Source organism: Pan troglodytes, chromosome 12 (assembly GCF_028858775.2).
Source record: "Pan troglodytes isolate AG18354 chromosome 12, NHGRI_mPanTro3-v2.0_pri, whole genome shotgun sequence".
Lineage (NCBI taxonomy): Eukaryota > Metazoa > Chordata > Mammalia > Primates > Hominidae > Pan > Pan troglodytes.
The window spans coordinates 44,971,460-45,115,638 of NC_072410.2; the positions used below are offsets into that span (position 1 = coordinate 44,971,460).

Genomic DNA, 144,179 nt, shown 5'->3' on the forward strand with positions numbered 1-144,179 from the left:
TCAATATAATTAAGTTACAAAGGAAAAGAAAAATAAAAAATAATAGCATGTTCCTAAATAGTGAATAATTATGTAAAATATTAATATATTTTTTAAAATATGAAAAACTTAAGTAGCTATTTCTAAAATACTTGAGAAAAGTTAAATTTATTTACAACAGAAAGGCTAAAATTAACCCTTTCTTGTTTTCAAATATATTTTTTCTGTGTATTTAAAAACTGTGTAATATAAAAGATTTAAGAAATAATAAGTAAATACTTTGGTGGACTATATGTAAATAAATATGCATATAAATATTTTTGTCCCATTGCAGTATTTTCTTTTCTTTAATCATCCACTCTGCAAGGATTGCTAGTGTACTATTAAAAATTATACAGTATTAAAATATCTGTCCATTAAACAGCATTAAATATCTGTGTAATAGACACAGATATTTAAATACTAGGTTTTATTACAAAGTATTGTAGGTTTTATTGCAAAGATGTTATTTCTAATGTATCTATATTAAGCATGGTGCTTGCTGTAGGTTTTCAACTGATAAATTTTATTAAAACAAGGAAAAACATCTCTGTGCCTATGTTAATAATACACAGCATGAATAGAACATAGTCTGTCATGCCATATAATATGCATGTAATGTGCATGTATATATTCAAACCATTCAAACATATGTGCATGTATGTATACATCATATTAATTAATGTTTCATGATATATATGACACATTTTCATACACAGTGTATATACTTATATTTACTCATACACACTGTATATACTTATATATATACCTATATATTCACTTATATAGGTATATATATAAGTAAAATCTAATTGTATATAATAATTCTATGTGTTAGCATATTGTATACAGTTTCCTAATACTATATAGTGCTTTACAGTTTTAAATTGTCCTAAACAAAAAGAATGGTATATTTTTCTTTTCATATACTCTCTTTGCCCAGTTGTGATATCTCAATTATACTACACTTATAAAATGATGTGGGTATGTTTTATTTCCCCTAATATCTGATAAAGTTTATGTAAGATTAGAATGATAATTTCCTTGGATGTACTATAGAACCCATCTGTATAAACCAGATAGATGTGTTTTCTACATAGAATTTTTAAAATATAGGTTTAATTTTCTTCATTGTTTAGGAGAAAGATTTGCTAAGTGTGTGTAAGTCAGAATTTCAAAAATTTAATAAAATGGCCAGGCGCAGTGGCTCACGCCTGTAAGCCCAGCACTTTGGGAGGCCAAGGCGGGCAGATCACCTGAAGTCAGGCGTTCAAGACCAGCCTGACCGATATGGTGAAACTCCGTCCCTACTAAAAATACAAAAAAATTAGCCAGACATGGTGGCAGGCGCCTGTAGTCCCAGCTACTCTAGAGGCTGAGACAGAAGAATTGCTTGAATCCAGGAGGCGGAGGTTGCAGTGAGCCGAGATCGCGCCACTGCACTCCTGTCTAGGCAACAGAGCGAGACTTTGTCTCAAAACAAATAAACAAAAAATCAATAAGACATATTTTCATTTTGAAATTATATGGGAAATTTGATTCTGCTTCAATGAAATAGAAAGTGGTATCCAGTGAAAATTAAGAAGCAATACAAATAAGGAAGCAGATACTCTTATTCTTAGGTATATGCTCTGTCTCTGGGTGGATAAAGAATGGTGGATACAGAATTTTTATGCTGTGCACATGACATCACTGTTAGCTGAAAAGAGATGTCTGCTGGAGAAGAAACAACAAACCAAACCAAACTAAACTAAGCAATGCTGGAGAATTATTTAATAAACATATATTTTATTAATAATATGGTACCTGGTGTCAAAATTATGTTATTTAAATATATCTCTATGATTTTGTAGGGTCAAAAAAAGGTGGTTTTTCACATGTTCTCACTTATATGTAGGAACTAAATGATAAGAACACATAGACACATAGAGAGAAACAACACACATTGGAGAGTGGGAAGACAAAGAGGATCAGGAAAAATAACTAACGGGTACTAGACTTAATACCTGGATGATGAAATAATCTGTATAACAAACAACCACGACACAAGTTTACCTATATAACAAACCTGCGCATGTACCCAGAACTTAAAAGTTAAAAAAGGAGGTTTTCAATAATACAATTTGCTTACAGAAATAATTTTCAAACCAATTTATTTCCATTGTTCAAAGCAGAATCCAAGTTTTGTTTTGCTTTGTTTTTTACATTACCCAAATATTACTTATGTATCTTTGTTTTAATTCTATATTCAGTTTTCTTTTGCAAGTTTCAACAGCAGACACTTACAAAAGCACAACAAATGTTTTAATGCAATTATTAATTCAATAACTTTATTCTTGTCCCAAATTGTATCATAATAGTACACCACTTTAAGATAAACCCTAATTCCTTAGGTTAAATGAGTAATCAGAATATTTTAGTTCTATTTTAGTCTCTCAAACAAGCTAGACATCATTATTATTATCTTATAAAGTTAATGTTTATTTAAATTTACCAACATGTTTCTCAACTTCTTCATTCAGTATTTCCCTGCTCATCTTGGGCTTTTCTTCTGGGATAATTTTCTTCTTTCCAGAGTCTATTCTTTGGAAATTATTTTAAGAGAGACTCATTGATAGGAAATTCTGTTTTTTAATTTATCTAAAAATGTCTTTATTCAACTGATTTTTATATTATTTCTAGATACAGATTTTGAGATTGAATATCATTTATTTTCCTCAATTTGAATGTAGAAACCCAATAGTTTTGGGTTTCTCTTGTGTCTATTGAGAAATTATCCTTCAAGCTAATTGTCTTTTTTCTCTTATGGAATTTGTGTTTACATGTATCTTTCCAGCTGCTTTCAATAATTTTTAGCCATATGTGTGTATATGCATATGTGTGTGTGTGTGTGTATGTGTGTGTTCTGTATTCTGTTACAGTTATGCCAGCACTAAGAAACCTTCTTTTGATTATCACTAAGAATTTATAAGCATCATTATGGTGAATATTGTCTTTTGCCACTTTATTTTTTTCTCCTTCTGAAACCTCTAGTAAGAAATGAATAAATGTCTCTTTTTTTCATATTTTTCCAAACTTCTCTGAAAGAACTAAATTTGTATCTGGAAAGAGGAGTAATGCCATCCAGAATAAGCAAGGCATATACACCAAAGACAAGATAAAAAGCAACTTGAATGTTTAAAAGTTACATTATTGAAGGACATTCCCAATAACACAACCAGTGTTTTATGGGACCTAACAAATGAAATCTACAAACTATTCAGGGCAAATCACTGGTGAGACTAGATTTAGTTGCCTAAAATCTTAAATGCAAAAAATAGATAAAAGTACAAAACAAAAAATATGAAAGTGTGAGGAAAGATCAGAGATTGGAAGTAACATCCAGAGGACTTAGCACATATATAATAATAAATATGAAGGAAGATAATAGAATAGACGAGATTATACAAAAGCAAAGAAATGTTCCCTGAGTTATAAAAAGCCCCGAAACTGCAGCCTGAATTGCCTCACCTACGCCAGGAAAAATTATGAGAAAAGACATGTATCTCAGTATTGTCTGTAAAATCCCTTAAGTCTTGTGAAAATTAAAAGTTTTGCATGCCTCTTGAAAGAAAGATGCATGATTTCCATAGGTAAAGCATCTGCTGCTTTGGACTCATCTGCAAAATGAGATATTGAAAAACTACGGAGTAGATGCTATAGCATGCGAAAAAAGAGCCTTGTGACCATGGACACAAAGCAAGGTAGACATAGGTATTTGGGGACGTGCAAGAATTTTTAAAATGCTGTCATCCACAAAAAGATCTAAAGAAATACTTTAAAAATTAATCTTTTTTAAAAAGAACAAGAATGTGACATTAATACAGAAAAAAACTGAAGAGGAAGTAGTGGAATCAGTAAACCCACCAAAAAATGCATGAAATAGTGAAAACATCTTTGAATTCCATAAGGAAACACCAACAAAACCATATGTTGTCAGAGGTCAGAAGCATAACTGAAAGCATTCTAAAGGCCTACAGAGAGGCATAAATAGGAAGATGAGGGAAAGAATAGTAAAAATATTATAAAAGGATCATTGTATTAATCCAATTTTTGTTGCTTATAATAGAATATCTGAAATGGTAATTTCTGTAGAAAATAAATGTATTTTTACAGTTTTGAGGCTCAAAGTCCAAGGTTGAGGGGCTAACCCTGCTGAGAACCTTTTTGCTAGTGGAGACTCAAGGGGTTCTGAGCAGATGCAGGGCATCACATGGCAAGGGGGCCGAATGTGCTAACATGCTAGCTCAGGGCTCTCTTCCCCATCCTTTAAAGCTATCAGTTCTCCTCTTATGATAACTTTTTAATTCATTAACTCACTAATCCATTAAGCCACAAATGGAATAATCCATTCAGAGCTTTCATGATCACCTCTTAAAGGCCCCACCTCTCAACACTGCCACATTGGGAATTAAGTTTCAATATGAATTTTAGAGGCGACATCCAAACCATAGCAGTCATCCTATTGGGGTTTAGTAATTAAAAGGGAAACCGTGTGTTACCATCAGAAAAAAAAAGTTTGGGTTAACTTCAAAATTGTAGTAGAAAAATAGTTTCTGTTTCTGAGTTTTGAGCACTAAGAAAAAAACGTAACTTCCATTTTTCTGAAAGGTAAAGTGTCATATTTATCAAATTTAAATATACTTGATGCAGCAATTCCATCTTCAGATATTTATTTTTATGATAAAATTCCACAGATAAATGTTTATCAGATGTTCACCAAAGAAGTTTTTAAACCACTATAAATGCTTAGTGATAAGAGATTGACGAAATAAATTGTAGTGTATTGCAAATGTAGTTTCTATAAAGTATGATGCTAAAAATAATTTGCTGACTTTAAAAAGCCTCTCTGATGATAACACAGCTTATGACATAGTACTACGTCCTTCCTACAAATATCTATGTATGCATTAAAAAATGACCAGAGAAATAGATGAGTAAATAGTTTCGGAGATCTTTCATTTAATCTATTTCTGGTCAGTTTCCCTTATGTTTCTATATCATATCATAATAGATCATAATAGATCATAATGTTCATCCATAGTTTGAAAGTTTAAAACAATTTTAACTTAGAAATCAATGGGAAGAATATTATGATATAAAAAGAATTATATGATGCATAATTACACAAATATTATTCATAACTTGTTATCAATTAGTCAACAGTAAAACAGTATTTCATTAACTCACATTGAAAACTGAGAAAGTATTAATCCAGAAAGAAGCTGAGTATACTTTTTTATTATAATAAACTTTCCAAATTTGTAGCAAATGAGTAGAAAATGTATTCAAATTACAAATGAAAGAGGGGGATTATTATTAACTTAGTATGTGCTAAAATTCACCAGCGCAGCCATCTGGGCCTGGGCTTTTGTTTGTGGTCATTGTTTTCAATTATCTTATTATTTACTAATTCTAAATTTTCTCCAGTAAATATGTATTACTAACAACATATTTTAAAATTGTTAATTTATACATTTAACAAATTTATTAAACTAATATTTAATAAAAATATTAAAGAGTCACAAGTAATAAAGCTAAAATTCAATTGACAAATTAGGAAAAGCTCACTCCAGTAATCTTAACATTTTGGGAGGCCAAGGCAGGACAATTTCTTGAGGCCAGGAGTTTGAGACCAGCCTGGGCAACGTAGCAAAACCCTGTCTCTACAGAAAATTTAAACAATTAGCCAGGCATGGTGGTACACACTTGTAGTTCCAGCTACCAGGGAAGCTGAGGTGGGAGAATCACCTGAGCCCAGGAGTTCAAGGCTGCAGTAAGCCATGATCACACCACTGCACTCCAGCCTGGGCAAAAGAGCAAGATCCCATCTCTAAAAAACAGGAAGAAAAAGAAATGTGAGGTATTTCGCAAATAAATTGACAGTTTGGAAGAACATTTTCTTTTTCAGTTTACTTGTACTTTACTCTTTCTTTTTGTTCCAGTTCTTCTGATGTCCTCAAATTGATTCAAATTCAATTAGAGAAATTTTTTTATTGAGAGCCTACTATTTGTTAGTCTATCAAATGATGACTAGAATAAAGCGATGAATAAAGATTGCTGACTTAAACATGATTCAAGTTCATTTAACCATATTTTCATGAGGTAAATTTTCCTCCAACTTTAAATAAAAAAAAATTTCCCATCGTATAAATTTTTCAGCATTACACCACCACCATCACCACCATAACAACAAAACCTGTCTAGGTACATTAGGTATTTTAATATTAAATAGCAATTTGCTTTAGGTATTTTAATATGAAATAGCAATTTGCTTTGTACTTAAATGGAAGATGAATCTCCAATTCTGTAAATGTAAAAAAGAATAAGATCATAGGAAATGTAGACATCTGCATTTACTTAGAGATGGAATCAAAATTAGGTCCTTCTGAGAGCCTCTAAGGCTGAACTGTACTGAAACAGCTCATGGCAATTTACCATTTTAGTATTCACCCTATGATGTATGAATACATCACAAGCATGGCAAGAGGAATCTCTAGAATCTAAAATAAAGTATTTTGCTTTTGATGATATGCTTTTGCTGTTCACATTGTCCATTTAAGTCATATACTTTGGTAAATATTTAGATGTCTTTTTTTTTTCTTTTCTTTTTTTTATTTTACTTTAAGTTTTAGGGTACATGTGCACATTGTGCAGGTTAGTTACATATGTATACATGTGACATGCTGGTGCACTGAACCCACTAACTCGTCATCTAGCATTAGGTATGTCTCCCAATGCTATCCCTCCCCCCTCCCCCCACCCCACAACAGTCCCCAGAGTGTGATATTCCCCTTCCTGTGTCCATGTGATCTCATTGTTCAGTTCCCACCTATGAGTGAGAATATGCGGTGTTTGGTTTTCTGTTCTTGTGATAGTTTACTGAGAATGATGTTTTCCAATTTCATCCATGTCCCTACAGAGGACATGAACTCATCATTTTTTATGGCTGCATAGTATTCCATGGTGTATATGTGCCACATTTTCTTAATCCAGTCTATCGTTGTTGGACATTTGGGTTGGTTCCAAGTCTTTGCTATTGTGAATAATGCCGCAATAAACATATGTGTGCATGTGTCTTTATAGCAGCATGATTTATAGTCCTTTGGGTATATACCCAGTAATGGGATGGCTGGGTCAAATGGTATTTCTAGTTCTAGATCCCTGAGGAATCACCACACTGACTTCCACAATGGTTGAACTAGTTTACAGTCCCACCAGCAGTGTAAAAGTGTTCCTATTTCTCCACATCCTCTCCAGCACCTGTTGTTTCCTGACTTTTTAATGATCGCCATTCTAACTGGTGTGAGATGGTATCTCATTGTGGTTTTGATTTGCATTTCTCTGATGGCCAGTGATGATGAGCATTTTTTCATGTGTCTTTTGGCTGTATAAATGTCTTCTTTTGAGAAGTGTCTGTTCATGTCCTTTGCCCACTTTTTGATGGGGTTGTTTGTTTTTTTCTTGTAAATTTGTTTGAGTTCATTGTAGATTCTGGATATTAGCTCTTTGTCAGATGAGTAGGTTGCGAAAATTTTCTCCCATTTTGTAGGTTGCCTGTTCACTCTGATGGTAGTTTCTTTTGCTGTGCAGAAGCTCTTTAGTTTAATTAGATCCCATTTGTCAATTTTGTCTTTTGTTGCCATTGCTTTTGGTGTTTTAGACATGAAGTCCTTGCCCATGCCTATGTCCTGAATGGTAATGCCTAGGTTTTCTTCTAGGGTTTTTATGGTTTTAGGTCTAACATTTAAGTCTTTAATCCATCTTGAATTGATTTTTGTATAAGGTGTAAGGAAGGGATCCAGTTTCAGCTTTCTACATATGGCTAGCCAGTTTTCCCAGCACCATTTATTAAATAGGGAATCCTTTCCCCATTGCTTGTTTTTCTCAGGTTTGTCAAAGATCAGATAGTTGTAGATATGCGGCATTATTTCTGAGGGCTCTGTTCTGTTCCATTGATCTATATCTCTGTTTTGGTACCAGTACCATGCTGTTTTGGTTACTGTAGCCTTGTAGTATAGTTTGACATCAGGTAGTGTGATGCCTCCAGCTTTGTTCTTTTGGCTTAGGATTGACTTGGCAATGTGGGCTCTTTTTTGGTTCCATATGAACTTTAAAGTAGATTTTTCCAATTCTGTGAAGAAAGGCATTGGTAGCTTGATGGGGATGGCATTGAATCTGTAAATTACCTTAGTCAGTATGGCCATTTTCACGATATTGATTCTTCCTACCCATGAGCATGGAATGTTCTTCCATTTGTTTGTATCCTCTTTTATTTCCTTGAGCAGTGGTTTGTAGTTCTCCTTGAAGAGGTCCTTCACATCCCTTGTAAGTTGGATTCCTAGGTATTTTATTCTCTTTGTAGCAATTGTGAATGGGAGTTCACTCATGATTTGGCTCTCTGTTTGTCTGTTGTTGGTGTATAAGAATGCTTGTGATTTTTGTACATTGATTTTGTATCCTGAGACTTTGCTGAAGTTGCTAATCAGCTGAAGGAGATTTTGGGCTGAGACAATGGGGTTTTCTAGATATACAATCATGTCGTCTGCAAACAGGGACAATTTGACTTCCTCTTTTCCTAATTGAATACCCTTTATTTCCTTCTCCTGCCTAATTGCCCTGGCCAGAACTTCCAACACTATATTGAATAGGAGTGGTGAGAGAGGGCATCCCTGTCTTGTGCCGGTTTTCAAAGGGAATGCTTCCAGTTTTTGCCCATTCAGTATGATATTGGCTGTGGGTTTGTCATAGATAGCTCTTATTATTTTGAAATACGTCCCATCAATACCTAATTTATTGAGAGTTTTTAGCATGAAGGGTTGTTGAATTTTGTCAAAGGCTTTTTCTGCATCTATTGAGATAATCATGTGGTTTTTGTCTTTGGCTCTGTTTATATGCTGGATTACATTTATTGATTTGTGTATATTGAACCAGCCTTGCATCCCAGGGATGAAGCCCACTTGATCATGGTGGATAAGCTTTTTGATGTGCTGCTGGATTCGGTTTGCCAGTATTTTATTGAGGATTTTTGCATCAATGTTCATCAAGGATATTGGTCTAAAATTCTCTTTTTTGGTTGTGTCTCTGCCTGGCTTTGGTATCAGAATGATGCTGGCCTCATAAAATGAGTTAGGGAGGATTCCCTCTTTTTCTATTGATTGGAATAGTTTCAGAAGGAATGGTACCAGTTCCTCCTTGTACCTCTGGTAGAATTCAGCTGTGAATCCTTCTGGTCCTGGACTCTTTTTGGTTGGTAAGCTATTGATTATTGCCCCAATTTCAGCTCCTGTTATTGGTCTATTCAGAGATTCAACTTTTTCCTGGTTTAGTCTTGGAAGAGTGTATGTGTCGAGGAATTTATCCATTTCTTGTAGATTTTCTAGTTTATTTGCATAGAGGTGTTTGTAGTATTCTCTGATTGTAGTTTGCATTTCTGTGGGATCGGTGGTGATATCCCCTTTATCATTTTTTATTGTGTCTATTTGATTCTTCTCTCTTTTTTTCCTTATTAGTCTTGCTAGCAGTCTATCAATTTTGTTGATCCTTTCAAAAAACCAGCTCCTGGATTCATTAATTTTTTTGAAAGGTTTTTTGTGTCTCTATTTCCTTCAGTTCTGCTCTGATTTTAGTTTTTCTTGCCTTCTGCTAGCTTTTGAATGTGTTTGCTCTTGCTTTTCTAGTTCTTTTAATTGTGATGTTAGGGTGTCAATTTTGGATCTTTCCTGCTTTCTCTTGTGGCCATTTAGTGCTATAAATTTCCCTCCACACACTGCTTTGAATGTGTCCCAGAGATTCTGGTATGTTGTGTGTTTGTTCTCATTGGTTTCAAAGAACATCTTTATTTGTGCCTTCATTTCGTTATGTACCCAGTAGTCATTCAGGAGCAGGTTGTTCAGTTTCCATGTACTTGAGTGGTTTTGAGTGAGATTCTTAATCCTGAGTTCTCGTTTGATTGCACTGTGGTCTGAGAGATAGTTTGTTATAATTTCTGTTCTTTTACATTTGCTGAGGAGAGCTTTACTTCCAAGTATGTGGTCAATTTTGGAATAGGTGTGGTGTGGTGCTGAAAAAAATGTATATTCTGTTGATTTTGGGTGGAGTGTTCTGTAGATGTCTATTAGGTCTGCTTGGTGCAGAGCTGAGTTCAATTCCTGGGTATCCTTGTTGACTTTCTGTCTTGTTGATCTGTCTAACGTTGACAGTGGGGTGTTAAAGTCTCCCATTATTAATGTGTGGGAGTCTAAGTCTCTTTGTAGGTCACTCAGGACTTGCTTTATGAATCTGGGTGCTCCTGTATTGGGTGCATATATATTTAGGATAGTTAGCTCTTCTTGTTGAATTGATCCCTTTACCATTATGTAATGGCCTTCTTTGTCTCTTTTGATCTTTGTTGGTTTAAAGTCTGTTTTATCAGAGACTAGGATTGCAACCCCTGCCTTTTTTTGTTTTCCATTTGCTTGGTAGATCTTCCTCCATCCTTTTATTTTGAGCCTATGTGTGTCTCTGCATGTGAGATGGGTTTCCTGAATACAGCGCACTGATGGGTCTTGACTCTTTATCCAATTTGCCAGTCTGTGTCTTTTAATTGGAGCATTTAGTCCATTTACATTTAAAGTTAATATTGTTATGTGTGAATTTGATCCTGTCATTATGATGTTAGCTGGTGATTTTGCTCGTTAGTTGATGCAGTTTCTTCCTAGTCTTGATGGTCTTTACATTTTGGCATGACTTTGCAGCAGCTGGTACCGGTTGTTCCTTTCCATGTTTAGTGCTTCCTTCAGGAGCTCTTTTAGGGCAGGCCTGGTGGTGACAAAATCTCTCAGCATTTGCTTGTCTGTAAAGTATTTTATTTCTCCTTCACTTATGAAGCTTAGTTTGGCTAGATATGAAATTCTGGGTTGAAAATTCTTTTCTTTAAGAATGTTGAATATTGGCCCCCACTCTATTCTGGCTTGTAGGGTTTCTGCTGAGAGATCAGCTGTTAGTCTGATGGGCTTCCCTTTGAGGGTAACCCGACCTTTCTCTCTGGCTGCCCTTAACATTTTTTCCTTCATTTCAACTTTGGTGAATCTGACAATTATGTTTCTTGGAGTTGCTCTTCTCGAGGAGTATCTTTGTGGCATTCTCTGTATTTCCTGAATCTGAACGTTGGCCTGCCTTGCTAGATTGGGGAAGTTCTCCTGTATACTATCCTGCAGAGTGTTTTCCAACTTGGTTCCATTCTCCCCATCACTTTCAGGTACACCAATCAGACGTAGATTTGGTCTTTTCACATAGTCCCATATTTCTTGGAGGCTTTGCTCGTTTCTTTTTATTTGCTTTTCCTCTAAACTTCCCTTCTTGCTTCATTTCATTCATTTCATCTTCCATTGCTGATACCCTTTCTTCCAGTTGATCGCATCGGCTCCTGAGGCTTCTGCATTCTTCACGTAGTTCTCGAGCCTTGGTTTTCAGCTCCATCAGCTCCTTTAAGCACTTCTCTGTATTGGTTATTCTAGTTATACATTCTTCTAAATTTTTTTCAAAGTTTTCAACTTCTTCGCCTTTGGTTTGAATGTCCTTCCGTAGCTCAGAGTAATTTGATCGTCTGAAGCCTTCTTCTCTCAGCTCGTCAAAGTCATTCTCCATCCAGCTTTGTTCCGTTGCTGGTGAGGAACTGCGTTCCTTTGGAGGAGGAGAGGCGCTCTGCATTTTAGAGTTTCCAGTTTTTCTTTTCTGTTTTTTCCCCCATCTTTGTGGTTTTATCTACTTTGGTCTTTGATGATGGTGATGTACAGATGGGTTTTTGGTGTGGATGTCCTTTCTGTTTGTTAGTTTTCCTTCTAACAGACAGGACCCTCAGCTGCAGGTCTGTTGGAGTACCCGGCCCTGTGAGGTGTCAGTGTGCCCCTATTGGGGGGTGCCTCCCGGTTAGGCTGCTCAGGGGTCAGGGACCCACTTGAGGAGGCAGTCTGCCTGTTCTCAGATCTCCAGCTGCGTGCTGGGAGAACCACTGCTCTCTTCAAAGCTGTCACACAGGGACATTTAAGTCTGCAGAGGTTACTGCTGTCTTTTTGTTTGTCTGTGCCCTGCCCCCAGAGGTGGAGCCTACAGAGGCAGGCAGGCCTCCTTGAGCTGTGGTGGGCTCCACCCAGTTTGAGCTTCCCAGCTGCTTTGTTTACCTAAGCAAGCCTGGGCAATGGCGGGCGCCCCTCCCCCAGCCTCGCTGCCGCCTTGCAGTTTGATCTCAGACTGCTGTGCTAGCAATCAGCAAGACTCCGTGGGCGTGGGACCCTCCAAGCCAGGTGCGGGTTATAATCTCGTGGTGCGCCATTTTTTAAGCCCGTCGGAAAAGCGCAGTATTCGGGTGGGAGTGACCCGATTTCCAGGTGCGGTCTGTCACCCCTTTCTTTGACTCCGAAAGGGAACTCCCTGACCCCTTGCGCTTCCTGAGTGAGGCAATGCCTCGCCCTGCTTCGGCTCGCGCACTGTGCGCGCACCCACTGATCTGCGCCCACTGTCTGGCACTCCCTAGTGAGATGAACCCGGTACCTCAGATGGAAATGCAGAAATCACCGTCTTCTGTGTCGCTCACGCTGCGAGCTGTAGACCGGAGCTGTTCCTATTCCAGATGTCTTTTTTTTTACTTCAAAATTATGTTTATTGGTGAGTGAGTTTAACTTTTGTGATAAAGCTTCTTGTTAAAATATTTTTAATATTAAATGATCGCTTCAGTCATAATTTCATGGTTAGAGCATTCACTGAAAGACGTTTAAACTTATTTACTTTCCCTTCAGTCTCACATATTCAAAGTTAAAAATTTTAGGTTCTATGTAGTAGGCTCCTGTAGTGACCTTTTGAGAGACTTTTGAAAAAAAAATTTCATGTTGTCTTTAAATTTTATTTGAAGAAATCATTTATAGTGTAAAGGCATGTAAAATATAAAAAATTATTAAATACTTAAAAATGGAAAAAACACACATCACACATGCACAGAGTGTCAGGTTATTCTTACTTTCTAGAATGCCTTCCTCAATGTAAAGTTTTTGGTTTTGATTTGAAGCTAAAAAAACAAGTTCTAAAATTCTCCAACCCTGTGAAACTTTCACAAATTAACACAATGTCAATTTTTTCAATCGTGTTAGAGAAAATCCAATAATCTACAAATTTAATCTTCATAGATTTAACAAATGTGGAATTGGTTTGCTAGTGCTTTTGAGTCATAGGCTGACTTGTATCATATAAATACTTCACTTAAAATGATAAAAACATCACGATGCAGAATCTACTTTGTTTTAGATGTTTTGGAAATCATCATTCAAATCATAAAGCTATTTTTAAATTATAGGCTCATATTTATCTACTTTTATAAAGAAGTTTTAAATATAAATATACCTTAGATTTAACTGAATGATTATGCCTTTCAAATCATTCAATTGTTATTTAAACTACATACTTTGGGCAATTACAACCCTCAGGAATTCTACTTTCTGTCAAGATGGAATAATATGGGTAAATTTATTCTGAAATGATGGAAAACAGATGAAATGATGAAACAATGGCCTATAAGACACTGGAAATCAGGCCACAAGGAACAGTGATTTCTGAGAGATGGCAAACAAATAAGGTGAGCCTATGATAAACGCAGCTTGAGAACATTTCTAGGCTGAGGATTGAGGTGCCCAGGAGGATACTGGTGGACCCCTGAAATTGAAGAGATAGATCTGAGAGTCCAAGAGACTTAGGTGGCAAAAATTCACGGGATGGAGGACTGGATAAAATATTGCTGTACAGAGAGAGGATTCCAGAGATCTGCAGAGGTTCCCCTTTGAGTATTTAGCTGACTACTGATGAGTGCAATTATGTGAGAAAATTAGCCAAGGATGGAGAAAGAACCTACCTGAAAAGATGAGAGGTAACAGTGCCCCGTACTCACACAGGTCCAAGAATAGTGCCTCTCCCCACCTTAAAGTGAGAAACTTCATGATTCACAGGAAATTGTGTAGAGTGCAGACTGGTTGTACCTTAGTAGTGGGAAATGAGGGGAATAATCAGACTCAAATTGAATACTTGCTCAGGTCCTGACAGATTTTAAAAGTAAAACCCAGAAGGATGAAACTGTTTTCAAGTAACTGTACTGTATATCAGAAAAAATCCCCAAAATAGGAATACAATACCATCTCCAGGAATACAAGTATTTATCAACCAGAGAACTGTACTACATGAAATGTTAAAGGAAGTCCTTTAAACAGAAGGAAAATGACACTAGATAAAAATATTGATTTACACAAAGAAATAAAGAGTGCTGGAAGTGGTGGCTACCTAAGTAAATATACAAGATTTTTTTCTTACGATTTAAATATCTTAAAGTTAAGTGATCCTTTAAACAAAATTAATGACAATGCAATAGGGAGTTTATATCCATAAAATTAAAATATACGACTACAATGGCACAAAGAACAGGAGAACAAAATGGGAGTATATTATTGTGAGGTTCTTACACTATATGTGAAGTGATGTAATATCACTTGAAGGTAGAATCTAAAAAGTGACAGGTGTTTAGTATAAACCACAAAACATGCACTGAAATAACAAAAAAAGAATTACAGCTAACATGGGAGATGAAATGGAATCCCAGAAAGAAATTTATTTAAAATAAGGCAGATGAAGAGGACAGGTGAACAAAGTAAGATGGGGAAACTGCAGAACAAATAGGAAGATGATTAACTTAAACCTAAGGATATCAATCATCACGTTAAATGTGAGTAATCTGACTACCTTAAATAAAAACAGAATATGAGATTGCATTTGTTAAAAAAAGCAAAATCCCACTTTATGCTGCCTAAAACAAACACACATTAAGTATACAGAAACAACGCTAACACAAATTTTAAAAACTCTGTAATGACTATATTAATATCAAAGTAAATTTCACAGCAAAGAATATTACTGAAGACAAAAAAGTTTATTTCATAATACTAAAGGTTCAATTCAAGAGGACATACCAATCCTAAATATTTATATACCAAATAAGTGAGAGTCAAAATACAAGAGCTTACAGAACTCAAAGATAAATAGATAAATCCACTCTTATAGTTGGAAGTTTGAATACTTTTCTCTTGATAAATGATGTAAAAAGTAAATAAAAAACAGTAAGAAAATAAATGATCTGAACAACACTCAACAAATGTGACCTAATTGCCATTTATAGGATACCACACTCAACAATAAGGGTAGTATATATTCTTTTGAAGATCACATGGAACGTTTACAGAGAAGACCATATTCTGGACTGTTGATAATTTCTAAGTATATTTAGAATAAATCACATTATATGAATAATGTTCCCTGGCAACAATGGAATAAAATTGGAAATCAAAAACAGAAAGATTGCAGGAAAATCTGCAACTATTTGGAAACTAACACACCCATAAATGAAAGATGAAATAAAAGTGGAAATTAGAAATTCTTTTGAACTGAAAGAAAAAAAGCCACAACATATCGAAATTTGTGAATTGCCAACAGAACAGTAGTAATGTGGAATTCATGCCACTGAAAACCACTATTAGAAAAGAACAAAGGTTTCAAATCAGCATCTACCTTAAGAAATTTAAAAAAGAACAAATGTAACCAAAGTAAACAGAAAAAGGAAAAAAAGGTCAGAGAGAAAATCAGGGATATACAAAATAAACAACAATAAAAAAATAGAGACAAACTATTATAGCACAGGTTGGTTTTTTGAAGAGCAATGCGCCTGTAGTCCCAGCTGCTCGGGAGGCTGAGGCAGGAGAATGGCGTGAACCCGGCAGGTGGAGCTTGCAGTGAGATGAGATTGCGCCACTGCACTCCAGCCTGGGGGTTGGAGCCAGACTCCGTCTCAAAAAAAAAAAAAAAATTGACATTAAAAATACTATTTAAAATAGCATTAAAATGTGAAATAGAGATAAATCTGACAAAAGATATGGAAGACCTGTACAGTGACAACTATAAAACATTTGATGAGATTAAATAATATCTAACTAAATAGAGGGAGGTATTGTGTTCATGGGTAAGAAGATCCAATATTGTTAAGTTGTTCCTTCTCTCCAAAGTTTTCTGTAAGTTCAATGTAATCCAAATAAAAATTTTAGCAGGTACTTTTTTTAATTGATGAATTCTAAAATCCATATAGAAATACAGTGGACCTAGAATAACAAAAACAACTTTGAAAACATAGAACAAAGTTGGAGAGCTCACACTGTGTGATGTCAATAGTTATTATAAAGTCGCGGTAAACAAGGCAGTGTGGTAGCATGTCGAGTTCTGTAAAATAGATCAGTAGAACAGAATGAAGATTCCAGAAACAGACTCACACATATATGGGCAAATGATATTTGAAAAAGATACTTCTGTTGTTCACTCTTGTTAAATAAAAAGAAGGAAGGAATTTTGGACTCTTATTTGAACCAGATCTGCTGTGACTTTTCAAATTTGTTCCTTCTAACCTCATTGTACTCCATAGTGAGGGTGTATCATATGCATTAATACCTTTTTTTACTGTTTTTTAATAACCTTTATTATTTTACTGATTATGAAAATAATACATGTTCTTCATCGAAAATATGAATAATGCAGAAAATTAAGAAGAATATAAGGCTCATCTGTAATCCTGCCACATAAAGATAACCACTGTAATTTTATTATTATTATTATTATTATTATACTTTAAGTTCTAGGGTACATGTTCACAACATGCAGATTTGTTACGTAGGTATACATGCGCCATGTTGGTATGCTGCAACCATTAACTCATCATTTACATTAGGTATTTCTCCTAACGCTATCCCTCCCCCATCCCCCTGCCCCCCAACAGGCCCCGGTGTGTGATGTCCCTCCATTCCGTGTCTATGTGTTCTCATCATTCAACTCCCACTTATGAGTGAGAACATGCGGTGTTTGGTTTTCTGTCCTTGTGGTATTTTGCTGAGAATGATGGTTTCAGTTTCATCCATGTCCCTGCAAAGGACATGACCTCATCCTGTTTTATGTCTGCATAGTATTTCATGGTGTATATGTGCCACATTTTCTTTATCCAGTCTATTTTTGATGGATATTTGGGTTGGTTCCAAGTCTTTGCTATTGTGAATAGTACCACGATGAATGTTAAATTGAATATAATTGTGAAAATTGGGGAAAAAAGTTGTACAGATTTTAACACAATAACATCCGTGAAAACTAAATCCATAAAAGAATCTGTTAGAACCAGAGAAACCTTCATCATTGTCACTTGAAATGACATTCCTGCCTACCTTTTAAAAGGGAATCATTAGCCTGATCATTATGGTAAAACAAGCAAACATAAACGTGTTTGTTTTCCTTTAGAGTTTTACACACAGTTTATCTTCGCTGAATTTTTGAAACACGCAAACTTGAAATTAAACAGTGTGCATTATTTTTGTTTCTGGTTTCTTTTGCTCAGAATTATGTTTGTGAGGTTCATTCATGTTTTTTAGGCCTAGTTTGTTAATTTTTCAGTATTGATAAGTTATATTTTTCTAGCATATTGCTATTCCATTTACATTTTCAATTTTATTGGCAGAAGTATTTTCATAATATGCATTTTTAGTTCTTTAGTATCTGCTACAACTAGGTGGATATTCTAATTCCTTTCATGAATTATTTGTTTACTTTCTTTTTCGTGATCATTCTTATTATTTATTTTATTAATTTTTGGATCTCTTGGAACTGACTCTAGTTTTCTTAATCCTCTGTGTTGTGCCTTTGTTTTTGTTTTTTGTTTTTTTTCCCAAGCTTTTGGAGGATTTCCTTAGCTATTCTTTTTTATGTCAGGAAGATATGGAATACATACACTGAAATTTCTTTAATTTTGTTTCCAATTTAATTTTAAATCATGAAGAATGCTTATAGTTTAAGCTTTTGAGAATCCTTAATCATCAAACAAACATCAATGACAGAAGGTTGCCTTTCCTAGGATGACACTGATGCTTTACTAGCCAAGTGCTAGGCAAGGGCAGTAGTGCTGGTCTTTTTGGCTTGCTTCTCCTGGTGCGGAGCAACATCCCTATGGGGGAGTTGGGGTGAGGGAGATGAATGCCCCACTATTCTTAGGTAGAGGGAGGGAGCTCACAGTCTCCAGACTACACTCATTTGGAACGTGGAGCTTGAGGGGATAAGAAATGCCAGTGTCTTGCCCTTTCCTGGGAGATTCCACAGCCCTTGACTGGGAACTGGGGGGTGAAGGGAGCCTAATCTTCTTAGCCATACCCACTCAGAGTGGGGCTTTGATCACACTGACCTGAGAGTAGGAGGCAAAAATGGGTATGGCTCAAGTGCCACAGACTCTGACTCCTCTTTCTAAGATTTAGTAGATTTCCTTGAACAAACGTTTCTTCATTTGATATATGCCCTTAGTGTTGCAGGACTTTCTCCTTAGTTCAGCTAAAACTGGGTTCTTGTCACATGACTGGGAAAGACTAGACTCACGGACACATAGAAGGTTGAGGAGCATAATTTTTGGACGAAAAGGGAAAAAAAAAAAAAAAAAAACGCAGCAAAGTGAGATGGAGTCCTCCTAGTAGGCCCTCCACCTCACAGATTGAATCCCAGGTCACCACACCGGAATTGAAGAGGCCAGGTCTCTCAAACTCTATCATTAGATCGCCTGTCTTTACAATTAGAAATTGAAGAGGCCAGGTCTCCTGTCTCTATCTCCTATCTCCTGTCTAAATTAGGACAAAATTTCCAAAGACTTTTATATGTGTATATTGTATATAGATATAAACCTATAACAAAATTTATATATGTATACTAATTTTTCCAGTTATGATTGCTTCACTAGGGAGCATATCCACAGAGGGCCTCATGCTGTCATTCTGCAAGTTGTCTTTCATATTTTTTTCTTTCTGTTCATTTATGCATTTATATTGTTGCCTATCTGCTTCCCCCCAAATAAGTATATCCTTTAAAATAGAGGTCATCAAATTACTTCCTATACATGAAATCTGTCCCACTGCCTGATTTTGTAAATATTTATTGTAGTACAGTCATCACCATGTGCTTATATATAGTCTATGCCTGCCTTTGTTAGGTTTGTATCACTACATCAGAGATAAGCAGTTGTAACAAAAGCCACATGGCCACAAAGCCAAAATATTTGCCATCCTGCCGTTTACAGAAAAACATTTGCCAGCTCTGCTTTAGAGTATTCGAGTATTCATATTTCCCATCCTTCTCTTGATTTTTTTCAACTTCTGGTTTTAGATGATGTATTTTTCAACTTTCAGTTCTATACATATATTTGAAATTTCTTTACAGCATTACATTTAATAATACACATATTTTATAATAATTTTCTAGCATTAATTCTTGTTACCCTCATCATATTGCCTGCTTTTTTTATTTTAAAAAAAAGGATTTTTTATTTGTTGGTTAGAACATTTTTTTCAAGAACTTTCCTTATGTTAATTGTATGGATGCTACCTCTTTAAATTCTTCCATAACTACAAATTCTTTCTTTTTCCCTGACAGGTGAAACTATTGTAACTGGAAAGAAGATTTTTGGGTCTCTGTACCTTACTTTGAATAGTTTATATGTTGCTCTTCACTTTTAGTCTTCTTCTAAAGGATAAGTCTATTGTTAAATTTTCTTTCTCTATTAAGATATTTATCCTCTACTAATAAGATCATTTTCTTTAATCTCGGAATTCAAGAATTTCACTATTGACAATTATTAATATTAATATTGAATTTTAATTTTGTTATTCAATATTGATATTGAATTTCATTTTTCTTTTAGTCTTTCCCAGGCCTTACAGAAGCCCTCCAGTCTGCAGACTCAATTACTTATTTATATAATGAATATTTTTCTCTACTAATTGAGTCAATCTGTCTCTCTAATTTTCTGTTTTACTGAAAGCCTATGTGCTCCATGTTACGATTCATGTAAATTTACATCAAGTTGCTATCTTTTGCTCATTTTTTCATATCTTTTCAGTTTTGTTATGAATATTAAAGTATTTCTTCCACAAGAAATTCCAGAAGACTAATTGGTTCTGAGTAGTTACCCACAAACTTCTACTTTGTGTATTAAATTTTTAAATTCAATAGACCAGGCTTAATGGCTCATGCCTGTAATCCCAGCACTTTGGGAGCACAAGGTGAACAGATCTCTCAAGTCCAAGAGTTCAACACCACCCTGGGCAACATGGAAAAACCCTAATCTTTACAAAATAAAAAAATACATGTTTTTTGACATATACATTATATATTATATAATATATTATATAATATATAATATATATTATATAATATATATCATATATAATATAGAATATAATATATGATATATATTATATAATATATATTATATATTTATATATTATATAATATATAAATATATAATATATAATATAAATATTAATTATTTATTATTTATTATTAATTAATATATAAATATTTACATAATATAAATATATAAATATATAAATATAAATATATAATATAAAAATAAATATATAAATATTAATATTTATATTATATATATTAATATATAATATAAATATATTATATATCATATATAAATATATCATATTTATAATATATCATATATAAATATATCATATTTATATATGATATATCATATATAAATATATCATATATTATATATTATATAGATATAATCAAAATTCTTGATTCAGGTTCTTGAAAATATTTTATCTGTTAATTTAATCTTCTTAAAAACCTCTTTATGATTCTTTGTATTTAAATTTCCCATGTAGATTGCCAAGTTCTACTTCAATGGGAACTCCTGTTCTTTACATTCACCTTCATCTTTTTCTTGGTGACCTGCATTCACCTAAGTTCAGCAGTACTCAACATTGGCTGCACATTGGAATCAACTGTGGTGTTTTTGAAATTACGCTTTATCGGTTTCCAAAAGGGATTGTAGAGCATGGAATTGTCCCAGTGAGATGCCCTTCAATGAGCTGTCAAGGTTGAGTTCTACTACTCGACTTGGTTGTTGGTTTTGCTTCATTATGGTTTGGTATACTCTCTACCCTTGTCTCTCTTACCTGTTAACTGAACAAAAAATATGACATTGGAAGGTAGAGCATAAACATTGGATCAAAAGTTAGAAGACTCATGCTGAGATATTGCATAGCCATAAATTGAAAAAAACTAAGCTCCCCAAATCATAATTGCCCTTAGATCATAAACCTGAAAAATTGAGTGTTTAAAAAATTAAAATATAACTCATATAATACACAGTAAATTTTGGTTTCATTTTACAGATCCTTTACCAGTATCTTAAATAAAATAAATACTTACAGGGGCTAAACTCTATCCCAAGCAGGATGGTGGTAGTGGGGACAAGTGAAAGAGGGTGGGAAAAATGTCCTCAGATGCCCTCCATATTTTCTTGGGCAAGTGCTAGTTCTCCTCTACTTACATGTCTTTTTTTCTGTGTAAATCACAATTGGGCATGATGCCTACACTACCTCATTCATAAATCTGAATATTTTTAGATTAAGAATAAGAGGGTTTAAAATAATTTGCTAATATCAACTTCTCTCTAAGTGTTTGAGTCCATGTAGCCCAAATAACCTCTGCCTCTAATATACTCTACAATTCTAGTTGGCTTATCCAAAGAGAATTTCACTGTTAATATGAATCTTGAGGTAAATCATTTTCCTCTTCTATGCTACTCTGAACTTTGTCTCATTGAACTAAAATAAAGCCACTAATTTTAACAATTATCCATATACTTTTTTCTATAATTGTGCAGTTTGTGACCACATATCTTTTCTTGATAATACAAGTTACATGACATTGGGGTCAGCACCTTATTCTTCTTCATAATCTCTTTGAACCCTGTCATTAGGTTAGACAAATGACATATATTATATTAATATGACATTTTTATCATTAAACTAGTTATATGCATATACTGCAAGAAGATGAAAACATCATAGAAGCATAAAACTCAGAAAATCTACTGTATTCCCATTCTTCAAAGGAATAATTTATAAACAGTTAAACATATTAATTTATAGTTAGTTTTCTATTGGTACGCTGTCTTCTATTGAATATATCATTTACTTTTTAGGAATGAGGTCATTCTATAAATACTCTTCAGCAGTTTACTGTCTGTCACCAATAAAAAATCTTAAGCATTTTTGATGTTAGTATACATTTTTGTAATTAATTTATTATAAGAGCTAAATAATATCATTGCTATTTTTGATTTAATAGAAATATCCTTATACTATGAGGCTTAAGTGAAATTTACAATTCTATATACAAGCAGGGTGTTTAACATTATACATTTAATATAAAGATAGACAAATATTGGGGAAAGTGTAGTGTCATATTTTAGGGTTAAAACTGAGCTAAGTATGAAAATTTTTCCTTCTGATCACCTGTTTTCTTCATCCTCCTCTTTAGAATCTTTCTCCTCCCTTCTTTGTGGTTCCTGAACTGATAAAAATGAGCTGCATTTGCTTACTTTATTGGAATACAGTCCTCCCATAACAAGACTAAGTGAAAGAGAACATGTTTTCCAGGGGGAGAAAGCATGGACTACTGCGTAAGTCTAGCTTCAGTCTAGGCTTAAGAGTAGAAATCATTTTCTATTTGTAGCCTGATTAGCCTAGCTCTCTAGAGCATTAAAACAGAGATTTCAGGAATAAATAAGGCTGAAGATCAACAGCTCAGGCATATATGATACTCTGTTATAGCCCTAAAAACTTAATTAGAAATTAATTATTGGAGGTTGACCTCATATATTTACATCTTCTCAATTTAATAACAAAAGAGTTTATATTCCCAAGGACAAAGAGAACTGGAGGAAAGGCCACAGTGGATCTGATATTTCAACAAAATTTGAAGACTAAAAGGGAAGTAGAAGAGCGGTAAACTGATTTAGGAAGCTAAGTTATTATCTGAGTGACTGCAGTGTGGAATGCCAATGAGCTAAAAGCCAATTGTGTCAGAGAGCCTTCTATAGTTTTACGGGAAGAAATTGAGTATGGCAAAAGGCTGGGATTGGAAAGAAAGACTTGTCAAAAATCTGAGTACAGTGCAGTTAGAATCTCCAGATACTATATATCATTGGGAGTCATCCAGCAATACCCATTTTCTACATGGTAGAGAACACGGTATAGTCTGTGAGTAATTTGAATGTGAGATACTTCAGATGCAGAATCACAGGCCACTCCAGAAGTCTGAAGTAAGTTACCTGTTGAAAACTGAAGGATTGATTAAAAACCTATGCATCAACTGTGGCACATTTACCTCTTCCTGGGTCCAGCTTTTGCAGAGCAAATGGGTAGGTTTATACCTTATAAACAAGAGAAAGGCAAAAGAAATTCCCAGGTACACAAAAGGTCACCAGCTGAAGGCACCGACAAGTTTACTGTGATCCTTGAGGAATGAGTTCTGTAAGAAGATCTCTATGTATGAATGGGAGAAGTGTGAAGAACATTAAATAGCTATATGTTTGGTGGGTGTACCTTTGGCAACATTTTTGACACACATATGGCCGATCTATTAGAGCATTTAGAATAAAATAAAAGTAGAAACCCTATTTAGAAAAAATAAAAAGAAATAACTGCAAGAAGAAACAAACAATTTAAAGGGGTTAATTTTGAGAATTGGGGTTGAAGTAGATATAGAGGCATTGGCAAGTTGTTTTTCATTGTAAGTATTTTTAGGCTTTATTTTATCTTTTTTAATTATGGTCTTATACTACTTTAACAAAGTACTTTTAAAAATAATATTTAGGAATTTGGAGATAAGACAAACATTAGTTTACCAATTGTTCCCTTCAATTGTTGGCTTCATTTATAACTTGCCTTTGTTGATCATTCATAAAATCATACATATTTAAATACCTATATGATTGAGTTAATTATTTGAATAAGACATATTATCGGGAAAATATGAAACCTTTTTTATACCATTTACATAACAGGACTGGACAACAGAAAAAAGTTGAAAGATAAGAAAGTAATAAGTTAAAATACTTTTGGTGAAAGTGAAAGAAATTAAAAGGAAACAGGTAAAATAAAGTTGCTTTTTTAAAGATAGGGTCTTGCTCTCTTGCCCGGGCCAGACTGCTGTGGCACAGTCATAGCTTACTGCAGCCCCAAACTGCTGGGCTGAAGTGATTCTCCAGCTTCAGCCTCCCAAGGAGCTGGGACTACAGGCACAGGCCACCAAACCTGGCTAATTTTTAAACATTTTTTGTTTTGATAGAGATGGGGTCTTGTTATATTGCTTAGGCTGGTCTCAAACTCCTGGTCTCCAGCGATCCTCCTCCCTCAGTCCCTGAAAGTGCTGGGATTATAGGTGTGACCCACTGCACCTGGCCTAAAGTTGCTTTTAAAGAAGTGGATGTCTGTAACAGAGCAGAAGCAGAATAAAGCACAGCAAAGAAATGGAAACCTTAACGCATGAATAATTTGAATTTTTAGGTTTTCAAATAAATTATAATCTGTAGTGGGTGCTACACAGCAAAAACGTAAATTTGTAACTCTCAAATAAAAACACTAATACATGCTGTTAAAAATATTGTCCTGGAAGCATAATTTATCTTGTACCTTCTGGCTGAAACAGGCAAGGTATTCATCAAGACTATTTCTTCTTTCTCACAGGGAGCTAAACAACATTTACCAGCCTACCACAGAGTTATGGGGGAGAAGGTTATATGACCAAGATTTAGACAACAAAAAGTGATCAGAAGGTATGTGCTTTATTTCTAGTCTGTCCATAAAATCTTCCATATGTTTTCCTCTAAACTCCTTTTAATTTCTTTTGCTTGATACTAATGATCACTGAACTCATGGAAGCCCTTTGTAGTAGATGGCAGAACTCCAAATGAAGGAAGCCTGGATACAAATATCATATCACCATTGCTTTGAGAAACATCAGTCAGAGACATTTATTTTTACTCTGTACGATCAAAAAATAAATTTCCATCCCATTTGAGCCATTACACAGTTTTGGCCTGTGTGTTACAATAACAAATGTATTTTAACTAATACATTACTTATATAAAATTAGCGAGATGTAGCAGCAGGTAAAATAGTGGTGTCAAAATAGGCAAATGACTCTCTCCAATTGAGATCTCCCGTGGGAGAGTATGCAAGAAGACTGAAGTGGAAGAGGGTGTGCTCTCAATTTGCCAAAAATAATCCAATTAAACCACTAAGAAACATTATGAAAAGGGAGATTTCTGGATTAAACATGATTTTTTAAAATGTACATTGGTAAATTGTTCTCAAGAATGGTTGTATCATGTAATATTCCTACCTGGAATTATAATGTTATGTGATTGGTCTTTCCTTCCCTTAACTTTACTAGTTCTTTATTAGTTCTTTCTCTTCTGGTGCTTATTATCTTTTTCTTATTAATGCATGAGGATATTTTGTATGGTAAGGAATTATATTAATAAATGTTATGTACCATATATACTAATATATAATATATATTTTTATTATTTTATTATTTTTATATACATATATATTTTGTATATATATATATATATATATATATATATATTTTTTTTTTTTTTTTTTTTTTTTTGAGACAGGGCCTTACTCTGTCACCCAGGCTGGAGTGCAATGGCATCATAATGGCTCCCTGCAGCCTTGACTTCCCAGGCTCAAGTAATCCTCCTACCTCAGCCTCCCAAGTAGCTAGGACTACAGGCAAGCACCACCATGCCTGGCTACTTTTTAAAAATTGTTTGTAGAAACAGGGTCTTGTTGTGTTGCCCAGGCTGTTCTAGAACTCCTGGCCCCAGGAGATTATCCCGTCTCGGCCTCCCAAAGTGCTGGGATTACAGGCGGGAGCCACTATGCCTAGACTACATTTCCTAAAACTATTCAAAAATCCAATTTTTATATAATACTCAGTATTTGAACAACCATCTTTAGAGTAATATATTAACCTTCCATGGCCCTGGATTTTCTTGCTATAGAAGAATAAGTGCCCTTCAGAGTGTCTGTGCATGATTGTTTATACCAACCTTCAATGCGAGCTGGCATTGTCAAGGCATTCGTATATGCAACCATCCATGAGAACACACTTTTAGAAATCCAACCTCAAACCAGTTTGGGGAAATATCATATACAGAAATGATCTCTGGCACACATTGAGTAGCTATGGCTTTTTTTAAATATTTATTTATTTAGAGACAGAATATCACTCTGTTGCCCAGGCTGGAGTGCAGTGGCACAATCTTGGCTCACTGCAGCCTCCGCCTCCTGAGTTCAAGCAATTCTCCTGCTTCAGCCACCTGAGTACCTGGGATTACAGGCGTGCACCATCATGCTCGGCTAATTTTTGTAGTTTTAGTAGAGAGAGGGTTTCACCATCTTAGCCAGCTGATCTTGGACTCCTGGCTTCAAGTGATCTGCCCCGTTTGGCCTCCCAAAGTGCTGGGATTAAAGGTGTGAGCCACCCCACCCAGCCAGCTATGACATTTTAATAACTTGAAATTGAAAATAATTATTACTTACAGGCATCCTGAGTACCTTTCACACATTTTTGTTTTTGAAATTTGACATGATAAGTAGAAAAAGGTAGTTTAAAATTAACTGTATCTAATTAACAACTAATGTGGCTTTAAGCCTCTTACAATCTTATGTGGGATTACTATTATAATTTCTATATTTGTAGTCCTCTTAATTTTCTAAGTCTTTCTGTAATTTTGATTCAACTTGCTTCTCATAGCAGCCTAATAAAAAGAGATTATTGCTTCTAATTTATAGATTAGATTAAGAAAAGGAGACTTATTTTTCTAAGTTAATATAGCCAAGTGAATCTCTGTGTCAAACCACTATCTCCTTCTCCTTTCTCTTCAAAGATCATTTTCATCAATGTTCCTTCATAAATGTTCTTCAGAACATACTTTCCACAAGATAATGTATAATAAAATGTTCAATGTTATTTAGAGAAAATATGCCTAAAATGCTAAAAGTTTAAGAAATTCTACTGTAATTAGAATGTATATATATTGATTTTCTTTAAATAGAATTCTCCAAAATGATTCTATTACAGAACTTACTTTTCATGTAATACCTATTTATATTTTAGGAATATAACTTTAAATCCTAAACGCACAGAATTCTGAATGCTTGTATTTCAAAAGATTTTGTTCCTCTTTAAGTGTTGTGGATCATTTCTAAATATCAGAAAATGAAATCTCCCCTAGATATTTACTCTTGTAATATAATATACTTACTCTTATAACTATTGATCTTGGGTAGTTCTAACATGTCTCCATCTTATATAGAATTTTACTCTAAATTTAACTGCAGGCTTGGCAATTATTTGTGTAAAATAAATTAGCAAATATTCATATTTATCTTCATTTATCTATTCATGTTTTAAAAATGTTTTATCATGTGGCAAGTTTTTTGGTAATCACCTGGAGGTAAATAGCGAACAAAAGTGAACAAAAGATACACAAACCATGCACTTTAGAGTTATAAATATTGTGTAGGAACAGACAGCTGTTAAGTGTTTACTAAGGACCAATTGGCATTCTATATACTATATATATATAAAACCTTACTTAATTTTTCAACCTAGTTAGCTATGTTTTATTCTTATGCTCTGTAAAGGAAAGATCCCAAAGGTTAAATAATTTTTGGACAAGGTCACAGAGACGGGTAATGGCAGAACCAATATTTGAGGCCAGAATATGTCTCTGAATATTAATAAATGCTACAAATAATTAGATGAACAATATTTAAGAATTTAAGCAATCTGAACATACAGATAAAAATATATTTAAACAATTTATATTTGACAACTCTTACCTAAAACATAGCCAGAGGGTCTCTACAGGGTCAAACAGAGTTTCATGGTATCCCCGTCTTATTCAGAAAGAACTGTAAATTCTGCTTATGGTTCTGTTTTTATAACATTAATAACACCGGTGTCATCCTGTGACACTAAAATAGTAATAAAAGCTGTAATATTCTGGAAGTAAAACATGGTTATAAACAGTTATATATGTTGTAAAGGAAAGAACAGGGTACTATGACAGTTTATAATAGGGGTCAGCTAATCCAACCATGGACTATGTCAGTAGAGTTGCAATTTGATATGTGATTAAGATTTAACTGGGTCCAGAGATGGGGGCAAGCATTCCACCGAGAGGAACCAAAAGAGCAAACCTCTGTGACAGGATTGAAGGAACATGGTGTGTTCAAGGAACTGAATGAGGATCGGCAGTTAAAGCATAGTGAGGAAAAGGAAAATTAGTTTGAAATGAGTAATAAGAGGGTCTACCTAAACAACAAACTGAGAGAGACTCCCTAAAATAAAATGATATTTATTCAGGAATGGACATTGCAATGGGAATACATGTGCCATAGTAAACCATGTGCATATTCAGGAAGGTAAAGAAAGACAAAGGTTTTTAAAGGAAAAATGAGGATTATAAAGTTTTTTGAGATAATTATTCTTGGCTTCAAGGATCAAGAGCATAGGTGGCACCAGTTCAAGGTTTGATAGGTAGTTGTTGGGCAGATGTTCTTGCTGAAGTATTTCTTTTTGTGCAGGTTGAGATGGCCTTTGTACAAGGTTTCAGTTTTTGTAAAGTGTTTTTTGATAATTCTTGTTGTCAGGCATTTCTGCATGTAAACCATTCTCTTCATAGCCTTCCTTGGCAACATTTGTCAGGGTTTTTTAAAAAGTGGTGACTCTACTTTGATTCTGACAGCGTTCATAAGAGAAAGAATGGATCTCCTCCAGGCAAATCTTTTGGACCATGAATTTAGCTATGATAGCAAATGCAACAAGATGTGATTGCAGAGTTTAAAGCTGTATAACATAATCAGCTACATTTCATGAAAGATCATCCTGGCTGCTATGTAGCAAATGAATCCGGAGAGACCCAAGGCAGGAAACACAAGCCCAGTTGGTGGGCTGCTCAAAATTTAAAGGAAAGACCGTACTAATCTGTGCAGTAGATGGTGCTAATAAAAGAGGGGGGAGATGGCTCAATGCAGAATATATCCTGGATGTGTATTTTCATGTAGGAGGATGAAGGAAAATGATGTGTCAAGATCTCTAGCATTTTAATCAGGTATAACAAGTAGAATTTACCCCGTGAGAATACCAAGGGAGTGAAATGTTTGTGATGAGAGAAAAAAAAAATAATTTTAGACTTTCTAAGTATGAGAAAAATGTATAACACATATAGGAATATGTAAGTAAAGCATCTGAATATAGACGCTTGAAAAGAGAGGTCTGGGCTTGATGTGAAATTTGAGAAATATCTGCATTTGGTTATTTTTGTAAAGAGTTGGGAGTAAATGAGATTGGTGTGTACAGAGAGAGTGCAGAACGGTAAAGCACAGGTAAGAATCTGTGAAATATTAACTTAGTTTCATGTAGGCAATGATAAGGGTGGCCAAAAGTTTAATGTCAGAAAAGTATTAACTTCGATTAAATGCTGTTAAGAGGCCAATCATGTCCATTAAATTTAACAGTGGGTAGCATACTAGTGACTTCCTGCAGACATTTTATGTAATGTTGTAATAGTGATCATACCACATTGAGTTAAAGAGCACATTGATTGGTGGAGAAAGACTGAAAGACAGAAAGGAGGAAACTTTCCATTTGAGTGAGAACATTGTCTATTCAAAAGTAGTAAGAGCTAGAACATATTGGGTATCTTGCAAGGTCAAAAGATGGCACTGTTTCTTTGGATTTTAAGCTTCATTTATTTTTTAATTTATATTTATTACTTTGAACATACAGAAGAAAATAGGCAATTATAACCTGTATCTAAGTACCCTATACTGGAATAAAAGAAATGCTACAATTTACTTCTGATAAACTTTTCTGTTAAAAAAAATATTGCTAAGTTTCCACTCCACCTCATATTTTTTTCTCCTTTTCTCCAAAGAGGACTTACCTTACATAAAGTATGTGTGAATGTGAATCAAAAACGCAAGTTTTGCATTTTTAGTTTACATGAGCTTTAAGATAAATATAGAATTTTGTTGTATGCTTTATTATTTATAAAAACTGTCATATTCTCAGTCACACACTGAGAATGTGTGTGTGTGTGTGTGTGTGTGAATTTAATCTATATATATACAGTTGACCCTTGGGCAACATGGGTTTGAACTATAAGGTCCACTTATATGTGGATTTTTAAAAATAAAGTGTTTGCCCTGTGATATGTTTTGGCTCTGTTTCCCCAACCAAATCTCATCTAGAATTGTAATCCTTACATGTCAAGGGAGCGGCCTGTAATCACCAGGTGTTGAGGAAGGGCGGTGATTGGATCACTGGGGTTGTTCCCTCAGGCTGTTCTTATGATAGTGAGTTCTCATGATATCTGATGTTTTTATAAGTGTTTGGAAGTTTCTCCTTCTCACTCTCTTGCCTGCCACCTTGTGAAGAAGGTGAGGAAGGTGCCTGCTTCTGCTTCCTCCATGATTGTAAGTTTTCTGAGGCCTCACCAGCAATAGGGAACTGTGAGTCAATTAAACCTCCTTTGTTTATAAATTACCCAGTCTCAGGGAAGTTCTTTATAGCAGTGTGAAAACAGACCAATGCATCCTGTTTCCACAGGTTTCACATCTGCCACCAAACACTGATAGAAAATACAGTATTAGCGGGATGCAAAATCTGCCTACATGGAGAACCAACCATTTAGATACAGGTTCTCTAAGGGGGCCTGCGGACATTGAGTATATATGAATTTTGGGATATGCAAGTGTTCTGAGACCAGTTTTCCATTTATAAAGAAGGATGGTTGTATATGGATTATGTATAACTTTCCCAAGACTTAATTTTAATTTGGTTTTTAAATAATAAATGATGATGTGAAATCATCGCCATCATCCTAATCATAAGCAGTACTTATACAATACTTACCATACAGTAACAGGCACTGCTGTAAGTACTTTGCATATATTAATACATTTATTGTTAATGAGAGGTGACAGCGTGCTGGCAGCCCTTGCAGCCCTCCCTCGCTCTGGGCGCCTCCTCTGCCTTGGCACCCACTCTGGCCACTCTTGAGGAGCCCTTCAGCCCACCTCTGCACTGTGGGAGCCCCTTTCTGGGCTGGCCAAGGCCGAAGCCGGCTCCCTCAGCTTGCGGGGAGGTGTGGAGGGAGAGGCGCCAGTGGGAACCAGGGCCGCGTGCTTGGCGCTTGGGGCCAGCGCGAGTTCCCGGTGGGCATGGGATTGGCAGCCCCGCACTCTGAGCGCCCCGCACTCTGAGCGGCCGGCGGGCCCGCAAGCCCTGGGCAGTGAGGGGCTTAGCACCTGGGCCAGCAGCTGCTGTGCTGGATTTCTCCCCTCGCCTTAGCTGCCTCCCCACGGGCAGGGCTTGGGACCTGCAGCCCTCCATGCCTGAGCCTCCCCCACTCCGTGGGTTCCTGTGCGGCCCAAGTCTCCCTGACCAGCGCCGCTCCCTGCTCCAGGGCCACAGCGCCCAGTCCCATCGACCGCCCAAGGGCTGAGGAGTGCTGGCGCATGGCGTGGGACTGGCAGGCAGCTCCACCTGTGGCCCCCAGTGCCGGATCCAGTGGGTGAAACCAGCTGGGCTCCTGAGTCTGGTGGGGACTTGGAGAATCTTTATGTCTAGCTAACGGATTGTAAGTACACCAATCAGCACTCTGTATCTAGCTCAAGGTTTGCGGACACACCAATCAGCACCCTGTGTCTAGCTCATCGTTTGTGAATGCACCAATCGGCATTCTGTATCTAGCTCAAGGTTCGTAAATGCACCAATCAGCACTCTGTGTCTAGCTTAGGGTTTGTGAATACACCAATTGACACTCTGTATCTAGCTAATCTAGTGGGGACATGGAGAACTTTTGTGTCTAGCTCAGGGATTGTAAACTCACCAATCAGCACCCTGTCAAAACGGACCAATCAGCTCTCTGTAAAATGGACCAAAAAGCAGGTTGTGGGTGGGGGCCAGATAAGAGAATAAAAACAGGCTGCCGGTGCCAGCCGTGGCAACCCGCTGGGGCCCCCTTCCACACAGTGGAAGCTTTGTTCTTTTGCTCTTTGCAATAAATCTTGCTACTGCTCACTCTTTGGGTCCACACTGCCTTTATGAGCTGTAACACTCACGGCAAAGGTCTGCAGCTTCACTCCTGAAGCCAGTGAGACCACAAACCCACCGGGAGGAATGAACAACTCCAGACGTGCTGCGTTAAGAGCTGTTACACTCACTGCGAAGGTCTGCAGCTTCACTCCTGAGCCAGCGAGACCACGAACCCAAGAGAAGGAAGCAACTCCAAACACATCTGAACATCAGAAGGAACAAACTCTACGCCACCTTTAAAAACTGTAACACTCACCGCGAGGGTCCGCAGCTTCATTCTTGAAGTCAGTGAGACCAAGAACCCACCAATTCCGGACACATTAATATCAGCCCTAAGAAGTTTATACTATTTATAGTATAAATTAATGCCATTGTATAAATGAGGAAATAGAGGCACTAAACTTTGAATCTCATCCTTGTTTTGTAGATGATAAATGATGCAGTCTGGATTTCATTGAGAGAGTCTAGCTCAGACTTAGTGCCGAGTCCTCTGCTGCAAGGGCTCACAACTTCACTTACTACTAGAGCTTCATTTACTTTCTTTTCTCATACATGGAAATGGAAGTACATCCAGCAAGTAATCTGGAAGAAGTGGACTAATAGCAGAATGAGAAGAAATGCACTACATTTTTTAAACAACAATTGAGGAAAGTATCCTGAGTTGTTGATTGTGCAGAACCACATAGAATTATCAGGGACTCCTGACCATTTCTCAATGTGTCTTCATGATGAAAACAGGCTTTTAGGTGATATTGAGCTTGGGCTGAGAACCAGGGAAGTTCTGCTCTCTACATTTCCTCAAAAGGAAAGAATAAACGAATGGATTTTAAAAAGCTTTTCTTGGATAATGATGTCACCATCAGTGATGAAAAGGGCCACTTCACAGCATGAAATTAGGTTCTTTCGATTAGACAGAAGGTTACATAGTTCAGCTAATGTCACTAGTAGCTACTTGCCAGTTAAGGGGCTTTTTCATTCCTAAGAAATCTGTGCTAAGACAAGTTTGTATTTTTTCTTTCTCCATCTTGCCAAAGAGCTTCAGCTAAGTTTCTACATGCTTTAATGTATAAATTAGGAACTTAAATTAGTCTTGCCAAGTATATCTATGATTTCTTTCTACCAATCTGAAACTTTGTTGTGATGTTCCAAAAATCTTAAAGAAACAAGAGTATAACATAAGAATGCTGGTGTTTATTTAAAGAAAATGATTACATTTTACTTTTTTTGTTTCTTTAAAAAACTTTTTAAAACATTATTCCAATTAAGAAAATGTATGCCAAACAACCTGTTTCATGTATAGTGAAGAGAAGACACTGTCAAAAAAGGCAAGTATTTTCACTTTAACGCCCATATATTCACTCCTACCTGAAGCTTAAATGGGAGCTCTAACACGGGCAGAATGTTGTTCTGAATGCCGTTCCTGCTTTTGCATTTAAGGACTAACATTTTGAGAATGTTTAGAAGCTGGGGAACGCTTTAAACAACATAATGAAAATAACAGCAAATAAAAATGGTAATCATATTAATAACAGAGGTTGCATTCCAAAGAGGTGTTTTTGCATACTTTGACTCTTATACTAGGAAAATTGAGACGTGGCAATACATTTCCCATTGATAAAAACCGTAAACATTTTATTCTGTAAAGTTATTCAGTTCAATCAGTGAAGCATGCACCTTAATCAAGTACAGTGAATGGGGAAAACACACAAATTGCAACAGTAAAGTTTGTTTCTTGAGTTGTAGAGCAATCTAAAATTATGAGCAAACCAGACATGTATGAAATTATGCAACATTTTAATCAATTGTGCCCTGAAATGCCTTGTCAAGAGAGTAGACAAATCATTAAAATCTGCAACTCATTTATAGAATAGTTCATATTGATCATTTGATTATTGTCTTGATTACCAATGGGTAACTACACATCAAAATTCATCCTATTTACTTCTAACTTCATATCTACTAAAAACCCCAACCAAGGAACCATGCCAATAAATTATCATATAATTATATATGACATAAATGTGAGGTGAAATTATATATATGATATATAATTATATTTTATACATGTACATATAATTATATATCATATTATATATATGAGATACATATATATCTCATATATATATATAAACACACACACACCAATATCTACATTTCCTTAAAAAAAATAAATGATAAATGAATGGATTTAAAATAGCACTTCCTGGGTAATGATGTCAGCCTCAGTGATTAATATACATATATATGTGTGTGTATATATATATATATACACACACACACACACACACACACACTTTTCAAAAACCTCATACATTCCAGAGTTCATCATTAACTACCTCTGGGACCCAGGTAACACATGGAAAGATATTCAAGTAAATACTGACTGATTTTGAATGTAGCCTTGAATTCTGCAAATATCCCCTAAGTCAAGAGAAAAATAAATGAATTCTACATTTTTTAGCTGTGTAACTACACACGATTTCCCGATCCTATTCTTAAGCTAGACCTACAAAAGACTCCTCCATGACTTCATCAATTTGCAAAAGGATTCAAGGTTGTCTCAGATTCTTTTCTTTTCCTTTCTTTTTTTGTGGTTGGGAAATGAGGTTCTCCATTTTTTTTTACATGAAGCTCTTAGGGGAGTTGAGCCTTCTTCCTGTTATAATGTAAAGTCAATAATTTTATCTAATCATAGACTTTATAATAGAATAATTATAAATGTGAGGTGAAAAAGCATGACTCTTCCTTTGCTGTATCTTGCTGTTTATTGTTCCTCCATCCCAGCTAACATTTGTATCACTATTCTCACTGTTCTTTTATTTCTAATTCTTCACATTTCCAATTTAGATGATAATCACAGATTACTCTCCCATACTCTCCCATATCTCCCATGATTCATTACACAAGTACATAATTCACAAATATATACACCCACATGCATAAACACACACTTTTCGTGGTGGATTAACTTCCAAAAATGTCAACAATATGATTAGAGCTATGAATCACAAAGTACGTAGAAGGGCCTTTAATTTTAATATAACATGCTTTGTAGGTTGCCGTTTGGTGCCAAGCCACCCACAGGCCCTCATTCAAAAAGTATAAAAACAAGGTAGAAATATAAAAAGAGAAGTAAAAGTACAATGACGTAAAAAGAACAGTGTGAGGATGTGGAAGTGGGGTGGGGGGAAATAAACAAAAATATGTAAAACCATATCTGAAACACTTTGTACAATATGTAGACTCAAATTTTATCAACCGATGATACATTATGGTGCTTGATTACCAATGGGTAACTACACATCAAAATTCATCCTATTTATTTCTAACTTTATATCTACTTAAAATCCCAACCAAAGAACCATGCCAATAAATTATCATGTATAGATGATATTATCATATACATGATATCATATATATGATAGAAAGGCAAGACTCCTTAAGTCTTGCCTTTCTAAATGTTATAGCAATAAAATTTCTAGGAACTAGTAGTCAAATCAATTTGAGCTTTATAGGATGACCTCATGTTCGGCAGCAAGCTAGTGCTCTGGAAATATATGAAAATAAAGCACCGCTTCACTTATTTTTAAATATTGAAGGTAGAATGAGATGGTATAGATGGTGAAAAGGCAGTCCAATAACCTTCCTGGCTTTCCTGGACATAAATCACAGTTTTCTCTAATATTGAGTAATGAAAATGTTAGGTATCTTAAAACAGGCATTGTATATGAAACAGAAAAGTTTCTTGCTGTCATTTATACTGTGTGTCAGGTCCTGTGGATTTGCAATGGGTGATCTAAAGAAGCATAATCTATCAGAGAAATATATCTATAAAAAACGGAGGGACATGGTAAAAAACTGTAATTGAGTAGTTGCAAGAAAATTATTGTCTTGAGCTAAAGGCTTTTAGAAAAATTTAGTTTGGATCACTAGACATATTTTAACCACATTAATGAGGTATCTGATTTAGCTCAAGTAATGTTAATAATATTTGCAAAGACTCAAATTAAGAAGTCGTTTGGTAAGTTAAAAGAATGGACATTAGGTTAGTGTGGCTGGACATTCATTATAGTTAGAAATACTGTGCAGAAGCTGATTATGAGCAATTCTGTAAGTCATATCCAAAAGCCCTAAAATTGGGAGAAAAATCATGCATTCAAGATTCTGTTCTCCTATAAGTATGTGATCTAGTGTATAAGCTAATTTCCTATATTAGTTTAAGATAGTTTATTCTTATTATTCACTTTAGGTAAGTTTTTATCATGGATATACATCCACTCTTATCAAACTTCTATTATCTATCTAGCCATCAGTTGTTTACTTTTTTCCCTTTAATGGTTTAACATAATGAATTGAGTTGATAGGTTTTCTAATGTTGAATCACCCTTCAACTTCTGGTCGTGATGTGTTCTTCTGCTCACCTGGAGTAAATATTCTAATGTATTATTTTGTATGCTTGGATCTATAGGGTGACTGAGAGTGCTGTTTTTTCTCTAATATCTATTTTATCATTATTGGTTCAGTAATAAAACCTAACACTTTAGCTGAGGATGACACATACGTGGAGATCGCATCTCTCACCCTTCTATGTAACTAATATTGGTCAGGTGACTGTGTTTTAGCAAATGATAGAGGACAAGCGGTATGTGCACACAGGTTATGGCCTTTGAAGGAAGCTGCTCACTCTTCCCGACTTTATTCCTAATTCTCCTACTTTGGAATTTGGATATAGTCATAGTAGTGACTTATTACTGACCATGTGTGCAAAGTAACTTAGGAGATGGAAGAGTAAGGAACAAAGAAATCTGAGTCCCTGGATGACCTAGGGAATCAGAAGCGTCCTGTCTTCTTTTACAACCTACATATGGAAAACTTGTACTAAGGGAAAAGGGAAACTTTAAAAAGCGATTTCCTTTCTCTCTACTTGATAGTAGCTTATATACCATACAAATTATCTGGTTTTAAAAAGTTTGATAAAATTTAGCTATAGAAACATGTAGCACTAACTTAAGGATAGATCTCCCTTTACTTTCCTTTAAAAATACTTTTATCAAAAATCAAATCTGAAAAAAAGATATTTATAACACACATGAATTTCACTTTAAGACTAAACACAGATCAAGGGCCTAATTGTAGAAATTGACTCCTCCATGTCCTCTTTCCCCATCTCTTCTGGGCTCACCTCATATTCAAGCCAACAATACTCTTACCTGAAATTATTTGCTTAACACTCTCCTTTTTTTCCCTTTAAATTTCAAATGAATATGTATATATTTTTAGTATATGTATTATTTATTACCGCAGGCTTTGAAAATTTATATACATTAAATAATGCCAAATGTATTCTGCAAGTTTATATTTATTCAACATCATATTAATGAAGTTCAGGTATGATGTTGTGTTTCTTCACTTTCAGTGCCATTTGTATAAAAATGCCATAATTTTGATTTTTTTCACATATTTATTCATATATATAGTGAAAGTTTTCTATTATGAACACTTTGTATATCCTAGAACATATATACCAAATTTTTCGGAAGTATATTAATAACAGTAGCATTCCTGAGGGTCATAGAATATGGATATATTTGGTTTTGTAAAATAATGGCTAATTATTACTGTAATGGAGCAATTTACAATTTCAGCAGCCATAGTGTAGACATAAGTACCAATACTCGACCTTCATTGTTAAATATTTTAATATTTCCCAATCTTGTGAATATAAATAGTATCTTATTTGTTTATTTGTATTTCTCTATATGTTAATGGTTAATTTTTTAATGCATTTTCTGTCACTTCATGTATCTTTCTATAAAGCACACAGTCAAGCTTTTTGCCTACTTTTCAAGCCTTTAAAAATATTCAGGAAATACATTCTTTGTCATGTTTATGTGCTGTTAACTTATCACAGTTTGTGGATTCCTTATTTATTTTCTTTAACATCTAAGACCTTAATTTTAAGGTGTTTGAATGATCAATCATTTCCTTTATAGTCTGTACTAACTGTGTTTTATTTAGAATAATTTAGACCTTTCTCCCTTCAGGAAGAAAGACCAGAGCATTTTTCCTTCAGCTTCTAAAAATCTTGACAGATGACATGTCACTCAGCTGAATCCCCACTTTCCCTCCCCCATGGCCTCCACCACCCACACTGCATGGAGTTTTTTGTTGGGTGAAGAAAACAGTATTAGTCCTTTCTTAAGGTGCTATAAATAACTTCCCTGAGACTGAGTAATTTTTAAAGCAAAGAGGTTTAATTGACTCACAGTTCCACATGGTTGGGGAGGCCTCAGGAAACTTATAATCATGGCAGAAGGGGAAGCAGGTACCTTCTTCACAGGTTGGCAGGAAAGAGAAGATTGAAGGAGGAACTTCAAAACACTTATAAAAACCATCAAATCTGGGAACTAACTCACTATCGTGAGAACAGCATGGGTGAAACTGCCTCCATGATCAAATCACTTTCCTTCCTTGACACATGAAGGTTACACTTTGAGATATGATTTGGGTGGGGACACAGAGCCAAACCATACCAAAAACCATCTCCACAAAAGTTTTCTTTCTTCCTTTGAGCCATATTGTGTATATCAACTTGTCATTGTGGTGACAGGAAGGGACAGCCCCTTGCCCCATATTAGGACATTTCGGTAGGGCCATCTCAGTCCCAAAGCTCCCACTGGGATTTGCTGAGGTCTATGTTAGAACTGTATCAAAATTCTGTAACACAATTTTTTCCTCTGACCAATCCTGCTTCCTTAATTGGTAACTAACAATAGTATTCCTTAATCTATATAATTAAAATAAAGGTGAATAATCAGAATGTTGAGGGTTATCAGCCATGCCAATTAAAAATTAAAATCACTGTCTTGAGTGAAATCTCAGACTCCAAAGCTATTGACTGAAAGAGAGGGCAGATTCCCATGGGAAGATGAGGTGGGGTTCCCTTGCAACAATATAAAATGATTATTTAGTAATAATTCCCCAAGCCCTTCCTTAAAGAATCCTATTCAGGCAGTCATACACAAGGAAAGGGGAATACTCAGATATTTTGAGAACTGTTAAATAGAGGGTGCATATAGACATGGACATTTGAGGAGAGAAAATATCATTATAGTTCCTTGACAGAGCAGGATTATATGAGATAGGTTACAGATGGAGTTCCAGCCAAGGTGTGGTTAACATTGGGTTTACTGGGTTTACTATGTTCACAGACCCATCATGGGTCATTTCCCTGGTCTTGAATTGTATATTTGAAATAGATATATTTCACAGTTGAATCAATAATTAATAATCAAATTGGTTTTGTAACCTGTAAGGGCTGCCATAGTGAGAAAAGCCAAATAGAATCCTCTAACATAATGATGCCCTCATTGCTCCCAGCAATGGTAGTAGATCAGAATCAGTAGTACATAAGGGTAATGACAGAGAATAGGGACATCTTTAAAGATTCAAGGGATTAGGAGTCATGATCTCCATTATAACTCCATTTAATTTACCAGTATGGATGCTAAAAAAAATGGAATAATACAAAATCAACCAAGAAGTAACCCCAATTAAACCCACTGTTGCAGATATGCTACCTTTGCCAAGTCAGATAGGAAACCATTGTGGAAGACAGCGTGACGATTCCTCAAGGATCTAGAACTAGAAATACCGTTTGACCCAGCCATCCCATTACTGGATATATACCCAAAGGATTATAAATCATGCTACTATAAAGACACATGCACACGTATGTTTATTGTGGCACTATTCACAATAGCAAAAACTTGGAACCAACCCAAAAATCCATCAGTGACAGACTGGATTAAGAAAACATGGCACATATACACCATGGAATATTATGCAGCCATAAAAAAGGATGAGTTCATGTCCTTTTCAGGGACATGGATGAAGCTGGAAACCATCATTCTCAGCAAACTACCACAAAGAGAGAAAACCAAACACCACATGTTCTCACTCATAGGTAGGAATTGAACAATGAGAATACTTGGACACAGGGCAGGCAACATCACACACCAGGGACTGTTGGGGAGTAGGGGGCTGGGGGAGGGATAGCATTAGGATAAATACCTAATGTAAATGACGAGTTGATGGGTGCAGCAAACCAACATGGCACATGTATACCTATGTATCAAACCTGCACGTTGTGCACGTGTACCCTGAACTTAAAGTATAATAATAAAAAAAAGAAAACTAAGACTAAGTGTGAACAATTAAATTATTATTCAGTCTCACAGAGCCAGAAAGTGGAAGAATCAGCATTTGAACCAAAATGCATGGACACAAAGGTATACGTTCTTAATTACTTTGAAATAGAGCTCATATACCATAGATTGCTTCCTTATTCTATCATCAGCTGTTCACTGGCCCATCACTTAGCCATGGAGATATCTTACTGGTAAGAGGAAATTTTAATGATGTTTGGTAAAAGGGGACCAATTTAGTCCAATTACTAAATATCCCAGTAAAGATCTTAAGCCAAAAAACATATATTTGTCCTTTTTGGCTTTCCAACCTCTTTGTATTGAAGACAAAATTACCTAAAAAGGCAGGGAACAGGCGGTTGGAGTCTGGCCTTTCTCTGTAAAAGCCATTATGGATTAGATTTTACATCACCTTACCCTCTGAGAATGCTGGTCAAAGATCATTTGTGGCAAATGTGACAGAAATAAGGGCCCAATGATATGACAGTAAATGGGTGTGGCAGCTTGAACAATGCACAAAACCTAATCAGCATTTCTTGCAATAGAATTTTAGCTTGGCTGTGTTTCTTTTGGTGCTTGCATTCATTGGATTTGAAATATGATTATGTGAGCTAATTAATGTATTTATAAATCCCTTTTTTCTTTTTTCCCTTCCCTTTTCTCCCCTTTTCCCCTCCCTTTCTTCCTTTCTCTTCTCCCTTCCCTTCCATCTTCCTTTTTTCCCTTCCCTTCCCTTCATTCATTCCCTCTTCCCTTGCCTTCCCTCTTCCCTTGCCTTCCCTCCCTTCCTTCCCTTCCCTCCCTTCCTTCCTTTCCCTCTTCCCTTCCTTTTCCTCTTCCCTTCCCTTCCCTTCCCTTCCCTCCCCTCCCCTCCCCTCCCCTCCCTTCCCTTCCCTTCCCTTCCCTCCCCTCCCCTCCCTTCCCTCCCCTCCCCTCCCTTCCCCTGCCTTCCCCTGCCTTCTCTTACTTCATTGTTTCTTCTTTCTTTATTCACTTAAATTTATTTGAACTGGATCTTGTTGTTTGCACATAAGAAAGACAATTACTTGATCACCATGTGGCACAAAGTCCAAATGGAAGGCAAGGCTTTTGCCTGTACAAGCCAACTACTGCAATAGAAACAAAGGGCATAAAAATTCAACAACTCTATATTGGGCTGGTGTAATTTTATTAATACACAACTATCAAAGCCCGATTCAATATATTTGATGGACTGTTGTTAGTAGTTGTTTTCAGAAAATGAAATTTAAAGTACCATTAATTCTGTTATAATTTAAGAGGAAAAGAAGCCAAAACTTTGGTGAGCAGGATGCTGTCAATAATTTGTCATGTTACAACCACCCTGCAGAATCACTACAAAAAATGCAGAAAATACTATCTTCAGCACTTTCTGAGAAACACAGTGTGGGAGTGAGCTACAGACCTCTTCAAAGCATTTCAATGACCATTCTCGGTTATTGGCAATCAAAATAGGCTTCATGATTTCGGGAAACTTAGGAAGATTCAAGAAAGACAAATAACAATGAGTGGCATTTAAATGAAAGATGCAAAATTAAGCTAAAATTATCATTGGAATGGTTTTGTCTGTAGATATATTCAACAATGACTAATATAATGTAGAAATAAACAGGTAGTCTATATAGGTAATTATTATTTTAAAATTGAAAAATATTACAATAGTTGAAAATATGATTGACCTGAGCCCCAATAGTATGCAGGTGGTATTAAGAATGTAGGCAAAGTTATAACCTTGAGCACCATAAGGACTATCTAAAAGATCCATATGTAGTTTAGTTCCCAGCAGCCTCCCTAAATAACTGCACAACATTCTGGTCCCACCAGTGCAGTCCTCATGCCAAAGCAGAATTAGACAAGGGTCCGCTGTAATAGTATTCTTTTGAAACAGGAAACATTTGAGTGGCAGGTAGTACAAATGTATTCCTTTATTAAACTTTTAGTTGGTTTCTACCACTGTCAGTCTGCTAAATTGCTTTGCACGTGTCACATGCTTTGGATGACCCTACATGACAAGCTCTCACTTGCTACACAAGGGAAATTAAGGGTGGTCACAGTGTGCTTTTCCTTCATTACAAATGCTTGCATCAATTCGATTTTTACTGCTTTCTATTTTCTCTTTCTATTCAGGATAAACTTTGCATTAACTCTCCCTGGTTAACTCTATCTGATGTCCCTCAGTTGAACTACTTTTCCTAATTCAAAACTGAAACAAGACCTATTTCTTTGAGTAAATAGTCTTGTCTTTGATTCTTTACCTCTAAGTTTCAATAGAATTTCTTTTAACCATATCAACCTGGGACAATCACAACCCACTTAGTGCCAAGCAATCTTGTTTTATTAGTCATCCTGCTTGGGAAAAGTTAGGCTTTTTAGATAGTGCTATCCCTTCCTACCCCACCAGCCCACTCCCCATAATTTGATGCTTGTTTTCTTCATTATAGAATAATTGTGTGTCTTCTTCTTTACATAGAGTATAGTTGGTGGCTGAATATAATAATGTATCTGAAAGTACTTCCTATTCCTTAAATCACAAAGAGATAGAAATAGTTTTTATATTAATCTTCAAATATACTTCCCATTTTTATATTATTGTAATTTTTATACAAATCTTTTCTAAATTTTGCTTTATTATCTCATTCATGTCTCCTACAATGCCTTTGATGTAGCTTTTCTATATCTCTGTTTCACAAGAAAATAAAATAAAAAATCTGACCTGGGTTAAAAGTAGTGATAAAGTTAGTATGAAAACAGCTCCCAGATTCAAAATTAGTGGGACAAATTATTCCCCAGTTCTTGATCACTTTCATCAGACTATAGTCTCACATTTATTCCAAACTATGCTCTTATGACATCATATTGGCTCCCATCAAACTGATTTTTAAAATATTTTTAAGTTCAGGGATACATGTGCAGTCTTGTTATATAGGTAAACATGTGTCACGGGGGTTTTCTGTACAGATTATTTCATCACCCAAGTATGAAGCCTAGTACCCATTAGTTATTTTTTGTGATCTTGTCCCTCCTCCAACCCTTCACCCTCTGATAGACCCCAGTATATGTTGTTCCTCTATGTGTCCATGTTTCTCATCATTTAGCTCCCACTTATAAGTGAGAACATGTGGTATTTGGTTTTCTGTTTGCTAAGCATAATGGCTTCCAGCTCCATCCATGTTCCTGCAAAGGACAAGATCTTCTTATTTTTTTTATGGTAGCATAGTATTTAATGGTATATATGTATCACATTTTCTTTATCCGGTCTATCATTGATGGGCATTTGGGTTGATATCATATCTTTGTTATTGTGAATAGTACTCAATGAACATATGCGTGCATGTGTCTTTATAAAACAACAACTTACATTCTTTTGTGTATATACCCAGTAATGGGATTGCTGTGTCAAACGGTATTTCTGTCTTTAGGTCTTTGAGGAATTGCCACACACACTCACAGACAGGAAAAATTAATATCGTTCAAATGGCCATACTGCCCAAAGCAATTTATAGATTTAAAGTTCTTTCTATTAAACTACAATTGACATTCTTTACAGAACTAGAAAAAAACTATTTTAAAATTCATATGAAACCAAAAAAGAGACCAAACAGCCAAGGCAATTTTGAGCAAAAAGAACATGATGTTATAGGCATCATGCTACCAGACTTTGAACTACAGAAACCAAAACAGCATGGTATTGATACAATAACAGAAAAATAGACCAATGGAACAGAAGAGAGAATTCAGAAATAAGACTGCACACCTACAACCATTTGACCTTTGTAACAAACCTTACAAAAACAAGCAATGGGGAAAGGATTCCCTTTTCAGTAAATGGTCATGGGATAACTGGCTAGCCATATGCAGAAAATTGAAACTGGACTCCTTCCTTACACCATATACAAAAATTAACTCAAGATGGATTAAAGTCTGAAGTGTAAAAGCCAAAACTATAAACATCCTGGAAAACAACCTAGGAGATACCATTCAAGATATAGGCTTGGGCAAAGATTTCATGACAAAGATGCCAAAAGCAATTGCAACAAAAGCAAAACTTGACACATGGGATCAAATTAAACTAAAGAACTTCTGCACAGAAAACTGAATTGCTTATAGGGTTTGAACATAGCATAGGTTTCCCTGCCTCAGCAAATTTGTTCAACACAATATTTACCATGTCAATATCTTTCCATTCACCATTGTCATCTCCACTCTCATGTTCTTTCCTGATCTGTTGTGCCAAATGTGAGCTCATTCTTCCCAGGTCTCTAGGTCTTTGAATTTTCATTAAGGCACTGCCCACACTCTGCTTTACGTTAGGATTGTTGTTGAATCTGTCTCCTTCCCACATTCTTGTAAGTTCTCTGAGGGCAGGGTCTACACTTAAAAATTTCTACATCCTCTACAAAGCATACCATGGCCATAGCAGGAACAATTAACATTTTGAACTGAATAAAATCAAGGAGTGATTTAGAGTAATATACTGGAATGCATCTTTTAGAAAGGCTATTACAAAGTTTATAACTCAGCCAGGAAAACTCTTAAACCTAAATTATCAAGGTGAGATTGATTGCATTAGACCCAGAGCAAAATTATGACTGAAAATAGAAAGATATTACATGTTCTGGAGATACCATCAGAGTCAGGAGCTTTGCTGTTAACCCATTGCTACTCTGGGATTTAGGTGGCAGAAACATTTAGCTGTAGGCTATTTCCTTCTACTCAGCATGTGACCATGTGCTCACTACAGTTCCTCCCGGACATCCACTATATAACCAATTCTAAATCTATCCATTGCAAGATTTTTGTTTTTTTTCCTCCATAATGTTTTTACTTTCTCTTAGCAGTTAGAAAAACACAGATAAGGACCGTAACTGCTCCTTTGGGTGGGTGTTGTGAGAGACATTTTCCATATATTGATGAAGCAATGAAATACTATTTTATCTTCTAATGAAAAGTTCCAAAGTATTTTTTAGAACCACTTCAAACCTTTTTATTTTTGGTGGCAAAAGATATCCCTCTGATTTAGGCTATTTCACTTGCTTTTTAATTTTACCATTGTTGACCAGACCCTGACTAGTTTATGGATCTTAAAAAGTATCAAATCTTGAATACTACTTCCATGAAAATCCGTGCAAATAGAACTTACAACAGACTTCCAGACTACGTCCATTGTCAAGGCCCAGTAATTGACAACTCTCCAGACCCCTTGAAACAGGGGATTAGGCTGTGTTCACACAGGTGAGGAGTAAAGATGTCAACTCTTCGCCCTGTATTTTCCTATCTAGATAGAAGGATGAATGAGAAATGAAATCGAAACCTCATAAATAATAAACAGCAATTTTATAACTTCTGTAAAGAGTACTGAATTAAAGGGAATATTACAAGCATTTAAAATATTTCTGGTAGCTATGTCCTTGAGAACACTGTATTTATCCTTTCTGAAATAGCTGAGCATATGAATTTCACATCCCATACCTCTGAGACTTGAGAATTACAGGGATAAGTTGTTTTGTAGCTATGTTTATAATGGCCAGCTAATATCTCTTGCTTGGTAGTTGATCTGTTACCATATTAAAAATCTATACTCATAAACTGCTCTGTGGAATGTGTTTTAGCATAAACTGTTTGATAAGCAATTTCATCATGGTTATGATGATGTTGATTAAAATGAAGTAGAAATATAAGACCCTATAAGAACCTATTTCAACTCTTGGGAAAAAAGGGCTTGAAGTTACCAAGGTAACTTGGGCGGGCATTTTCAGAACACAAATATGATTCTCTTTCTTTATTGAGTCAAAACGTAATGATATATATTTTTTAAAACGGTAACTGATTGAGTATATGCATATCAACAAATACTTATTATAATATTACATTTCTGCATGATAGAAAAACTAAAAGTCCATAAACTAAAAATACCAAGACATTGACATCAATTATTTCTTAGGGGTATAATCTACTTCATTTTCATTGTTTGTGCTTTTTGTATTTCCCCATATCTTCCAATAAATTAAAATAAGATTTAATATGAATTATGAGAGACTTTTATTTATTTGTGCTCAGAAAACTGTGGACCTAGAACCAAATATAGACCACCGCTTGTTTTGTAAATAAAGCTTTATTAAAGTACAGGTATGCCCATTTATGCCTATTTGTTTACCCACTGTCTAAGGGTGTTTTCATACTATAAAAACAAACTTGAGTAGTTGTTAAAGAGACCATATGGCCAGCAAATCTTCAAATACTTATTATCTGGCCCCTTACAGAAAAAAGTTTGTTTAACCCTACTTTATACAATTGTTTTTCAACTCACCCTGTGTAGGATAGTCCAGAGAGCAGTTTATAGGCCAACAATTTCTTAAAAACATAGTCTTACTTTTATAAAGAAAAAAGATATTTCCTAGGATTGAGTTGTTACACAGCCAGTTTAAATTCACAGGTGGAAGAATATGTCAACAGATGCAAAACTTTGATTCCTGTTACATTTTGGTAAGCTATTTCAACAGTCATTTTTATTTAGTTAAAAATATTTTTATTACAATTCAAGCTTAAATAAGCTCTGTGTCTGTCTGTTATGATACTTTCATTTTCTGGCCTTTCTTCTGAATCCCTTTCTGAATAAAAAACAGATGGCATTCCAGAACTAGAGAAACTGTATGAATATTTGAGTTATACTTATTTTAAAAAAAGCAGAAAAAGAGAAAAGTATATAGATATTTTAAAATTAAATAAATAACCTAGAAATTTAACGTCTTGCATGCAAACCCTTTATGATGAAAGTTGTCGAACCATTGTTTTGCTTGTATATAATTTGATCGTATAGTTACAACATATGTGATTAAGCAATGTAAATTCATTCTCTTTCAACAAGTGGATTATGCAGATACCTGGCACACAGCAATACACCAAAGGTAGATAAAACTAATAATGTTGGTAGATCAAATTGAACCAGGGAAGATGTTCAATACTTTATTCATGAGTCTACAACATTCTTATAGATGGGCCACAAAGTTGATTAAGATTTCGCCCAGGCAACATAGAATGGGAAGTTTCCTCAGTCATAGAGTTTCTTGTTCACAAGCTGAAATAGATCCATTGCCCAGAAGCGTGAATGTTCTTAGTACAAATCCAGGCAAGGATTTCCTTAGGAAGCTTCATAAAGAGGATACTGAGTGATTGAGAGCCCCCTCCACCTCATTCATGCTGTAGCAAGAAGAAGAAACTTTAGAGCATTACGTTATAAGTTGATGATATCACATAACAAAGGACAATTCTTTTATGTATTTATTTATTTTAGTAAAATAATTTTCTAATGAGTAGCCTACTCAGATCTAAGGTAGGAATAAATGTTAGAATAATTAAAAATAAGTTAATGGATTATTTAGCTGGTCAAAGAAGCTGCCATATATATTATACATATAACACATACATGTAAAATAACATAGGTAATATGCATGTTTTAATATAAGTAAATGTACACACCCATAAAATTTTCTCAAAGTTTTTCTTCATGTAATGAGTGAAAATGAACCCACAAAACTCAAATAACAACATTGTTAGGAATGAATTTCTTCTACTTAGAACTGGCTGATTTATTTCTTTTACTGTGTTTTCTGGAGTCTAAAATAGTCATGTTACTTCTTTAATAAGCTACAATTTTAAACAGTTATGCACCTTAGTCTATTACAATAGTCTATCAGATTACTGATTTTTCTCCTCTTTATTAAATGTATTAAATGTTTTAAGGTTTTAGTCTTCAAATATCCATTTATAATTTTAAAGTGGAGCTGATGACAAGTTTGAAGACCCCTTGCTACCACTAAGTAATAGTACACTAAAATCATAAGGGCAGGCCGAGGAGATATAATAAACCTCAAATATGAGAGAAGGCACCTGTGATATAATTATGATACATGTTGCCACCTTTAATTTAGAGTTAGTATATGTGTAAGGATTTATTGAAAACCTTAAATTATCTAATAAAAGTGTATCAGGTATTTCTTGTAAGCTTCCCAGTAACCAAATAAATACAAATTAAGAAGGAAATGCCGTGTTTGAGCTATTAAATTATGATGTTTCATTCATTTTTTGATGCTAATTTTTTCACCAGTGAAAGCGTGTAGGAATTCTTAGAGCATGCTCTTAAAACTATTATTGAATACAAAACTTCTGGATGATAGTTTGGTTATATATATCAAAGCACGACCTTGAAGCAATTAACTTGTAGGAGTTTATACACAAAAATAATAGCAGGGGTGTGCCAAGATTTAAACACAGGGATATGCTCACTTATCAATCAGTTCCAGTAAGCAAAATAGAGTGGATTTAATAGAAAGAATTGGGTACACAAGTAATGGAAGAGCTGAGATGTCAGTTGGGGAATTGTTAATATAAGGTTGACAAGAGCAGGAGTCTCCGCTACACTAGGATAAAAGGAAGCAGGCTCAGTACCCAGAAATTGACATCATTTGGTAAAAGCAAGAACCATGGTGAGGTATTTCAGTGGGAGCTGGAGCCTCAGAGAAGATGAAGCTGGTACCAGAGATACCACTCAAGGCAGAGAAAAATAAAGAATACCCTCTCTCTTTTTCCTGCCTTCCATAGTCTCCTTTATCAAACCAGCCAGAAGACAGCTGCCCTAGGAACCCACTCAGATAGCCAGCAGGAGGCTGCACCACTGTGTTTAATTCAAAGTATAATTAAACTGTTGACAAGAGCAGGAATCGCTACCACCCTAGGATGGAGGGACAAAGGAAGCAGATTCATATATTACCTCCTCCTACCTTCATTTTCTCCCTTCCTCTCCCTCCCTTTTCTTCTCTCACTCACTCCCAAAAACTGAGAAAATACATTATCAGACACATATTTAACAAAGAAGTTGTTTTGTTTGGTGTGTGCTGATGAAGATGGGGGTTACAGTTTAAATGGGGTTGATGAGAAGTCTGTGATCTCAACACATAAAACATAATTACTATACTTAGATTTGAAGCTTTCAGCAAGTGACAAGAAGAAATTATCTTGGTAAAATTAAAATACATATATTAACAACATGTTGAAAACACCACACATTAAATATCATACACGCTTCAATTTGAATTTGGCAATTTTGTTTATACAAAACTTAAAAGCCTATATAATTTGGATTTTATAATTTCAGAGATTCAGGTGTACACATATTTTTAAGGGCTATCTATCTATCTATGTGTATATAAATCCTGTATATTTAAAGGGATTTAGCAGGACAAAACTGTGCAATTAAAAGCTTATTCCTGGTTGACTTGAAGATAGAGAAACAAGGAAAAAATTAACACATTCTCAATGCTATACGGTTTTATTAAGGAAAAAGCAGAAGTTTGGTTATGAAAAGTAAAAAAGAAAGAGAAAGATACAGGCAGCCTTAGTAATGGCTACATTGACAGGCAGTGGTATTGAGGAAATAATCCTTTTATGGGAATAAATGTTTTCTGAAGGTTTTATGCTGAAAAACTGCAACCCTTCCCAAAAGTTTGTTATCAGTATGTCTTTTAAAGAGCTTTTGAGAAGTTCCTTAACTTACTATTGCAAAGACATCTTCCCTCCAGGATATCACATGCATCTCTCTGCCTGAATGCCAGGGAGTCTCCTCTCACCTCCTACACACATTAAACTCCACCCAACCTGGCTGTCATGAAGCCTTCTTCCCATGATGCTCACCAACTCTCTTTCAAAAATGGTCTTGAGTGGTGCTCTGGGCAAAAGACAGCCTTTAATTTTATGTAAGGGGTGTGATACTCCCAACTCCCAAATAGTGAGAAGTATTTTTCCTTTCTGCAATGCAGGTTTAAAAAAAATGATTAAAATTATCCATAAAATATTTTGAATTCTGAGTCTATGGTCTTATTTTCCATAATAGTGAGAAGACGTAAGCTTGGGGAAGGGGACATTAAGGTAATATATTCATGTTTTGTCACACCAAGTTTTATTATTTTAATGATGTATCCAAGTGGAGATGCCTTATTTGAAAATAGGGCTATAGAACTAGATTAAAAGTTAAATCTATGATGAATATTTGATTCAATAATATCATAATTGAACTGTGTGAAATAATTCAGAATTCCTGATTATTGTTAAAAATAAATTAGATACTCATTTGCTCAGGACACTTAAGCATTGTTCATTGTAAAGAGCTGTTAATAAAATGTGTTTGTATAATCACAATCTTTGCTAAAAAAATTTTAAAGAAGAGACAGCACATATACACTTCAACTTTGCAACTTAAGACATACTATAAGTTATTGCTAGTTTCTTCCAATATATTTTACTATAGAAAAAATTTAGTTTTTTGTGCTTTTTTCTCTTGCTAGAGTCAAGAGCAGTATTTTTATTGGAAGTTGTGAGATACATGAAATGAAATAAATCTTAGTTCTCAAATAGGATATCCATATTAAAATTTAATCTTTTAATATCATTATTAAAATTTTTCTTTATTGATGTTAAAAGAAGGAATGCCACAACATTTCACTGGGGAGAAAGGAATACTTTTAAATCCAAAAACTACCCGGAAAGACAGATGGCTCATTTTGGAAACATAAAAATTGTAATTATTTTTATTTCTTAGATAATTTGGCATTTTTAGAATATAGAATTTTGAAATATAAGTTTAAAAATTATATTATTTGTACATTTTCTATATTGTCTTGACTCATGATTCATCTCTACGTATTTTGGGAAAGGAATTGAATTAGATCTCACTTTCCTGATATTATAAATCTCTGCTGTTAGCACATTAGAAGTGAGATATAAATTTATTTATCTGCATGCTTAAAAAATATAAAAAGATTACGACATTTTATATTTCACCTTGCTTTTACATGTAAGGCAAATATATGTTCGATAGATCGTGTTTAAATTATAAAGTTTTAATTAATTAGAGTTTTCTGGAGAAACATATTATTTGACATGTAAATAATGAGCATTTTACAATTGAGATTTAATTCGTCTTCCTGGATCATAGACACTACATTTATTTTGTATTCACTACCTTCCATCTTTTCCTAAAGATTTTCCTTAGTCATACAAGGGACTAAGCAATACAAAATGTGTACCATTATAAAATTTTACTTCTATATGTTAATGGTTTACTATAAGCACAATTGAAACAAGGGATAGCATATCATTTACTACGTCACCTGGTATTTAATTGCTTAAAACTTATTCAAAATTATAAAATATATAGAATTTTTGGAATAAAAATAAAATTTGAATTTGAATAATATTTTAGTAAAAATAATCTGTTCTTGAGAACTGCCTCTTTTGATATGCAGCAAGTTTATTATTACTTGAATGTAGCTAAGTTCTAGAAAAGTATTTCATTTTGCTTTGATGTAAGAGTGATATTATAAGTCAATATATTATAAAATTTTAGTAAGTATTTATACTTACCTAGGAAATCTCAAGGTAAAACTAACAGTGAGTATATATTTTAAATATGTGTTACTGTACACCTATTTTGTTTGTTAATTATATGAAAAAATAATTTGTAATTGAAATGATAAATAACACTGGAAGAAACAGTAGAAGGGTTTGTCATGGTCTCCAAGGCCCTGTATAATCTGATCCCAACTTACCTTTAAAATCTTATACAACCCTCACATTATCTCACTGTGCCCTGGACTCATTGACTTTCCTCATGCTCTTTCATCATGCCACACTCATTCCTGTTACCAGGCCCCAGTTCATTACATGTGATTTAGCAGATGACTTTACACTTTGCCCTTAATCTAGTTTCAATGCTAGAATAAAAGAAACTATGCATATTTCCTCATTGTTTTCAAATGTAGCTACAAATGTAGTCACCCACACATACATATATATATATCATACCTACACACAAACACACACAAAAATACTTTAGATTCAATAACTCCTAAGTTCAGGTGTTTTGTAATAAAAATAAATTATGTGTCTAGTTTCTTCATAAAAAATGTTTTTCTATTCAAGAAATAGAAAAAGAGTGTTGATGAGAAGAGTCATACTCTGTAAAATATTTGAAGATATTTATTCTAAGCCAAATATGAATGACCCATGACCCATGACACAGCCCTTCAGAGACCCTGAGAACATGTGCCCTAGGTGACTGGGGCAAGTACAGCCTAGTTTTATACATTTTAGGGAGACAAAAGACATCAATCAATACATGTAAGGTGTACCTTGGTTTGGTCTGGAAACGCAGGACAACTGGAAGTGGGGGGATTTCAGGTCATAAGTAGATTCAAAGATTTTCTCATTGGCAGTTGGTTGAAAGAGTCAAGTAACTGCCTAAAGACTTAGATTCAATAGAAAGGAATGTCTGTGTTAAGATAAAGGGGTTGTGGAGACCAAGGTTTTATCATGCAGATGAAGCATCCAGGTAGCTGACTTCAGAGAATAGATTGTAAATATTTTTTTTATCAGACTTAAAGAGTCCGTTCTATCAGTAATTCTAAATGAGAGGAGGTTATAATAAGGCATGTCCAGCTCCCCTTTGCCATTATGTCCTGAACTAGTTTTTCAAGTTAACTTTGGAATGCCCTTTGAGGAGAAAAGAGGGCCTTTCCAATGTCTGGGCAGCTTAGAATTTTATTTTTGGTTTACACTGGTATTATATACTTAATTCATTTTGTTGTTATTAAATCATATCAAAATAAATCATGCTTATTAATATACAATATTTTAACTCCATATAATCAGCTGAATTCAATTTGATAATTAAGTTTAGATCTTATTATACAAGTGAAAACTATGTTTTCTAAGTTTCATGTTGTGAGGCCATTAGCAAATGTATGAGCGCTAAAATGTTTGTGATGAAATATCCTAAGTTTGAATTATTAAGCCACTAAAAGTTTCATGCACGGAAACAAGTTCCTAAACTTAAAATTAATCAGAGCATAGAAAGAAGTTCTCAAAACATTCAGTATTATTAATAGTTATAATACAACATTCTAATAATGACAGTGCTGTGAATGAAAGCAATAGACCCATAATTTATAAGAATATTGATTTTTAAATAGCAAAGTATGTAAGTAAATGTTATTAAACAGCACATTAACAAAATAAGTTATCATCCTCAAAGAATGAAATATCCTAGAAATTCAAGGTTCAATAACTGGAAATATAATACATAATTTACTTAGTCAGCATATTTTTATTCAGCACCTACTATGTGCCTGGCACAATTAAATGTCTATGGGGGCTGAGATGGGCAGATCACAAGGTCAGGAGTACAAGACCAGTCTGGCCAACATAGTGAAACCCTGTCTCTACTGAAAATACAAAAATTAGCTGGGCATGGTGTCATGCACCTGTAGTCTCAACTACCCAGGAGTCTGAGGCAGGAGAATTGCTTGAACCTGGGAGCCGAAGGTTGCAGTGAGCCAAGACCACACCATTTCACTCCAGCCTAGGTGACAGAGTGAGATTCCAGCTCAAAAAAAAAAAAAAAAAAAAAAAAAAAAAAAAGGGCGATGGAATACAATAGGTACAAAATTACCTACCCTCATGAAACCTACATTTTAGATAAGGGAGAGGGAAAATGATATTTAGCACAATATTTAATTTGTTTAGTAGGTTAGAAGGAGATAAATGCTTTCAAAAAATAGAATGAGGGATTGAAATTATTCATATTGCTCAGTTTGATAAGAATAAAGGTAAGAACATTGATAGATAAAATCTAAGAAACAATACTGAAAGGACTTTGGAAGATGAGATATCTATCTCAAATATTAGGGACCTTGGGAAAAAGAAATAGAATGATAATTTTCTATCATAAAAATATCTGCAGCTGAAATTCACAATCAATAGAATCAGTTTCCATTGTGTGTGTGTGATCTACAGTTTTTCTATTTTTTTGTCCTGACAATTTATCATAATATATATTTTTTCCTGTGTGTTCATCTTGGATTGAATTTCAGTTCTTTTTCAGCTGGTATAATTGTTTTCCATCTTTTTATTTTCAATCTTATATTTATTCATTCATTTAATAAATATGTCTTGAAAGCCTACCAAATTCCAGGCACAATAATTTTACTTAGAAATGTCAATGCATAAAACAGACACAAACAATAATCATCATTAATAACTGAATCATAAAATATTAGAATGATCAGAGTTATGCAAAATAATACAGGGATGTAGAACTCATAGAATGCGGTGTAAAATATGTTGATCAGAATAAGCCCATTGAGGAGGTAACATTTTAGCAAAGATTTAAGGAGGCTAGGAAATTTTCCATGATGATATCTGGAGTAAAATTTTACTAGACTGGGGAAATATGCAGGTCTATAGACAAGATGGTGCATAGTGTGTTTGAAAAGAAACAGAGACAAAGTGTGTGAGTAGTGAGCATGTAATGGGGAGTAGTAAAATGTAAGCTCTAAGAAAATAAGGGCAGTGGAGTCTTGCACAAGTCCTTGTGTGCTACTGTGTGTATTTTGTCTTTTAACTTGAGCAAGATGCAGAACCATTAGATGATTTTAAATGAAGGAAAAGCAAAATCAGGTTTACATGTTAAAAGGATCATTCTGTTATTTTTAGGTATGGACTGAAGAGGAAATTGTTAGAGATAAGCAAACAGGAATTTATTGCAAAAATAAACATTACCTGAGAGATGACGATGTGTGGGAAGTACCAAGATGTTAATTCAATGTCTAAGAAATAATATGATTATATTGTGAGGGTAGATGAACCAGTATTTCCTGGAATAGTGGATTTGTTATGTGATGAAAAATGATCAGATATTAAGATAGGACAGTTAGAATATGTGTTGTCATAAGCTCAGATAAGAAGATCATGCATGGAATAAATTTGAGAGGCAAAAACAAAAAGTTCAACTTGGATTTGAAATGGCAATGTTTGTTAGGTTTCCAACTGGAGATGTTGAGAAGAAAGTTGGGTATGAATCTAGGGTTAGAAAATAAACATGAGCTTTCAGTGTAAATTAGGGAGTGACCAGAATTTAGGTAGTTTTTAGAGATCACAGAAGGAGTTAATGTAGTTAAATCAGAGAAGAGAATCAAGGACTGAATCATGGGAGTGAATCTTGAGACAGAATCCTTAACATTGACAAAGAAGAAAAGTTGTTTAAGAAGAAAAAATAAGTAAGGTAGAAACACAACCACATGAGTGTGGCATATTAGAAATCAGATATAAAAATGAGGAAAGCATGATAACATTTTACCAATGGTTCAAATAAGACTACTTAAAATTAGCCATTTAATGTAGTAATTGAAAGGTTATGGATGACCTGGGTATGAACACTGGAATGGTGGAAGAAAAGCCTAATTTGAATGGGTTTAGGAGAAAATGAGAATACAAGTATTAGAAACAATGAGTAAAGACATTTATCCTTAAAAGTTTTCCTGTAGACAGGAGCATAGAAGTGGAACATAACCTGGTAGAAAGGTAGAAAAATATTGCCATATTAATACTGTATAAAATTGGAAAAATAGCATAGTTCTATTTTGATGGAAATTATATAATAAAGAGGAAAAACTAACAAAGTATGAGAGAGGAAAGAATCTTTGGAGCCACTTCTTTAAGTTACTGAGAAGGGATGAGATCTAGTATATAAGTGGAGATATTGGCTTCATATAGAGCACAGATGGTTCACTATAGTAACAGGTGGGAAGGTAGATAATTTGGGTACAGATGGTGGAGGGTTCGTAAATGAAGTTGTGGGAGTTTGTGGAAGTTTTCTTCTGATTATTTCATTTTTTTTCAGTAAAGTAAGAAAAGTTCATCAGCTGAGAGTAAGCATGGAGAACATGTATTATAGGATTTTAAGATATGGAAAGGTAAAATAATTATCTAGGGAAATGATAAAATATATGGTTAGAAAAATATGGTATAGTGTACATTTAGAGACCACTTCATGATCGTGGTCATGAGTTAAAGTGGGAATGTCAATATGACTTTTTTTTCCCATAGCCACATTCAGTTACATGGGTGTGGGTGTGGAGTAGGCTGAATTATATTTAATCAGAGTTGTGATTTTAGGAAGTGAGCATGATGATGCATGAGCCAATCTGAGAGTGGTGAAATGGAGGGTGTTTTCATGGAAGTGATTATGGTGCTGGACTATGGAAGTTCAGTTCAGTATATAGAAAAGAATCAGGATGGTGAAAAGGTAGTGAGATAAATAGATCGATGGTGTTAGTGGGAAAAGGATTTTGTTAAGACAGTAGAAGGTGTGAGAAAAATATATATGGGTTTGTGGACATGAGTGAGATGCACCAAATGAAATTTGTGGAAGGATTATAGTAACTGGAGAATGAAAATTCTATGATATGACCTTGAGAACATATGGTCGAAAGTGATTGATGGACACCACCATTTAAGGAGAGTTGAAGGAAATGAGAGACTAGAGTGTTGGGAGGATCACCCATGTGTATTATCAAAACCACTGAGAATAAAGGTAGGAGTCATATTAGAAAGACAGTGATCCAGAAACAAATTCTTGAGAAATTAAGGAGAATGACTCAATGATAATTAATGACAACACTGAAGGGAAGTCTAACGCCAGGCTTTTAGGTAGTACAATATTTTAGTTGGACTAAAATTATTGGGCATATTTTAACGCCCCTCCCCAATCTCTCATTATCTGAATATCCTTTTACTAGCTCCCACCCCCGCTCCATTTCTCTTCTTTCTTTTTAACAAAAATAAACTTACCAGAGTTTAGCTTTATTCCCCACCCAAAACTTTGACTGTATCCTGGATTATTTTATGCTTTTAATCTTTGAGTATCTTATCCTAATTTTTTAATGTGGGTCTTTGTGTGGTAAAGACTCTGAGGGCTTGAATGTTTGTGCATATTTGGGGTATACGATAACATTTGAATGGTGATTTGACTAAATATAGAACTGCAGAATAATGTGCATTTCTTGAATACTTTAAAACTATCATTTTATTATTTTTTTACATCTAGCATAGTGTTCAAAATTCTTTTATAAATCTGGATATTGTTCTTCTGTAGTTGATGTATATTGTCTCTTTAAACTTGGAATTAAATTTGTCTGCTGTAGTCTTTTACAATAATACAATGTATATAGGTCGAATTTTGCCTTATCCCTCCTATTTGTAATTCTATGAGCACATTCAATCTGTAATTTTCCATTGGTTTTTAATTCGGAAAAAAGTGTCACTATGTCTTCAGATATTCCCCGTTTTAATTTATATTTCTCTTCTTCTGAGGTAGCTATTATGCACACTGTGTCACGGCTATCTCTCTTCTCTATATTCTATGGGGTTTATAAATTTGTTTTCATTTCTTCATTATTTTATATTGCCTACCATTTTGCCTCTACTCTCATTTTTTAAATGTAGCGTTCTGAAGGCATTGCAATGTCCTTAGGAATGTCACTTTCATCTCCCTAGCTATTGTCGGCCTAAGGAGTTTTGTCAGCAAATATCTTCTGGGCAGCTCTAGTTTTATCCCAAGTTTGTACTGACTAATTTTCTCTTATTTTCTTAAGACTTAAGTCTGTGTGTTTGTGTGAAAAGAGAGAGACTGTTATATTTTATCAAGCATTTTCAGGTGTTCTGTAGCTGGAGAAATTTTCAGAATATATAGTCCGCTATTTTTCTTAGGTCTGTAAATCCCACTTATGTCTAACTTTTAGTATTGCGGATGAGAAGTTGAGTCCTATGTTGGTATTTTTTTTTTCTTTTATACATAATTCTTTTTTATAAACTCTCCTCTCTTATATATTTTTCTTTATCATATGAATTCATAAATTCCAGCAAGATACAAGTGAATTTTTTTTAAGTTAGTATATCTGACACTCAAACTTTTCAATCTGAAAATCTAAGTTTGTCATGCTAGAGACTTTATTCTTTCATCCATTTCTTCTATTTATGATTTCTTCATCTCTAACCAACTATTTCCTTCAATAACTGCTAATTTAAAAATATAATTTCTTATTTTCTATTTTCTTCAGTGGTTGCTCACTTGTGTTTTCATATCATCTAGATCAATATTCCTTTAAAAAATATTTTACCTGTGCTATAACACAGGTGAGCCATTTAGATTTTTCACTGCGTCTATTCTTTTGTCACAAAATAAACAAATGCAGTCTGTAAAATTTCTGTGTCATCTTTTAGAAGATTATTTTCCAAGACATATTCTTCTGTATCTTTCCAGAAGTGTTTCTTTTTCTGGTTCTGCAGTGTTCGTTCCCATGACCCTAAAATATAATTTGTTATGGTTGTTGTTTTAATTCTTTAAATTAATCTTCTACTGTTATCTTGATCTTACCTTGCAAAGCAGCAACTTAATGATCACAATCCTCAGGTTAATTTTCAGTTTTCGAATAGTTTTCTCCTAGTGACCCTCTATTTTCCAGAAATGGAAAGTTCTATACTTCCACTGCCTGTTTTGTTGTTGTTATTTTAATACTCTGAATAAATCAAATGTTTCAAAAATAGTAATCAAAACCATGTACTTTACTATGCTTGCTCCTCCCAGAGCTTCCAAAACAGTACCTTTGGGTTCTTTAAATCTGTGAGTTTGAGGAGACACTATCTCTTGAAGCAAGAGATCATATATGCTAGTTGTGATACAGGCAGAAGGCTATCAGATTCTGGCTCCTCATTCAAGAGGCTCAGAAGCTGTTTCCTTAGTAGTGCTGTACCAGGTTTCCTGGATTCTTCAATGTGTATATAGGCAGTGCCGGAGATAGAAGTAATTCTCACTTTTACCAGTGATCTGCTTTATAAGATGTTTACAGAACAGCTTCTTCTTAATTGGTATATTTTGAGTATGGAGTTTCTTTCAAGTGCTTGCTAATAAATTATAATTTGGGGGTGGTTTGATGAGTTGTTGCAAAGATTATTTTATATTCCTAATCTCTTTACAGATATTGTCATTAGAAAATGAAATCAACTACACTAGGGACAACTATTCCGATCTCCTTTGCAGAGAAGTCATAATTTTATTTCTTTTGTGCAGATATACCTGATCTTTGCTTTAGAATCCAACTGATTCATTAGGGGATTAGAAATCATAGACCTGTTTTTATTTAAACTTCTATCTAATAACTATGTCTTCTATTTTTATAATATTTGAATTTTTTAAATGGCTTATGTTTTAAAAGGTCTTTTATTTTTCGTATTTAGGAGTCAAATAATCGACTTTTTAAAAGTTAATATAAAAGGACTGAATACATTTTTGTGGAAAACCCATGCCAAGGATGTTTTCTAATGCCACAGGAATCATAGTCAGAAATTTTAAGGTAAATTTTTTAAGGTAAAATAATATGATATTTTATATTTATTTAGAACTTTTTATTTTATTAAGTAAAAAGTATATATGTAAAATTAGAGCTGCACTGTTCTGCAAAACATGGTTTGTTTGGTTTTGTTTTGGGGGACTTCTAAGTACACAAGTGGTAAAAATGGTGGAAAGGGAGAGTAAAGCTGTAGATGATGGAATGAAAAGGCATTAACGTTTCTTTGCTACAATGCTGTCATCCCCATTTACAATTTACTTTTGATTTGTACCAAGCACATTTAGCACAAGTACTCTTCCTTTATTCTCTTTGCCAGATTTCATACAGGTTCTGATGATTGAATTAAGGCATTTTTCACAGTAGAGTACAATGACAGACAAGTATTTATGTAGGTGTATGTGTATTCAAAACAAAAGAAAAACAAAAAGAAGCATCAGCGATGTCCTCAGGATGAAAGAGGGTTGCCTAGGCACTGACTGCTGTTCTCTCATCATCATTTCTGCTGCCTAACAGTCTAACAGTCAGAGACTTAGAATATGTGCCAGCAGATTCTGTTTAACCGGCAGACACAGTAATAAAACATAAAAGTAAAGAAAGTGATTTTTTTGCAAGTCTAGAAAAGCTAAGAATTAGTGAGATTGACACTGAGTTTTGGCTTCAAATTAACTCACAAAGTCAACAAATAAATAAATATATTCATTACACATATAACAAATACACACACACCATATTTGTTCCTTAAGGAGATTTAGAAGTTTTTGAATAGTGTTACTTTCATTCTAAAGATACTTTTCCCTCATTCCTGATCTACCACACTTAATTTGATTTCAAAATAGCTTCTTATTGATTTTAAAACAGGTTTCAAAAAATCACAGTGATTGTAAAATAGAATGGAATGAATATAATATGGTCTTTAACTTAAATCATAGTCATTTGCATACTTCAAGATAATTTGTTTCAAACCCCACAATATTTTGTATCATTAAATGCAAAATATAAACTGCATCATGGTTATAGGAATAAGTGCTGTGATAGCAATTTTACTACTGTCATTGTCCATCTGAACAATGAGTTTGTAAATGCATTAGATGTTGAATTATGTTCCAGTTAGCTATGGCTTTACAAGTGTCTCCAAAACTTTGTGGCCTTAACCAACAAACATATTATTTTATTTCATTATTTTGTGGCGAAGAATTAGGGTATAGATCTCAGGGGAATCTTTTTGTTCCAACACAGCATTGGTAGGGGTCACTGAATGGTGTTTAGCTTGCGGTCTGGATGGTCCAAGATGGCTTCACTCATATGTATGGCAGTTTAGTAGGGACAGATGGAAGACTGGGCTCAGTTGGGCCCTTCTTTTTCTCCATTCAGTCTCTGGAACCCTGACATGATCTCTACAGTAGGGTTGCTGTCCTTCTTACATGGTAGCTGAAGGAACCAAGAGCAAGTGTTTCTAGAAACTCAGCCAGGAGCTGTAAACCTTTATATGACTCAACCTTGAAATCTCAAAGTAACATTACTGCCACATTACACTGGTCAAGCATGTCTCTAAGGCCAGCCCAAATCAAGGAAAGGGGCATTAAACCTCACCTCTCAGTAGGATGATTGTCAGTGTATTTGAGGCCATGTTTAATATGCCACAGCTGTGTTTGATCCTTTATGCCTAGCTCCTATCCAGGACATCCTACATAAATAAATAGCTTTTTGTTTCTAACATTAAGAAACTTTTGAAAAAATAATAGTTTCTGGGAATAAAGTCCTGATGGCACTTCTAGGAATCAAAGGAATTCATAAGATTAAATACCTAACCTTTCCTCTGGAGGATGAGAACATTTTTGTGCAAAGCAGAAAGGTTTCCAAATTATGAGGTAGAAGAAACTAGAGAAGAAGTGAATAGAAAAGCAGTTGTCATGGTGAATCTGAAAGACATAATGGAAGGAGAGAGTGAAGAGGTAAATTAAGATATCATGAGATTAAACTCAGCAGTAGCCGAAAATTAGATTCAAACCTACTCATCTGCTGCTTGGAAACTGTAGCCAATTCATTTTTTAAAGAAAGAATTTCTTTCCTAAGCAGGACCCATAGTTGTAGAGCTTGGTTACAGCTAGGTTATGCATTTCATCTGTTCTTTGTTAACAATAATGTAATTTTGTAAATTTTACTTAAAGGCTTAATATTTTTGAGTTGTAATTTATATTGTCTTTATGAAAGCAAAACTAGACAATGGATGGAGAAGTTGACAAATCACCATGCAGATTTCAGCTTCCGAGTCCAAAGTGCTTTGGATAAGATGGCCTCACGAACAAGACAGAGTTTGGTAGTGGTGCATTTTGTAGTGGTACACAGGGTCAGAACAGATTGGTATATGATGGTCAAAAAAGAGGATCAAATATAGTTTGGATATTTGTCCCCTCCAAATCTCATGTTGAAATGTAATCCCCAGTGCTGGAGGTTGGGCCTGGTGGGAGGTGTTTAGGTCATGGAGATGGATCTTTCTTGAATGGCTTGGTGCCTTCCCCACAGCAATGAGTATGCATGAGCTCTGGTTGTTAAAAAGAGTCTGGGACAGCCTCACTTGCTCTCCTGCTCCCTTTCTTGCCATGTGACACACCAGCTCCCCCTTTGTCTTCTGCTATGATTAGAAGATTCCTGAGGCCCTGACTAGAAGCAGATGCTGAGGTCATGCTTTTTATACAGTCTGCAGAACTGTGAGCCAAAATAAACCTCTTTTCTTTATCAACTACCCAGTCTCAGGTATTCTGTTACAGCAAAACAAAATGCACAATTACAGGGTCGCTTGAAGGGAACAGATTCTAGAAATGGGGTATTAGAAAGTGTCAGAAACCACATACATTTCTTTAGCTATTTGGCAATCAGTGATATTAAAGTCAAAAATAGAAATAAAATGTATATTTTTTTTCCTGTAAGCCTCAAAAATCATGTGTCATAAACATTGTAATCCCCCACCCAAACTGTTGTTTTCTTGTTTACCAATATGTAGACTACTGAGGTGGCCAAAAAAGGGTACCCAAACTCCAACTGTTGGCCTAGAGATATGGCACATGATCAAGGCTTTCCCAGATTAGAAGCAGAGACACTTCAGTTGAATTTAACTGCAATAAACTTGAAGTGACCGGGACACACTCAGAAACACTTTTTTGGAAATTGATGTCACTGGAGACATTCAAAGCATCACGTCTTAAAATATGTGTCCAATCAGCTGGTATAAGAATTATTAATAGAACATTGTGTGAGAAGTTTATGTATCTTCCAAATTATTAATTTGGGTAAAACGTTTCTGTATATAATCCTAATATTTAGTTGAGTTATCCACCATGTGTCCAGTACCATACTAGGTATAATGCACTGGATATATTTTACATACCTAAATTCTGGTGGAGACTTTTTTCTGTCCTGGTTAATGAAATTATTCTTAGAGAAGAATTAACTTTATTGGGTCTATGACGGGGTTTCACCATGTTGCCCAAGTTTGTATCGAACTCCTGAGCTCAAGTAATCTGCCCTCTTTGGCCTCCCAAAATGCTGGGATTACAGGTGTGAGCCACTGTGCCCAGTCAAAGCAGTATAAATTAAATGCATTTTATAAAACATTTATCAAATGATTGCCTTGAATTTTGATGGAGTTTGAAAAGTAGTGTTGAACAATATAGACATATAAAGGTTAAGAAGGTTAAGAATCATCATGCAGACAAGAAAGATCACAAAATTAAAGAACTACCAAGGATATATTTTTAATAGTAGCATATAAAAATTTTCTTTATGGAATATAATATTGCTTATTTTACTTCTTTCAGAAGGATTAAGCAGCACAGGGATAGGTGTCCAGCTCAATTTCTTCTCTTGTGAGTACTTAATTATATGACTGTCTTAATGTTTTTTTAAAATAATTTCAAATTTTCTTCTAGGTTAAGGGGGGGTACATGTGCAAGTTTGTCAAATGAGTATATTGCATGATGCTGAGGTTTGAGGTACGAATGATTCCATCGGCCAGGTAGTAAACATAATACCCAGTAGTTAGTTTTTCAACCCTTGGCCCCTCCTGCTCTCCCTTCTCTTTCTAGTAGTCGTCAGTGTTTACTGTTGCCATTTTTATGTCCATGAGTACCTGATGTTTAGCTTCCGCTTATAAGTGAGAACATGTGGTATTTGACTCTCTGTTCCTGTGTTAATTTGCTGAGGATAATGGTCTTCAGCTGCCTCCTCATTGTTGCAAAGGACATGATTTTGTCTTTCACATGGCTGCACACCGTCTTAACTTTTAAAAACAATTTATAATTTTCAAATTGCCTACATGCTTCTTAATTAACACATTCAAAGCAAACATTTAATAGACCTCTTTCTGATTTAATATATAAGAAAACAGACACTATCCCACTATCTAGCCCTAACAGGCCCATTTTCTCCAAATGCTTTCCCATCCAAAGCTTGGATTGTTAAGTGGATGAGAGTTGCTGTCATTTAAAGAATATATATGTAAAGATGCGAGAATAGGAGGTCATTAGTCTGGATCTTCACTTATAGTAAAAAAATTCAATAAACAGTAGAAGATTCTGCTTTACATTACTAGTTTTAGTTTCAACTTTAAAGACTACAAAAGACAATTTAAGTGGGCCCGTAATAGCTTCTGTTGAGACATGTGTTTTGGAGAAAGAATGAATGTTGGATAACATGGTCTGTTTATCAACCATGACTAGCCAGGAATTCTTTTATATATGCAATATTAGAAAAAAAACAAAAACAATTCTAAATTCATAGTTGAAGCCTGAATTTTATGGTCCATAATAAATTTGTCAAAAGTAAAAATGGGGCTAAAGAGGATATGTAAAGAATCTATGATTAAATGTTTTGGTTCTTAAGAGAGAATTAGCGCGAGTGAGAAACAACTCCTAGGAATTGTGTTGCATTCTTTGCAAAGTGCTTTAATTGGGACATAAATAAATCAGAGTGAATTCCAAATAGAGAGCTGGGAGACAGTGAAGACACCCAAAGCTATGACATGTGCAAGGTATTATTTAACTGGGGTGTTTATGTTTTGGAAGAGGTCCATAAAATGGCACAAGAAATATTTCCTCAAATACTTGAAAAGAAGGGTCCTATGTGACTCCAGAGTCATAGTAAGGATGAAAGAATGGAAGCTTCAGAGAAAAATATTTCTCCTCAATCAAAGGAAAAACTGCATACAAATAAAAGCTATTCAAAACAAGATGCACCTATGGTGAATGCCGTAGTAAGGGTATAAGCACACAATATTATGTTTGGACCTTAAGGAGAGAATGAAGCAACAACTAGAGAATAACACTAGGCAACTTAGAATGTTCTAATCCCTCTTTATGCTATTTGGTTAAATGATATACTCAAAATTACAGGCCTCATTTATTTAAGGTTGATTTTTAAAATGTGGTGGAAAATGCTGCCAGAACAATTGAGTGTTGTGTACCTTATATAAGTTTTCATTTTACATGATTTTTAATCCATAGTTTGTAACCTTCATAGGTAAGGAAACAATTTAGCAGCTAAGAAGAGCATTTTCAAATAAATTAGGTAAAAGAGGTAAAATTGCAAAAATGAAATTTCATCCAACAAAGATCAATATTGCTTTGCAAATCTTTTGTTTGAACATCTCAATGTGTATGTACATGCACACACACACACACACGTGCAAGTACTCTGTGATGACATAAAGTGTGCTTTTCACTGTCAACCATGTTCTAAAACTTTTTGAAAACAGTGTCTGAGACCATGATTCCATATATATTTTATCTAATTTTGATTGCATTGGATAATGAGAATAAAAGTAATATTATTGTAAATCAGTGGCCAATTGCCTAATTTTTGTCAATAAATTAATTTTAATTACTTTTATTTACAATTACCATAATTCCATGTTAGTAGTCTTCTTTCATAGTGTTTCACCCTTGAAAGTGACTGCCATTTCTTTCTTTGAGATTAGATTAAGACTCTTTGAAACAAAGGAGTGTTTAGGGACTGATGTTGCAAACAAGAATAGTTAAACTCCTGAGTCCAGTGCTCATTTAATATTGAGGTTTAATTCTAAACTAAGCTAAGGGGAGTTGGTGGGAAAATGAGTTTTAGAACTGGGCATATCTGGATTCAAATATTGGCACTTATATTTTGTTTAACCTAAGACAAATTATTTCATTTTTCTGATCTCCACCTTTCTATATCTAAAATGAAGATTATGTTTTTCAGAGTTTGATTTTTATGCAATGTTCCTCCCCTAAATCTAACTTCATAGTACACATTCAGGTTACAGAGAACACTAGAGCGATTACACTTTATAATGAAGTCTTCAGTTATAAAAGAGAAAAGAATGAGAGAGAGGAGAAAGAAAGAAAGAAAGAAGAAAGAGAAAGAAGGAAGGAAGGAAGAAAGAAAGGAAAAGAGAAAAAGAAAGAGAGAGAGGGAGGGAGGGAGGGAAGGAAGGAAAGAAGGAAGGCGCTGTCAAAATTCTTTTCATTTGTTTATCGTCTGTATGTGTTATCTTTATGGAGAAGAACATTCCATCTATTTAGGAAACCCTCTCCTTCCCAGGGTATTTGAATCCAGAATAGGGAATTCAAGAATTGGAAAGGGATCAAGAAAGGCGGATCTTGTTTCACAGCCAAAATTTGATTGGGGTAAACGAGATTCTTGCTAAGACTTTTCCCACAGGACCCCAAGGTAGAATGCCAGCTAGGAATTTGGGACAGAAGGGCTATATAAGAATTAAGAGCATTATTTTGACTAATGACAGCTATGTCATGCCTACTCGAGAATCCTAAATTTTGTTTCAGGTGGAAATTTAGTGTTCCAAGTCTTAAGAACAAGTCCCCAAAACTCTTAAGCAAGGCTCCCAAAGCAAATATTATTTGTAATGGTCCATTTCTTTATCTTGGCCAACAGATTATCACTAAAGTAGTTGACATTTACAGACCTTAGATATAAGGCTGACTACTACATTTTGATTATAATAGAACAACTCCAATTAAGACGCACACACACACACACACACACACACACAAAGGTGTGGTTATATTTAATGATATTTTGGATCCAGCTTCAAATGGCTCATGAGAACCAATTTTTAAATTTTCAGAAAAGTTTTTGAAAGTGGTTGTTAAACACAGCCAGTTTAAAAAATTAAATTGCATAATGTACATTTCGTAAATCCTTTTAAAGAGATAAATGCTTAAAATACTCAAATTCATCACTTTTTAATTAGCTTAATTTATTTCACTATTAACTATACTCTTGAGGTTATTATTCTGTTGTTTTAGTATATTTATAAATACAATGGTGTGATACTTCACATCATTTTCCCAATGTTCATTGATATCATGCCATTAACTTGAAATAGATATTGTTGGAAATATTTACACCACAGATACTGGCAGGCACTATAAATCAAGGCTTTGTTGTTGTTTTTAGAAGCATCAGTTGTTAAACATGGCCATTACGCTCATGGATTGTGTCAAAAAATTTCAGAAGTATTGGTGACATACATTTGTCTAGGAGGCCCAAAAAACCGAATTCTTACCTATGTTAACTTCATTATTATGCTCCACCACAAGGGACATCAGCCCTTTTAGAGGGAAGGTCTGAAGCTTCTTTTTCTAGGGACAGCTGAAGGCCACAGTATATGCAGTTAGCCCTTTCCACTGCCTGAGAGTCACTGAAGAAACCGTTCCACGTTTTTTTGTTTGTTTGTTTGTTTGTTTTTTGTTTTGTTTTGTTTTGTTTTTGAGACAGAGTCTCGCTCTGTCCCCCAGGCTGGGGTGCAGTGGCTCCATCTCGGCTCACTGCAAGCTCTGCCTCCCGGGTTCATGCCATTCTCCTGCCTCAGCCTCCTGAGTAGACGGGACTATAGGTGCCCGCCACCACGCTTGGCTAATTTTTTGTATTTTTAGTAGACACGGATTTCACCGTGTTAGCCAGGATGGTCTTGATCTCCTGACCTCGTGATCCACCTTCTTCGGCCTCCCAAAGTGCTGGGATTACAGGTGTGAGCCACCGCGCCCGGCCTCTGTGTTTTTTAGATAAGACAAGAACAACTTGAGACATTGTGAATAATTCTTGAAACAATTAATATAAAGCATTTATTTTGAAATAATTAACATTTTTTTCTTTTACCAATGTGATTTTGTTTTTCTTCAAGCTGAATAATTTGCTGTGTACAAGTATAATTTAATACCCAAACATGTAATGGAAAATAAATTTTCATTAGATTGCCACTGGATCATTGTTGATCTATAGCAATGCCTTTTCTTTTACTTCTCCACTCTTCAGGGCAAACTTCCACTACAAACAATAACTGTCCTAATGCTGAAATTCAATGAAAAGACCAGTGTGTAATAAAGTATCAAAATCATGAATCAACAATGGGGACTCTACTGACAGCTTCATAACCAAGTACGGAACACATCGATCTTTATGCTAGCTTGAGTTCTATTGCTGCATCAAGAAGGAGTTCATATATAGGGGTTTTCTCTCTACTAAGATGGATATAAAAAATGTATATTACCACGATACAGTGAAAAGTTAAGGGTTTTTTTTTTCAGACTAGAGGGTAAAAGAAAGAAAATCACTGTATAGCTGTGGAAGTAAGAGCCTATGGCAAATTGCCTGCTGTGTCCTCTGTGGATAGAGTTCTTAATACAATTTATTCTGTTATCATTTCTTTGGAAAAATATATTATCTTGAGGTGTAAGACATTTGAAGATCTGTCTTGTTCAGATGCTGTATTTTAGTAGATGGACTTTTTTTTCTGTTAGAGCATATTTTCTATTCTCTTCCTGTGGATGCCATCAAGATATTTCTTTTTTAATAGACATTTTTTAGACAGTTTTAGGTTCACAGCAATATTGAGCAGAAGGTACAGAGATTTCCCATATACTATCTTTCCCCACAAATGCATAACCTCATCCATTATCAATATCTCCCACTAGAGTGGTACATTTGTTACAACTAATGAGTCTAAGTTGACACATCATCACCCAAAGTCCATATTTTACATTAGTCTTCACTCTTGGTATTGTATATTCTATAGGTTCTTGAATTTTGCAATGCTTTATAAACTCTGTTTCTAAAAAAGCCAAATTATTTTGTGCAGATTCTACTGTGGGGTATATCACTATGAGTGAATTTAAAATTTTAGTAAGTGCACTGAGAAATCGATTTGCCACCTAATCTTTTCTCTAGCAATAAACCATTATTCAAAATGTGGCAGGGACTCCGGCACTTGCCTCAGAAATGAGAACTGTCAGTAAAATAGTTATTTATGTTTAGTAAAAATCAATGTAGTTTGAAGCACTCTGAAGAGAATTACAGGTGAATTAAAAGTCAATTATAAGAATCAGAATCTTCACTAACGTAATGTTCTCCTGACTTTGGTATTCTTTTCGTACCTTCACATTTACATACATTTTTATTCCTCCATACTTTCTCTTATGATTGTTGATGTCTTGTATAGGTTACTCCATTTTGTAGAAAGATTAATTAAACACTTCATTTTTGGGAGAATCTCAAGCTCAAGTTCAGACCAAGATAGCGTATCATACTCCTGTGATATTTGGAACTTGTCTTCAAAATAGGAAGGAAAGGTAAAGTTATCCTTTCAATGTTGGCATAACCTATTATGATAAATAACTGTTTTTTCACTTCTAAGGTTGGTTTTTAGTAAGTCAGTATGCAGATAATATGTTTTATTTAGCTTTGTTTTACTTGTAGGTATATTTCACTGTAGGTTCTTAACCTCCATAATAGAAAGATATGTTCTGTGAGGAAAATATGAGGTTGTCTGAAGTCAGAAAAACTACAAGAGCCTGAGATATGAATTCTAATCAAGTGATTCATTAAAGCAGTTCTCCAAAGAAAAGGGGAAAGGTGAAAGCTAAGTAAGCATGTACACTTCCCTCAGCCTGCTTGTGTGGTGAAACTCTGGAGCATGACTTATATTCATGGAGTTAGTCTTCTCTTTGAGTCAAAAAGACTCCCTTTCTACTCCCAAGTTAATTAATCAATAACTGGCTGTGTACTATAGGTCGTAATTGCCCAAGAATGATTTTTTGAAGAAGGGCAGCTGTTAGCTGCTAGTATGCAGCACCCACGGGGTCTAGAGGATGGGTGCACCAGCAGGATAAAAGGGAGTCTAAATGGGCCATCAAGAGAAAGCATTAGAGAGATTCAGAAAATTAACTAATAAGCATATATATTTACGTTAATTATATATATATAATAAAAATATTTGATGCCTATAGTCCAATTACAGTGTGAGGCTTTATTTTTGCCTAATTACCATTTTGATTGAAATTTATCTGAATCAGAATGTTTATAGACCAGATGTGACCAGGCACTGCTTTCTAAATTCCTATAGTATTATACTCATTTACCCCACACATTTTTATTTTAGCCCCCTTGGATCCTGAAGGCATCTGAATCTGCCAAATGGAGTATAGTTGTATTGGAGGAACTTAATTGCAACAACCTAGGATGGTTATCTCAAAACTAGGATAGGGTGAGGCTAGGGCTAGGATACTTATCTCAAAAGTATTCAGTCTTCAGTCAACTCTTCGTGCCACCACTTTTCAAATCTTCAGTTTTACATCATAAAATCAGTATTAAAGAGCTGCAAGGGCTTAAAACTCCCCAATTTTATAAATAAAATAAGTTATAAACAGTGCTTAACACATGATGAATGAATATATAAAATAGATATATATTTGTATATAACATTATTGTTGTTAATTTTGCTAATCTAGTCCTTATTTTTATCCAAGCAGCCTAAGACAAAACTGAAGCACAGAAAGAAGTTATTAGCCTAGAATTTTTCAAGTAGTGAGAAAAGAATCAGGACTTGATTAACAAATCTGGGCTCAACACGTCCAACTAGATCAACAAACTGAACCTGATCACCAAGATACATTTTCTTTTCTACAATTTCTAGTGTGAATCCTTACAATCAATACTTTTTCTGTTCTACAACTGAAAATTTTCCAAGACTAGAACTGAAAGAATACCCACTTTCAGAGCTCTCCTCTGCATTGAAAGCCATGAGGCCTAATCATTCTCTGTGATTCTTAATGCTTGGCCTAGAGTAGAACTGTCCTTGCTGCATTCCTTCAAGTACTAGGTTCTGCTTGTTGTCTTAATGTCAGAAATGCTTTTTCCATTCCCTTAAATTTCTGTTAAGAAGCCCTCTCCTCAGTCATTTTCTGTGATTATGTGCTGTGGTGAAAGAATGCCATTAGAGGAATGAGCAAGTGAAGTGCTGGTGAAAGTGGGCATCTACTAATGGTAACAGCTGAGTTTTTACCCTTTTTGATACAAGTGGTTTCAAGACCTGTTAATTAGTGGCCTAAATAAGCAGACAACAGGCATAGATTTTTCTACTCTATTTTCCTTCAAATTTGAAAATTTCTTTGACTCTCACCCATTGATCTCCCTTGTGCCTTGATTTCAGTTGAGACAACATCATGTGCTCTCTTCCAATTTCCAGAGCATTAATTCCTTTTCATTCTCTCTATGTCTCTTTTTTTTTTCTTTTTTAAAGACAGCTCTCTTGGCTCACATGTAATCTTAACATTTTTTTTTCAAGTATTTTCTGATCCTGTGCCTTTGCACTGTGACTTTCTAATTTTCCCTATATATGTGATTGCTTTTGTATGTCCTACTCTTTAATGCCTGCCTCCCAAAAGAGGAAAAAGAGAAAAATGAGGAAGGTGAAAAGGCACTGGTCCTTTAAATCCCGTGGAAGTTATTTCGGCTTCAGAGGGAGTGGCTTGCAACAATGTGAAGAGGTACAACAGCAATGACTGACTCCTACTGTTTCTGCCCCTCCAGGACTAGAAGCAGAAATCAGTGAGCAAAACACTGATGGCTGACATTTGGAGAACAGTGTCCTTATTACTCACTTTTGATCCCACAAGATGCATGTATAATGCTCCAGGAATATGTGCATAGTTGCCTACCATAGGGGTGGGAGGCGGAGGATGGGTGGCTGTTGCCAAGCTAAAACTAAAATTGACCAAAATTAGCCACAATTTACTGTCCAAGCCTCCTTCTGGACATTGAATGCCTTCAATAGATTCCAAAGTTCAAAAATAGTCACATCAGACAATCCTGCCAGTGTAATTGTTTGTCTGAGTTGAGAGATGGATTCCTGGTATATCCTACTCCACATTTTCCCAGAATTCTCTATGCTCTTATTTTTATCTTTATTTATTCATTTTCTCAGCTTTTTCTTATTCATTATATCTACAATTCTTTGCCAAATTATTTGTTATTATTATTATTAGTCTATTTTTAGAATAAAAATGCACACACAAAAAATTATTAGAAAAGAAAAAGTTGTTCCAAGATCTCAGCTTGGTCACTGCAGTCATCCTCCACACAAACATTGAGAGGTATTTTTAATTTTATTGAAACTGGTGAATAAACCTGTATCTCTAAATAATGGTTTATAATATTTGTTAATGTTCATCTTCATTAATTATCGACTGTTCATTTAATATTGATGATTTGTTCTATCCATTGCTATCTTTTTTTACCCTGCAGACTGTCTTCCAGGGAACTCTACGATCTGTAGATCAGCTGTGGCTATAGGACTCTTATTCACTTTTTTCTGGAATTAGTGCCACTGTTTACTGATTATCCATGGCTTTCCCTTTATTTTCACATCGTTTTGCATGCAATAACATAACATGAATCTCAAAAGCATCATGCTAAGTGAATCAACCCAGATACAAAAGACTAAATACTTTATTATTTTATTTATATGACATTTAAAGAATGGCAAAACTATACAAAGGCCAGAAAACAGATTGGTATTTGATACTGTCTGGGAGATGGAAGGTGATTAACTGTAAAGAGGCGTAGTGAAAATATTTGAGGTGATGAAATGTTTTATGTTTTGAATTTGGTTATGGTTAAACAACTGTACACATATGTCAATATTCATTGAGTGGTATCATTTAAAAAGATGAATTATTTTATGCTATTAATATTCAATTTCAAATAATGGGTTTTTTAAAAAATTCTGTTATTGTCAGTTTACAATATTATTACAAATATCTCCAAATTTTCAATATCTTAAATAGGTATTTATTTTGTCGCCTGTAAAGTTCGAGTTGGTATAATGTTTCTCTTTAACAAAGGCAGCAAAGGCAGTCACACCTGCTACCCTCAACCTCGGAGGGTTGAATATGACTACTCTAGCTTATGCCCAAATTCAATGAGTAGCATAAAGGAGGAAAAAAACTAAACCTATTTATTTTAGGAACCATACACATTTATTTTAGGCACCTATCAGAATTGTATTTGACATTTCCTATTGACCTGATGTGTAAATAAACAAAGATAACCCAAAGGAGAACAAAACACAAACTATATATTTAGAGTTTGCAAGGGAGTCAGCCACTGATGCCTGCATTTGGCACAGAGTCAAAGGCAGGTAGATGAGAAAACTTTACAGTTAAAAAAAAATGGAGAGGATTCAGATATAATCAGTTTGTATGTTTTTTGCTATAGGAAAGTTGGAGCCAGGCTAACCAGAAGTGAGTGTCTTATGTGATTTGTTTGGTTGGAGCCAGGCTAACTAGAATTGAGTGTCTCATGTGATTTATTTGAAAACCATATTTGGTTTTCTTTGATTGGCCCTGAGTTGGATTCAGGGGCAAAATTATGCAAGCGAACAATTGATGACCCAGTCCTGATAGTTCTCAGACAATTGCTCCAGATTTTGTGGTTCAGCTTCTCAAATGCAGATTTGGTGCTTCAGAGTTCTATTGTCATATATTGGCAGGCCATTGTCTACTTGTGTAGTCAGTCTAATAAGCAATTGGTCACATGGCAATACTTTCATAAAACAGAGACTAGGCAATGTATTTTGCTTTTCTGGTTGGGTATTGTCAAGCCAAATGTATATTTTTATACAAAATGTGAACCCCCAGACCCGCACTTCATTACAGCCAAACATTTGTGTATATATTTGTTCCCATGCAAAGAATACACTCAATCATACCCTAAGAGATATCATCCAATGTACAAACAGATTATCACTTACAATCTAAAGTTTTGGATCTCTGAGTTATATACTGTTCCCTGTATGTCTATATATAATTCCCTCTTAATGAGGATGTCCATAAATTAAATACATATTCAATATACAGTAGTTGAGTAGGAGCAGAATAATTGCAATTCAATTTTCCATCAAGGAGAATGAGAAACACGTCACTGTCACCATTGAATAAAATGACCAAGTCTTGTAATGAAGAAATTGCTAGGAGTCCCATACTCCAGTAGAATATGTTCTAAGTTCCTTGGATAGCCCACCTTCATACCACTGATTATGCTTTCTGAGTGCTATGTAGTCAACCTTAACCTAGTGCAAAGTTTTTCATTTTACATTATCTTCTCTGGCCCATCTGAAGGAGGCATTAAAAGAATATAACCTTCGTGGAATCACATTTTCCAACTTGCAATCTACTAGTCAGTTTGAGGATCTCGCTGAGGTTATTTCAGGGGTCTAACAACCATAGGATTGCTCAAGCAAACTAGTACTTGGGGCAATATAATCTCTTCAAAACTTTAGTAGGTTTCTGTCTATTGGATTCTGAATAATTCTGGGGCAATGATATTTAGAAATAGTTTCTAAGCCTAAAATATCTAGTCTTTTATATACTTGTCTTGTGCTCTGTCCATCAGAGTCTCTCTGAACTTAATCACACATAACTTGGGGCCATTTGAAACAATAGGTTTCAGTGAAGAGAAAAAGACGTTCTTTTCATCTATCCTGCTTGGCTGGCTCTCATTATCCGGTAGAAAACAATTACTGAGAGATGTTTCAAAAAGGCTTAAGGGCACAGTCTTATTTTTTGAGAGCCATCTCTTATAATAGCTTTATTTTAGGGATAGGTTTTTTTCCCATTTTTATAGAGTTCAGTCATCTTGAAGTTCAAGCTATAGCCAAAGAGCATCCCTAACAGAGGTGTGTGCAGAAAAAACTTACCTAATGCCTACATTTAAATTAAATTCATCCTGTTTTATAAGACTTTTGTAAAAGCAGAGAAAATAGTAGCCATATGCATTAGATTCTTATTTAAAAATTATTAATTTACTTTGGTAAAAGCAGAGATAATAGTAGCCATATGTATTAAAATTCTCATTTAAAAAAGTTATTTCCTCTAGAATTTTAAGCTCTATTGCAATATAGTTTACCTTAGAAGGTATTGTACTCTCTACAGAAACCACCAGAATTCTAGACTGTGTTATTTAGTCTTTGATGTCCGGTACTTCACTGCTAAGCCATGTCACATATTTAAATATTTAAGATTTTGCTAGGTCATATCACACTTCTAGACATTAAATTCTGTGTAGGATAAGACAGCATTTCAATTGATATAGAAGAAACACAAAATTAACAATGATGTAAACATATGCATTTATATGATTTTCACATATAGTTGAAGCTTGTAGATTGAATTTTTATGTTGAAATTTGACATGGTCCTAGGCTCCCTGTAGCTTGTTGCTTTTTTCTATTCTCAATTTGTGGCTTCCATTTCACATACACGATGACTGTTGCAGTGTTTGCTACCATTCCAACCAGTAAGCATAAAGGAAAGTCAAGCAGTGACCATTCAAAGGCATAATCATAAGTTGTATATTGTCTAGATCTTGCTTATATGTTGATACTTGGCTGGAAGAAAATCTAGGAGATGTATTTATTCTGGCATAGAAGTTTACTGCATGTGATTCAAACTATTAAAGAAAGTTTATGAGATAAAAGGAAAATAATACTAGATGAGGACTAAGATACACGTAAAGGAATTATGAGCAGTAGGAATGATAAATACGTGGGTAAAAACTTTTTAAGAAATATCTAATTTATTTAAAAGATAATTGAATGTTTCAAACCAAAAATAATAACAATGATACACTGTGAGGTATAAGATGCATTTAGAAATAAAATCTATGAAAATAATATCCCAAGATAGAGAAAAGGAGTTAAAAAAAGTATATTTTCATAAAGCCTTTTCCACATATATATAGAATTATATGATACTATTTAATTATAGACAGTAATAAGCTAAACATGCATATACAATCCCTACAACAATCCAAAATAGAGATAAATATGTAAAATGAACAACATAATCAGCTATTATAAAAATAATCAAATAATAGAAAAAGCAGGAAAATGAAGAAACATTGGATACCTTTCCCATTTTTATGAATTTTATTGGAGAAAAGTTCCCACCCAGTGTAATAAATGAGATAAAATGGACAACATGATCAGCTATTATAGAAATAATTAACTAATGCAGAAAGCAGGAAAATGAAGATATATTGGACACCTTTCCAATTTTTATGATTTTTTATTCAAGAAAAGTCCTCACCCAGTGCTATAAGGGGTGCTTAAGACTCCAATAGGAAAGCTGTTGTCTCAACTGACTTGAATAACCAGAGTATGTAAATCCAGATAACTGCCACAACTGGAAAAGGAGGAGGAAAATTTCTTTAGAAACAGAGCAACAGAAGGCCACTTGTTTCTTAACTATAAACTAGATCTAAATATTGGTCAGGTCTGCAAAATTCAAATTCCCAGAGAATACTCCAAGTAACACAGCTAAGACTAAAAGAAAAGAAAAGATTTCTGCTGCTTTCCAGCACAGGAGAGACAGATATCTTATTTCAAGTACTGACAAGTTATCTTCCTATTAAAACAAACAACATTAAAAAAATAGAAACAGGTCACCTCAGAAGAGCAAAACAGAATCCAGTCTCTACAATGTATCATTTACAATGCCTAGGAAAAATCTAAAAGTATTAGATATGTAGGGAAAAATATAACCCTATCTTAGTCCATTTGTGTTGCTATAGCAAAAGACCATCAACTGGGTAGCTTATAAACAAAAGAAATGTCTTTCTCACATATCTAAAGGCTAGGAAGTCCAATGTCATCATACCAGCAGAATCAGTATCTGGAGAAGGCCTGCTTTCTGGTTCAGAGCTAAATTTTATTTCTGCGACTTCACTGGGTGAAGGAGCAAGAAATCTCCCTGAGGTCTCCTTTACAAGGAGAGCAATCCCATTCTTTAGGGCTCCATTCTCATGACCTAATCACATGCCAAGGTCCCACCTCCTAATACTATCACCCTGGGGTTAGAATTGCAACATATGAGTTTTGGGAATCATAAATATCTAGACCATAGCAGACCTACATTGCAAAAAATAGGGGCAATCAACTGCAATATACATTGAGATGAATTAAATATTGGCTTAACAGAAAAAATTATAAAGTAGCTACTATAGTAATGATAAATGACATAAATGAAAGCATGTTCATAATAAATGAAAATATATAATTTAGCCAAAGTAAGATTTTTTAAACCAAAAGCAAATTATATTTAAAAAACAAAATTTCTAAAATTAAAAACAAATACTGAATGAACTGATCGTCATAATAAACATGATAGAAAGAAGAGTCAGCAAATGTAAAGACAAATTAATAGAAATATCTGATTTAAGAGCATAGAGAGACCATTAGGGAGAAAAATGATGAATCTTTGTGATCTGTGGGACTATATCAAGAAGTTTATCATATCATTTTAAGGGTTTAAGAGGTTTATCATATCAATTTAAGAGCAGTGTACTTGATATCCTAGAGAAAGAGAAGAGATATTTGTGGAATAACAACTTATTTGATGACTTTTTTTTAGAAGACTTAAAAAGGCAAAAATTTCCAAATATGCTAAAAGATATTAATTTATAGACATAATAAGTTTAGAGAACCCCAAGCACATATAATATAACGGAACATTTAAGGTATGTTGAAAAAATCTTATAAGCAGCTAGAAAAATATGACATTAAATAAAGAAAACAGCATCATGAATTATTACTGACTTCCTTTTAGAAAAGTTATGAACCAGAAAACAGTGGAAGTCAAATAACAATATGGTAGGCATAATAGAAAACATATAACAAATCACACAAAATATAAAGATACCAAACAATCCAATTAAAATGAGAGCTTATCAGGATGATAAGACAATTATATGCTGATCATAAAATATTCACTTTATAGTTAAAATTAAAATTTAAGATGCACTATGCAAACACCACTTATAGAAAGCTAATGTCTTCACATTAATGTCCGACAAAATACACTTTAAGACAGTGAGTGCTGCCACTCACCGTCTTAAGGTAGTGCTTCATAATTTAAAAATAGTAAATTTGTTTAAAAGATATGACAATGCCAATGAAGAGAAAACCAATAAAGATATTCAGAATCCATGATGCAAAAACTCACAAATATATTTAGAGATTTTTAACATCTGTTTCTCAGTAATTGATATAATAGACAAAAATAAAGACAAAACTGATTTAAACAACTTTATAACCTAACAGATATTTGTAAAAACTATACTCCAAAAGGATAAGATCAAGGGGTTTTTTTTTTTTTTTTTGGAGACAGAATTTTGCTCTGTCATCCAGTCTGAATTATGGTGGTGCAATAGATAAACATTTTTTTCAAGCATACATGGATCATTTAATGAGATGGAACATATGTTGAGTGATTCTTTTAAAAGTCTCAGGAAATATCAAAGATTTGAAGTTATATAGAGTTTGGTTTCTCATTACCAGGAATTTAAATAGAAACCAATAACAAAAATATATCTGGAAAATTTCAGAACAATTTGAAAAATAAGAAACACACTTTTACATAACTAACTAATCAAAGAGGAAATCAGAAGGATATTTAGAAAATATTTCAAACTGAAAAAGATTTTTAAATATCTTATTAAAACGTGTGGGGTACAAATTCCTTCTATATGCTTAGAAAAATTATAAATCTTGAGTGCTTGTATTAGAAAAGAAGGAAGGTTTAAAACAGATGCCTTAAATATTCACCCAAACTTTTAGAAAAGAAAGTTATATCCAAAAAAATAGATAGAGAAAATGTATCAAACCAAAATTTTGCTCTTTGGATAGATAAATGAAAAGGAAAAGCCACTAGACAATCGGATGAGGAAAAAAGAAAAAACACAAATTGACAATATCTGTAATACAACAGGGCACATTGTAGTTGATCCTATTTATACATCTAGATATCTCTAAATTAGAATCAGCATATTAAGTTCTCAAAACCAAGTATTGCCTATAGCCTGTTTTTGTGAAAAAAAAATGTACTAGAACATAGCCACATCCATTTATTTTTGTGTTCTCTATGGCTACTTTCACATTACAACAGATTTGAAGAGTTATGTCAGAGACCACACTAACTGAGAAGCCTAAAATATTTCCAATCTGGCCTCTTACAGAAGAAAAGTTTGCTACCCTCTACTACAAGTATTACAACAATAAAAAGGAAAAAATATCAATAAATCTTTGTCAAATTTGACATTCTTGATGAAATGTGCAAAGGCTTTAAATAATATAAACTACAGTATAACTGAAGAAACATAAAACCAGAATAACACTGTCTGTTAAATAAATTAAATTAATAAATAAAAATCTTCCAAAAAAGAAAAATCCTGGGCTAATTACCTTCATTGGTAAATTATATAAAATATTTCAAGAAAAAAATAATACTTTTACACAAAATTTTTCCAAAAAATTAATGGAAAATACCTAAAACTCATTTTAGGAATTCATCATTATAGACCATATTATGTCAAAACTTTAAAAATACAGATGAGTACCCCTTAAACATAATGCAAAGATTTTTTATAGAAGTTTAACGATCAAATCTGGCAACATAAAAAAGATTTTATTCCAGGAATGAAATATTGGTTTAGCATTCAAAATCAATTAAGGTATTTTCTCCACATTGCTATAATCTAAAAAAATCTATGGTCATCTCAAGAAGTGCAGAAAAAGCTTTTGACAAAATTAAAAATTTATTCATTATAAATATTTTCAGAAAAATATAAATAGCTTTATAAAGGCTATCTGTAAAAATTCCACAGTAAGGATCATACATAATGGTAGAAAATTGATTATTCCTTCCTAATTTTTGAAGAACGAAAATACATTTGCCTTCAGTACTTCCAATTAACATTCTACTAGAGACCCTAGCTAATATATTTAAGCAAGAAAAAACGTTTAAAAATATACTGATTGGAAATAAAGGAGCGTAACACATTTGTTTACAAATGACTATTTATGTAGAAAATCCTAAGAAAGATGTTAAAAATTTAAGAGCAAATATGGAAATTTAAATACGGCCTCCAATACAAAGTCAATACATAGTAGGAATAAACCTTTGAAAAAAAAATTTTTTTAATACAATTTTAATTAATATCACACAACATTAAATAGATAGGGATAACTTCTATGTCACTAGTAACTTAAACCTGAAACAAATGTTTAAGCTAAGTCTGTCTATTTTGGAACTGACAGTGTAACTAAGATTTCCACTTATTAATTTCCACGTGCAATGCAATGTTTATTAAATTTATGTAGGAAAAATGTGTTGATTGGAAGGTTATATTTTATACTTATAAAATTTACTAAATTCCACAGCAACCATAGCAATTATTTCTCAATTAAACCAAGAACAGTTTTACATTTAGGGGGACAAGCATTTTTTCCCCGATGATTATAAATGATAATAATAATCAAACTCATTTTTTTATTGTTTTAACATATTCCACATTAATGGACTCTAGTGTGATTCCTGGAGCAGCAGCTGTAGTATTATTTATCATTTTGTTGAAATGCAACTTCTTGGGCCCTATATCAGATGCTCATAAATGTTTGAGAATGACTGCTCCTTAGATAATGCTCCTTAGATAATGATAACATATTAACTGCACAAGCATTGACAGCTCATACAACTTCACTCTTGGTATTTGACTGCCCCTTATATTCTCCCTGAAATCTGTTTCTCCTGCAGTCTTCCTCTTTCACTTAGTGGTAGCACTATTATTCCTGTTGCTTTCTCTCCCTCTTATTATAAATATATATGCAGGTTGATGCAGAATTGGTGCTTATTAAATATTTTTGAATGAATGAAAGAATACCGAGACCCAAGGTGATTATGTCAACTGCTCAATTTCGCAAAGTGTATTAGTAACTTTTTATAGTCTTAATATTATTGTTCAAATAAATGAGCTTCAATAGCTGAAATTTAAGTGCCTACTGTGAATCAGGCACTGCTCTAAGATCTTTGTATGTACATTTGGGTTTTAAACTTGAAAGAACTTGATGTGAGAGGTACTATTATTATACCTGCTTTGTAAACAAGGACATTGATATATTAAAAAATGTATAAATTGACTAAGATAAAGAAGCTAAGAATTATGGAGCCAGAAATTCATTACAGGTCATTTGATTATAGAGTCTATGTATTAATACTTAACTGCTTTATTTATGTATTGTTTCATAAAAAATAACCCCCAAACTTAAGAACTTATTCAACAAGCATTTGTTATATCACAATTTGTCTGAATTAAGAATCCAGGCACTATTTAGCTGCGCACCTGTGATTCAGAATTCTCATAAAGCTACAGTTAAGGTCTTTGCCAGGGTTGTGATTATTTAAAGTCTCCACTGGGGGTGGAATTCTCTTATAAGGTCACTTGTTTGGCTGTTGGCTGCCCTCCGGTTGTTACTGGCAGTTAGCCAGAAAGATAAGCTTTTTGGCACATGTGCCTCTCTCTGTAGGGCTGTTTATAGCATGTATTTTAATTTAGGATCCTTAAGATAGAGAGTATTCTTTCAACGATTTGGCAATACACAAGATGAAAATAAAAATTTTATTACTTAGAGGTCTTGAGATTTACACTGCATGCTGGAGGCCACTCGAAGAGATCAGGGAGTGTGGAGAGAGAGAGAGAGAGAGAAAACCCTATCAGCCAATGCCTTTATTGGATCCAGGACCTTATCTAAATAGGTTACCCACAGGGAGTTCTAAGTGGTGGGTTTAAAGCAAGCAAACATAAGTTTTAGAGTTCCAGGACGTAGTGCTGTGACTGACAGGTAGTCACTGTGACATATCTGTACAGTCCATGTGAGGTCTGAGGGTCAGTGGGGTCAGTCAGGTAGGCTATGTCAAGCTGTCCCATAGGGAAGTAGAAGTGGTCACCAGGGAGCAGTTGTATCAGGCAAATATGTGGACCAATCACATTTGGGAACTGAGGGTGGATGTGGTTAAAGAACTGGAAACTGTGTCAAGTGTGACTGAGTCCTGCTTCTAGTATGAGAAAGTTAGATTTATATTCAAAATGGATGCTGGGCCAAAATAAAATTATGAGAATTCAGTAAAACATACCTTCCTGTTTTCCTTAGAATCAGGATTTTGACAGAGAGAAAGAGTGAGAGACAGATGAACAGAGAGAGAGACAGATAGACAGAAAGAGAGAAAGGGAGAGAAAAAGAAAAAAGAGAGAGAGTAAAATAGGGCCTAGTAGAGAAAAAGTCACAATCCCTTTATAATCAGTCTTGGAAGTAACATCTCTTTTTTCATATTGCATTCATTTGAAGTGAGTTACATGGTCTAGTCCATGCTCAAGAGGAAGGGATTCCACAATGACAAGATTTGGGGATTGGTTGGGGGCCATTTAGAAGCTGTATATCATAGTAACATCCTTTCTGGATGGACAGATGAATGAATGAATTAATTTTAAGATGTAGCAAGCCTAGTGAAACAATGTCATGCTTACCATGCACTCTTACAATAATGGTTACATTTGAGTCATAAGCATACATAAATCTTTAATCCTGAATTTTTTATAAAATTGCAGGGTGTATTTTTTATTTGTCTGTGGCAAAAAACAAAGCTCGTTACATTATTGATCTTTTAGGTCTTAAGTCCTTTGTGGTAATCTAAGCATCTACTTGTGAATGCATTTTATGTGTCAGTGGTCATTATTTATAAGTGACTGAGAAAGTCTGCTAACTATAAATCTGGTTCATTTATGGGACTCTCATGGCAACAGGTCTAAGAGAGAAATAACTTTTATCCAAAATGTTTTGTTTTATTGGTTCTAAATTTTCCTACCATTTATTTGATTCAGCGACCTCTTGTTTCAAACGATGAAGCAATCAATTATGTTTAGTATTTTTGTTAGTTACCAGGTAGGTCCAGCAATTAAACCCAATTGTAGAGTGATTTAATTTCAATGGGAGGAATGTGTTTTGCTGTTTCTCTCAGCCAGTAATCTCCACTCTCAATCCTACACCCCGGGTGCTAAAAGGTTTTTAGCCACCTAATGGTTAGGTGCATTTGAGCAAAAACATTTCCATATTTATGTTCTTAGGCAGCGGTCCCCAACCCCTGGGCCAGGGACCTGTACCAGTCCATGGCCTGTTAGGAATGGGGCCGCAAAGCCGGAGGTGAGCAGCGGGGAGCAAGCATTACTGCCTGAGCTCTGTCTCCTCTTAGATCAGTGGTGGCATCAGAGTCTCACAGGAGCATGAACCCTATTGTGAACCATGCATGTGAGGTATCTAGGTTGGGTGCTCCTTATGAGAATATAATTGCTGTTGATCTGAGGTGGAACAGTTTCATCCCCAAACTGTACTCCGTGCCCCATCTGTGGAAAAATTGTCTTCCACAAAGCTGGTCCCTGGTGCCAAAAAGGCTGTGGACCACTGTTCTTAGGTATCTGAATGATGAAAATCCAATCGTGACCACTGGAGCAGTGAAAAATATCTTCATTATTATCTTAATAAGGTCCTGTTCTAATATATAACTGCATCACTAATGTGAAAGATAAGAGAATGAAATCTGCAGTGTATATGCCACTAAATAAATTGTAGAGACTCAAAAAATATTACTTAACCTCACTTTTCTTAAAAGTGATTGATACAAATTAAGGCCTGTGGGATCAAAATAAAAAAAAAAAAACCACAAGTTATTTTGTATTAGGTTGGTGCAGAAGTAATTGCAGTCTAATTGGAAGTATGTAGAAAACACCTAGAAGTGTAAGTGTTTAAAGTATAAAATAGATAAGAATTAATCCACTTGTGCACAGACAGATTGTTGTTATATGAGGACAATCATGGGAGATGCTTTGAATGTGGAATGAAAGGATTAAGCTGGGAGGCCAATCCCATGCCTGGTGAAGGAGTTTTGAAAATATGAAGTAGACTGAAGTGTGTTTCTTCCATTAGTCCTTGGTGATAGCTTACTTACAAATGATAGTAATAAAAATAATATAATTTGCCTCAAATATCACTTTTAAATATTAAATGCTATGTAATGGAGTTTTATAGGAAAAGGTATATTTGATAGCTACATTGTGATTCAAGCATAAAGGTAGTATTATTTTCTGGCATAACATGTCACAGAAATAATACGATCACTTTCTGAAAAATAAAACAATTACAGATATATGTGTTATGGTCTGTCCCCCATAACACATTTGTGCCCCCGCCACCAAATTCATATTCTGAAATTTGAACCCCCAGTGTGATGATAATAGAAGGTGAAGACTTTGGGTGGATATTAGGTCATAAGGGTCAAATCCTCATGACTGTGATTAGTGCCCCTATAAAAGAGAACACAGAGAATTAACTAGACCCTTTCACCATGTAAGTGTGTAGTAAGAAGATGTCGTCTATGAGAAATGGGTGCTCCCAGACACTGAATCTGCCAGTGCCTCAGTCTTTGACTTCTCAGCCTCCAGAACTGTGAGAAATAAATATGTGTTGCTTATAAACCATCCAGTATAAGCCATTTTTGTTACAGCAGCCCAACTGGCCTAAGACACTGTGTAAAGAATTACAAAGAAAGGTCCATTCCATTTGGACATGGACTGTAATGAACAACTTATAAAAAGGGAAACCAGAGCATTTTAATAATGAATTAGTAAGCTTTTAATGAGTTAGTAAGATTAGTCCTAAACTGAGAGAGTTCTGAGTAGAAATGTAGAGCCATTTTCTGATGTAAGAAGTTGTTCTGTAATTAGAAAATTATAGTTAGTTGGTTTTAAGAAAAGATTTGAGGTGAAAAATTAAATTATTAATTTATGTGTGTGTAACAGAACTTTCTCTCAATTCATATAACACAGAAAGGCAATCTCTTGGCTCCTTTCCTCAGATACTGTAATAGAATCAAAAATAAAAAACAAGATAAAAGTCTTTTGTAAATTCGGGCATATTGAAGTCATCCTATGTGCCCTGAACACTTCAATCAGGTAGAAGATTTGTGGGAAAACAATGACTCAAGGAAAGGAGATTGCCCTTATTTGGAAAAGGCAGAGAGGTCCATGAGAATTCAGGAAAAAAGTACGCAGAGGACCTTCACTCTTTTCACCAGCAACGGTTCTGAAAGATAGATATCAGGAGGAATAGGTGTTTTGTGTGCATATGGAGGTATAGAAATTTAAGAACCTGCCTCAAGAAAGATTCAGAGAAGAGATGCAATGTTTTGTATTTTTAGAAGTAGGGGCTTGAGTTTGAGCAAAGAGAATATTCGGCACAAACGTGATAAACCAGGAAAGAGAAGACTGTGTTAACTATCTACTACTGCATAGCTTATTATCATAAGTCTTTGTATCTTAAAGAAACAAGCAATTATTATCTCAATTTCTGAGGATCAGGAATTTAGGCATGGCTTATGGGCACCTTTGGCTCAAAGGCTCTCCTGAATTTGCTGTGCAGTTGCCAGTTGGGGTTGTGATCTTATCTGAAGATTCATTTCAAAGGAGGTGGTGGAGGGACCTTCTTCTAAACTCACTCATGTGCTTTTTGGTGGACCTCAACACCACCACCCTGTGGATTACTCCACAAGACTCTGCCTCACATCATGAAAGCTGGCTATCTGCAGAGTGAGCCATTCAAGAGACCATCTGAGACTGCCTCACATCATGAAAGCTGGCTATCCACAGAGTGAGCCATTCAAGAGACCATCTGAGAGAGAGTACCCAAGATGTAAATCACAGTCTTTTCATAGCCTATAATTTTGAAAGTGAAATAGTTTCTCAGAATTATTTTGAAGCCAGTCTACGTCACACTTAAGGTAAAGATGGGATGACCTAAAGCTGTGAATACTAGGAGGCGGGAATTATTGGGGTTTATCTCAGAGGGTGCCTACCACAGGGTAGTTTCAGATACTTTACCAGCAAAAACTACAAGTATGGAATTTTCCACTTGTCCAAAGGGATGAAAGATTGAAGACCCAGGTAATTTAAAGATAAAAGCAATGATTTTTCGAACTTTGTGCTTTTGAGATTAGCATTCATAATGTTACAAAAAGAGGAATAAATGTCAATGGCTCTATAAGTGAGGTCTCTACTATTTTCAATAGTTTTGACAAACTTAATGGCACAAACAAAAAATAGTGAATCAGGAGCAATGTGAAGCCATTAACATCCCACTCTCAAGAGGCAAAGGGATGAGGTCCTGAGATAATATAACAATATTAAGATCTTACTTGATGTTTTCATTCTCTCTCATGTGTAAAGTAAGTAGAGTTTTCCAGGGACTACATAATGCATGATATCACAACATACCGAAAGCAGAAGTAGATCTAATAAATCAGCATGTCTTATATTAAGTCAGGCATTAAATAAATTATAAAAATATAAAACAATGCCATTCTTTGTATCTGTAATGAGTATTGCAAGTGAACAAAATAAATTTTTTCAAATATAAATCCAGCATAAAATAAAAGATAACCTAGCACAGAAGGAGGCAAAACAAAATGAATGAAAACAAGGAAAAAGAGCAAAATAACAGAAAAGACCAGCTAGTGATTGATAGAGACAGGAGGCAGACAAATCCCAAGGCAGATAGGGATGAGTTCCCTGTGAAATCCAACTTTCAAGCTGGAAACTGTGCTGGGTAAATCTTTGGATTGGATTGAGGACCCACCTTCCTGTTTGGTGTGCTTTCCTCTGATTGATCCCCATTTTTCACCTATTTTACCTTTTTTTTTTTTTTTTTTTCTTTTCAGATAGAGACTCGCTGTGTGGCCCAGGTTGGAGTGCGGTGGTGGGACCTCGGCTCACTGCAACCTCCACTTCCCGGGTTCAAGCGTTTCTCATGCCTCAGCCTTCCGAGTAGCTGGGATTACAGGCACGTGCCAACATGCCTAGGTAATTTTTTGTATTTTTAGTAGAGATGAAGTTTCACCGTGTTTGCCAGGTTGGCCTCGAACTCCTGACCTCAGGTGATCCACTATCCTCAGCCTCTCAAAATGCTGGGATTACAGGCATGAGCCACTGCACCCAGCTGCCTAATTGGTTTTCTATGTTGTCATGCCCACCTTTGAGTGGTGTCTTTGCTTTAACCTTTTTTGCATACTCACAAACCAATCAGCACACACTCCCTATTCAGCCCACAAAAAACCCTGGGCTCAGCCATATTGGGGAACTTTCCTGCCTTTGGGTAGGAGAACCAACCCCCACATCCTCTCTTTTTTGCTGAGAGCTTTCCTTTCACTTAATAAATTCTACTCCACTCACTCTTTGATGTCCACTTGTCTAATTCTTCCTGGTTGTGAGACAAGAATCTGAACTAGCTGAGCTAAGGAACAAAAATTGTCCGTCACTGGTAGAATTATCCCAGGTAGTAGAATTATTCTGAAGATAAAAAACAAAATATAAACATTTTATTAAATAATTGGAATGCTTAAAATGGGCATTTCAGATGTGAAAAGGAAACAATATAAAAAACACAAAAGATAGGTTTGAGAGCAGTTGATAAGGAGATAAGGAAATTAATGATCTAGCAGGTATGTTAGAATAAAATATGTAGAATCAAACATAGTAAAGAAAAGGATAGAAAATATTGTAGAGTGCAAAGGTTAATGAAAAGTCTTACATATAATTATGGGCTCAAGAAAGTAGAGCAAGAACAAGGAAGATATGCTTCTAAATGAATTAAACTATTAATTGAAAGGGAAAAATGAATCCAAAGCAGAAAAAGACAGAAAGCAATTCAAAACCTGATGACACAGAGAGGAATTGCAGAAACATAGAGTAAAAGAGAAAAATATCATGGACAGTCAGGGGAAAAACACGTTTCCTTTAAAAGAACACCTTTAGACTCTTAACTTGCTAAACGAAACAATGTAAGTGAAAAGACAATAGAATTATAACTTCTATGCACTAAAAGAAAATAATTTCTAATCTTCAATCCCATATACAGTTAAAACTTCACAAGTGAAGATAATACAAAAACCTTTTTAGATCACTGAAAACTGAAGTAATTCACTAAGACAGAACCCACACTCATGGTTACCTTTGAAACAAAAATGAAATGGTATTAAGTGGTAGTTTATAGATTCAAGAAGTAATAAGAAACACAAAGTTGTATTCCAGTGGGTGAATTTAAATGAATATTTACAATGTAGCATAATAATAGCAATAACAATGTTTTTGGGAGTCATAGCATATACTAAAATGTATTATAAAAATAGCATGGAGGTTGGAAGGGAGAAATAAATGGAGTTACAATTTTAGAAGGTCTTCATTTTGCTGTAAATTGAGGCAAATAGTAATTCATGTTATAGTTTAATACATCATGAATGCATGTTGTAAATGTTAGGATACTCTAAATGCCAACAGAAAATAGAAACTTTCTGCCAGCAGAGGGGGAAAAATGGAATAAAGGAATATGATTATGAAATCAATAGAAAATGCATAGTGAAATGATACATTTAGGTGAAGTATAATTTAAATATATTCATAGGATGTGAACTTTTTTTGTAAACTGCATGTAGTTATTTTATTTAGTTTTGATTACTACTGTTCTTATGTTGTTCCCCAAATTATCCAGAATTGTATCTGTTGTATTAGAGGTAATATAAAATAATTATATCAGGGTGGAGAAATCAGAAACTGACAGCAAAAACCACTTTATACATTTGACATAATATTTATAATCATGCATGGTATACTATATAACATAATTTTAAGTTTAATATTTATGCATTCTAATTTCAATAAATATTATGAACAAAATTATGAAGATAAATTATTCAATAAAAGATAAATTTGACACACATATAAAAATGATTGATGGCATTATTATGTAAATAGTCCTACACAAATTAAAAGAAAAAGAATGCTAACAGGCAATTCAAAAATGAAAAATTGAACTAATAAAATTAAAGACTATAAAAATTAAATGAGATAGTATGTGGTGTACTTGAACTTCAAAGATATTTGGATTGTTTCTTCTTTCTAATTAAGATTGTTTTATGAATCAGATGAAAGAGGGTCTCCAGCAACTCCACTTAAGAGTTTAAACTTACACAAATTTTCCTGAGTGCAATTTAGGGACACTTATCAGAAACCCTCAAAGTAATTGCACTTTTTGGCTCAATAATTCCTCTTTTAGGTATTTACCCTAAAGAAGCAGAGGTAATATTTACAAGGATTTCTGCATCAGAATGTTCATTGACCAATAATTTTCAAAACATTCTAAATATGTTTAGAATGATTCAACTATAGAGAATAAAATCATTTGATTTTAGTATATTGGGAGCATAGAGTTTCATTCAGTTTTGTATGTACTTTTAAAGGAATAACTAATAATTGTAGAAAATTATAGTATATTGTCAGTTTGGGTAGAATGCCAAAGTGAAATAAAACACATTTTCAATTTTGTAACAAATACAAGTATAAATATTTTAATAAAAGCTCTCAAAGGATATATACATATGTGTAACAATCATTTTGGCGGTGTTAGATTTATTGTTAATTTTGTCTTTATTTTACTTACATTTTCCACATTTTATAATTGGAATCATGTTATAAGTCATTAAATAAAAAATGTCAGTTGACAATTATTGTGATTAATCGTTAAAGTAAAGTGACGCTCAGTCTGCTAAGTCACTGTTGTGTTGGAAGTATTATGCACTGGCTTCTAAAAAAACCCATTTCTGCATCTTTTCCTAATGCCATGTTCCGAGATCTCATGTCAGTAGCTTGAAATTGGCCACTGGGAATTTTTACACCATGAAAATCTGAAAACACCATAAATCTGGCTTTTTATTACACAAAGCTAGTTACTAAACATTTACCATCACACCTCAGTACTAAGAAAAAAAAAGATATTTCAGAAAATATATTTGTAAACAATTCACAATTCTTCTGAAAGAGATAGATGTATACACATTTATTTCTTCAAAAATAATAACATTTATATTTAAATAACAGCTAGCAAACATTCTTTCTGTGACTCTTATTTCATGGTATTCTTGTCATCTTACTTCACATTTAAGCTAAGTTATTATTTTCATTTATTCTTCAGTCATTTTTGTTTACTGCTTACCCTCATATAATTATGCAAAAGACCCTAGTAGGATTCACACCTCTAGCAGTCAATATTTATGAAGTAAACAGATACTAGAGCAATAGCTATAGGTTTGGTTCCACATTATAACATAGCAAAATGAGAGATATATAAATATAACACATATTAATAAAAATACATCTTGCTGGGAGAAACTCAGGCTTTTAAAATCACAGGTGTTAATGAGACCATACCTGCTGAGAATGAGAGAAGCTGAACATCTTACATAGATATATGGATATAATACTCACTGTGAACTTTGTGTCAATGTTAGCCAGTCCTATAAATGAAGATTCATAAACCATGCAGAGAAAAGAAATGTATTTTAAAGCTTCTATTTGTAATATGGCTTAAAAAGTATTTTTGTGGAGTTTGAATGCCCGATTTTTTTATACTTTTTCCTAAAAAATAAGCTTAGTTTTTGAATTATTAACAATCTCATAATCTGGTGTTACTCAAAGTATAGTTCATAGAAGAACAACATCAATCTCATCTTGAAGCTTGTGAGAAGCATAGCTTCTCAGGTCAGTGCAGAACTACTGAAACAGAGGCTCTGTTTTAACAAGATGCCATCATATGTATGAACATTAAAGTTTGTGAAGTGACACTCTAATCGATACTCATTGTTACCTTAGTAGATAGTTTCTTTCATTTGTTTTAAAATCAAGCTAGTTTATAAATCAACTATTTTAAATGAATGTGATTGATGTTACCTTATTCGGGTAATTATTATTTTACTATAAAATTGTAAGAAACTATGTCATCCATATGCTGTATACAACACTGTTCTTTTAAATGTTATTTTATAGAGTCATATTTAGCCAAATCTGCGTTATAGAGCTATGTGAATTTATTATACTATTACATTTATTATACTATCTGGAATGGTAAAAAGATCCATTTCTTTCAAGATTTGATTTTATTTGTATTATTGTGCTAATGCTAGCTAGATATCTATTTTTGCCAGGTTTATTATAGAAACTACTTTGTATGCCTTTGGAAAAATAAAATGAGTTTGTCGATAAAAGCTGCTGACATACATTAGTTAATAGAAATTTTTTCATTTAAATTTATTAGTATGTAGATTTCTGATATATTTGAAATATTTGTTTTTCTAAATTCTCCAAATCAACATATTAGAGGCATATAATTGGCTTTGATAATCAAGATCCAGTTTAGAAAAATTTATTAAACCTGTTCTGGGTATCATAAGTTTTTTCAACCATGCTCCAAAAAAAAAAAAAAAAAAAAAGCCAAAACCAAAACCAATAAGCTTGTTTTATTAGGTTTGGCACTAAGGATGCTACATGTGATCATCCCACATAGGAAGACTGAGATTCCACACAGAATCTTGCCAGGTATTTTGTTATTTTGGAAAGCATCTAAGGAATGGAATGCAGATATCTTGAATGCAATTTCAAGCAAATGACTATGGTGTAATCCTGTGACTTTTATGACTTTACAGACACCAAGAAGATCATAAATTACTGGATCTGGCATGTAAATAATCTTGCAGATAGGGTTCCCTGAATTCCTTCTATAATCCCAGATGATTTTTAGTACATTCTTGGGGGATGGCATAAGTCTTCTAGGTCTTGATTGAATGTCATACACTCTAAACTAGAGAACATGTCCTTTCAGTCTTTGCTAACTTAAGACTGTCTTTAATAATGTTCATTATAGTATTGTTTACAATAGGAAAAATTTTAAATAACATACATTTTCAAATATATTAGATAGAACAATTAAATATGGCACGTTTTTCCATGGGGGTAACCAGCTGTAAAAATATATATAAATGTTTGTTGACATAATAACCTATTTATATTATTTTAGTATATTGTTCTATCTGGAAGAATATAAACCAAACTTTTAAAAGTGATGATATCTGGTAAAAATACAAATGATTGTTTTTACTATTTAATCATCTTTTTTCTGATTACTAATTTAAAAAGTATTTCATAATATGTTCTATAAAATACTAATTTCAAATTTAGAATTTCTTGCACGTTTTATGTAAAATATCACAAAATTTTTAATGTTTATATGTTTTGTGGTGAATGTTAAAAAAACTATTTATTCACTCATCAATAGAAGGTATACAATTAATTCAAAGCAGTATAAGTTGATTCAGCCTTCCATTGTAATATGAATCAAAAACTAAATCAATCAAGACATCCATGTAAAGAAATAGTATATAATCTTTAAGAAAAGAATGTAGCTGTGCTCCCTTTCTCTGTTGGAGTTTCTCTGTTCTAATGTCAATAACTTAGACATGTTTGACAATAGAAAACAATTAAACAGTAAATCCAGATAGAATGTGTGATTACACTGCAGAAATGTGAGTTCAATTTTTCATGAAAGGAGCTTTGTTCTACACATAATACTTTTGTGTGTTAACAAATTATAAAATTGAATATAAAATAAAAATAACATACATGGTGAATATTAAAGTTTACTTTTTATATATGTTTAATATTTTGTATCAATGACTTGCTAAGAATATTTCCCACTGATTTTAATATTCTGTGTTTTGAAGAGAATAGGAAAGAGTATTTATGAGTTGCACAACTGACAGAACAATAATAGATTTGAGCATTTGAAAAGAGGTTTATTTTCAAATAACTTCTATGGAGCAAACCACATTACTTGAGTAGAAATATGAAATAACTAGAACTGTATTTAAAAAGTCGTCACTTGGTACAATTTCATGTAAGTTATACAAAAGATGAGTATCTCAAGATTTATTCTGATTTTACAAGTATGTAATTTTTCAATTTTTACAGGGTTATATATTCATTTAACATATTTGGTAGATATCAAACCAAAACCTATTTTTTCATGTATCATGCACTTTCTTACACATTGTAGATTCTCTTGTCATCTCTTAATCTTTCTTTCATGACCTTCTAGATTATTCTGGCATAATATACTATTTAATGGTGTAATTTATCATTGTAATGAATTGATTCTCTGTGTGATTCCCACTGGATATATAGTGGCAAAAAACCAATTGGCATGACTATGTTTCTTTATATTACAGAAAAGAATAATAACTATCGTTTAGAGGTAGCATTAGGCATTGTGAGACAGCAGAGGCAGCATTTTATAAAAAGTTTGGTTCCTATTTTAATATTCGGCATATTTCACTAACACTACAAAGAATTATTCTGCAAAAAAGGGTAATATAAGATAATTCAGTAATGCATTTTTCATTCTTTTAACATGTGGATTGAACACTAACCATGAAAAAGGCATGGCGATTCTTAATATGCAGGTTATTAGGAATAAAACTGTCATCTCTCACAGAATATTCACAGTGAATATACGACCCACAGCAATTATAATGATCAAGATTTTTAAAGTTAAATATAATAAGAAAGAGATAAAATTGGCATGGTGGACATTTGGAAGAGAAGATAATGTCTTTTTTCTTATGGAGGAGGGATGTAAATTCCAATAACGTAACTTTTCTATGTAGGTAAAAAGGATTTCCTATCAGAGGAAAAACAAAGTAAGCTTTGAAAAAGATATAAAATATAATAAATTCTATTGTTAAATAAACCATCCTGTGACTTTTGCTTTTAGATTTCAGGAACCACTGTAGCTTTCATAATTAGAGGTTTGATTATTTGTTGTACAACTTGATTGCTAAATTCTGTATCCTAGGTCTCATGTGTTCCACATTAAAATGTTTTATAATTAAAATACAGCATCTCCATGTTGTATAATTAATTATAAATTCCAATCACAAAAGGAACAAAAACATGGCTTTCCTCAAAATGAAATGCCTATCTGACATGTGAAAAACAGTTCAGTGCATGAGGTTAAGGCTGATGTTAACTTTCTCACACAGCCGGTTACCTGCATTAATTATCAAGATTGTGAGTGGCACTTTCATTTAAAGTGAATTATAATAACACTTTTTGAGTCACTAGGCAGATACATGAAGTGATTCAGTGTTTCAATAAAGCAGTCACAAAAATAGGTGATTTTAAAAAATAGTAATCATAAAAGTATACTTTGAGTTCATATTTCTTATCTTTTTTTAAACTTTGTTAATTGAGGAATGGTGAAGAAATATCAGTGAAATTTGGCTAAGGTTTCTTGAGTCAGCAAAAATCCCAATTTATGTATCTTTATGCAGTTGGGGGAAGATCCCAAACTTATTACAAGAACCAAGAAATTTTGCTAAACATAAAGGAAATAATACACTGATTACAAAATTAAATGTAACTTTCCAAATATTTTTCAAACTTACTGGTTACTTCCTTACCTGTCCCAGAGAAGATGAGGACATTTTCACGCCATCTGGCTTTAAAATTCCTAAATGAAAACCATTCAATTTGTAATTGTTATCAAATAATTACCACAATATCTGTTAGAAAACAGTTTGGGCATACATTTGTGTAGCCATAACAAAAATAAATAATATTCAAGGACTAAAGTCACTTTTCACATATTGAAAATATTGGGTTCAATTATTACAAAACGTAAGGTTCTTAGTAATGTCTCTAATCAAATAAAGATAATTTAGGTAATAGAGTCTCAATGCTTCTGTTGATTACATAAAAATACATTTCCCAAGTCATTAATACAGAGGAAGTATTATGTCTCAATAGGCTTTATCCTCTGTCTTTAATTAATTGTTATTATTCCCCAATGTGCTGGGTGTACTTTTCTGATAGACTAGGAAGGGGACAAATTCAGGATCCCAGTGGCAAGAGTAAAAACTCCAGGGATCATGGACAGTAATCTAAGATCAAGTCTACAAATAGAAGTCAATTTCTCAAGTTTAATTTCCAGAAAATGTACAAGAATTGAATTAGAGGGCCAGATTCTCAAGCTATTAGTTAGGTGTTGCTTGATCTGTTGGAGGAATACAGGCAAGAATCCAAAAGTGAATTGCATTGCAAGACAGAAATAAGGACACAGCCAAGGCAACATAATAACTTTAAACTCTTTTATTCAACTGGCAACTCTCAGAGAGGGTAAATTATATTTCAGATATTTTGTATCCCCAGGAAATTGTTCTGTAATTGTCATGAATTATATATTTAATATTTGGTACATGGTTATCACTAATTACCTGAGAAAATGAAAATGACAGTCTAATGTTGAGCCAAATAGAGAGAGGTGCCAGAATACAAATGACACAGATAAATGTGTCTGTGTCTTTACCTCAGTTGATCCAACATAAATTAGAGGTGGATATCAAAAGAAGACTAATAACACACAGGGTGAGAAATTGGTCAAAAGAGGGAAATTCTTAAGTTTGGGTCACAATAGATATTATTCTTTTTATTCTTTATAAGACTTAGGATTCCATTTCTCTACTTTTCCTTAATTCATATTTCTTGTACTTTGTAGATATTTTAACTTTAACATATTTACTTTTTTCTTTCTTGTTATACAAATTCTATTGTAACAAAACACACACAAAAATAAAAATAAACCCAATGCAAAGCCACGGTCAACATGTGGTTCACCTAGATATTTTATACTAATATGAAATACTGATTTATGCACACACATGTGAGCATATACAGACTCGCACAGACGTACATTGAGAGAAGATAATTTTGATTTGCTACCTATTTTTACACTTGACTATGTATTAGAGATCATGACATATTCTATCATGTTTTAATGGGCTCACAGTTCTCCATTGTTTGGGGGAAATATGACTCTTTAATAGAGGGTTAGCATCTTGTATAGTTCTAATTTTTGCTCCTATAAACATAACTTATAAAGATCCCTGTAACTGTGTCATACTTTTATTATTTATTTAGGATTAATTCATTGAAAGGAATAGTTTAGTAAAACAAATGCACATTCCATTTGCTAAATGTTTTTAAAAGTTACAAAGTAGACATCCAGAAAATTTGCCAGTTTTTATTTCTTAAAAATATGTAGGATAGTGCCTATATCAGTTCATTGTAGTCACTGCTGGATACTGCAACATATTTTTAATTTTGATTATTGAACAGAAAAATGTGACAGCTTGTCATTTTAAAAAATGTATTAATTTGACAAGGTATTGATGTGCAATACTTCTTTAGATGCTTATTAATTATTCAAATTTATTTATTTTAGAGATTACTTTCAGTGAACTTTTATCCATTTTTTTACCAGTTAAATTTTTATTGACTTGTAAGAGCTCTTTATGAAATAGTAATGCTTTTTATTTGCATTTATTATAGTTTTTAAAAAATGATTTGCTTTTTAATATTAATTGTTATATATTTAAATAGGTTCCTAAATTGTCTCCACTTTTAGTGTCACAACTAGGCAGTTCTTCTCCAGCCAAACTTTTATACATATTTACATATAATATTCTATATTTGTAATAATTCTCTTATCATATATATATATATACTTGCTATGAAATAAATTTAGTTTTCAGTAAATGCGGGGGAGGAATCTAACTTTAAATTTCCCTGAATCGTTAGAAACTTGCGTCAAAGTCATTCATTCAGTGAATAATCTATTTTTATCTCCTCTAATTGAGTATTTGTAAATATTTTTTGAATTATTAAATCAAAATATATATAGAGATTTTGATAGAAATTCTGTACAATCAACACATTAGTGGGTTTTCTCTTATAAAAATATCATCAGGGTAATAACATTTTGTTTTCTACATTTGCCTCTCCAAAAAGTTCTGTGCCATAAGCTCACTATTTTGTGCGTATCGCATTAATGCTATTCATTTAAATGTGAACAGTTCTCTTCAATAGAATAATCATATCACCAGCAAATAGAAGTATATGTTGATTTTCTTTCAATAATCACAACACTTATTTTTGTTTTCTTGTCAAGTTTCAGTTGTTAGAATTTCTGGAAACAAATGTTAAACCATTTATATGCCTGAAAAAATTGTTTTTTGAATTTTAAATGTTAATGTGGATGCCTCACAGCAAAATAAACTCAACGCTTGTGTGGTATACGTATATATCTATATAGATGTTTATATACTTTTATATACTTTTTAAATCACTATCAAGACAACCATTAAATTTTTCACTCTGTACCATTCACAGAATAATTGTATTTATATTTATAAGCTGAAATGTTCATGAAATAAATTCATCTTCAGAAGAGCTTATTAAATTCTTAACATAAAATGAATTCAATTTCCCAGCTTTGTAATAAAGGTTCCCCCAATATTCCTAAATAACATCTTGTTGCGTTTTCTTCTCATTGATATTGTGGTGGTTGTTTTCTGTGCTCCATCAGATTTTGGAATCGAATAGAATAAGTTGTTTTATATAATCTGGGACCCATTAAGTATCATAAATTAGTTAATATAAAAGGATTTGAAAAAAAAATCTTTAAAATGTGTGGGACTCAAAATTTGGAGTAAGGAGAATTTCTTTGCATTAGATTTTCTTTTTCTGGATTTATGGTCTTCAGGTTTTTTTACTTATTAAGTCACAACTTCACATTTTCCTAGAGAATTATAATGTTGGGTGATTCTCTAACTTAATTTGAAAAAAATAGTCTTCGCTTTTAAAATAAAATAACTAACCTGACAAAAAAGTATCTTTTTAAAATCCTTATGCTGCGTGTTTCATGTGTTTTTACTAAACATGTTAGGAATGGCAGATTATTGGTCTTTTTAATGACACAGCTTTATTAAAAATACTTTAAAAAGTTTTATAAATGTATAATGTAAATACTATAAAATTCACCTATTATAAGCAAACAGCTCAATTGTTTTCACAAATATTTGTTACACAATGATAACTACAATCCAGTTTTAGAGTACTTTCTTCACTTTAAACAAATACCTTAATGCCTATTTACAGTCAGTATCCTTTCTACTCCCAGACCAGGAAATCACAGGCCTATGTATTCTTTATATATTTCTTTTTTCTGGACATTTCATAAAAAGGAAAAATCCAATATGTATTTTTTTTTGTGTCTGGCTGCAGACTGTGTATGTCTTCAAATTTCTTCCTCTTTCAAAAATATTTTTGGCTAGATTATTTTTGTTTTCACAAGAACTTTTGAACTAAAAGTTGGGCTCCTCTGGGATTTGAACCCAGGACCTCTTGCACCCTAAGTGAGAATCATAGCCCTAGACCAACCAGCCACACTCACAAGAACTTCTTAATGGCTTTTCAGTTTCTATTTTAAAGCCAGCTTAGATTTTGATTGGGATTGCCTTAGCTCTATAGATCATTTTGGGGAGAATTGGAATATTAAGAATATTCTGTTTCAACCAAGGAGCATGGTCTCTATTTACTTTGGTCTTCTTTAATATCTATGAGCAATATTGTGTAGTTTTTAATGTAAGTATCTTGCACATATTTTGATAAATCCGGTTTCTTATATTTCAGGTTTTAATGCTATTACAAATGGTAGGTTTTTTGCTTCAGAATTTTATTCCATTTTCTTTTTCGGTTACTCAATTTGTTGGCATATAATTTTTCATAGCAGTCTCTTACTGTCATTTTTTATTTCTGTGGCATCAATTATGTCTTCTCTTTCAACTCTGCTTTTATTCATTTGAGCCTTATCTATTTTTTTTAGTCTAGCCAAAGGTTTGTCGATTTTGTTGGTCTTTTAAAAAAAACTAATTTTCATTTTTTTATCATTTTGTTTGTCTCTATTTTATTTATTGCTATACTAATCTTTAATATTTCCTTCTTCTTTTGTCTTGGACTTATTTTGTTTTTCTAGTTCCTTGAGGTGTAAAGTTAGGTTACTGGTTTGATAACTCTCTTCATTTTTAACATAGAGATTTATTACCAGAAACATTTCTTTTACTACTACTTTTGCTGCATCTCATAAGTTTTGGTGAATTGTGTTTCAGTTTTAGTTGGTCTCAAGATGTTTTTTAATTTCCCATTGGATTTCTTTTTGACTCTGGTTGTTCAAGAATGTGTTGTCAATTGCAACGTATTTGTGAATCTTCCAGTCTTTCTTCTGCTATCAATCTCTAGTTTCATTCCATATGTATTAGAAAATTTACTTGGTATGATTACTATCTTCTTAAATGTGTTAAAACATATTTTGTTGCTAAACGTGATATATTCTAAATAATGTTCTATGTGCATTTGAAAAGAATGTGTATTCTGCTGTTGTTTGGTGGCATGTTCTCTATATGTGTCTTTGGTTAATTTGATCTAGAGTTTTGTTCAAGTTAAATGTTACTTTTTTGTTTTTCTGTCTGGTTGTTTTATCCATTATTAAGAATGGAATATTGAAATATGCTACTACTGTTGTCTTGCTATTTCTTTTTTTAGTTTTATCAATGTTTGCTTTATATATTTTTGTGCTCTGATGTTGGATGCATGTATATTTATAATAGTTATATCTTTCTTGTGAATTGGCCCATTTATCATTATATAATGTTCTTCTTGTCTCTTGTGACATGTTTTGGCTTAAAGTCTTTTTTGTCTGATATCATTATGGCCATTCTGGCTGTTTTTGTTTACTGAATATATATTTTTTCATTCTTTCATAGTTAGGCTATGTGTGATTTTAAAAACAAAGTGAGCCAAGGCCAGGTGCGATTATTCATGCCTGTAATCCCATACTTTGGGTGGCTGAAGCAGGTGGATCATCTGAGCTCAGGGGTTTGAGACCAGCCTGGGCAACGTGACAAAACCCCATCTCTACAAAAAAATATGAAAATTAGCCAGGCATGGTGACGAACACCTATGACCTCAGCTACTCGGGATGCTGAAGTAGGAGGATGACTTGAGCTTGGAGGTCAAGGCTGCAGTAAGCCATGATTGCACCACTGCACTCCAGCCTGGATGACAGAGTGAGACCTGTATCAAAACAAAAAACAAACAAAAGAACAAAATGAGTCTCTTGTAGAGAGACTTATAGTTTATAGTTGGATGTTGTTTTATATGTATTTTTAAATACAGTCACCGCCTCTCATTATAATCTTACTTACACAAGACAAGGAGCCATTGTGGGTATTCTCTCAGATGGTCAGGTGGCCAAAACGGAATGGAGTTGAAATGCCAGAAATTCCTTCATATAATGTAGAAGGATGAATCCAGTGATTTAGGGAGTAGAAATGTTGGATGATTTACCAAGGATTCACTGAATGAATCTAGTTATGCCCCATAAGAAAGCAGGCAGCATAACGTATTTACCAAAGCTTTAAAAAATTTTTTTGTGTGTGAGTAGTGTAGTTCTTGTTCTTTGTATGATGGTTGAATAATGAATTTTGGAGCAAATTACTAGAGCTTGGTCTTGAACTTACTGGAGTCTCTGTGAGATTAATCCAAACAAAAGTTCATTTATTATTCAACCCCCTTGACTTCTACTTTAACTGATGGATTAGAAAGATGCTCTGAGTTACCCAAGAATTGAGTTAACAAAGAGCTAGTGTCTAATAATTTTTGAAAGCTCTGGGAATTTTTTTTACTCCATGAGTCCAGTCATCTTATAAAAAACCTCTGTTTATACCTTTAGGCATCCTAAGAATATTTAGAGTAAACAGTTGTGGAATATTTTAGAGACCTTCATTACTATCAATTTCCATCTTAATTTGAGAGTATCTAGGGCTGAAAATTGAATCAGACTTGGAACTAAATGAAAGATAATGAATGTCTGTCTTACCTCTCAGATTAAGCTCCCATTGCCAAAAGCAGTTTTTTGTTGTTATTGTTGTAGTTGTTGTTGCTTCCAATTATAGAAATAAAATTAGACTGTAATTTATTTTAATGTATTTTCTGTCCTAGTAGCACAAGAATCTATTAATAATTGCCAATGATCACTTGGATAAAATCAGTTTAACCCCTGGAACCTACTACACTGTATGCTAACTGCTAAAATTCTGGCCTTTAATCTTTCAAACTCTACATTCACATCATCCGTTGAGAAATGATAATAAGTATTTATGTTATATAATCTCCCACTTAATCCAGAGCTGACAAATTGCAATCACTACAGTTTTCCCTCAGTAAAACCTCAGGAATAAATTGTCCTCCATCCTCTTTGGCGAGGCTTACCTGAGATTGAGTTAATGGGTTAAAGTATAAACCAAATCTGATACCTCTAAAAGTTTTGGATGCGTTCCTCAACATTAAACTTGAATTCCTGGTATCTCAACCCTTTTTAATGTTGTCCTTGTCCACTATTGAATCTAGTTTGGACTTTCCCAACTGAGCAAGGATACAGAAATATTTCTAGCTAGTTGAGCTGAAATGCATAATGCAGTATCTCTAATAAATGTACCATCTTGACGAATTTGACTTGATTCAAAATTTTCTTTTTTAGCCCTACTTTATCACATTTAAATTTTATTTTGCATGTATATTATTTGGGTACTCTTGATAAAATTCATCAAGATATAATTCTTACAGTATGTGGATTTTTTTCTTTGCCTTAATTTTTATTTAACGAGTCATTTGATTTGTGTTCAGAGGTCTGATGGCAAGGAAAGGTAGTAGATGTGAGACATGTGAGGGAATAAGCATCCCCTTCCTCAGTTACTATTATCTCTGAAAAAGGGAGAGTGTGATTCATCAGACAGTGAAGGAGAAACTATGTCTCCAGACAAAAGAGCTCTGGGAATTTTGGACTTAAGTACTTAAAATCATATAATTGCATGAGCATTCCTATTTTAGTTTTTTGAGTCTTAATCATTCTCAAGTAATATATAACTTTTACATAGGAGATCTGAAAAGATTGTGAATTCATCATTGTAATTCAACAACCCACAGGCTGTAACTTTGACTGTAGTTGACCACTTCAGTCTTGTGCCTTTAAGATAAAAAAAGTTGGTTTAAGGAAGTAATAGAAACTTGTTTGTCCTTTAATCACACATAGAGCCAAGTTATTATCTTATTTTACTTAAGCTGTACAGCAGAGATAAACACAACTAATTTACTCTTGAATGTATATATTTTTCATTGCCTTAGTGTCAAAAGGCACTTCATTCTACTTAGTTAGAGGAAATATTTTAAGTTATCCTTTCCCTCTGAATGCCATGGTGAGTAAGGATGAGGGAGTCAATCGTCTAAGTGAAATTTATTCAAGATCTTTACATTTCTATATCTTCATGTTTCTTCCTTTTTTTAAACAGCAATCTTATTTTCTAATTGAAACAAGTTATCACTACCTACAAACTGTATCAGATGATAGAAGTTCTTAATTTGTCTCCTTGAGGGTTTGTTGCTTGCAATCATTTCTTAAAGTTTCAAATACTTTTTAAGTCAAGGTTAAGTTGCAAAAAATAGAAACAATGCTAGTATATTAAAGTAGAAAGCAATTTAATACCAAATATGAGATTTTTTACACAATCTTTAGAAGAGCTGGATAAATATTCTCTATCTTGAAATGACTTTCAGATTAACATTACCAGCCTGATCCAAGAGGGCTGTTGTTACTTTGCTATAACTAAAAAGATGGAAATAAGGAAGATCCTTCTGAATATATTGACCCAAGAACACACCATTTTATCCATGATCTAAATATCAAGATATCTGCTACTATTATAAGTAGCTAAACCACCATCTAGTTCTAGGGAGGATCTTTGTGTCCTACTTTTGAAACTCAAGAAAATTCATTACTTCCTCAATGGTGCAGCAGAAGATAAATATCTGCAAAAAAAAAAAAAAAAAAAAAAAAAAAAAAAAAAACCACAGTCTCCTCCTTAATCATATCCAAGCTTTTAGCTATAAGATTGTCTGGAAAAATCCATTTTTGAGTTATCCTCCTCCTTCAGTATAGATGGACACTGGAGGAAGGGTGGAACAGACTCTGAGAGCCATTCAACCGTATACCCCAATTGCTGGATTTTCCTAAGGGGGCATATTATTCCATTACTTTATATTGCGAACTCCAGTGAGACTTTGGATTGGAACATCTAAAGAAAATTTTGATATATTATTATTATTGTTGGTTGTTGCATAGGGTAATTCATTACACAATTTGGGAAAAATTGTCTCCTCACATGTTGTGATGTTGAACCCAGATTAAATCCAGAAAACCTTCTCTTTCTATGATGAGAATAAGCCATTGGGAAATTCCTTTGCTGACCCTATGGATGAGAGATAAACATGGCAATACTTGCACATGACTCCCAGCTTTCTCTAGAGACATGTTTAATAATGTTTATGTCTGCACAGTTTATTACTGTCAAAAACTGGAAATAACCCAAATTTCCATCATCAATAGATTAATAAATACATTGTGGTATATTCATAAAATGGATTGTTATATAGCTATAAAATAAACTAAACGGAACAGCATGCAATAGCATGGATGGATCACATAAATATAATATTGAGTGAAAGATGACACACCTACAACAATCCATACTAAATAATTACATCTATTAATATATCAACTTCAAAGAACAAATCTAAATGATGATCTTTAGACATTTACATATTAGATGAAAAAATCTATCTTTATATCTATCTATCTTAATTAAAATGTCAAGATAGTAATTACCTTGGATTATATAGACAGGAACGAATTTTGGAGGAAAACATGAAATGGGGGGTTTTGGGGTGCTGACAATGCTGTCTTGACCTGCCTTATGGATACATAAATGTCCAAGTTGTGATAATTCGTTGACCTGTAAAATTCAGTATATGTACTTGTTTTGTATGGGTAAATTATTTTATGGTTAAAAACAGTCAATAAAATCAACAGTATTGTGTACAGCAAATTGAAGAGGAATTAACTATCCTCAAGCCAAACAACAAGAAAAATAAAATAATATATTTTTAAAAGAAAATAATCAGCTTTAAAATACTAGCCTCACAGAAAACTAAGAGATTTTATATATTTGAACAAGAAGCACCAGTAGCAAGAAGAGGGGATAGAGAGAAAGTGAGAGGGGAGAATGCTCTTGAAGCTGTTCCTTGAAAATAAATAGACAAGAATTGACAAGTATAACTGTATAACTAGTTACCATATTAATTATATTAAAAACCTGAGGAGTTCTTTTAGAAAATAGTTCAATACAACAAAGATAAAAATTACGAGAAACTTAAGAGAGGTTAATAATTAATCCAATGTTTTAATATCCATTTATTATTTATGGGAAAATCCAACAAGAGGGATATAAGACAACATCCATGCACAAATACAAATGCATAATTAAAAAACATATGCCAAAGCTTATAAAAAACACGGAAAGACACCAAAGTATCTTTCAAAATTATTAACATTAATTTGAAATAAACACATTAATATGTACACAAAAAATATTAAACTCAAAAGATAATCAGGAAGTACTGGATGTCGTACAATAGGAGACCACATTTACATGAGAATGAAGTGATGGCAGTTTGTAGACTATTTACCTGAAATACACCATGTGAAAACGGTGGATCACTGCCTTCAAATTCTAAGAGTAAATATTTTAACTTAGTATCCCATAGCTGGACAAACTTTTGGTCAAGACGAGGCAAAATAAACACTTTTGGCAAGTGAGGACTCATAAAATTTATATCCCATATATTCATTCTAAAAAATAATTACTTAAATCTAAGAAAAGACATGGATATAAGAAATATGATGAGAAAAGTAAGTACTAAAACATATAATTAGGACTAAGTTGCAGAGAATTCACTTGAGAAATTTAAAGCAACTATTAAGGATTCCCAAAATAGAAAAAATCATAATGTTTAAGTGAATAAACTTCCTCTTTTCCCCCTAAAATATACAAACAGAAGAAACAAAAATGGCCAAGGGAATTTTAATAAAAACTGTGGCTAAGGATATTTTAAGCAAATTTCAATATCAACAGAAGCAGAATCTATAATATTAAAATTAAAAACAAAATTATACATAATAGCATTAAACAAATTATAATAGCATCTTAACAAGATTTACATAAAATCCAACAGATTAACAACAAAATTCTTTATGCACCCTGAATGATAACATTAAATCATAATGTTGAAACTATTCAATATAAAAGGACAACAGATAATCTCAGTGGGCATATTTAACAAACCCACTTTCAGATACAGGTAAACTAAGTCAAGAAAATGAAGTTAGGGCAGCTATAGAAATTAAGAAAGGTATAAGCATACATGGACAAATTTTGACATATGAGAATGTTGTAATTGAACTTGCCAATGAAATGAAATATCTTTAGGTTCACTATAGCACTTTGCATGCTGAAGACTGATTCTTGCTTTATATTCTGTTCCAATAATTGATCCGACCATTTCTGAGATTGTATCAAACTATTGCCATGATTGTGGTTTCAAAGTGGTTTAACAGTAGCCAATGCAAATTAGCCACTATTCTTTTAAATTAAGATTTTCATTGTTGGCTCTGCATCATTCTTATATTCTCAAATTCCAAAGGTGATCAAATTTGTGATGATGAAGAGAATTTGATCTTTAAACTTCTAAATATAAAAAAAGTTTATGATAATATTGAGTTGTCCTGTCCATCTCTTTAACTTGTTTTTTGCCTCTCACTAAACTTTACTATTTGTTTAGTTTTTGGTTTCCTCATTGATTGTGGAGGGGCTTCCATCTCAACTGCATTCCCTAACCAATTTTAGGCTGGAACTTCCTCCAGTCTGGGCCATTCCTTCTCATCTGCTTGCTCTTTCTCATAAATATGCTGAAAGCTCTTGTCTATTATAGCTCACCATCACTGCTTCTTGCTTATGTGAATTACTTTCCCTTACCTTGCTTTACAAAAAGTAAATGCAGTGATTGGAAGTTGAGACATAAGTTTATTTCTCCATATTTAATTGAAATTCACTGTGTTTAAATATTCTAATTTGTATTTTGCATTAGAAACCCAGCTGTGGGAATCTTCTTGGGAGAAAAGTAAGCTAGCTGACTGACTTAATTTATTTTCATTTGGGTATATACATTTAGAGCAGCAAGCAAGATTGTGATGAGTTGCTATATAACAATATAAACTTTTGTATTTTAGTTCTTCTTGTAGCAGGATGAGCCACAGACAAGAACCCCTCAGACACCAAGTTGTGGAAGGAAAGGGCTTTATTCAGCTGGGAGCATCGGTGGACTCACGTCTCTAAAAACCGAGCTCTCCAAGTGAGCAACTCCTGTCCCTTTTAAGGGCTTACAACTCTAAGAGGGTCCGCGTGAGAGGGTTGTGATGGATTGAGCAAGCAGTGGGTATGTGACTTGGGGCTGCAGGCACCGGTAATCAGAACGGAACAGAACAGGACAGGGATTTTCACAATGCTTTTCCATACAATGTCTGGTATCTATAGATAACATAACCGGTTAGGTCAGGGGTCAAACTTTAACCAGGCCCAGGGCATGGCGTTGGGCTGTCTGCCTGTGGATTTCATTTCTGCCTTTTGGTTTTTACTTCTTCTTTCTTTGGAGGCAGAAATTGGGCATAAAACAATATGAGGGGTGGTCTCCTCCCTTATTCTAATAGTTTTGATTCTAATCAAATGATTTTTTGAAACTCATATTAAAGCTGACAAAGAATCTAATTTAAAACTATTCCTTCTAGAAAATATTATAAAGGATGCTGGTAAAGTATAAAAAAGTATTGTTTTCCACAAAAAAACAAAAATGTGCCTGGAAAGGCTTACAGTAATAGAACAAATAAAAATATATTTTCTTTCTATCTCTACAATTATATGTAACTTAAACTTTACTTATTAAAGAGTGCTGAGAAACATATTATTCACTAAGGGGTAAATAGTTTTACTGAAGCAGATATCTCAATTAATTTCATTTGTATCATTTAAGTTAAATATTTTCTGAGGCATCTGAGGAAGAGAGAGGATATATGGATTTAGCTGGTCAATGTTTGCAAAGGATACAAAAATTGATTCTTCTCACTAAGCACCTCCAGACAACTTATCATTATTCCATTTTATATGTACATGAGAAGAAAAGGGCTAAAGTTGACCAGAAAAAGAACAACACAAAGTGGTGATTGTAGCCCACAGCTGCTCTGAATTTTCCTGAGTTAGAAATGTCAAATGAGTGAATTAATTAATTCTCATGCACATAAAAATTGACATAGGGTAAATGTTGTCCTGTGAAATTTACTTGTTTTAGGAAACAACACTCAATTATCCCACGTAATGCAATGGCATTACCAAGATGGAAGCCCTTTTGTGCTTATCTGTGATAAAAAAATGTCAGAAATAGCCATGATCTGTTAGTAAAGTATGAATTTTATTTTAGCCAATTCTTTCAAATGACTTTATGGCTGCGTCTAATTAATCATAACAAATATGACACAAGATGGAATAATCTGATTTGTCCAGTTAATTGGAGGCTGCCCCAGTCATCTTTGTGGAGAGAAAATCATAGGACTTTTAAAGGATGTTGCATGGTCCATCGCTATGCAAGGTGAACTGTTTTCCTCTCAAATCTATGACATGTGTCCATGTATTTGTTTCTGGTCTAAAATGGTCCATTCTCTACAGAATATTTAGAAGCCTTGATAAGCTACTTATTTTCCATACTTAATTTATCTTACTACTTCCTCACTAACTATATACATCTTTATCACTCTCCAGTTCCACCCAAATTCATCTCCTTGTAAAGGCTTTCCCGTTAGTTGCAGGTCTTTCTTTCAGTTCTCTTAAATTTACCTGCATTTATCTTCTATCACCTTCATTTGTTGAGATTCAATGTGACTCTGTATTCTGTTTCTTTTTATCACAGCTTTCCAGGCAAATATGAAAAATATAGAGATTGTGATTTATACTTTTTATCCATCGTGACGCCTAGCCCAGTTCTACATGCATATGAGGCTCATAAAATATCAAAAGTAAATTAGTAAGATTTAAAACTAGCATTTTTCATTAAACATAGTGCCTTTGAGTTTGACTTATTTTACAATCTCTAATATATATACAGCTGTAAATAATTAAGTCACATTCATAAATGCTACCACTATATATCTCTACAAAAATATAATAAAAATCCTTATTTTTTCTTCCTAAAATTTTGAAAATAATGAGCTACATAAGACATTATTAATACCTATTTTGCTCTTTGAAAATCAGCATATTTCTACAAAGCTGAGAGAACTACAATAAACAAATGAAGAGGCTTGTAATTCTCTTTTATTTTTTTCTAAGCCCTTTGTTGTGAATTTGGTAGTAAATAAATTTAGTAAATTTTTCCTATGGCTTAACACTAGATACAACCTATGATATTCAGTGGACACATCCTCTTATTTCTTCATTGATTTATTCATTAAGCTATTTAATTAATATCTGCAGATTATATACTTACTATGTGCCAAGGCCTCTATTAAACTGTAAAAATAAAATGAGAGAGATGAGATGCCTACATCCACAAACGTTACAGCATATGAAGAAAAACAGATACAATTACGGTAGAACTTGGTGGGTGCTACAAGATAAGATGCTTGAGATGCTTTAATAACCCGTAGTTTACCCTGGTATGTCTGAGGTTGATGATCTCCTCAAGTAAGCCATTTGAGCTAAGATATAAAGAAATTAGACCTTGGAAGAGAGAATCAGCTATGTAAAGACTCAGAATCCACCAAGACTCTTAGAAACTTTGTGAAAATAAAAATAATTTAGTAGGTCTGTAAGTGAAATGTGTGGGGGATGTAGAAATATGTGACTGGAAAAGCATCTTTGTAAGTGATGTTAAGGTATTTGTGAGAGGTGAAGCCAGCTGGGCTTCTGAGTTGGGTGGGGACTTGGAGAACTTTTCTGTCTAGCCAAAGGTTTGTAAACACCAATCAGCACTCTGTATCTAGCTAAAGGTTTGTAAACGCACCAATCAGCACTCTGTAAAAATGCACCAATCAGCACTCTGTGTCTAGCTAAAGGTTTGTAAACGCACCAATCAGCACTCTGTAAAAACGTGCCAATCAGCGCTCTGTGTCTAGCTAAAGGTTTGTAAATGTACCAATCAGCACTCTGTACAAATGCACCAGTCAGTGCTCTGTGTCTAGCTAAAGCTTTGTTATTTCACTCTTCATAATAAATCTTGCTGCTGCTCACTCTTTGGGTCCCTTCTACCTTTATGAGCTGTAACACTCACTGGGAAGGTCTCCGGCTTCACTCCTGAAGTCAGCAAGACCACGAACCCACCTGGAGGAACAAACAACTCCGGATGCACCACCTTTAAGAGCTGTAACACTCACTGTGAAGGTCTGCAGCTTCACTCCTGAAGTTAGCAACACCACGAACCCACCAGAAGGAACAAACTCAGGACACATCTGAACATCTGAAGGAACAAACTCCAGACACACCATCTTTAAGAACTGTAACACTCACTGCGAGGGACTGTGGCTTCATTCTTGAAGTTAATGAGACCAAGAACACACTGGAAGGAATCAGTTCTGGACACATTTGGACATTATCCAGGAGGAAATGGTGCACCAGTGAAAAGTCTGCATCAGAGATATTTTTATGATTAAACTCAAAGCATGACATAAGGATTCTTGACTTTGGAACCAGCTAGCATGGATTCCAGTCTCAGAACTAACACTGGGATTTGTTAATTTATGGCAAGTAAGAACCTTTGCATGCCTCCATTTGCTTATTGTAAAATTAGAGAGTTGTAACAATACCTCTCATAGAATCATTTGGAGACTGAAATGAGTTAATGTTTGATGCTTAGAAAAGTGGCACGTGTATAGTGTTAAATCAATATTAAATATTAATATTATTTGGAACATTTAGTTTTATTAAAGAATTGAAAATAGATAGAATCAGGAAACTCAGAGAAAGATCAACTAAAGCAATATTAATGTAAACGAAACAAACAAAGAGTGGCAGACTCTGATTCCACAAGGAGTCCCACTGATTCCATTAAGTTGGAAGCTGAGGCTGCCCCTTGTCACTTTAATCTCTCATACCACTGACAGAACAGGCAACCAAAGAAATTACTATACTACCTGAGGTGTTTTATTTGCACTATTAAGAGTAAATAACAGAACTATGGATGAGTCCTAGTACACCTCTAGGGTGCATTATTGTATCTAGGAGCCAAAGTGTCGGGGAGACTATGGTAAAACAGTATCATTAAGGATTAGATCTTGGAAAACTGAAGGTTTGACTATACCCACTAGGTAAAGAATCCCAGTGAAACAATTTCATTGAATGAGAAGAAAACCTATAGTAGGTAGTAGAAGAAAAGAGTAAAAAACCCAATAATAGCCTTAGGACCACTTGAAGAAACAAAGGCTGTAGGATCTACCTTTATGACTTTTTAAAAGTATTTGTATTCATTTGTATAGTAAAAAGGGACACATTATTTAAGGCCATTTTTGAATAATTGCTTTTTATTCACAACATTTTCATCAAAATGAGTCAGTCTTTCCCAAATAGAACCCAATATCCTTAGATTTTTCTTACAACACTAGTGCATTCCTGTAAATTAGTTCTACCAATCCAGCATGCATTTTTGAGGCTTGGATTAAGAGGTAAATAAGCAAGGAATGGGAACTGATCTTTTGACAAGTGTAGTTGCTATGGTAGTAAACTGTTTAAGGGCAGCATATGGAGAAAAGAGGGATGGCATCGGATTTGTATTTCAAAAGGATAACTTTGGTTGCAGCATAAAGAACATATTGCAGAAGAGGTAAAAGAGTGTATGAAGTTGGAATAGTAAGAAAGAAAATCACTGTAGTAATCTTAGGCAAGAGATGATGGTGATTTGGACTAGGGTTAGGATGGTGATTCAGCAGAGGAACATGCTCATTAGAAATGTCCTGCAGATAAAGCTGGAAAAGCACCTTAATGAACTGCTAGGAGTAGTGAGGGCAGCACGGGGCTAGAAATGAGGAATCAAAGGCCTAAGCTTATCTAGATAAGTAGCACATGGAATGACTACTCTTGTGAGCATACTTTACTGACTATTTTTAAGTTATATGCTGCTATAGTTGTTGCTGGGGTATTAGTCTGTTATCATTCTGCTATGAAAAAATACCCAAGACTGGTAATTTATAAAGAAAAGAGGTTTAATTGACTCACAGTTCTGTGTGGCTGGGGAGGCCTCAGGAAACTTACAATTATGGCAGAATGCTCCTCTTCACAGAGAAGCAGAGATAAATGAGAGCCAAGCAAAGGGGAAAGCTCCTTATAAAACCATCAGATCTCATGAGAACTCACTATTACCGGAACAGCATGGGGAAAACACCATCATGATTCGATTACCTCTTACCGGGTCTCTTCCGCAACACATGGGGATTATGGGAACTACAATTCAAGATGAGATTTGGGTGGGGACACAGTCAAACAATAACAGTGGTGAATAAAAAATAAATAAGAGAAAGCCTTATGAAAATAATTCACTGAGAAAAGTAGAGAAATTATTGTCAAACAGTGCTGGGATTTTTTTTTTCTCCCTAAAACCAATGACACAGTTCTCTTCCAAAACCTCTTTGGGTATGCGTATAGATAAATTCCTTGGAGACAAGGTTTCCTTAAGAGTCATTTTTTAAAAACTGAAGTGCAAATAGAAACAAAATACTATATATCATTGTTTCCTCTGAGCTTTTCCATGGATAATTTTTTTGTCTTCAAGTGAATTACCTAACTTTGAAATGAGTTATATTAGTCAAGTAAGATGTTAATTTTGCAATTAAGAAATTAGATAATTAACCCTATTTTTCAATGTCAGTAAGAATGCAGGCTCTTCTTCTCAATCTGACAGGCATAAACTAATTATGAGGAGAGATTATTAGAGCAGGTGCTGACCCATGGAAAGTCATTTACTCTTCCTATGAATGTCAGAAATTAGTAATTTCTATATATACCTTTTCTGACTTTATGATTTAGTGTATGGGAAAATTACTTTTGTTGGTAGAGAAAATAAATTGTAGTTTAACAGAGTCTATTTGTTATATTACCTTGTTTACCATGATTTCAGCTCTTTTTTTTTTTTAGATGGAATTTCGCTCTTGTTGCCCAGGCTGGTGTGCAATGGTGCAATCTCAGCTCACTGCAACCTCTGCCTTCTGGGTTCAAGTGATTCTCCTGCCTCAGACTCCCAAGTAGCTAGGATTACAGGTGACTGCCACCACGCTCAGCTAAATTTTGTATTTTTAGTAGAGATGGGGTTTCACCATGTTGGCCAGGCTGGTCTCGAACTCCTGACCTCGTGATCCGCCTGCCTCATCCTCCTAAAGTCCTGGGATTACAGGCAGGAGCCACCGCACCCTGTCGATTTCAGCTCTTTCTGAAGTGAATTTATTACTGTGTTCTAAAGAAAACTAAATAGAAGGGATTATGAGGGTAATTTTAAAGATGTAAAATAGAGACTTCTCTTAAAAGAGCATTAATATTCATATAAAATATGTGCATCTACATTTAAATTTGGGAGATTGGTTTTGATTATAAAACTCAAATATTCTTATGTTTATCATTACAAAAATTCCAGTGAGCAAATTATAAAATTGTCTTTAAAGATTACATTGGTTATTTTCTTGACATAAATCTACTTACACATTGGCAAACACCCCATTATGAAATGCTTGAGCTTCAACATATTTAAATTAATCATAAGTATGCATTATAAATCCATTAAAACTGTACTTTAAATTTAAAGTGCTTATAGTACAGGTTTATTTTGGTTTGGTTTTGATTTTCCAAATTTAGTTTTTCCATGTCTCAGTTTAGACCCCCTTTGCCCTCCATTGTAAAAGCACATATCTCTACTTTGTATGTTAAAATTCATAGAGAAGATTTGAATGCACTCTGCAAATGGTGTACAAGATAATTTACAGTGTTCAGTTTCAAAGATAATTGTAAATATATTAATAAAATATGTTTTTATTGAATTATTAATTTAAATTTAATTATACAAGGTATTAAACTAAAATCATAAATAATGACTTCAAGACTTTAATAGGCTCTTAAAATTTAGGCAAGTTTTTATTAGTGGTTAAAAAATGGTATTACATACTTCATTTTACTGATTTTTCTTCCACTTTTCATGTTTCTTCCTACCTGCTTGCCAATCTATTTCAAATTGAATGCTATTAGCATTGAAAAAGACCTGGCTATTATATTGATAAAATGCCTTATGCTGTAAATTTCTGTTCACTTATTTATTGACATATTTTAAAAAAACTATTTTTTCTACACCTTGATACAATCATTTTTTCATCTTGCCCTGAAGCAGAAATATATATTGTCGGTGACTGGCTATCACACCTACAAAGTTTCATGCCAGTAATGCCAATAGTCTGTATATTGCCTTTTGCTCTAAGTCATGCTATGTAATGGACAGATGAGATGGTGGCTTTTATTGTACCAACCATTGGTTTGGACTGAGATGATCTTTACCAGTACAATATAGATTTTGGCATTAGATATTTCAGTAGTTAATTTTGAATCATGAGAGGCTTGACCCAACTAATCTTGATTTTTTATTTTAAATATGGTACAGTAATGTTTTCTTTTGTTAGCCTTTTGAATGTTTGAGAAAGGAATAAAAATGAAAAATTATTTTTCATATATTCAACAAAAATGTCAAACATCAGTATTCCACATTCAAGAACATGCAATGCAAAGTCTGATTACAGAGGGAGAGAAAGTAAGAAAGAAGCAGGAGGTAGGGAATAAGTCTAAGTAAAATGGAATTTGGAGGGTACTGGGTGTTGGATCAACTAGTTTTGGAACTGTCAGAAAAAAAAGTAGTTCTAGTAAGGCAATTGCATTAATCTTCTCAAGAAGAAGAGCTCAGTCATAAAGCACCTGACTTTAGAGTCAGTCTGCCTAAACTTTTCACATAGTAGCAATGTTATCTTGAATAACTTAAGTAATTCTTGTGCACCTTATTTGTATTTCTTCTGTAATGGGGATAATATTGGTCCAGATGAAAAAGTTGTTTCAAGAAAGAAATGAGTTAGGATCTATGATGATGATGATGATGATGACAATGATGATCTAAGTTTCTGTGAGTCTAGATTAACACCACGAACTCCAAGATCTATCGAGTAATTATTTATATTGCTCCTGCCTAGATCATCTGAATATCCAGGCACAACCCAGGCATACTAGACCTTGATCACACTGGAAGTGCGTGACCATGGGGATGTGGTGTGTAAAGCAAGAAAACATAGGGACAGAAATACAACACTGGAGAGATCACTTGATGTCATTTCTGATGGCTTTTATCCATCCTGCCCAAATAAAATAAACAAATTACCCTGGTACTTTACAATGCTGTTAAATTTTTTTTTTAATTTTATACTTGGTTTGTATTTAGCTGGATTGCTCTAGTGTTCCTCTGATCTAAACTAGCTGCTTCTGCACTTTTTCTACCTAACCCATTAATATGATAGTAAACTAATAACCAACATTTATATAAGGCTCTATATTTAAAATGCTTTCACATTAATTATCTCACTAAATTCAGTTTATCCTACTCCACAGAGACAACCTGATATTTCTAAAGTATAGCTTCTATAGAATCATTACTGAGTTTTCCCGTTATTCCTATTTTATATTTATGAAGGTTATTACTGTTAGGTTTTTAAAAGAATCCTTTCGATAGTAACAAGTTTTCACTGAAAAGTTAGGAAATAAAAAATATAACCTAAAAAATACCTATAATGATAATAATAAACAATTAGTTCTCAATGTTTATGTCCCATCTATACGTTTTATCTATTGAAATTACATTCTTGTAGGGTATGCAGCAATCATTTCTGCTAATGGTAAACAGCTCAAGTAACAGCACTTACTGTATAATCTAATATTTACCACTTATTTTAAAACTTTAACATTATTGCAGTCTGCATTTGGATGATTTCCTGGATCTCTATTTCTGAAATTATTTTTGTCTCTTATAAAATTCATTTTGAATCTGAGTATCAGAAAGTTTTAATTATTAAAGCCAGTAACATGTATCAATCACTTTTAAAAAAGTGTTCCTCTATGACTCATTTAGTTTATATTTCTGGCTATTTCTCATATGAATATATTTTCATTGTTAAAGAGATAGTCAATGAATATTTGCATATAGCTATGTGGATAGGTAAATAGATAGATTAGATAGATAGATGGATAGATAATAGATACATAGACAGAAATATAGATACAGACATGTGCATGTGTGTGGTAACTTTTATACAAAGTTAGGTCTATATATTTCCAGTTAGTATTTAAATTTTAGGAAATGCATTTTTTCCTTGTGATTAATTTTAGTTTGTTTTAAAGATAAATTACTCCTTTCCAAAGTCAAATATGTATAACAAGATATATACTCTTCTAGAATCTATCTAAAGTTTACACTGGAAAATATTGATCTACATCTATCTATCTATCTATCTATCTATCTATCTATCTATCTATCATCTATATTATATTGTGAATAAGCTGTTAATTTCAGCCCTGTTTGTAAAAGACTGAAAACAATCCAAATAGCCATTACTTGAAACTGATTGAAATAAACTGTAGTATATATACAAAGGGAATACTAGGTAGTTAGAAAGGAAATTAATGCCTCTTTATACAAATATATGTATTTTTAAATGGAAAAAGAAATTTGCACAACATGTACACATTTGGGTTCAGTGCAACCAGACACTGGTAAGAAGAGATCAGCTAGAAAAGTTGATAATTTGGTGAAGGCCAAGTGTGGACTGGCAAAACAGTATAAAAATACTTGAGAGTGTGGAAATGAATTTTCTCCCACTTTCTACACATTCTTGCAGGCTGTTTCTCCATGCACGAATCTCACTTCACACTCACAAAAAATACTGGAAAAACCCTAAGAAGTGTTCATCATGGAGCACAACTGCAGGAGGATAACAGCAGCTGTGCAGGAGGGGCAGGAAACTACCTGAATCTGTCTTTCCTGTATCTCTTGTGAACTAAAACTTTAACCTATGGTGGAAAAGGCAGCAAGGAACGCTTCCTCTTTATCACGCTCCCCTTTTTTCAGGGCACGTGCAAAGCATTTGCTATACATAAAATTTTTAAAGGGATGAGTGCAAAGTACAAATGTGCTTAATCCATGCATGAATAGGGATGGGTTAAAGGAATTGCTGGAAGGTATTGGTGAACACTTTGTGAAGCTGGGAGAAGAGAACAGGGACACAGAGACAGGAGTAAGTGCTTAATCTAAAACTATATATGGAAGCAGAGCAGGCAAATAGCAAACATTATATCCACTGATACCCAGAGAGAAGTACCTGCCTAAGGCTGATCCTTAATCGGAATAGCTAAAAAATACATTCCACCAACTGTATAAAGCATTCTTGACTTAACTAACTCCATCTTAGAGAAATACCCCATTTTATATTTCATAGGGGACTTTCCCAACAAGGATAAGATATTTTGCTTAATAAACAAATAGAATAAATAAAAACAAATAAAATAAATAAAGACATCTAACCAGATAAGGTCACAAACAAGTACACTCTGCAATGATCAGTTCTCACCAGAAGACTCCATAACCATAAAAGGGCAAGCCTTTCAACAGCTCAAAATGACCATCTTAACTGACACCATCTTACAGTCACTTGTGATAAGAACTCTTCAGCTTCTGCTTCCAAAGGCTCTGCCACATCAAAGACTCTGGAATATTCCTTGCAAGACCTAAGGACAGCCCTGGCCCAGACCAGGTCTCCTTTTGTCTTCACTTTCCATGGACTAGTTTGTTAATCCTTTCTCCTATCTCTTTTTCTCTTGATGTTAATTCTTACTTTGTTTGTTGTGGAATGTTTAATCTACAACATTTTTATATTGATTAAGTGTAATACTATGTATGGTTCACAATATTGATTTACTCGTGGAGTGGCTTGACCTGTGTGCCCACAGCTCTGACTACCAAGTGAATAAAAAGTACTAAGAAAAATTTCCTCCTTGGGAACTATATGTAGCTTGTGGCTTTTGTGATTAAACTAACATCAGTAAAAGTCTGATATTGTAAAAAGACACAAACATGCATAGACCTGGTTATCTCTAACCTTACACCTCTCATGACACCAACCAAGCTAAAAAAATCTCAAGTAACAAACAACAGCAGAACACCACTGGCAAACCTATGAAGAGCCCAGTAAGACCTACCATACTTCCAAATTCCAGCACAAAATATACGGTAGCGCCTTGCAGAATGGTGAAGGAATAATCTGAAAATTCATCCCACCACCAAGGCAATGAAAACACTGGCAAAAATTGTCAAGCTTTTTCAGAGCTTAGAAAATTAACCAAAGACTTAGGAAATCTGAGGAGGACTTAAAAAAAAAAACATAGTTGAGCACGACTCTCTCTTGAGTATGTCTACACTTCCTTTTCTTGAGTGTGTACTTTTTGCTTTGCAATAAATCTCCTCACTTTCATGAGAAAAAAAAAAAGGTGAATCTTGGTAAAAACAAAAAACTTTGTGAAGTTTTAATCTTATTACCATCCTTCTTTTCTCAGCTTTATGATAATTTTAAAAACCAACAGTTTCACAATTAAAGTAACTATGAAAGGTTGTGGGCTAGCAGTTACTTAAAAGAGCATAATAGATTTGAAGCTACCTATAAACCCCATCCCTAAAGAGCTGTGAGTATTTGACCTGTTTGGCAGTTCTCTGGGAAATCTCTCTATTAGGCTTTTCTTTATTTAGCCTGACTCAGAACTTACTCGTGGAGAACAACCTTTCCCTATGGCATTTATAAAAAATAATCAGCAGCAATTGTTTAAACCTGCAGCTAACCAAGCATGTACGTTAGTGGCCTTATCTGTCAAAAAAACATGTGTTCTAAATAATTCATTTAGAAAAGACACTAAACAAACAGTCACAATAACAACAACAATAACAAAAACAAGCCCTGGGAATGAAGTGAAATGACTTCCAGAGTATTTTGTATATTATTTTCAAAGTCCAATTTTTTAATTAAAAATTATATGCAAAGGTATAGGAAAGTATACTACTAGAATTTGTTTCTAAAAAATCCTAGACATTATGATTGCTAGACAAACACTTTAAATCAGCTATTACAAATATGACCATTGTGATGGTTAGTTTACGTATCCAGTTGGCTAGGTTCTAATATAAGTTATTTGATCAACACTAATCTTAAGCTATTTTGTAATGTAGCTAATATTGACAATCAATTGACTTTACGTAAAGGAGATTATCGTTAATAATGTGTGTGAAACTCTTCTATTCAGTTGAAAATTCTTAAGAGCAAAGTTGCACCTCTAGACTGCAACATTAACTCTTGCCTGAGTTTCCAGCCTGCCAATTTGTCCTATAAATTTCAACCTCATCAGCCCCCACAGTTACAGTGCATTTCTTTTTATATCCTTATATGCTACGAGTTCTGTTTCTCTAGAGAATCTTTAGAGATATAGACATAAAATTGAAAGTAACCATTGCCATGTCTATGGAATTAAGGCATAGTGTGAGAACAATGTCTAACTAAATAGAATACAAAAAAAGTAGAATGTGTGTGTATGTGTGTGCATGTATATGTGTGTATGTATATGTGTATATGTATAAATATAGTAAATTACATATACATATAATACAACACAAATAAATTCTAGAGTTAAAAATCAGAATAACTCAAATGAAGAATTCACTAGAGTGGTTCAATGGAAGATCTGGCAGAAGAAAGCATTAGCAAATTTGGAAAAGGAACCATTGACATTATCTGCTGTAAGGAGCGGATGGGAAAAGAACAAAGAAAAATGAACAAATTCTTAAAGGCCTGTGAAATAATATCAAGTCTACCAACATTCACATAATGAGATCTTAGAAGCCCAATGAACTCCAAATATGGAAAATTGACAGTAAAGATAAGACATTCTACAGTGATAAAAATGTCAATCTATCAAGAAGATTAACACTTATAAAAAAATGCATCTCTCAACAGAGCTCCAAAATAAATAAAGCATAAAGTGGGAGAACTGAAAGACATCATAGATTATTCAATAATAGTAGTTAGGAACTTCACTTACTTTCAACAATTGATAGAATGACTATTCAGAAGATCAGCTAGAAAATCGAAGCCTTGGCCAGGTGCAGTGGCTCACGCCTGTAATCCCAGCACTTTGGGAGGCCAAGATGGGTGGATTACCTGAGGTCAGGAGTTCAGGACCATCCTGGCCAACATGGTGAAACCCTGTCTCTATTAAAATATACAAAAAAAAAAAAAATTACCCAGGAGTAGTGGCGGTGCCTGTAATCCCAGCTACTCAGGAGGCTGAGACAGAATTGCTTGAACCTGGGAGGCAGAGGTTGCAGTGAGCTGAGACTGCACCACTACACTCCAGCCTGGTTGACAAGAGCAAAACTCCATCTCAAAAAATAAATAATGAAAGAAAAAATAAAATAGAAGCCTTGATCAATATCATAAACCTAGTACATCTAACAGACATCTAAAAAATATTACATTCACAATAGCAGAATACACATTCTTCTCAAGGGCACATTAAAAATATTTTAGAATAGGCCAAATGATCGTATATAAAACAAGTCTCAATAAATTTAAGGAATAAAAATCACATGAAATATATTCTCTAACAACAATGAAATGAAACTGGTTATTAATAAGAGAAAAATAACATTTGGGAAAGTTACCAATATATGGAAATTAAACAACACTCTGCCCCCAAATAGCTAATAGAACAAAAAAGAGATTACAGAAAAAATTATAAAAGATACATAAAAAAGAAAAACACAATATACCAAATTTTATTTACTTCATTTAACTCAATGCCTTGATACGATTTGCTAGCTGGAAATAGCTGTATTTTAAAAACATATCTCAAATAAATAAGAAAAACTTCCATCTTAGGGAACTAGAAAAAGAACAAAGTAAACCAAAGCAAGCAGAAGGAAGAAAATAAAAATAATTAGAGTGTCTATAATGAAAGAGAGGATAGAAAAAAATTGAAAATGAAGAATAGAAAAATAGAGAATTTGTCAAAATAAAGAACATCAACAAATATTTAAAGTATATTTTAAAGTATTCATAAATTGACAAACTTATAGCTAGATTGATCAAGTTAAAAAGACAGGAGGCCAGGCATGGTGGCTCACACCTGTAATCCCAGCATTTTAAGAGGCCAAGGTCGGTGGATCACTTGAACCCAGGTGTTTGAGACTGGCCTGAGCAACATAATGAGACCCTATCTTTACAAAAACACTTTAAAAACATTAGCCAGTTATGTCAATTAAAACATTAGCCAGGTGCACACAGGTGATGTGCACCTTTGACCCCAGCTACTTGGGAGGCTGAAATAGGAGGATCACATGAGCCCAGGAGGTTGAGGCTGCAGTGAGCCCTGATTGTTTCTCCAGCCTGGGCAACAGAGCATGATCCTGCTCACCCCCAACACAAAAAGACAGGAAATTCAAATTACTAAAATCAGCAGTGCTCAGAGTGAAGACTAAATAAATAAATACAGCAGTAAAAGGGTAATTACTACCGATCTTAGAGAATTAAAAAACACTGTAAAGGAACACCGTTAACATACCAATTGTGTGCTAATAAAATAGGTAACCTAGATGAAATTGACAAATTTATAGACATAAACTACTGAGCCCAATAAGATGTAACAGTGTATTGCCGCTGAGTAAAATATAACAAGCAAATAGATTGAATTAGTGTTTAAGAAAAAAAAACTATTCAAAAAGAAAATCCAAGGTCAAGATGTCTTTATTTGTTAATTCTACCAAACATTTAAAGAGGAATGAAACAAAAAATTACGCAAACTGTTCTCCAAAAATAGAAGAGAAAGGGACTTCAGATGGTTGACTGGAGGCATACAATACTCACCTCCTTCACAAAGAAGAACCAAAACAACAAGTAAATAATCACACTTCAAATAGAGCATCTAAAAGAACACTGGAATTTAACAGAAAATTGACAGGAAACACCTGAATCATGGAAGAAGAAAGAAGGTAGGTAGCCAGCTTCGCTGTAATTGGCTGGGAGCCTAGAGAGATTCGCCATGCAAAGAAAGGGAAATTGAGCGATACCTAGCAGTTTACATTCCCACCATGGACTCCTGCAACCCTAGCCATAGAATAATCCCTAGCAGGCCCTGAGAATAACCTGGAGACCGTATTACGGCTTTGCTCCAGAGAAGGAGCTCGCACCAGGTCTCACATACCTCCCAGGGCCAAAGCAGTTGCAACACACTGCCATGTTGAAAGCCAGTCTGCATGAGACGGCATTCTTCCATGGAGCCAAATAACCCTTACATCTCCACATCCCTGGAGCCCCACTGACATTTCTCTCAAATCCACCCAATGGGCTGCAATTGTGTGGCACTAGTCAGACCAGGCAGAATGGCAAGGTCTTCAGCACTCTAGTAAACACAGGGTACTGTACCCTGAGAAATGGGCAGTGCAGTGCACAGAGGAGGCTTATGCCAGGACAAAAGGAACCAAAGTGTGTCCTAGAACCTGAGAATAGTTACCTGGGACAGCTGGCACAGACAGCAACCTGCACTCCCAGCAGTAGTGGTATCACACACACACTCTGAGGTCATGCTCTGCTGCTGCCCTTCACAGCCACTACTGCTACCACTGAGAGCTGAAGTATACACCCCAGAGCTTTACAATTATATGCCTGTGGCTGCAGTTATTGTCAGCAATTTTACTCTCCAATCAGTGGGGAGAGCCACAGCTCACTTGCATGTGCCCTGTGGATAGGCTTCCCTTGCCCACCACTGCTGCTGCTGCAGCCACTTAAGCACTCCTCCAGGGGGCTGAGATATCACGCTGCCCTCCCCATCACAGCCTGCCTGGCCTGACATTGACCTCCATTGAGTGCCTAAGCATACAGTTCAGGGACTTGGGGATTACTCCACTCTGTGCATGCACCACTGGCATCATGCACTCCCCCACAGAGCCAGAGAATAGGCTTATTTAGTCTACTGCTAACACCACAGCTGGCACCCACCCAAATGTTCCACCTGGGAGAATGAGGACTGGCTTACCAAGCCCATTGCAGTACTACTAACACCATTATGTGACTTCATGGCCCAAAAGTTGTCCTGCCACCTCTACTGCCATTGCCAATGTTAACCAAAGTACCAAGAACCAGCTCATTCACCTTACCCACTGCTTCCATTGCTGGCACCAGAGAAAGAGACCTGGTGGCCCCAGATTTAGTCCATTTGGACCCACTAACACCAGTGCCTGAGTACACCAACATGAGTCCTAAAGGCAAGCACACTCAGCCCACAACTGCCACCACTGAGGCCCAAAGACTGACCAACCTGATGTCTCCATTCCCAGCAAAACCTCACCCAAATTACCACTAACAACTATAGCCTAAGACACTAAGGGAATCACAGACACTAGTTAGAACACTTACAGTTGAAAAAATGATATGGTGACTACACTACTGCATGCACCAGAATCAAAACTAAAATGTCCTACCCAATAAACACCAAGATGCATATTTGGAAAAAATTCTTCCCTTATGAAAGCCAATGCAAAAAATTTGAAGAAGTAACTGTTATACCAGATGCACAGGTATTAATGCAAGAACACAACAAACATGAAATAAAGGAAATATAATACCTCCAAAGAAACAGAATAATTATCTAGCAGCAGATACCAATGAAAAAGAAATGTATAAATCCCAGAAAAAGAATTCAAAATAATGTTATTAAAGAAGTTCAGTGAGACAAATACAACACCAATAAAAAATAAATCAGAAAAACAATAGAAGATATTACTGAGGAATTCACCAGGGAGCTAGAGATCATTAAAAAATATAACCTTTAGAACTGAAGAATTCAAAAAGTAAAATGAGCAAACTCTTTACAGGACTTCAACATTAGACTAGAACAAGCAAAAGAACAAATTTTAGAACTTGAAGACCAATCTTTTGAAATGACCCAATAAGATATAAAGAAAAAATAATTAAAAAGAATGAACAAAACCTATATGACATATACAACACCACAAAGCAATCAAATATACAAATTTTGTTCCAGAGAGTGAAGGGACTAAAGGAACATGAAAAACCTACTTAATGAAATAATAGCCAAAAAGTTCCCAAGTCTACCATAAGATTTAGCCATCCAGATACTGGAAGCTCAGAGATCTCAAAATGCATGCAACCCAAAAATCTCTTCTCCATGATGCATTACACTCAAGCTGTTCAAAATAAGAAAGAGAGGAACAGATAGAGTGAGAGAGAGAGAGAGAGAGAGAGAGATGGAGAGAGAGAGAATTCTAAAGCAAAGCAAGAGAAAACTGTTTAGTCACATATAAGGGAACCCAATTCAGGTTAATAGTGGAATTGTCAGTAAAAATCTTACAGGATAGGAGAGAATGGAATGATATTTTCGAAGTGCCAGAAAAAAAAAGCCTGTCAGCCAAGAATACTATACCCAACAAAGTTTTACTTCAGAAACAAAGGAGAAATAAAGTTTATCTTAGACAAGCAAAAGCTAAGCAATTTATAACCACTAGACTGGCCCTATAAGAAATTCTTAAGGGTGTCCTACACCTGGAGGTGAAAGAATTATCTACCATCATAAAAACACTTGAAAGTATAAAACTCACTGATACAGCAAACACAGAAATGAAGTGACAGGATTTATATGTTCCTGCTACAGAAAGCCACAATAATAAACAATAAGAGACAAAGAAAGCAACAAAGGATATACAATTCAATCAGGCAACAATGAACATAATGACAGGAATAAATCCTAACATATTAATAATATGTTAACATATTAATAATAACCTGACATAATAATAACCTTGGGTTTAAATAGACTAAATTTTCCTCTTAAAATGCACAGACTAGCTGAATGGGTTTAAAAAACAAAAAACAACACCAAAAAAAAAAACCACAAAAAAACTCACAAGACCCAATTATATGTTGCCAACAAGAAACTCATTTAATCTATAAGAACACATTTAGACTGCAAGAAAAGGGACATATATGCTTCCACATAAAGAGAAACCAAAAATGAGAAAAACTAGCTATATTTATACCAGAAGAAAAACATACTTTAAGTTAAAAATAGCAAAAAAAAAAAAAATGAAGGTTATTATCTAATAATGTATTGATCTATAAGGGAGCAATTCAACAAGAGGGTATAATAATTATAAATATGTATGCACCCAGCACTGGAGCACATAGATCTATAAAGAATATTAGTAGATCTAAAGGGAGAAATAGACTCAATACAATAATAGTTGAGGACTTCAACACTCTGTGCTTAACAAGAGAAAAATCATCTAGACAGAAAATAAGCAAAGAAACATTAAATTTCAGCCACATTTTAGAACAAATGGGCCTAACAGGCATATACGGAATGTTTTCTCCAAAGCTGCAGAATATGCATTCTTCTCATCAGTACATGAAAAATTATTCAGGATAGAATCTTATATTAGGAAACAAAACAAGTCTGGACACATTTCTAAAACTCAAAACCATATCAAATATCTTCTCAGACCACAATGGAATAAAACTAGAAATCAATAACAAGAGGGATTTTGGAAACTGTACAAATATATGAAATTTTAAAAAGTAGTCTTGAACAGTCACTGGTAAATGAAAAGATTAAAAATAATTTGAAACAAACGAAAAGGGAAACAAACCTATGAAATATTGCCAAAGCTGTTCTAAGAGAGAAGTTTATAGCAATAAATGCATACATCAAAAAAGTAGAAACATTTCAAATAAAGAATATGACAATGCACCTCAAGGAACTGGAAAAGTAAAATGAAACCAAACCCCAAATTAGTAGAATTAAAAAAAATAATAATCAGAGCAGAACTAAATAAAGAGTAAAAAATAGAAATGACAAAATGAAAAATTGTTTTATTTAAAGATAATGTTGCTAGACTAACCAAGGAAAAAAGGAAGAAGACTCAAATAAGCAAAATCAGAAATGAAACACTAGATATAACAACTGATATCACAGAAATGCAAATGATAATCATAGACTATTATAAACAACTATATACTAACAAACTGGAAAACCTAGAGGAAATGAACAAATTCTGGAACACATACAACCTATCAAAACTGAATTGAGAAGAAATAGAAAACCTGAACAAACCAGTAACAAGATTGAATCAGTAATAAAATGTTTTCCAACAAAGAAAAGCCTAGTATCAGATGGCTGCGCTGACAAATTCTACAAAACTACAAATAAAAATTAACAACAACTTTTCTCAAACTATTCAAACAAAATTGAAAAGGAGGCAGTTCTTCCTAGCTCATGCTATGAGGCCAGTATTACCTTGAAATCAAAAGCAGACAAGAACACAATAATAAAAAAAAAACTTTAAAAACCACAAGCTAATATCCCTAATTAACATAGACACAAAAATCCTCAGCAAAATACATGCAGACAAAATCAAACAACATGTCAAAAAGATAATAGACCATGATGAAATAATATTTATCTTAGCGATGCAAGACTTGTTAGACATATTCAAATACATAAATGTGATACATCCCATCAATAGAATGATAGACAAAAACCATACGATCGCATCTCTATATAATAAAAACTTTCAAGAAACTAGATAGAAGAAACATACCTCAAAATAATAAAGGCCATAAATGATAAACCTACGGCTAATAAGATGCTAAATGGAGAAAAGCTGAAAGCCTTTTCTCTAATAACTGGAAAGGACAAGGATGCCCACTTTCACCGCTCTTATCTGACATAGTACTGGAATTCCTAGTCAGAGCAACCAGGCAAGATAAAGAAATAAAAGACATCCAAATTGGAAAAGAGGAAGTCACATTGTTTCTCAGCAGACAACATGATCTTATATTTGGAAAGATCTGAAGACTCCATGATAATATCTTAGTAATCATGAGCAAATTCAATAAAGTTGAGGGATACAAAATCAGCATACAAAAATCAGTAGGGTTTCTATAAATCAATAATGAATTAGCTGATATCAGGAAGGCATTTTATGTAGCTATAAAAATCTATAAATAAATTTAACCAAGGAAGTGGGGTTAGTGTCTTTGCATTGCTATAAGGTGCTACCTGAGGTTGAATAATTTATAAAGAAAAAAATGTTCATTTGGTTCTTCAGGCTGAAGAACCAAGAAGCATAGTGCCAGGATTAGCTTCTGGTGAGGGAATCAGGAGATTTCCACTCTTTCACTCTTGGGAGAAGGGGGAGGGGGACAGGCATTACATGGTGAGAGAGGAAGAAAGAGAGGGAGGAGGGAGTTGCCAGGCTCTCTCTCTTTTTATTTTTTTATTTTTTATTTATTTATTTTTTTACAGTGAGACTTTGCAAAAACGAAGACTGAGAACTCACCCACTGTCATGAGAATGGCACCAAGCCATTCATGAGGGGTCCACCACCATGACCCAAACACCACTCATCAGGTTCCACCTCCAACACTGGAGATCAAATTTCAACATGAGATTTGGAGGTGTCAAATATCCAAATTCTATCAGAGGTAAAAAATAAAAAAAAAAATTAAAAAAAATTTAAAAAACTTATAAAAGGAAAACTAAAAAACACTGATGAAAAAAATTTGAACATGACACAAACAAATGGAAATACATATCATGCTCATAGATCAGAAGAATTAATATTGTTAAAATGACCATACTACCTGAATAAATCTACAGATTCAGTATAATCCCTAGGAAAATACCAATGCCATTTTTCACAGAAATAGAAATAAAAAATTCTGAAAAGTGTATGAAACTAAAAAAGAGTCCAAATAGCCAGAACAATCTTGAGCAAAAAAGAACAAAGCTAGAAGTATCACACTACCTGACTTCAAAATATATTACAAGGTTGTATTCACCAAAACAACATGCTATTGGTATAAAAATAGACACCTAGACCAATGGAACAAAATAGAGAATCCAAAAATAAACACATGTATTTAGAGCTGACTGATTTTCAAAATAAGCACCAAGAACATTCATTGTAGAATAGATACCTTCTTCAGATATCTTCTTCAATAAATAGTGCTGAGAAAAGAGAATATTCATATACAGAAGAAAGAAACCAGACTCTTATCTCTCACATATACAAAATCAACTCAAAATGATATAATGATGTAAACATAAGATCTAAAACTATCAAATGACTACTAGAAGAAAATAGAGAAAACATTTCATAATATTGGTCTAGGAAAATTTATGGCGAAAACATCAAGGTACAGGCAATAAAAGCAAAAATATACAAATGGGAATATATTAAACTAGAAAGCTTCTGCACAGCAAAACAAACAACTAAGAGAGTAAAGAGATAACCTGTTGAGTGAAAGAAAATATTTTCAAACTATATATTCATCAAGGAACGAATATCCAGAATGTACAAGGAACTCAGAAGAACTCCACAGCAAAATAACTAATAATCCCATTAAAAAATGGGCACAGGACAGAAGCATTTCTCAAAAAAAGCATACAAATAGCTAACATGTATATTTAAAAATGCTCAGTATCACTAATCATTGGGGAAATGTAAATGAAAACTGTGATGAGATATCGTCTTACTCTATTTAGAATGACCATTATCAAAAATACACACACACACACAAAAACAGATTCTAGAAGATGTAGAAAAAGGGAATTCTTATACACTGTTGGTGGGAATGCAAATTAGTAGAGCCAGTATGGAGATTTCTCCAAACAAACAAAACAAAACAAAAAAGCAAAAAACAAAAACACCTGAAAAGAGAACTACCATATGATCCAGTATTTCCACTACTGGATATTTGTACAAAAGAAGAAAATCAGTACATCAAAGGAATAACTGCGCCACCATGTTTATTGCAGCACTATTTACAATAGTAAAGATGTGTGATTAATCTACATGACCATCAACGGATAAATGAATAAAGAAAATGTGGTATATATAGACAATCTAATACTACTCAGCCATTAAGAAGAATAAAATACTGTCATTTACAGCAACATGAATGAAACTGGAGGTCATTATGTCAAGTGAAATAAGCCAGGTGCATAAAGACAAATATCTCATGTTCTTACTCATATGTGGGAACTAAAAAAAAAAAAATTATCTTTTGGAGGTACAAGAAGCATAGTGCTTCTTGTACCTCCAAAAGAGAATAGATGGAGAGTTACCAGAGGATAGAAAGGGTGTGTGTGTCATGGGGGAGGGATCAAGAGAGGTTGGTTAATGGGTATAAATGTAAAGTTAAATAGAAATAATAAGTTCCAATATTCACTACCAGAATAGTGAACTATAACTACAGTTAACAGCAATGTTTTGCATATTCAAAATAGCTGGAGGAGATGACTTGAAATGTTCCTAACACATAGAAATAAATACTTGAGGTGATGGATATCCTAAATACCCTGATTTGATCATTATGCATTATATATATATACATATATATCAAATTCTTAAAACTTACCGAAAAGCAATATAAAAAACCCCCCAATTTAGCCATATTAATTTTATACTATGGCCAAGTACATATGAAAATCAATCCATTTAAAATACCATATATATATAATAAAAGACAGATCAAACCCATATGATCATGTCAATAGGTGCAGAAAATGTATTTGACAAAATCTAAACACATTAATGCTGAAAGTACTCAAGAACCTAGGAAGAAGGGAATTTTCTCACTATGACAAAAGGCCTCTATGATAAACTCTGACCTAACATCACTGAAAGACTTAAAGCATTCCTTCTAAGATCAGAAACAAAACTACGTTATCTGCTTTGGACACTTCTGTTCAATATTTTACTAAAGGTTTATCCAGAGAAATATGCAGCAAATACAGATAAATAACATTAATATTAGAATGAAATAAGTAAAACTATTTACAGATGACATAATCTTGTATATAACAAATTCTAAAAAAAAAGAAAAAATAGAAAATTGTTAGAACTAATAAATGAGCCAGAAAAGTTACAGAATACATGATAAATACACAAAAATTAATTATGGTTATATACACTAACAGTGAACTGTGCAAAATAAAATTAAACAGTGCAACTTAAAATAGCATCAAATAAAATAGAATATCTAGAAATTAATTTAATTAAAAAGGAAATAATGCATGCAACAGAAACTAGAAAATATTACTAAAAGAAATAAAGAAGACTTAAATAAATAGAAGGACATTCTGTGTCAACAGATCAGAAAACCAGATATTATTAAGATGGCAATGCTCCATAAATTGAGTTAAAGATTCAGCACAATCCATATCAAAATTATTTTTGCTTTTTTGGGAGAAGTTGACAAACTGATCCTAAAGTATAGATAGAAACACAAGGAAAACACAATAGACAAAAATGTTTGAAAAGGAACAAGGTCAAAGGATGCACACCTTCTTTTTCACAACTATTAATTAGCCATAAACATGACAGTGAGATACTGGCATATGGATAAACATATATCAATCAATAGAATAGGAGTGGCAGTGCAAGATAAACCTATTAATATTTGGTCAATTAATTTTCATCAAGGGTACAAGACAATTCAATGTATAAAAGAATAGTCTGGCTGGGCCTGGTGGCTCACGCCAGTAATCCCTACATTTTGGGAAGCTGAGGCAGGTGGAGGATCACCTGAGGTCAGGAGTCCAAGAACAGCCTGGCCAACATGGTGAAACCCCGTCTCTACTAAAAATACAAAAATTAGCTAGGCGCAATTGTGTACACCTGTAATCCCAGCTACTCAGTAGGTTGAGGCAGGAGAATCACTTGAACCTGGGAGGTGGAGGTTGCAGTGAGCCGAGATTGTGCCACTGCACTCTTGACTGAGAGACAGAACGAGACTCCCTCTCAGAAAAAAAGAATAGTCTTTTCAATAAATGATGCTGGGACTACTGGATGGCCACATGTGAAAGAATGAAGTGGAATCCTACATTGCACAATATATAAAAATAGACTTGAAATAGACCAAAGACCCAATTATAAGAGCTAAAACCATAAAACTCTTACATAGAACATTGTTATACATTTTAATTACCTTAGATTAGATAATAGTTTCTTAGATATGACACCAAAAACAAGATAAAAATAGACATGTAGTTCATAACAGTTTTTTGAAAAAGTTTTGCTGTTTAAAGGTCACCATTGCTAAAGTAAAAAAACAAATTAAGAAGTGAGAAAAAATATTTGCAAATTATATGTCTGACAAGAAACTTGTGCAGAGAATATTAGGAGCTCTAACTACTCAATAATGCAAAGAAAAATAGCCCAATTTAAAATGGGCAAAGATCATGGATTTGAGAAAACTTAGGTGGTAGCCAGGTAGTAGTTACTTTAGGCCTTGGGCAAGACTCAGTGCTCTGCTGGCTTCAGGTCTGACCCATCATAGCCCCAGTGGTGGTGGCCACAGGGATGCTTGTGTCAGCCTACTACCAGCTCCATGCAGCTGAGAAAAGTGAGAGACACTCCGTTTGCTTGAAAGGAAGTAAGGGAAGAGAGAGTCTCTGCCTGATAATCCAGAGAGTTCATCAAGATCTTATTCAAGACCACCAAGGTTGTGCCTCTACAAGTCTTTAAGTGCCACAGCATTACTCAGCTTGGGATGCCCCCTAATGCAGATGTGAGTTAGATTACAACACCTAAGTCCTTTTGGATACCTGGAAAGCTTTCCAAAGTAGGACAGGTGCAAATAAGCCCAGACTGCAAAGACTACAACAAATATCTGACTCTTCAATGTCTAGACACAGATGAACATCCACAATTATCAAGACAATTCAAGAAAATATGACGTCACCAAATGAGGTCAACGAGGCACCAGGGACCAATTCTGGAGAAACAGAGATATGTGACCTTTCAGACAGAAAATTCAAAATAGCTGTGTTCAGGAAATTCAAAGAAATTCATTATAATGCAGAGAAGGAATTCAGAATTCTATTACATAAATTTAACACAGAAATTGAAACAATTAAAAAGAATCAAGTCAAAATCCTGGAGGTGAAAAATGCAACTGACATACTGAAGAATGCATCAGAGTCTTTTAATAGCAGAATTGATCAAGCAGAAGAATTAGTGAGATTGAAGACAGGCTGCATGACAATGCATAGTCAAAGAAGAAAAAAAGAATAAAGAATAAAAAATAATGAAGCATACCTACAGGAAATAGAAAATAACCCCAAAGGGCAAATCTAAGAGTTGTTGGCTTTAAAGAGAAAGTAGAGAAAGGGATAGGTGTAGAAAGTTTATTCAAAGCAATAATAACAAAAAATTTCCCAAACCTAAAGAAAAATATCAAATCCAAGCACAAGAAGGTTATAGAATACCCAGTAGATTTAAACCAAAGGAGACTGATTACCTCATGATATTTAGAGCCAAACCCCGTTATATGGTTTGGCTGTGTCCCCACCCAAATCTCATCTTGAATTTCTATGATGTGTTGTGGGAGGGACTCATTGAGAGGTAATTGAATCATGGAGATAGGTCTTTCCCATGCTGTTCTCGTGATAACAAAGTTTCATGAGATCTGATGGTATTATAAGAAGGAGTTTCCCTGACAAATCCTCCCTTTGCCTGCCATTATCCACGTAAGATGTAACTTAATCCTCCTTGCCTTCCAACGGGATTGTTTGGTCTCCCCAGCCAAGTGGAACTGTAAATTCAATAAACGTCTTTCTTTATAAATTGCCCAGTCTCCTGTTTATCTTTATTGGCAGCCTGAAAATGCACTAATACACTCCCAAAAGTCAAGGATAAAGAAAGGATCCTAAAAGCAGCATAAGAAAAGAAACAGATAACATTTAATGGAATTCCAATACATCTGGCAGCAGACTTTTCCATGGAAAACTTAAAGGCCAGCAGAGAGTGGCATGACACACTTAACACACTGCAAACAAAACAAATTTTACCCTAGAAGAGTATATCTGAAAAAAAATCCTTCAAACGTGAGGGAGAAATAAAGACTTTCCCAGACAAACAAAAGCTGAAAGGGCACCCTAACACTCTGTTGGTGGAAATGTAAATTAGTACAGACACTATGGAGAACAGTTTGGAGATTCTTCAAAAAACTAAAAATAGATATACTGTAAAGTTCAGCAATCCCATTTCTGGGTATATAACCCAAAGGAAAAAAAAATACTATCCTGAAGAGGTGTCTGCACTCCCATGTTTCTTCCAGCACTATTCACAACAACCAAGAATTGGAAGCAACCTAAGTGTCTATTAACAGATGAATGAGTAAGAAATTATAATAATAAATATATACAATGGAGTACTATTCAGCCATAAAAATGAAATCCTGTCGTTTGCAGCAACATGGATAGAACTGGAAGTCAATATGTTAAGTGAAATATGCCAGGCACAGAAAGGTAAACTTTGCATATTCTCACTTATTTGTAGGAGCTAAAAGTTGAACTAATTCAACTCAGAGAGATAGACAGTATAAGGATTGTTACTGGAGGCTGGGTTAGAGAAGTGGGAAGTTGGTGGAAGTGAGGATGGTTAATGGGTCCAAAAAATAATTAGAAAGAATAAATAAGACCTAGTATTTGCTAACACAGCAGGGTAACTATATTCAAAATAATTTAGTTGTACATTTGAAAACAACCAGAAGAGGCCAGGCGCAATGGCTCATGCCTGTAATCCCAGCACTTTGGGAGGCCGAGGCGGGTGGATCGCCTAAGGTCAGGAGTTCGAGATCAGCCTAATCAACATGGAGAAACCCCATCTCTACTAAAAATACAAAATTAGCCAGGCATGGTAGCACATGCCTATAATCCCAGCTACTCGGGAGGCTGAGACAGGAGAATCGCTTGAACCTGGGAGGCAGAGGTTGCGGTGAGCCAAGATCGCGCCATTGCACTCCAGTCTGGGCAACAGAGCAAGACTCCATCTCAAAAAAAAGAAAAAAGAACAACTAGAAGGGTATGTCGATTGTAACACAAAGAATGAATGCTTGAGATGATGGATACCCCATTTAACCTGATGTGATTGTTACACATTGCATACCTGTATCAAAATATCTCATCTAATCCATAAATATATACACCTACAATGTACCCACAAAAATAAAAAAGTAATAAATGCAAAAAAATGGACACAGGACCCGAAACAGAGATTTCTACAAAGAAGATATATCAATGGTCAATAATCAGATCACATGAAAAGATGCACAATATTATTAGTTATCCAAGAAAAGGCAAATCAAAACCACAATGAAACACCACTTCAAACCCAAGGGATGACTAAGATTTTTTCTTTAAATCAGAGAATAAAAAGTGATGAAAAGTATGTGGAGAACTTGGAACTTTCATATATTTTTAGTGGGAATGTAAAATGGAGCAACATCTTCGGAAAATGCTTTGTTAGTTCTACAAAAACCTTAAATATGGAATTATCATATGACTCAGCAATTCCAGACATAGGTATATACCCAAGAAAAATGAAAATGTATATTTATAAACATTGTTACACATGTTTATGGCAGAATTATTCATAATAGCAAAAAGATGGAAACAACCCAAAATGCCCATTAACTAATAAATTCGTAAACTAAGTCATGTCTCTCCATACAGTGAAATATTTTTCAGCCATAAAATAAAATGAAGTATTGATACATTCTATAACATGGCTGACCATGAAAATATTAAACTAATTGGAAGAATCCAGACATGAAATACCACAAGACATGATTTCATTTATATGAAGTGTCCAGACTAGGTAAAGGCATAGAGACAGAAAGTAGAATAGTGGTTGCCAGGAGTTGTAGGCAGGAGGGAATGAGGAGTAATTGCTAATGGATGCAGTATTTCTTTCCATGGTGATGATTACACAACTTTGTGAGTAAACTATAAATCTTTTAATCAAATATTTTGAAACATACAAACTAAGAACATAGGAGTTACACTTCATTCTTTTTCTAGGAAAATGAAGTCACCGTACCTGTTAGGGTAAAGTGAGACTGTTTCTCACACTAGTTTATCAATTCCTGCTCTATGATAAGTATCTTCTTTGGAATATTGAACCAGTTCTTAATATTCTTGTGATCCCGTAAATCAATAAAAGGATAATTTTCTTTCTGTATATTATGTTAAGTATTAAATGAAGCTTTGGTAGACTAAATAAAGATCTAAGATATTTTAGAGAACAAATATGTTAATGGCAGGGAGCAGTTTGGGGTCACTGTGGCAATTTTTTGAGGTGGTACATGGTGGGTTTAAGCTGCAAGGGGGAAAGGAACCACATGTGCAAAGAGGATGATCTTGGGGATTTCAAGTGAAAAACATCCACTAATTCACACTAACCACAGGCAGCACTGGAGCGCTCTGCCAATTATTTGATATTGACACACATAGCTAACACCTTCCCTGCTCCCTTACATGGTCACTTGGTTTTAAAAAGTACAAAATAGGGCTCAGTCATATGGCTTTTAATGTTAAAACTGAGAGCCAACGTTCACTGTATTATTAAGAGAATGAGTTTAGCACTGTTAAATGGTATCAGCTGGATGGCCAGTTAGTTGCTGGCTTGAGGATTTTTATTAAAATTTGTGTTTCAACCTGAAGATAAATAAATTTGCTAGCACTAAATTTCCACGAAGCCACTGCTTTCTGTCACACATCCCATTTGCTGATAGCTACTGGATGCATTAATATGCATCATTCTAGCTGTAGCTTCTGAGTTTATCGTATGTATCAGTTGCAGCAGGGGGATGTACTCAATTTTTCACACTATTTGAACAAGTTTTGAATATTAAAGAACAGACACAAAGAAGGACCACACTACCGGAACTGCTGACAGGGCTTTGGGTCCGGTTAATTGCTGTAAACAGAATGGTTCCTAATACTCTTTGTAGTTATGTGTTTGCGGCTGCCAGCAGCATTCAATGGGGCCTTTACAAATTCCCTCTTTATCTCCGACTCCAGTTGATTGACATGTGAACCATGAGCTGGTGGTGTTTGAGGAAGTGCACTGGATTTCTATAAAGCTATGAATATTTCCTGAGCCAAACACAACCAGATCTAAATACTACAATTTCAACTGAAGTTCTTTAATGTCTGAAAATCACTGGGCTGAAAAACCAGTCAAATATTTTAGTGTTCAGTTCATTCCTTCATTTACTGAAAATGCACTGAGTGAGTACAAATTTTGTGGTGGGGGTTTTTTATTGCAATATTTACTAACAAATCTTTAAAATATTTACCCATTTACATTTTTGTTTAAGAACATAAAGTTTCTATTTTGGTTTGGCCTCCAATTTTAATTATTTATATTAAGAAAATATTGGCATAATGCAATTTGTTTGTTTCTTCACTGATTATAAGTTACTAAAGTTATAAACAAGCCAATTACTACTAATATTGAGGAAATACTATAATTGTGAATTTTTTCAGAGAGGTGGTACAGTATTTCTGTTCTTTATCAGTAAAACATCCCAGACAATAAAGTAAGTACTCTTCTCTCTCTCTTGTCTCTGCCTCTCTCTCTTTTTATTCTATACCTCTGTGGTAGCTCACTCTACTTACAAGGGGAAGAAATTTTACCCATGAATAGTTCTGTGAAATATTGAAATAACACTATTTATAGGAATGGAATTAAAACACACTATATTATATAGTTTGACCTAAAATTATCTGTCTTAAAATGGAAGAAATCTCTCAACTGAGAGATAGAAATTAAAATCTTTTTTCCCTATTATAAATCCTTATTAAATCTTTCTAAAAAAGATTGTGACAGGGTATAATCCAATATGAATTGCCAAGGAAAAGAATACATTAGACTTTATTTTACACTGTAGATTGCAACATTCTGCAGTGAATCTTCCCTTTGATAAGCAACTTCATAATACTTCTCAACTGCAATTGTACCTTTATATACTTTTTCACTTCCTTTGCAGAAGTGTAACTTTTATTTTTCTTTGTGATATTTAATCTTTTCATAAATTGATTAAAGATGACATAGTTCTTAGGCATCGGCAGTGAATTTGGACAAGGATGATGAACAATACAGTCCAACCAGCTATCAATATTTTCTTTTCTTTTTTTAAAAATAGATACAGGGTCACACTGTGCTGCCCAAGCTAGTCTCAAACTCCCAGGTTCAAGTGATCCTCCCGCCTCGGCCTCCCAAAGTACTGGGATTAGAGATGTGAGCCACTGCGCCCAGCTGGAATCAATATTTTTTATTCTGAAAGAAGCATAGCCTCTTCAAAAGCGTGACTTCTTGGTATAGGAATAGTTTGTTTCATTATAAGTAGCATTGTATATTTTTTCATATTATTTGGTAATCCAGGGTTCATTCTTAGGTTTTCTTCCAGTCTTTGGGCTGAACAGAAAATATTAATTCTCTGAACTCTATTTACTTGGCCATGTGAAATTAATTTGAAAGTGGTAAGCTGAATATTTTATGTAAACACAAACTTCTTTAACGATACAAAGACTTAAATTTAGGCCAATTGTGTCATGATCACTACATGATTTAAGGTTTCTGGTTAATAGCACAAGGTCTCAAACTGATCATATCTGAAATAAGAGATAAGGAGAAAATGATCTCAAAAGGCTTTGTAGTCTAAAACTGTGATTTTTTTTAACTAATATAGATGGGCAGTGTTATCTTTCTAAATGATATATTTCCTTGTGGACATAGCAATATTGGATAACATGTATTTGTTTACCTTACTGTTCTATTGAAATGACAATAGAATATTCTTACAGATTTATTTTATAAGTTACTAATTTTTAAAGCATTGACAAAACAATGAGAATTCAGTTGAACATGACAGTGACAGAAGTTACTGCATGCTAAAAAGTAATGGCTCTGGTTATGCCTTGGCAAAACTTTTGGTACATATAACACTCATCTGTTATGATTTGGAAATCAGACTAAATGACTCTGGAGCAATGGATCTTGTTATCTAACCACCAGAATATTGGGACACAGTGGCTGTATCTACAGCTTTTGGTAACAGAGAGGACCTCTGAGAAGAATTAGACAATTGCAGAGAAAACGGAAAGGAATACAGTTCTGTGAAGGGTAGCTCTCTGCATGGGGGCTATTATCTAAACTGACTAGGAGTCCACTAATTTGGTACATCAAAGGCTTGGAAAAGAAAATTGATTAAAAAATAATAATAATAAATAGGAAAAGAAAATATTTTAGAGCCTTCTGGGAGGACCTCCAAAGCAATATTCTTGGCTATAACAGATGCAAGCCAAGAGGCAAAGATCCTGTTATTTATTTGCCTTCTTATAATTTTGTCATGATTTTTTAAAATCTTCTCAAGGCCCATGGTCTCAGATGGACTCAAGAAGACAGAGACTCAAAGGCCAAGAAAAGACACCTTTAAATAAAAAAGAATATTTAGGTTTAAAAATTATGATCAGATGTTTTGGCTGTGCTTATTTTACTATAGAACTTACCTGAAACAAATCAACTGGATTCTTTTAAAGTTTTAACAGAAAATTCACTACCAAGAAATCTGCAATCCTAGCCTAAAAATACTTGTGATAATTTAACCTATACTCTAAATACAAAAGCCTGAACTGGCAGGAAGTAGGCTAAAAATCCCCTGCAGGCTTTTTAGGTGGAATCTTTTATTGCAGCATTGTGCTTTCAATTCATAAAATAAAATTAGCCAAAAACTAAACTGGATAGAAAATTCACGTATATATGAGGATTTATATATATTACAGGTAAATATTATGGGCTACATTAAATTATATTAAAACCATGACTCACAATTTGAGAAAAAAATAAAGTTTTTATATATACTTTTTATATACAAAAATCAATTCCAGGTGAATGAAACAGCTCACAAGAGTATACACACATACACAGACAACAGCACTTACATATACACTAGTCTATGTTTGTAGATATATACAATTAAAGATATTAATATATAGTATAGATACAGATATTTAAACAATATTTTTGGCCTTGATAAACAAGAAGACAAACCATCCAGAATTTATAAAGAAAGGATTGATGGGTTTAATTATATAAAGTAAATCAACATTTAGGTGGCAAAGATAATAAAAGCATTTAGAAAAACAAGACATCCTGAAAAAAAAAAGACTGGAATAGTTTATTTGCAATATATACTACAAATAATAAATTGGAACACAATTATATAAATTTTTGTTTCAAAACAATAAGGGCTCAGTCCCACAGAATAAATGGGGGCAAGTGTTATGAACTGTCAATAACTATGGACATGGGTCAGTTAATATAAGAAGTAATACAATGACCCATAAACTAAACAAACATAGTAAAAGTGTTCAATATCTCAAATGATCTCTGAAATTCAAATTAAGAAACCTGTGAAATACCATTAAACCAATTAAAAAATACTTGATAATTGGCAAGGTTATGAGAAAACACTCATTCCATAGACAATTGCTGAAAGTTTACATGGAATAGCCCTTTCAGATGACTTGGCTACCAAATATAAAATGCATATCATTTTATCCACCAATTACATGTTTTCTATTTATCAGAAATACTGGCATGAAAATATAAAGTTATGTGTTTAAGAACATCCATTGCAGCATTTTATAAAATAGAGAATATTTGGAACAGAGTAATATCTATTATGAGGAAAAATTTTCAGGAACATTCTGCCTTAAAAAAATGATAGACCTATTTTTCATACAGTGGAAGAGTTCCAAAATATAATTCAATTTATGTAAAATCAAAATCCAGTATAAAAATATAAGTATGTGGTACTTAGAGAAATATCTGTGAGGATAGTAATTTCTGAGGTGTGCCATGGTACCTTGTGGAGACATTTTAATATAGAATGTATAAGCGAGTACTATTTGGATATTTGAACAATAATAATTATAATATTAATTTTCTAAAATATCAAAGAAACAGCTTTTCTTTTGTGGATTGTACTATTGCTATATGATGACAATTTGTTTTGAGGTTTAATATGCATTGGCAGGGGTTTTGAAGAGTATTTATTTCATATGTTTCTAAAAATAACTCTAAAATAATAATTTCAAATATAATCTGTTTAGCTGCCTGAGGCAAAGTCTTTATCTCTTCATGTTCATTACAATAGATTAACTTGGCATGTATATATTTTGAAGAGCTGGAATTTGAAAAGAACTAAAGATTCCTAAAACTGTGGGACAAATTGCATGATTATTTTTCATGAATAATAAAACATCTGCAGAATCACACAAATAATGTCTACAAAATAACATGAACAGCAAAACGTCTGTGGAATACAAAGCTTCATTACTTAAGTAGACAACAGAATATTACATTCTACTCTTATTTAATTAGCTTATATGCTTATAAGTAAATATGTAACCTGTTGAGATCTTAATTTTTGTCACTATCAAATGAAATTATAGACTAGACAATACCTACATTCTATTATGGCTCTTGTTTCATATTTGTTCAATTTATTTTTTAAAATCCCAGTTAGAAAACCTAATAGCCTCCCAAAAAGCATAGTCACATTTCTTTCCTGTGTTGTGAAAAAAGAAAAAAAAATGTTGAACAGGGATTAATAAAAGATATATACCTAAAAGTTCCACAACTGAGAGTTAAGGCGTAGGAATATTTTAAATTTAACTTTAGAAGCGGGGCACTGTGGCTCCCGCCTGTAATTGCAGCACTTTGGGAGGCTGAGGTGTGGGAGGATCTCTTGAGCCCGGGAGTTCGAGTCTAGGCAACATGGCGAAAACCCTTCTTGACAAAAAATACAAAAATTAGCTGGGTGTGGTGGTGTGTACCTGTGGTCCCAGCTACCCGGGAGGCTAACTAAAACATACACTATTCCAACTATGCAGATACAAATAATCTAAAATTCTAATACTACCATGAGGAAGATTCACGTGACAACTATATGAATAGTAGTATATATAGTCGGCCCTCTGTAAACGTGAGTCCTACATCTATGGATTCAAGCAAGTGTGGATTGAAAATATTTGGGCGAAAAAAGGATGATTGCATCTACACAGAATATGTACAGACTTTTTTCTTTATTATTATTCTCTAAACAATGAAGCATAACAACTATTTATATAGCATGTACATAGTATTAGGTATTAAGTAATCTAGAGATGATTTAATGTATATGCAAGAATGTGCCTAGGTTATATGCAAATACTACACCATTTTATATAAAGGAGTTGAGCATCCACGAATTGTTATATCCACAGGGAGCCCTGGAAACAACACCACACAGATACTGACGGTCAACTGTACAAAGTGTTAAAGAACTTAAGAACTATTGTGTTTGCATTTGAATTTAGCATCTACCAATAATGAGTGAAGTAACATTCGAAAACTTGCATCAAATCTATGGCCTCAGTTGTCTCATATAAACAATCAAAAAATAGCATAAGCATAGTTACAAGTTTTTGTGTGTAGATTAAATTAGTTAATATATGTAAGTTCTCAGAAGAGTTTCTCAAACATATTAAACATTCAACAAAAATGTCACTTCTCATTGCCATTCTGTAATAGAAGTTTCCAGATTTTTTTCCGACTTGAGAAAATTTTCTTTTCTTCCTTGGGGGTAGATTTAGTTTAAATATTTTGATGTACTTTTTAAAGTATTACTTCAATCAATGAAGACACATAACAGAAAACAAAATCTTGGTAAGTTTCCCTTAGGAAAACAATACAAATTATAAAATTGTGCCTTTTATATGTTTTCCTCATATCCATAATATCCTGAGAAAGTAGTGATTTTTCCTTGCTCCTTTCAAACAACTACTCCAACTTCTCCTGAAAAAAAGAAATACCTATATATAATGTATTACTTGTCATTATATATAATGTATATATACACATTATATATGTATTAATGTAATTAATATATTGATATATATTCACACATATATAGTAAATACATATACATATGTGTTAGTAAAAATACTATATGTGTATATATATAAGTATATGTATATGTGTGCATATAGAGGTGTGTGTGCATGTGTGTGTGCACACACTGTCAGTATCCCTTTGACTCTTCTTAGTTCATTGTCTTTTAAACAATGGTTCTTTCTCTCCCACTAGTTCATTTAAGATTTCAACATCTGCCTAAATGTCTAAACCTGTTCCTGAATGTGTGTGTATGATTTTTAATTTTTGTGGGGCTTTTCTATGATTCCAGTACATTAAATTATATGATTGGGTCACTCATTTTTATGTTAGTTCTAAAAAGTATTTCTTCCCTAATTCAGCCACCCGTTCTCAAATGACTGTATATTTTATCAATAAAAATGATCATTTCAGTCTCAATTAGTCTTCAACTCTTATTTCTCCAGTTTAAATACTTTATTGTCTTTTTTACTTATTTTATAGCAGTAAATTATATTCTCCACACCTTTTAACTTATACCTGATGAAAATTGTAATGAAAATCGGAAGACGTGTATTTCAATGGCACCTAATAACAAATTATAAAAGATGCTGTTGGTTTGTTTTTATGTGAGCACTACCTGCCTCCCTGGTTTTTCCCAGTAGACTGCAGAACAAGGATTGTAATTGTCATGAGTATTTCTTCCTTCTTTTGTTAAAAACATGTTTGTGCATGTATACACTTGTACTAAGAAAATATGCTCATTTTATTTCCTTTCTCCTTTATCATGTGACGTAAGATTTATTGACTTCATATCAGCATTTAAGTATTGTTAACTTTATGTAATAGTATTTGGGTTGGGGATTAGTGTGTTTCTGATTGTATGAAGGATAGTCGTATTATGTTAGGCATAATTATGACCTTATTGTTGTCTTTATTTGAAGATTATGCATGATCTCAGAAGATGTGTATATGTTCAAGTTGACAAGAGGTGGACTTGTGATGGTTAACACTGAGTGTCAACTTGATTGGATTGAAGGATACAAAGTATTGATCCTGGGTGTGTCTGTGAGGGTGTTGCCAAAGGAGATTAACATTTGAGTCAGTGGGCTGGGAAAGGCAGACCCAGCCTTAATCTGGGTGAGCACCATCTAATCAGCTGTCAGCGCAGCTAGAATGAAAAACAGGCAGAAAAATGTGAAAAGAGAGATTGGCCTAGCCTCCCAGCCTACATCTTTCTCCCATGCTGGATGCTTCCTGCCCTGGAACATCAGACTCCAAGTTCTTCAGTTTTGGCACTTGGACTAGCTCTCCTTGCTCCTCAGCCTGTAAATGGCCTTTTGTGGGATCTTGTGATCGTGTGAGTTAATACCTGATAAACCCCACTTTATATGTCTATCTATTTATCTATTTCATTAGTTCTGTCACTCTAGAGAACCCTAATACAAACAGCAAACAGGAAAAAGGAACAAAAAGAACAGTAGAAAACAACTAAGATTATAGTTTATTTAAATCTAGTAATATCAATTGTTGCATTAAAGCAAATAGTCTAAAAATCCAAATAAAGTGCAGGGATTGGCAGATCATATAAAATAACAAGGTCTAATGCTATGCTTTAAAACCACTTTAAATAGAAAGAAAATATGGATAAATTGGAGGTAAATATGTATCATGCCATAATTAGTTAAAAGACAGCTAAAGTACTTATGCTATTACATATTATTATTAGAAAAAGTAGAACCCAGCAAAATTAATCTTATCAGAAATGAAAAAAATACATAAAATTGCCAATTTATGGGAGCTTCAAAATACGCAAAGGAAAAACTGATAGAAATAGCCAATTCTTGAATTATTTTTGGAGACTTTACCAATCCTCTTTCAATACTAAATAAGACAAATAGAGATAAGATCAGTAAGAGTCTAAATTATCTGAATAGAACTATCAACTAACATAACCTTACCTATATTTATGTAACACTTCCATTCAAAATAGATTGCTTGTTATCTTCAGGTACACAGAACCTTCAGCTAGATAGACAATATTCTGGACCATAGAAAAACTACCAACAAACTTAAAACAATTAAAAGAATAAATAATAAAAGCATGTTCTCTGGGAAAGGGAATTAAACCAAAAAATCAATAAAAGAGAATTCCCAGATATTTGGAAGTAAAACAATATAATTTTTAACTACCATAACTCGGATAGCAAATGTAGTGAAATTTGAAAACGTTTTAATTTGAATTTAAACTGAAACCCATCATATGTAAAAATGTGTTGGCTACAGGTAGAGCAGTGCTTAGAGGAAAATCAGTAGCCCCAGAGCTCATATTCACAACAAAGAAAGTCTCTTTATTTCTGAGTTTTCTGTTCTGTTGTACTGGTCTATGTGTCTGTTTTTATACAGGTATTGTGGTATTTTGGTTACTACAGCTTTGTATTACAGTTTGAAGTTGGGTAATGTGATGCTTCCAGCTTTGTTTGTTTTTTGTTTGTTTGTTTGTTTGTTTGTTTTGCTTAGGATCGCCTTGGCGATTCAGGTACTTTTCTGGTTTTATATAAATTTTTAAATAGTTTTTTTCTAGTTCTGTGAAGAATGGCATTATTTGTTTGATAGGAATAGCATTGAATCTATAAATTTCTTTAGGTAATATGGCCATCTTAATAATATTGATTCTTCCTATCCATTAGCATGGAATGTTTTTTCAATTTGTTTGAGTAATCTTTGATTTCTTTGAGCAGTGTTTTGTAATTCTCATTGTAGAGATCTTTCACCTCCCCGTTTAGCTATATTCCTAGTATTTTATTCTTTTTGTGACTACTGTGAGTGGGATTGGGTTCTTGAGTTGACTCTCAGCTTAGATATTGTTGGCGTATAGGAATGCTACTAATTTTTGAACATTGGCTTTGTATCTTGAAACTTTGCTGGGCTTGCTTATCAGATCAAGGAGCTTTGGGGCAGAAACTATGGAGTTTTCTGGGTAGGGAATCATATCCTCTGCAAAAAGGGATAGTTTGACATCCTGTCTTTCTATTTTGATGCCATTTATGTTTCTCTTGTCTAATTGCTCTGGCTAGGACTTCCAGTACTATGTTGAACAGGAGTGGTGAGAGAGGGCGTCTTTGTGTTTTTCCAGATTTCAGGGGGAATACTTCCAGCTTTTGCTCATTTAGTAGGTTGTTGGCTGTGTTTTTCCCTGGATGCCTTTTTTATTTTGAAGTATGTTTCTTCAAAGCCTAGGTTGCTGAGGGTTTTTAACAAGAAGCGATGTTGAATTTTATTGAAAGTATTTTCATCATCTATTGAGATGATCATGTGATTTTTGTTTTCAGTTCTGTTGATGTAATTAATTACATTTGTTGATTTGTGTATGTTGAACCCTCCTTGCATCCCAGGGATAAAGCCTACTTAATTATGGTGGATTTGTTTTTTGATATGCTGCTGGATTCTGTTTGTTCGTATTTTGTTGAAGATTTTTGCATCTATGTTCATCAAGGATATTTTCTTTTTTGTTGTATCTCTGCCAGATTTTGGTATCAGGATGATGCTGACATCATTGAATGAGTTAAGGAGTTCTTTCTGTTCAATTTTTTGGAATAGTTTTAGTAGGGATGTTACCAGCTATTTTTTATACATCTGGTAGAATTCAGCTGTGAATCCATCCAGTCCTGGGGTTTTTCTGCTTCGTAGGCTTTTTCCTACTGATTCAGCTTTGGAACAATTATTGT

The 144,179-nt window shown here is 34.0% G+C and overlaps 1 long non-coding RNA gene across 1 annotated transcript; it reads left to right on the forward strand.

Annotated features, from left to right (window-relative positions):
* The first annotated feature begins 24,689 nt into the window (after positions 1-24,689).
* LOC129143149 (uncharacterized) lies at positions 24,690-63,455 on the forward strand. Its single transcript, XR_008546288.2, has 3 exons — positions 24,690-24,778; positions 59,478-59,593; positions 63,406-63,455. It is a non-coding gene; the product is annotated as an uncharacterized LOC129143149 (long non-coding RNA).
* Positions 63,456-144,179: the final 80,724 nt, after the last annotated feature.